At 46.5% G+C, this 140,769-nt stretch overlaps 7 protein-coding genes across 16 annotated transcripts in view; 3 read left to right on the plus strand and 4 right to left on the minus strand.

The window, feature by feature from the left end:
* Positions 1-16,738: 16,738 nt before the first annotated feature.
* On the minus strand, positions 16,739-48,078 carry GJC1 (gap junction protein gamma 1). Of its 5 annotated transcripts, none has more exons than XM_043904851.1 (3): positions 47,629-48,078; positions 23,364-23,439; positions 16,739-22,410 (listed from the first exon to the last, which is right to left on the minus strand). In XM_043904851.1, the coding sequence occupies exon 3, from the start codon at positions 22,388-22,390 to the stop codon at positions 21,200-21,202; it is 1,191 nt and encodes a 396-aa protein (XP_043760786.1). In that variant the 5' UTR covers positions 22,391-22,410; positions 23,364-23,439; positions 47,629-48,078; the 3' UTR covers positions 16,739-21,199. The 5 variants fall into 5 exon arrangements, with proteins under 5 accessions (XP_043760786.1, XP_043760784.1, XP_043760785.1 ...); XM_043904849.1 differs by lacking the exon at positions 47,629-48,078 and adding an exon at positions 47,067-47,499; XM_043904850.1 differs by lacking the exon at positions 47,629-48,078 and adding an exon at positions 46,510-46,935.
* Positions 48,079-56,582: 8,504 nt separating this feature from the next.
* Positions 56,583-59,186, plus strand: HIGD1B (HIG1 hypoxia inducible domain family member 1B). The gene is made up of 4 exons (XM_043904856.1): positions 56,583-56,690; positions 57,499-57,649; positions 58,284-58,418; positions 59,047-59,186. The coding sequence occupies exons 2-4, from the start codon at positions 57,550-57,552 to the stop codon at positions 59,109-59,111; spliced, it is 300 nt and encodes a 99-aa protein (XP_043760791.1). The 5' UTR covers positions 56,583-56,690; positions 57,499-57,549; the 3' UTR covers positions 59,112-59,186.
* A 372-nt stretch (positions 59,187-59,558) lies between these two features.
* EFTUD2 (elongation factor Tu GTP binding domain containing 2) lies at positions 59,559-95,930 on the minus strand. The gene is made up of 28 exons (XM_043904855.1): positions 95,716-95,930; positions 92,635-92,743; positions 84,641-84,806; positions 83,910-83,988; positions 82,503-82,578; positions 81,956-82,021; positions 81,135-81,170; positions 79,527-79,617; positions 78,400-78,482; positions 76,809-76,975; positions 74,904-75,028; positions 71,381-71,444; positions 70,910-71,000; positions 69,416-69,551; positions 68,129-68,256; positions 67,173-67,366; positions 65,944-66,055; positions 65,165-65,305; positions 64,562-64,663; positions 63,526-63,608; positions 62,774-62,860; positions 62,430-62,556; positions 62,139-62,226; positions 61,406-61,524; positions 61,216-61,310; positions 60,618-60,771; positions 60,353-60,460; positions 59,559-60,024 (listed from the first exon to the last, which is right to left on the minus strand). The coding sequence occupies exons 2-28, from the start codon at positions 92,737-92,739 to the stop codon at positions 59,929-59,931; spliced, it is 2,919 nt and encodes a 972-aa protein (XP_043760790.1). The 5' UTR covers positions 92,740-92,743; positions 95,716-95,930; the 3' UTR covers positions 59,559-59,928.
* A 157-nt stretch (positions 95,931-96,087) lies between these two features.
* On the plus strand, positions 96,088-100,491 carry CCDC103 (coiled-coil domain containing 103). 2 transcript variants are annotated; one of them, XM_043900963.1, is made up of 4 exons: positions 96,088-96,155; positions 97,963-98,114; positions 98,508-98,640; positions 99,315-100,491. In XM_043900963.1, exons 2-4 carry the CDS (start codon positions 97,972-97,974, stop codon positions 99,744-99,746), a joined length of 708 nt encoding a protein of 235 aa, XP_043756898.1. In that variant the 5' UTR covers positions 96,088-96,155; positions 97,963-97,971; the 3' UTR covers positions 99,747-100,491. The 2 variants fall into 2 exon arrangements, with proteins under 2 accessions (XP_043756898.1, XP_043756899.1); XM_043900964.1 differs by having other exon boundaries at positions 96,089-96,149.
* Positions 100,491-102,519, plus strand: FAM187A (family with sequence similarity 187 member A). The gene has a single exon (XM_043900962.1). It carries the CDS (start codon positions 101,051-101,053, stop codon positions 102,314-102,316), a length of 1,266 nt encoding a protein of 421 aa, XP_043756897.1. The 5' UTR covers positions 100,491-101,050; the 3' UTR covers positions 102,317-102,519.
* Positions 102,520-103,055: 536 nt separating this feature from the next.
* LOC122695226 (glial fibrillary acidic protein) lies at positions 103,056-112,445 on the minus strand. 2 transcript variants are annotated; one of them, XM_043904858.1, is made up of 10 exons: positions 111,968-112,445; positions 110,986-111,046; positions 110,707-110,802; positions 109,748-109,909; positions 108,281-108,406; positions 107,898-108,118; positions 107,063-107,106; positions 106,595-106,714; positions 105,263-105,348; positions 103,056-104,652 (listed from the first exon to the last, which is right to left on the minus strand). In XM_043904858.1, the coding sequence occupies exons 1-10, from the start codon at positions 112,414-112,416 to the stop codon at positions 104,611-104,613; spliced, it is 1,407 nt and encodes a 468-aa protein (XP_043760793.1). In that variant the 5' UTR covers positions 112,417-112,445; the 3' UTR covers positions 103,056-104,610. The 2 variants fall into 2 exon arrangements, with proteins under 2 accessions (XP_043760793.1, XP_043760792.1); XM_043904857.1 differs by lacking the exon at positions 106,595-106,714 and having other exon boundaries at positions 111,968-112,443.
* Positions 112,446-118,807: 6,362 nt separating this feature from the next.
* Positions 118,808-140,769, minus strand: part of KIF18B (kinesin family member 18B) — a 22,812-nt gene continuing 850 nt past the window's right edge. The window contains exons 2-17 of one of the 4 annotated variants that reach the window (XM_043904862.1): positions 132,295-132,401; positions 132,075-132,157; positions 131,366-131,523; positions 130,946-131,050; positions 130,653-130,763; positions 130,375-130,572; positions 129,210-129,386; positions 128,524-128,598; positions 128,284-128,384; positions 127,487-127,646; positions 127,002-127,129; positions 123,608-123,813; positions 122,853-123,378; positions 121,859-121,948; positions 121,236-121,339; positions 120,183-121,000 (exon numbers count right to left, since the gene is read on the minus strand). In XM_043904862.1, coding sequence (XP_043760797.1) covers positions 120,894-121,000; positions 121,236-121,339; positions 121,859-121,948; positions 122,853-123,378; positions 123,608-123,813; positions 127,002-127,129; positions 127,487-127,646; positions 128,284-128,384; positions 128,524-128,598; positions 129,210-129,386; positions 130,375-130,572; positions 130,653-130,763; positions 130,946-131,050; positions 131,366-131,482 — 2,205 coding nt within the window. In that variant the 5' untranslated portion in view covers positions 131,483-131,523; positions 132,075-132,157; positions 132,295-132,401 and the 3' untranslated portion in view covers positions 120,183-120,893. Of the gene's footprint in view, positions 119,086-120,182; positions 121,001-121,235; positions 121,340-121,858; positions 121,949-122,852; positions 123,379-123,607; positions 123,814-127,001; positions 127,130-127,486; positions 127,647-128,283; positions 128,385-128,523; positions 128,599-129,209; positions 129,387-130,374; positions 130,573-130,652; positions 130,764-130,945; positions 131,051-131,365; positions 131,524-132,074; positions 132,402-133,425; positions 133,569-140,769 lie in introns of those variants that run through there. The other 3 variants (XM_043904860.1, XM_043904861.1, XM_043904859.1) reach the window with 3 other exon arrangements.

The following is a 140,769-nucleotide window of genomic DNA, read 5'->3' on the forward strand; positions in this document are numbered from 1 at the left end:
GGGCTCTAGAGCCCAGGAACCTCGACTACTGCAGCCTTTGTGTCCCAGAGCTGGGGCTCTGCAAGAGAAGCCAGCGCAGTGAGAAGCCCACACACCACAGTGAAGAGTAGCCCCCGTTTGCCGCAACTAGAGAAAACCTGAGTACAGCAATGAAAACACAGCACAGAGAAAAAATTCAATAAAATTAAAAAATAAAAATTTCTGGTAGGTAAAGTTAATACATTTTACTGAATCCAATATGGGCTTTCCAGGTGGCGCTAGTGGTAAAGAAGCCTTCTGTCAAATGTAGGAGATGTACCCTGGGTCTGGGAGATTACCTGGAGTAGGAAGTGGCAACCCACTACAGGACTCTTGCCTGGGAAACATTATGGACAGAGGAGCCTGGCAGGCTACAGTCCACGGGGTCAAAAACAGTCGGACATGACTGAAGTGGCTTAGCACACAAAGCCACTTTATCCATAATAATTTCATTTCAACATGCAATCAACATAATCATTGAGATGTTACATTGGTCTCTTTGGTTTTGGGGGGGAGGGGTTATTTGTTTTCTGCACTCTGTCTTTGAAATCAGGAATGTATTTTCACTTAAAGCACATCTCAGTGTGGGCGAGCCATGTTTCAAGCGCTCAATTGCCACCTGTGGCCAGTAGCCACCAGAATGAACGGCTTAGGTTCGGACAATAACTAATGCTACTAAGTTGCAGTATCAAACCCAGGCAACTTGGAAATCAGGCAAGGATCCCAGAGATGAAACAAACTACAGCAGGAGAGATGAAAGAAACTACAGCCAGAAAGACTTGAACCAGCTGCCAGAGGCAAGAGCTCACAGAAGCTCAAAGGGATCCTGGGTGTACCTTTCTAGAAGGCAAAAGAAGGGCTAAGAGGACTTTGACAGGACTGGGAAATTTTAACTTGACCTAGACTGAGCGTTCTGGATGTGTCTTGCCCTCTGAGCGGCTCTGGCCTCCGGGAACTTGCTGTAAGCAGAGAGTCCAAATTCTATCAACATTTTCAGAAGGTCAGCAGGAGAGAGGTACCCCTGGGCCTGAGGCTTGGTGTCGAGGACACCTCTTCTTGCCGAACGGAGTTCACAGGCTGTCAGTAACAGCTTCAGCTTCAGCATTTGGCCTTTGAAGAAGAAGATTTATTCTCATTTCTTTAAAAAAAGTTTTATTTCTTTGACTGCCCTTGGTCTTAGTTGTGGTATGTGGGATCCAGTTCCCTGACTAGGGATTGAACCTGGGCCCCCTGCATTGGGAGTGTGGAGTCTTAGCCACTGGACCACCAGGGAAGTCTCATTTCTTGAGGTGCCACAGATACATTTAAGGGACTGAGGTCTGCTCAGGCCCCCAGGAGTTCCCACTCAGTCCAAAGACCGTCTGAAATCTGACCTTAGCTCTACATTCATGGGGGCTCTTCGGGCCTCCTGATGTTGAAAGCAAGGTGGGAAATAAATGTCGGTCAGCGCTGTGACTCAAGCTGTCACTGTCCTTTTATGATATTATGACCTGGATGCCATTCCCCTGGTGACAGCCCCAGAAACGTGCACTGCCAGCCCTCGGGGCAGGAGTCGTCAGGAGGGCTCACTGTCACCTGAACTTGGCAGAAGCCTCTCCCTGCTTCCTGAGGTTGATGAGGCGGCCGGCCACCTCTGCGTTCCAGATGAGCTGTAAGGGCATAAGTCACACTTGGTCCCCCCGAGTGCCGGCAGAACAGCCCTGATGCTTGACTGCCCTTTGTTCTCGCAAAAAGATATTCACATGATCCATCTGACTGAGACTTCCCCCGTGACCCCTCGACCCCACCCTGGAGGGACGCCGGGAGTGTTCAGTACATTGATGGCCCCAGGGCAGCCCCAGGGGCCCTGGGCTCGGGCCTCGAGTCCCCACTGCCTTCCTGGGCTCCAAAGTGTTAACTGCTGCTCCCCTCCCCCTCCCACTGTGTGACCCTTCAGGCAGAGTCCTGGCCTTCAGCCAGCTGAACCCCTGCCCACTTGGCAGCCTGCAGCACTCCTGACAAGTGTCTGACCAGTTGCCAGTCTCTGTTCTCCTCAAGAGCCGTCTGCTCCTCCCTGGCAGCTGGAGTGCCCACTTGGGTTTAAAAATAAACTCCCGCTCTGCCTTTCTTCAGCCTGACCCCTGCAACTTCCTCCAGGTTGAGCCGCCGATCCTGGCTGCCACTGAAAGGGCTACCATCATCCCAGAGGCCACGTCAGGAAAGTGTTCTGGCGTCTTCACTGAGGACAGCCTGTATGAAGTTGACACCAGAAAACTCTTGTTTCTTCATGAGATGATTGTCACTTCTCTGGGGGTCATTCCCAGGTTGAGGTGTGGTTGAGGGTACATGTGTAGGGTGGTGGGAGGCAGGGCTGATCTTAGGGGGAGAGAGAATCCCAGGCTTGTCTAAGTTGACCTCATTATAAAACCATAGTCTCGAAACAACCTAAATGTCCATCAACAGATGAGTGGATAAAGAAGATGTGGTACATATATACAATGAAATACCACCCAGCCGTAAACAATGCCATTTGCAGCAACATGGATGCAACTAGAGATCATCATACTAAGTGAAGAAAGTCAGAAAGGGAAAAACAAATACCATATGACATCACTTACACGTGGAATCTAAAATATGACACAACGAACCCATCTACAAAATAGACATGGACGTAGACAGCAGACTGGTGGTTGCCAAAGGGGAGGGGGTTGGGGAAGAGATAGGGTAGGAGGCTGGGGTTGGCAGATGTCAGTTTGGTTCAGTCACTCAGTTTGCGACCCCATGGACTGCAACATGCCAGGTTTCCCTGTCCATCACCCACTCCCGGAGCTTGCTCAAACTCCTGTCCATCAAGTCGGTGATGTCATCCAACCATCTCATCCTTTGTTGTCCCCTTCTCCTCCTGCCTTCAATCTTTGGTCTTTTCAAATGAGTCCATTCTTCACATCAGGTGGCCAAAATATTGGAGTTTCAGCTTCAGCATCAGTCTTTCCAATGAATATTCGGGACTGATTCCCTTTAGGATTGACTGGTTTGATCTCCTTGCAGTCCAAGGGATGCGCAAGAGTCTTGTCCAACACCACAGTTCACAAGCATCAATTCTTCAGCGCTCAGCTTTCTTTATGGTCCAACTCTCACATCCATACCTGACTACTGAAGAAACCATCGCTTCAACTAGACGGACTCTCTGCTTTTTAATATGCTGTCTAGGTTGGTCATGGCTTTTCTTCCAAGGAGCAAGCGTCTTTCCATCTGCAGTGATTTTGGAGCCCAAAAAAATAGTCTGTCACTGTTTCACCATCTATTTGCCATGAAGTGATGAGACGGGATACAGTTAGCAGATGTAAGCTATTATAAATGGAATAGATAAGCAACAAAGTCCTACCATATAGCGCAGAGAACCATATTCAGTGTCCCATGATAAAGAATGTACATGTATGTATGATTAAATCACTTTTCTGCACAGCACAAATTAACACAACATTAGAAGTCAACTACACTTCAATTTAAAAATAAATAAATCAATAAACAAAAACCAAAATAAAACCAAAAAACGACCTGTGGCCTCTAACCTCAGCTGGGCACTCAAGAAAACAGCACAAACACACCTGCATTTAGCTGGTCAGTGCTTGTCTCACTCCCCATTATTTATTCCCATCTCCTTTGCTCCCTACAAAACTCACCCCATCCTGTCTCTGCTCCCCTCCTACTTTTCACTCAGTCTGAAATCCTCTCTTAAGACCCTGCCAGAGTCTCACCTGCATTCTTACCAGTGCTCTTGGGTCCTCTCCGCAAGGGTCAATCCCTCTTTGCTTTGAACACCAACCCCTCCTGCCTTCTCAGGACATTATTCTGCCACTTCCTAACCCGCTCCCCTGATATCTTCTAGTTCTTCCCAAACCCAAGACCTTTCTACCTTTGAAAACAAAACCACCACCACCAGAAGACCCCTGGCCACCAGTCCTGCATCTTCATAGCCGCACTTCTTTTCTACCCTCCACCACCCTCCCCAGCCCTCCCCGCGTCTCGCAGGATGCAAAATCTTAGTTTCCTGACCAGTGATTGAACCCATGTCCCCTGCAGTGAGAGTGCATACTCTTAACCACTAGACCACCAGGGAAAATTGGCTGATCCCACCATCACGCTTCCTCATCAATCATTCAGTCCTTGGAGGAAACACTGGAGGTTGTCAATTATAAATTCATCTCCTTCTCCATCCCATCATCTGGATCCTGGTGATGGCCAGCTCCACTCCTCCAGCCGTGCTCTCAGTCCCTCTCCAGTCCCTCCTCAACCCAGAGTTCTGGCTCACCTGTCCATCCCTTACCTGCCTCTCCAGCTCATTTTGGGTCCACCTTCCCCCAGACTCCAACCTTGGGAATCTCTTTCAGTTCCTTGAAGTTTTTTTTATCCTGGGAACTTCTCCCTACTGTCTTGACCCTCATTTTATCCAGCTAATGCCTATTTATCCTTGAGGTCTCAAAGTATGAGGCTTGCTCCAGAAAGCTAGCCTGGGTTTGGTGTCTTCCCAAAATGTTTTTGAAGTATTTTAAAGTTCTCCTTTCCTAGGTCAGAGCATGCAGCACATGCCATCATGAAGCTTGTCCTGCTCCCCCAGACAGCATCAGCTCCCTGATGGGTGGGTGGAACCTGCCTTTTACAATGTCATATTCCCAGCATGTAATCTAGTAGCTGCAACATTCATGGTACTTACTGTTTGTCAAGTGAAAAAAAAAAAAGCAGTGCCATCCAAAGGCTGGGTTGGATGGTTGAGTAGGGGGCAAAAAACAGAAAATAGGGAAACATAAAATTGGACCTGAAAATCCAGACTGGCTCACAACTGTCCTGTTTGTTAGTCGATCAGTTGTGTCTGACTCTTTTCGAGTCCATGGACTGAAGCCCACCTGGCTCCTCTGTTCATGGAATTCTCCAATCAAGAATCCTGGAGTGGGAAGTCGTTCCCTTCTCCAGGGGATCTTCCCTACCCAGGGATCAAACCCAGGTCTCCTGCTTTGCAGATTCTTTACCATCTGAGCCACCAGGGAAGCCTAGATTGGCTCACAAGTGTCCTGTTTAACCGAAGTTTAATCTGGAATTTGAGTGATCTTTGGGGTGTGGAAGCAAAACAGTTTCATTTGAGACATAACCCATGGGATGTGCTCATTCTGGAAATTTCTTTTCCAACATACAACACAAAGAATAACTGACTTGTTACTGTAAAGAAAGAATTGGGACTATATTCCCAATTTCACAGCCTCTTCCTCAACCAGCTTTCCTCTGAGCCTTTCCAGGTTTATTGGTGGAAACACAAATCTTGCCGTCAAGCACGCTAACGTGTGAAGCCTGAGAGCTCACAGCCCCTAGTTGGTGAGTGTTTATTGTGGACCAGGCATCTCAGCAGGTATGCACACTCACCAAATGCAGCAGAGCTATTTTAGCCCCACCTGATAGACATGGAAACCCAGGCTTAGGGGACATGCCCACTTGAACCCACTATGTTGCCTTCCCTGATATCCCTTCACTATGTTGGGCTTTCTTGATAGCTCAGTTGGTAAAGAATCCACCTGCAATGCAGGAGACCCTAGTTCGATTCCTGGGTGGGGAAAAGCTGCTGGAGAAGGAATAGGCTACCTACTCCAGTATTCTTGAGCTTCCCTTGTGGCTCAGCTAGTAAAGAATCTGCCCACATTGGGGGAGACTTGGGTTCGATCCCTGGGTTGGGAAGATCCCCCTGGAAAAGGGAAAGGCTACCCACTCCAGTATTCTGGCCTGGAGAATTCCATGCACTGTATAGTCCATTGGGTCGCAAAGAGTCGGACACAACTGAACGATTTTCACTCACTATGTTGCCTGTAACACTCGTCTGTCACTGTTTTTTGGTTTGTTTTAAAATTTTTATTTATTTATTTGGTTGCATTGAGTATTAGTTGCGGTATGTGGGATCTAGCTCCCAGGCAAGGATCGAAACCCGGTCTCCTGCATTAGGAGCACAGAGTCTTAGCCGCTGGATCATCAGGGAAGTCCCTGTTGTTAACTTTGATGTAAAGTTCCTGTTTTCTGCAGTTCTGTGATGGCACCCAGGGAGTCTCATTTTCCCTCTTTTTGCATCTTCCAGTTTTTATGTGGGGCCACCTCACATCCTCAGAGGTGAGGACTCTTAACGCATGACACCCTGCGTCATTCCTGAGGCCCAGGACAGAGCTGTGGAGCCGAGAGGCAGGACAGGCCTGCTGCTCCAACACAAGAGCCAGCCACTTGCTTCAAAGGACTTCTGTGGGTTCGTCCCTTTTCTGAACAATTCGTAAGCTTCAAAGATTTATAGTGTTTACTTACTAAAATACTTTCCAGCCTTTCCAGGAGCTTCAGAGGGAAAAAGAAACAAACCCTAACAATCAGTGTTGTTGAAAAGGGGGTGGAGACTAAAATCCTGTTTACTCAGACAGAATTGTAGAATGTGGAGATGAGAGGGACCTGAGAAAATATCTGTCCAAATTCCTGCTCGATGCCTCCTGTACAACCCCCAATTTAGCCTTTGTGTGAATTCCTACAATGGGAAACACACCGCCTCAAAACCCTAGAGAAAATTTATCAGAAAAATTGAAACCACATTCTGCCTCTCTCTGGTTTCTCCCCACTAGTGTCCTTTTCCTAGGATAGTCTTTTTTTTTTTTTTTGCCACGAGATCTATGGGATCTCAGTTCCCTGACTAGGGATCGAACCTGTGCCCCCTGCAGTAGAAGCTCAGAGTCCTAACCACTGGATCGCCAGGGAATTCCCAGGACAGTCTTTTAACTGTGAAGACCACTGCTATTTCCTCAGTGCAAGCCTTATCTCCCTCAGGCTAAAGACCCTTTTGGACTCATGAAACATCCTTCGGAGGCCAGGGACCCAGGTCCTGCCCTGTCCTATTCCTCTCCTCTGGACATCCTTCAGCCTACCCATGTTTCTCCTAAAGCATGTGGCCTGGAAACAGAATACTCTAGCATGTCATGACCAGAGAGCCAGAGCAGCAGGCCCATTCCCATCCTTGATGAGGAAACCGCACATCTACAGAAGCAGTAACTGTGCTCTGAGCAGACCACACTAGGAATGTGTTTACTGGCCTTCATCCTGCCATGATTTGGCTTAAATCTGTAGATGTAAAATCTGATAAAGTGATGTGGGCTAAATTTAACACAGCTTTTAGTTTTTAGGAAGGAGCCAAACCTACATGTCAGTCCTTGTTCATAGAATGTATTACACAAAGATGTTAAGGCAGTACACTTGGAGAGACAGCTGAAGACACTCCCTCCTCCCCCATCAAGCACCTGCATGGTCCTTCGTTTTGGTAAATGCTACAAATTCACTTCTGGGAAGTGATCTCTCCTGTGGAGAGAACACGGTGTTGAGGGCTGCTGGGAGCAGAAAGTAGGAAGCTAAAGGCATCCATCCACGGTTGTGCCAAGTAGAGTGGTCATTAGAACACCGAAGCAGGTCTACAAATGATGTGCAAAGTGCTCCAAGATGTAGGAAGTGAAAAAACAAGACATGGAGGTTGTCTGTAGGATGACATCTCACATGTAAGCTGACATATGCACAGGAGAAACCAGGGGTAATTTCACAAAAAAGGACCAGCTGTTACACCTGGGAAGGAAAACTTGAGAAGGGGATATTTACTCTTCATCCACTTAAGATATTTTAGTACTTGAATTTTTAAGACACACGCATGTATGCTGTGCTTAGTCACTCAGTCATGTCTGACTCTTTATGACCCCATGGACTGCAGCCCACCAGGCTCCTCTGTCCATGGGGATTCTTCAGGCAAGGATACTGGAGTGGGTATCCAGGGGATCTTCCCAACCCAGGGATCAAACCCAGGTCTCCCACATTGCAGGCGGATTCTTTACCGACAAAGCCACCAGGGAAGCCCAAGAATACTGGAGTGGGCAGCCTATCCCTTCTCCAGGGGATCTTCCCAACTCGGGAATCGAACCAGGGTCTCCTGCATTGCAGGTGGGTTCTTTACCAACTGAGCTATCAGGGAAGCCCACAAGCATGTATATTCCTTTTTAAATACCAGCAAGGAAAATCTGAGTGTGGAAGCTATGGACTATTCTTATTTCCTTCATACTTTTCTGTGTTTCAAGATGAACAAGTGCCTGCGTGCTTTTGAAGAGAGACAATGATAATGGTTTTTTAGGGACGGGCAACAGTCAATGTTTTTCATTTTCTCTATTTCTAATTTTACAAGTGTTTTATAAGGAGTGTGTAAATACACTTTTATAACTGGGAAAAATGTCATTAAAACAGAGTAACCAGGGACTTCCCTAGTGGTCCAGTGGCTAAGACTCCACACTCCCAATGCTGGGGGCCCAGGTTTGATCCCTGGTTGGGGAACTAGCTCTCACATGCCACAACTAAGACCCAGTGCAGACAAATAAATAAATGCATTTTTTTAAAAATTTTTTATTAGTTGGAGGCTAATTACTTCACAACATTTCAGTGGGTTTTGTCATACATTGATATGAATCAGCCATAGATTTACACGTATTCCCCATCCCGATTCCCCCTCCCACCTCCCTCTCCACCCAATTCCTCTGTGTCTTCCCAGTGCACCAGGCCCGAGCACTTGTCTCATGCATCCCACCTGGGCTGGGGATCTGTTTCACCATAGATAGTATACATGCTGTTCTTTTGAAATATCCCACCCTCACATTCTCCCACAGAGTTCAAAAGTCTGTTCTGTATTTCTGTGTCTCTTTTTCCGTTTTGCATATAGGGTTATTGTTACCATCTTTCTAAATTCCATATATATGCGTTAGTATGCTGTAATGTTCTTTATCTTTCTGGCTTACTTCACTCTGTATAAGGGGCTCCAGTTTCATCCATCTCATTAGGACTGGTTCAAATGAATTCTTTTTAATGGCTGAGTAATATTCCATGGTGTATATGTACCACAGCTTCCTTATCCATTCATCTGCTGATGGGCATCTAGGTTGCTTCCATGTCCTGGCTATTATAAACAGTGCTGCAATGAACATTGGGGTGCACATGTCTCTTTCAGATCTGGTTTCCTCAGTGTGTATGCCCAGAAGTGCAATTGCTGGGTCATATGGCAGTTCTATTTCCGGTTTTTTAAGAAATCTCCACACTGTTTTCCATAGCGGCTGTACTAGCTTGCATTCCCACCAACAGTGTAAGAGGGTTCCCTTTTCTCCACACCCTTTCCAGCATTTATTGCTTGTAGACTTTTGGATAGCAGCCATCCTGACTGGCGTGTAATGGTACCTCATTGTGGTTTTGATTTGCATTTCTCTAATAATGAGTGATGTTGAGCATCTTTTCATGTGTTTGTTAGCCATCTGTATGTCTTCTTTGGAGAAATGTCTGTTTAGTTCTTTGGCCCATTTTTGAATTGGGTCATTTATTTTTCTGGAATTGAGCTTCAGGAGTTGCTTGTATATTTTTGAGATTAATCCTTTGTCTGTTTCTTCATTTGCTATTATTTTCTCCCAATCTGAGGGCTGTCTTTTCACCTTACTTATAGTTTCCTTTGTAGTGCAAAAGCTTTTAAGTTTCATTAGGTCCCATTTGTTTAGTTTTGCTTTTATTTCCAATATTCTGGGAGGTGGGTCATAGAGGATCCTGCTGTGATTCATGTCGGAGAGTGTTTTGCCTATGTTCTCCTCTAGGAGTTTTATAGTTTCTGGTCTTACATTTAGATCTTTAATCCATTTTGAGTTTATTTTTGTGTATGGTGTTAGAAAGTGTTCTAGTTTCATTCTTTTACAAGTGGTTGACCAATTTTCCCAGCACCACTTGTTAAAGAGGTTGTCTTTTTTCCATTGTATATCCTTGCCTCCTTTGTCAAAGATAAGGTGTCCATAGGTTCGTGGATTTATCTCTGGGCTTTCTATTCTGTTCCATTGATCTATATTTCTGTCTTTGTGCCAGTACCATACTGTCTTGATGACTGTGGCTTTGTAGTAGAGCCTGAAGTCAGGCAGGTTGATTCCTCCAGTTCCATTCTTCTTTCTCAAGATTACTTTGGCTATTCGAGGTTTTTTGTATTTCCATACAAATTGTGAAATTATTTGTTCTAGTTCTGTGAAAAATACCATTGGTAGCTTGATAGGGATTGCATTGAATCTATAGATTGCTTTGGGTAGAATAGCCATTTTGACAATATTGATTCTTCCAATCCATGAACACGGTATGTTTCTCCATCTGTTTGTGTCCTCTTTGATTTCTTTCATCAGTGTTTTATAGTTTTCTATGTATAGGTCTTTTGTTTCTTTAGGTAGATATACTCCTAAGTATTTTATTCTTTTTGTTGCAATGGTGAATGGTATTGTTTCCTTAATTTCTCTTTCTGCCTTCTCACTGTTAGTGTATAGGAATGCAAGGGATTTCTGTGTGTTAATTTTATATCCTGCAACTTTACTATATTCGTTGATTAGCTCTAGTAATTTTCTGGTAGAGTCTTTAGGGTTTTCTATGTAGAGGATCATGTCATCTGCAAACAGTGAGAGTTTCACTTCTTCTTTTCCTATCTGGATTCCTTTTACTTCTTTTTCTGCTCTGATTGCTGTGGCCAAAACTTCCAACACTATGTTGAATAGTAGTGGTGAGAGTGGGCACCCTTGTCTTGTTCCTGATTTCAGGGGAAATGCTTTCAATTTTTCACCATTGAGGGTGATGCTTGCTGTGGGTTTGTCATATATAGCTTTTATTATGTTGAGGTATGTTCCTTCTATTCCTGCTTTTTGGAGAGTTTTAATCATAAATGAGTGTTGAATTTTGTCAAAGGCTTTCTCTGCATCTATTGAGATAAGCATATGGTTTTTATCTTTCAATTTGTTAATGTGGTGTATTACATTGATTGATTTGCAGATATTAAAGAATCCTTGCATTCCTGGGATAAAGCCCACTTGGTCGCGGTGTATGATTTTTTTAATATGTTGTTGGATTCTGTTTGCTAGAATTTTGTTAAGGATTTTTGCATCTATGTTCATCAGTGATATTGGCCTGTAGTTTTCTTTTTTTGTGGCATCTTTGTCTGGTTTTGGAATAAGGGTGATGGTGGCCTCATAGAATGAGTTTGGAAGCTTACCTTCATCTGCAATTTTCTGGAAGAGTTTGAGTAAGATAGGTGTTAGCTCTTCTCTAAATTTTTGGTAGAATTCAGCTGTGAAGCCATCTGGTCCTGGGCTTTTGTTTGCTGGAAGATTTTTGATTACAGTTTCGATTTCCTTGCTTGTGATGGGTCTGTTAAGATCTTCTATTTCTTCCTGGTTCAGTTTTGGAAAGTTATACTTTTCTAAGAATTTGTCCATTTCATCCAAGTTTTCCATTTTATTGGCATAGAGCTGCTGGTAGTAGTCTCTTATGATCCTTTGTATTTCAGTGTTGTCTGTTGTGATCTCTCCATTTTCATTTCTAAATGCATATTTTTTAAGAACCCAGAATAACCAAAAAACACCAGGCAACGGTATTTGCAATTTAAAAAAAAAAGACACAAGTCACCGAAAATGGGCACATTTATTGTCTGTTAATTATGCTCCATAAAGTTAATTTTAAGAGCTTAAAAAATTTTAGAGCTCTTTCATTTCAAAGTCTGTATGATAGTACATGTTATCACCTTCATAGATTAATTCATGTACACTAGCAGATGTTTCTGTTAAATTTCAAAGTGTTCCCTTTCCAGACAATTAATTAAATTTAACTAAGTTCTCTAATTTTGGTGCCACCAGTTTTAGATTTGAGGTCCAGTCGTCTATTAATAAAGACAATTGTAATTCTGTTGAAGAAATGGTTGGCTAAGGCACATGTATATGCCTGTATGTGCAAAAACATTTCTGGAAGGAAATGCTAAACAGTGATATTCTCTGAGGAATGTGAATAGGATATGAGGGAGCATTTTACTTAAAAAAAAAAAAAATTATTTACTTGGCTGCACCAGGTCTTTGTTGCAGCACACAGATTTAGTTCCTTGACTGGGAATTGAACCCAGGCTCCCTGCATTGGGAGCGTGCAGTCTTAGCCACTGGACCACCAGGGAAGTCTTGACATTTCTCCTTTTTAGATCCTTTAGTGTTGGTCAAAATTCTTTTATTATTTTATTCAGTAGGTTTATCCTTTTTCAATTGTGGTAGTTACAAAACGTATCATGTAAAATTTACCTTCAGTGATTTTGACGTGTACAGTTCAGTGGTGATGGCTATATTCACACTGTTGTGTGACACATCTCTGCAACTTTTTTATCTCACAAAACCGGAACTCTCAACATTTCCTAGCCCCTGGCAATCACTATTCTACTTTGTTTCCCTGATGCTGGTACTTTAAATAGCTCATGGAAGTGGGCTCATACAGTATCTGTCCTTTTGTGACAAGCTTATTTCATTTAGCATATTGTCCCCAAGGCTCAACCATGTGACAGGATCCTTTCCTTTTTCAAGGCTGAACTAGTCCATTATATATATGTATTTTCTTTACCCACTTACTTGTTGATGGACATTTGAGTTGCTTTCATTTCCTGACTATTGTGAAAAATGCTTCAAATTACATCAGTGTGTAAACATCTCTTCTATTCTGCTTTCAATTCTTGGGTATATACCCAGAAGTGGGATTGATAGATGGCTTGTGTGTGCATGTGTGTTTAAAGGCAGATGGTTGCTGGCCTGAGCTTGGGTTGACATGGTTATTAAATTGTTACTAATAAAATTATAAACCCCCCAAATGGTGTGCATCAAGAGAATTGCTATAAAGAGGGAAGACCAAAAGCACACCTCATTGGTCTTTTCTTACTTTCCATATGAAGTGGCTCAGACTTAGCATATGGCTTTTGCTCAGTTTTTCTGAGTTGACTAAAGTCTTTTTTCCATCCTCTATTTTTTTTTTTAATGTTTATTATTTGGCTGCACCAAGTCTTAGTTTTGGCACACAGTGTCTTTAGCTGCAGCATGTGGGATCTAGTTCCCTGACCAGGGGTTGAACCTGGGCTCCCTGCCTCGGGAGCTTGGACTCTGAGCCACTGGACCACCAGGGAAACCTCTCCATCCTCTCCATCAGGCCTCAGAACACATGTCTGAGTTGCATCAAGGTAGGTTTGCCAGTTTTAGCAAATGAAAATACAGGACACTCAGTGACATTTGAATTTCAGATAAACAACAAATAATTTTTTAAATATCAGCATGTCCCATGTAATATATACTATTGACCTGAAATTCAAATGTAATCAGGCATCTGTGTTTTACCTGGCAATCCTAAATCAAGGGGATGGGCTCCAGGACATCTATTCCAGGTCAATCTACACCGACCTTCTCTGGGAGTACCCAGCTGTGCTACGGCGGGCGTTTCACAGTTCTCCTCACCACACAGCAGCCCCTCCCCCTGCCTCGCTCCCCCTCCCCTCCATGCCCTTAGCTTGGGTCTATGCTGAATGCTCTACCCTTCTTTCCTGCAGCTATTTCCTGGGATCACAGCTGACAACTCAAGGAGCTGGCTTGAGCAGCTGCTCACTGCCCAGGGTCAATTAACATAAAGGAAAAGCAGTCCCACCTCCACACTTTGTCTCTTCTAGGTCGAGACCCCAAAGCAGATCACTGGAACTCAACACCACAGTCACAAGTTGGTCTGTAATTACAGCTGGTTCAAAGGCTATAGCTCCTTTGTCTGTGATTATCTTCCCATTTGAATGTGGAGTAAATAATTCTTTGACAATTCACACTCACCCTGTTTCCATGGCTTTTGGCATTAAAAGTGTCTTAAGGAGTCCCAATCCTTGTGCAGAGGGTTCTGCAGTCAGAGGCTGAGGCCTGTCCTTGCTCTTGGCAGCACCTGGGTCCAGGATCAAACATCAGTCTCTGCCCGCTGGGCAGAAGCCACAGCTGCAACACGCTTTCAGGAAAATGGGCCAGGCCGAAGGAGCTCCCTGTCAGTGTTTTTCAGTGTTTCCAGAGCAAAGATAAAATTTCACTTTCACTGGACTACACAAACTAAAAATAAAATTGAAAAAAGTGATCTAGTTCTGTATCATTTTTCCCCATGGTCAGGTCCCATTCAGGTCACTGGCTATGCACTGAAATCGGTTATGAACAGTTGCTTGGCTCTGCCTTGCCTGGAGTTTAAGGCTGTCAGCCAGCCCATGCCCTGCGTGATGGCCCCGCAGAGCAGACAAGGCTACTTGTGGAAGGTTCCGCCGAGGGTAAAGAGGGAATCCGGTCAGCTTTTCCTTGAGGCTCTAGCAGTGGGCTTCCGTGGGCTTTTTTTCACAATCCCCGAATCTCAGTGAAAGTAAGCACAGCATGTCAAGGGCACAGCAAGGAAATGCTGTTCACTTCCTTGGAATTGAGAAGGCAGGAGAGAAAACCGACAGCGGATGCCTGCCACCATCATCTCTTTTCCCTTTTGTCTTCCAACCCTGAGTCACTTCCTGTTTCTACTTTGCTCAAAGAAGTCATAAAATGTAGGGTGGAGAAACTCTGAAGCAGAGGTACCAACTCGTTCACATACAAGGTGGGATGGTTCTGGGTCTAGTCATAGTGATAAAGTGGAAGTCCGGGATGCCTATCGGAAGATGTTTTGAAAACTTATGCTTTGTGGAGGTGGGGAGGGGGATAAATTGGGAGATTAGGATTGACACATACACACTACACTATATAAATAGATAACAAGGACCTCCTGCACAGCACAGGAAACTCTTCTCAATACTCTTGTTTTAGTTGCTAAGTCATGTCTGACTCTTGGGCAACCCCATAAGCTGTAGCCCACCAGGCTCCTGTCTATGGGATCTCCCGGCCAAGAATACTGGAGTGGGTTGCCGTTTTCCTCTGCAGGGGATCTTCCTGACCAAGGAATCAAACTCATGTCACCTGCATTGGCAAGTGGATTCTTTACCACTCAGCCACCTGAGAAGCCCTCTCAGTTCTCTATAATGACCTATATGGGAAAAGAAGCTTAAAAAAAAAAAATGAGTATGTGTGTACACACACACACACACACACATATACATATAACTGATTCACTTTGCTCTACAGCAGAAACAAAACATTGTAAGTCAACTACACTCCAATAAAAATTTAGAAAACATGCTTAAACATCTAGTTGGAGACAGCATTCTTCCTGGTAGCCCCTGCCCCGCTCCCAAATCACTTATGGATTATTCAGCTGATTCCAGTCTCTGTGTCATCTCCAGTCCTTCGCTCCAGACAACCACAGTTCTGAGATGACACAAGATGACATTCACGTGCTCTGTCTGGTTTAAACCTCCTTGAACATAATAAAAATATTAAAAACATAAAAATAAACCTCCTTGAACAGTGATCACTCAAAACAAACCCCTTCTCCCTTTTATTCTGGCCCACACTTCATGTTTATATTGTTTTCCTAAGATAAGTGGTTCTCACACCTTAATATTCTTAATATAAGAATAACCTATAGAGAATTTTGGAAAATATAACTTCTGTATCTTCCAGTGGTAGCTACTCAATGCATGAATCTGTAACTTCACGCTCAAAGGATGAATTTTACATCGTGTAAATTATACCTTAATAAAAGATTCTTAAAAAAAAAATCACCTGGAAAACTTTTTAATTCTGACTATTTGAGCCTGAGATGGGTCCAAGGAACCAACATCTGAATGGGCATTCCCTGTTACTTCTTCATAGGTGGTCCAATGGTCACATTTAGGAAAAAATGCTGTGAACACAGCGAGGTCCACCAAGCAGGGTCCACCCCCAGCCACCATGACAGCCCCACAAACAGTGGCTTTTGCACTTCTCCAGGAAAAGACCAAAGGATGCTGGATCGAGCCACTAGGCAATCAGTGTGCAGACCCAGGTCTGTTCTCAGTTCTGCCTCGACCTCTATATGCTCTGCACTCCTGGGTAATACACTTCCAACCCTAAAAGCATTACATGTTAAAATTGGTATAAGCCCTCAAAATCTTAGAAAAACTGTTTTAAACTCTACATGGCAAAAAACCCACAAATTTTAACTTGGATGCAACACTGTTTCCAGGTACTAGTAGTCTCTATTCTGATGGCAAAACTGCCGAAGAAACCTCTCTCCAAACTAGCAGCTCTAAGAGTTTTCAAATGGCTCACACGTTTATTACCAAATATGGCTGGCTGACCAGTTTACAATCTGTGCTGCTGAGGGTGCGCTCAATGCATGACCTGTTCTGTCAGTCTGTCAGCGATTCTGTGTCTGGGGGAACAGAGGGCATTGTTTCAGTAAAGGCTACCCTCTCCTCAGCCCTCCCCCACACCATTCTCTTCTCAAAGAGTGGATGAGTCACACCAAGACTGGTCTACATCTGTAAGCAGCGCTCTCGGAAGGCACTCCTCTTCTCCAGGAGTCCAGAACCAAGGGCAGCCAGAGATGTGGTGTGTTCCCAGGGGCTGTGCTTAGACCTCACCCCCACCCTCTCAAGGTCACCTACCCTCCCCAGATGGAGATGCCACAAACATGCCAAACCCTTTCAGCCACAGCAATCCCAGAGAAATTCTAACACAGCTATGAAAAATCAGGGGGTACCTTTTGAGCCCAAGCCTCTACTTTGAAAATTTCCTGCTTCTGTATTCCCACTGAGATCAACTTGCAGGTGAATGTACTGGAAGAGATTTTCATATCAGGTTTCCTGTGTGAACCATTAAGCTCTTGGGCACTATGTTATACAAAGGATGAAGTAAAAATCCTCAATATGACACTTCCTGGCAGTTGAGTTTTTAAGTTTGGAAAAAGATGCACAGACCACAAATGAATCTTCTAAACTGTATTTGGAAATGACAGAAACATTCGGAACCGACAAAAATCGTCCTAGAGACAAGGCCCTGAGAGGAGTCTGTCCCCACTGTGTAAAGTTTTACATTAACTGTACAGAATGAAATTAGCAGCCAGTAATCTTTGGCACTAGAATGGGTAACTCCTTCGTTGTTCATACAATATCCAAACTGCACATTACATGACGTTAAATTGCTAGTTAACAGTTGAATTTTACATTTAAATTACCTTTAAAAGTCTGAAGTCCTAGCTAAGTTTTTCAGTATCAATATGCTTATCATATCTAACAGTGCCTGAGGTAGAGACTTCTGTAAGAGATTTCTTGAAGAGAACACAATTGAGAGAGTATAATGAAGAAAAACACTTCCGGTCTTGGAAGCATATTATAGCCAAAGTCTCTGCTGGTTCAACAAGCCAAGCCTGAAATGCAGATCTCTTACTTCTTTCATTTCTGTAGAGACTTCGTACAGGGGTAGGGCTTTCTTTTGTTTGGACTCCTGCATTTTGGAATACACAGATTGCTTCTTTTAAAAGTATGATTCTTTAACATGAAATGTGCATGAACCAAACTCAACACCATTATTAAAAACAACGAAAACAACACAACTGCATTAGAGACAACAAATAAAATCTTTTAAACTCTCCATGATAGATGGCCAGAATGAGTGACAAGTATGCAAGTCAACCTAATGATTCTAACATTTGATGTTGACTGTGAATTATTACAGATTTATGATACATAGGTGAGTTGAAATTTTATTTCCAAACTCAGCACTGTATAAGTGCAGGGGCTTTATTATCTTCAGGTGGTAAGACTCTTCATGAAATTACATGATTTTATGAAGATAAAATCAATATCTGGAAACTTCCAAGCAAAATGACCAGCAACTGTGTATCTCTGACTTCAGGTACTTTACTTCACAGTCAGGAAAGACTTTTCCTTTATAAAAAGGCATTTCTTGAAGTAGGTTCAAGTAGAACATATTTGCCTTTTATGAAACACTGGCTGGCCAAAAATTTATCCTTAACTATAGGTATTATTTTTAGACGTGTACAGTCCCATAAATGAGATGGAAAGCACAAAGCCTGGACATTTATAAGCTTAACGGGTAAACCGTAGGTATGACTAATAGGAATAACGTTTAAGTCCATTCTCGGAGTAAGCTGCTAGAGCAAGTTCAGTGTCTTCAACAACTGATTCCTGTGATAAAGAGCACCGAAGGACATCTTATTATATCACATAGTTCTTTCAATGATTTTTTTTGAAGCTCCAAGCTCAGATAATGACCAACAGTTGGTCTTTTAATACCTTTCACCAGAGGCTTTCTCTAACTACTCCATAACACTTCTGAGAGGTAGGTGGCTACTGGAACTTGGAAAAATAAAGGGAATTGCTTCGATTCATACCACAAAGAAATGACAGTTAAGGTACCTAATGATGACAATTTTCTTTTTAAAGACATAGGTGTCCTTCTTAAAGACAGGTGTGTGGGAGTTCTAACCTGTGAGAACCACTTTAGATGACAAAGTTGATCTTTATCAAAAGTAATTCTATATATGTTAGTCAAGGAAAATCCCCAGAAAAATCGACTTCTAATGAAATAACACGCCTGTGGTTTTAAATGAACAAATATAGAAGCTAGCAAAACTAAGGCAGAAAGCAAAAGGAAGCCACAAAATGAACATTAACATTTCTTTAGAGGAAAATGCTATCTAATTCTTCCCTCAAATTTGAACTAAGAAAAAAAAGCCTGTTTGCTTTATAAAGGACACACATCTGAATAAATCCGATGGTATATTAAGGACTATAAACATGTTGTTGACCATATCCTGATTATAGTATGTGAAGGACTAAGTACTCAGCTACTATTTAGAGAAGCACATGTCATAAGACATAGCATGTCTTATGCAGCAATTCAAAGGAATGTGATTTTGATAGAAAAAAAAATGTTGTTTATACAAACACTTGCAAGTTCCAGAACAGTAACTGGAACAATATTTTTATTCACTCAGTGGGTTAAGCCGGATACTGAAAGGGCTGTTTTCTTAATGTAGGTCCATGACATGTTATTAGGTGAGAATGGTTTCGGCAAACTTGTATGTTCAAACGCTAAAAGAAATGGACTAAGGAAGCAGTCAGACTTGGGAAATCTATGTCATAATTAGAACTTTAGTGAGAGAATAAAAATAGATTTGAACACATGTGAAGGTGACCCAGAATATCTTTCTATGTACTTGAGGAAGTTGAAGAATTATCCAGCCACAAAAGATAACATTCTCATCAGAACAAGCCAAGATGAAACACCGGAGGCCCTGCCTGAAACCAAGTGGATGCTTCTGGCGCCAAATGTCTGCCCGGCATTTCTGCTCGACTCCGTCCCTGCCCTATTGTTCGAATTCTCAACCCTCCCAATGGCAAAGCCACTCTGTTCTCCCTCAGGCTCTGAATAGATGGACATGAACCTATGTGTATTTTTTTCTGTCCTTCAATTCAGAAGTATGCATGAAGTTCTACTGACATAAGAATTATTGGTAGTTCTTTATCTTAGCCAGCCTGATATTGAAAATCTTGCCTGTTTTAGAATAATTACTTGAAATTCTTTATTAAACACTTTGTTTGAAGATAACTGTGCAGATCTGGTAATTATCCAGGATACATACACATGTAAGTCATTTTCTGAAATTTTCCCTTCAGTCTCACTGGAGTTGACCTTTTGCTCAAGTGTTTAGAGATCCTGAGGAGCTTCTCTTGGGTAAAATTTACAGATTAAAAAAAGCAAAATAAATGTAAATGCATGGCTAGAAGATAAGCTTAAATTTTCAACTGCGTTTCTTTTTGAGGGAAGGGGGAGAAATGGAGAACAAAGAAAAAAGAACTGTATACAGGATGCTGTTCTAAGACCCTCCTAAATAATAAAGAACTGACATTTAAAAATTAAGAGCAAAAACAAAACAAAACCCACACTCTTGGAATTTCAAAGTTACAGGTGGCTTGCAATTAACTTTCTGTTAGAGAAGAGTGAGATGTCCCAAATGAAATGCTCCCTGGTGAAGCAAACACTCCTTTCTTTAAATCTTTACCAAGCTCTTACTCAGAAGCTCTTAAACTGTAAGACAAATGATGTGAACATGACAGAGAGAAGAAAGTTATCCAACAGAAGGTTGAAAATGGCAGTTAAATATTACGGCAAAAATTATGGGATCATGAATGCTTGTCACTGACAAACAGATATGCCTATAGTGAATAAATACTGAAATTCTCCTTCAGACTATTTACAGATAGAATCCCAGGTCTGAACTGGTCTTCCAGGCAGAAACCTACTTTGGCAGAAGTAGGTCAATTATAAAAATTCCATGGTAAACGATAAGAAGTAAGGAAGTTGAATTTAGGCCTTCTACCACATGCAGTATAAGTGGCTTTGATTAATTTTTAGCCTAGAAGGGAATTTTCGTATTTTTACTGTTAACATATAAAGAAAAACATCACCAGCATCTTAAGAAACCAGAGAGAGGCATATTTTTTGATTCAGATTTAAGGCAAATCAAACAGGCCCACAACTAAACATCAGGGCTTATTTTCTAGGCATGGCTTTGCTTGGTGATAGAGGAATCTCAGGAGAGTTCTAGCCATGGTCTCCACACTGCCACTGGCTGAGGACACCTTTGTGCATCAGACTTTTGAAACAACTGACGTTATATACACACCATCAAAGCAAGGCTTGGTATTTAAAGGACTCCTGCAGTGAATCACTTGAAAACAAAAATAGCTTTTCAAAGACTAGATACAACTCTGGGCATATGAATAAGATTCAAAGATTTCTCAAGTCAGAGTGAGATCTCCATCTCCTTCTACCATGGACTTCCTTGCCAAGGCTGAGAACTGACTCATCCCCGTTCGGCTCCTCACATATCTGAAATCGTCCCTGTAACACGAGAGGCACTTTTTATTAGGTGTGTAGCATCTATTAAAACTTTAAACCCCAGGTAGAGTTTGCTGAACAAAGTAATAACACTAGCCTAATAGGCATTACCTTAAGGATTTTTTTCCCCTTTAATATAAAAGTATAACTACAGTGGTCCAATGTACAAATACAAAAAAAAGTTCTCATACTAAAAAAAAAAAAGTACCATAATACTGTACATACAAAAACTGTTCAACAAGAATGATTTAAATATATCTGTTCTTTTCCAGATCTGGAAGACACAAATGTAAAGTTCTGCAACTGTATTATTGCTGGAGCTCGTGTCCAGGAACGCTGTGTTTCCCGTTCTCTTCCCCTTGTCCCAGCCCCACCGTCAGAGTCCCCTGAGCTTGGATCATGAGCCAACAGCATCCCTGAAGATAAGCAGAGCCACCTGTTTACTCAGCGGAAGTCATTACTCAGTCAGCCGCTGCTCACCGTGAACCATGAAAGCACAACTTTAAGCCCAGCCAGGATTAAATCCAGACGGAGGTCTTCCCATCCCCCGATTTGCTACTAGCACTGCTTTTATTGGACCCAGCTTTGGACCCCACTTTGGCTTTTTTTTCCCGGGAACCATGGGGGTTGTTCTGGTGACTGTAGGCCTGGATGGCCAGATCCAGGCGTTCCTGAGCCATTCTGATTTCCCTCTGCAGAGTCTCCAGGTCGGGTGGGAGGTTGTCCTCATGGCTGCCGTACTGCTGCTCCTGGGCGATGTTGGCCTTGTTTTGCTTGTAGGCAATCTTAGCGTTGGACAGTTCGGTGTACTGGATTTGATCTGGTTTGACGGCAATGTTATAGCCAGGGGGAGCAGATGGCGTATTCCAAGTGAAAGGATAATTATAAGCACCCGGATCTTCCAATTCCCTCCTTTTACTGTTTAGTGAGTCTCGAATTGTCCCAAATCCTAAATGAAGCATCTCCCAAATGTTAAGCAATAGGCAAAGGCCTGTAACACCATACATTATCAGAAGAAAGATGGTCTTTTCAGTGGGTCTAGAAATAAAGCAGTCTATCTTATGAGGGCAAGGGAGTCTGCTGCACACATAAAATGGGTGGACTTGGAAGCCATACAGGAAATACTGCCCAACCAGGAAACCCACCTCGAACACTGTCCGTGCCAGCAGCTGCAGCACATAGATCTTCATGAGCCCGTCCTCCCGAATCCGCCGCCGGCCATCATGCTTAGGTTTCGATTGGTTCTGATCTTTATTTTCTTTCTCACTTTCTAATTCCATTTCTGGATACATCATGGGATCCTCTTCATGGTCCTCTTCTGTTTCTTCCAGAGCCCGGTGCTGTTTCCAGCGCATTGCGTAGGGCTTGCTGCGAGCGGCCTTCTTGTCTGGGTCACCGTGCTCCATCTTGGCAATCTTATGAATGGCATAGCCCAGGTACATGACGGAGGGGGTGGCCACCAGGATGATCTGGAACACCCAGAAGCGCACGTGAGAGAGGGGTGCAAAGGCGTCATAGCAGACGTTCTCGCAGCCGGGCTGCTCCGTGTTGCACACAAACTTGCTCTGCTCGTCGTAATAGATGGACTCCCCTCCCACGGCTGTAAGGACGATCCGGAAGACGATCAGGACCGTGAGCCAGATCTTCCCTACAAACGTGGAGTGGTTGTGGATCTCCTCTAGCAGGCGGGTGAGGAAGCTCCAACTCATGGTGACTAAATTGGTCCGCCCTGACAAAAATGAAAAATACCAAAGGAAGATCAGCAAATATTAAAATCTTACTTTTTTTAAAATTGATGATATCTTTAGAAACTACTTCTCTAGATACTTGAAATCTAACTTCAAGGCTCGTACCAGAATGTCTTCATGGCTCGTACCAGAATGACAGAATAAACAGCACCTCACCCTCCACACCACCATCAGGAAAGGCCATTCACCTCAGTCTATGAGCACCGGTTTATGCTGACAGGGTCTTAAGGAAGTCTGATTTCTTTTCATGTCTTCTCTAGTTTAAAAGGTAAAATTGTAGCTGTCATTTGAGATACAATTTTTAAAGTATACTGGATGTTTTACATATAGTGTTATTTCTTAGACTTTCTGAATTTTGTGAGATAGAGGGAAGAGTAGAAAGGTACACCTATTCAGCCACAGTAAGACTGCCACTGAGAACATGATGGGGACGCCTGGGCTGGACTCCATTGTGAAGAGGTACCTGATTAGCAAACTTAAACGCTGGATCTGGTAACAAAGTATTAAAAAGAATTAAGGAGATGGTATAGCTGCAAATATTAATAACTGGCAAAGATCAAGAACTAAAATAAAAGACAGAAACTGAGAAGCCTTAGCTAGGGTGCATCACAGAGCAGATTCTAGCATTCTGTATTATCCTTCTGTATTTTATTTATGGTTGATGTTAAAAAATGCCTGCAGACAGAAAATCCAATCAATAGGTAAATCTACTTAAAACACCATTTTAAATGATAGTTTTATTCTGAGATTCTTAGATCTATGTTCAGAATCTTGGTAAAAACCATCTAAACAAGATAATATATGTAAAGTCCCTAATTCAACCTCTGACACAAGGTACACCTAGCTTTTCTCCTCTATCGTTCCTCTCTTGGTTTACTTCTGCAGATTACAGTTGATTATCAGTATCATCAAAGAATTTAAATATTCTTTTTACCTGTTATCCAGAATTTCTGCTATCCAAAATTTTCTTAGAGAAATGATGCTTTGTTTACAACTTTTCCAGATTTTCTCTGGAAGAGAAACAGAAGAGAAGGCTATAAGTTTTCTCCCACAGAAAAGAGTAAATCACCAGAATGCCATTTTCAGGGAGAAACAGTTTTCCATGTACCACAGGAATCAATCAGCATGAGATGGAAACAGGACTGAGCTTGAATATCACTGTTCTCTTCTCCAATACATCGTGGTAGGAGAAAATACCTAAAAGTGACTCGAAGATGCTTTAGTCACCGTAGTCTAAGAAAATATAACAGGAAGATGAATCATTTGTGAAAATCTGAAACAGATAAACTCTGGCATCTACAGGAAAAAGCCACAGCAGAAAATCTCAACAAATTTAAGCCAGGTCATTATAGGCATTGAGAAAATCTTCACCCCGAGTGCTCTATTTCTGCCCTCTTCTCTAGTGCAGCCAACTAGGAGCAAGCTGTTTATTTACAACACCCAACAGCTGGCTCCCTGTCACTGGGACACCCATATCCACAGGAGGTGATTCACAGACTCAACTGCTCACAGAAAGAAAACATCTGCACCTGTACTGTGATTACAAGTGTATATACACAGGACTAATTACTTCTCACTATCAAGTTCTGCCAACTATGGGATAGCCATGGTCACGAATCATCCTTATTTGCTATCATTTAATAAATAAAATGTAAAACAAACCCTGAGTGTTCAAAGTTATTTATTATATGTTCAAAATAACTTAAGAAGAAAAAAAGTTCAGAGGCATCTACATAACGTGCAAGTATCAAGATTTACATACAGAAGAATCCAATCACACAAGTATTACACCACAGGACTTCAAGTACAACTCTCATTTCCAGCACTGATGTCCAACTGAGCTCAACAGTTCTCCTCTCACTCTACACACAAGTTATAAAACCAAAAGTAAATAATAAGCAATCTATAAATGGTGATGTAAGCCAGGTTTCCATAATGAATCACATCCACAAGTCTAGACTCACATTTTTCCAAAATGCCATGTCTAGTGAGAGTTGGACCGTGAAGAAAGCTGAGCACCGAAAAATTGATGCTTTTGAACTGTGGTGTTGGAGAAGACTCTTGAGAGTCCCTTGGACTGCAAGGAGATTCAACCAGTCCATCCTAAAGGAGATCAGTCCTAGGTGTTCATTGGAAGGACTGATGCTGAAGCTGAAACTCCAGTACTTTGGCCACCTGATGCGAAGAGTTGACTCACTGGAAAAGACCCTGATGCTGGGAGGGATTGGGGGCAGGAGGAGAAGGGGCAACAGAGGATGAGATGGCTGGATGGCATCACCGACTCGATGGGCGTGAGTTTGAGTAAACTCTGGGAGTTGGTGATGGACAGGGAGGCCTGGAGTGCTGCGGTTCAAGGGGTCGCAAAGAGTCAGACGCGACTGAACTGAAAGCATTTCCCTTAAAGCCTGAAATTGTATTTGTTCCAGTAAGCCAAAATCATGAAGGTGCAATCATTTGTTAGTTAGAAAACTCATTCTCAAAAAAAAGAAAACTCATTCTCTACACTTCCATCTGTACCAAAAACAAATGGATATCTTTTTAACAATTATTGCTATGAAATAATTTCTCAACAGTTCAGTATTTCATACAATAATCTTAATTCTTTGGGGGGAGGGGATCAATGGCAAATCCTTCAAAACCTGTAAGTTATAAAGCAGTCATTTAAACACAACTAGAAACACACATTTCATACTGGTTAAGCTGCAGGCCTACACTTAAGAGCCTGGTTTTCCAAAGGTTTTATAAGCGCTACAGCACCCTATGCCCAAACCTTGAGTATAAATGAAGTGTACAGTACTGTAACTTCAGCATCTCATAAAATGGATGATGGATGGTTTTCTTTCTAAAGTAACCACAGGCTTCCTAAGCGAATGGCAGCATCACCACTCTTTGGATTTACTGAGCTGTCAGTGGGTTTTTCCTTCGATACTCTTTCCTTTCCAAATCCCTTTCCTCTCCTTGTAAGCATTAAGAGAAAGGCTTAAATATCAGAGTACACCACTCCAATTTGTGGGGAAGGGTAGAAAGGGAAAGTGGGAGGAAGTGAGAGGGGAGAAACAAGTCAATTGGTAGAACTGTGGGTTCTGGAATTGACATTTCTAAGCAAAACTGTGTCCCTGCCAAGTGTGGTCTCACTGCGCTGTTGCACCGCTAAAACTCCCTTTTCTCATTACCACTTTTTTGCTCTAACAGACAAAAAAACAACAGGGCTTCCCTGGTGGCTCAGGAGTAAAGCCAATGCATGAGATGCATGTTCAATCCTTGACCCGGGAAGATCCCCTGGAGAAGGAAACAGTAACCCACTCCAGTATTCTTGCCTGGGAAATCCCATGGACAGAGGAGCCCGGTGGGGCTACAGTCCATGGGGTCACAAAGAGTAGGACACAACTTAGCAACTGAACAACAACAGGCAGAACATAGTCTTCTTTGACATCCCTGCTTCAGCAAACAAACTCGGTTAAAGAGTGAGGAGTGAGAGTGTACAATTAACTGTGAATGGCTCTCATGAAAGAATAAAAATCATTTCTGTATTCTGTCTATGAATGGAAAGTGACAAGGGAACGTGTGATGAGTGGTGGTGGGGATGGGGGGAGGGATGCTGAACAACTAAATGCTTTTTGCCAACTAGGAGAGCCAACAGGTTTATATGTATTTTGACACTTAATATCTTCTTGAATATATCCCTTATGCTTTGGCTGAATTTATCTATAGACAAATCTAGGTAGTAGTAGAATTAGGACACAACAAATGTAAATCTGCATGGTTCTTGCCCTGTACTGTCATTTGAGTTTCTAAAAAGTTTCTAGCAATTTACAATGCCTGGCAATGAAGTACAATTTTACCTCAACCCCGTCAGCACTGTCTGTTATGCTACCCTGCTAGATGCAAAATGGAATTTCAAAAGCATCTCAATTTGTATGCTTTTAATATAGCAGGATACATTCCCCCTATAGTCCTCCTCTTCATGAACTATTCCTATCCTTTTGCCCATTTATCTGCAGAATGTATTCTGCATTTGACATTTACTATAAATTCCTGTTTGTTTTCCTCCAAAATTTACTACTTTATATAGTCACACCAATCTGTTAAATAAATATTCTTTCTAGGATAGCTTTTTAAATAATCTGCAAATTCTTGGTAGCCCATAACTCAAAAGGATTGTTGACTCTATCCCCACCCTACAACACAACACATACTGAAGAAAATCATGTTTGCTTACATAAAATGTACTGGACAGAAATCAAATGTGCTATTTTTAGTCTGTTTTCCAAATAAACTTTCAAATCTACCTTGTCTTACACTAGAAAAGAGAATTTTAAAAATTACTTGGTATCAACATGGTAATAAATTATGTAATCCTCTCCCAAATTATTTATATTTGAAGTTTCCTATCAGCTATATCCTAAACAGGATCAAGTCAAAGTTTACTGCCTTTTTCTGTAAACTAAAAGCATCTCTGGAGATCAAATGTAAAAGCCTCATTATTTGGATTATCTCTGGAGGTAGATTATATGATCAGATCTACTTAACAATGAAGAAATGAGGCCCAGAAAGGTTTTAAAATTTCCCCAAGATCACCCAGTTGTGATCTAGTGAAGCTAGAATCTGAAATCAGTCTTACTCCAGATTCTGGGCTTTCAACCACTAGTTAAGAATTACATTACAGATGAGTTGGAACAAGGTACAGGTCCCATGTGAACACAGACGAGGGCACCTTATCCCAATCATCAGGATCAGAATTAGACTAAATAATAAAGTAAACTCACAAAGATCAAGGGGGAAATTTCAGAGTTTAAGATCTTATACACAGAATGAACTGCAAGTTAACAAAACAAACCCCCCAAAAACAACAAAATAAAAAGCCCCCAAAGAAGTTCAAGGTTTCTTGGCAGTTGGAAGAGAAAAATACTGAGTTCACTAAGGTAACTTCTTTGGGCATTGAGAATAGGGACTAGAGAAGGTGAACTCAGTCCAGGAGTGGTTAGAGTTATTAAAGGGGAGATATACATCTGCTCAGATGTGCTCAGAAATACTGCAAATAAGTCAAACCGGAATTCTAAAGAATGTTCACGTAACTGTAGGAAATGGAGAAAAGAAAACACATAAGCAGAGTGGACAAACAGAAAACAAAAAATAATTAAAAAAAAAAAAAAGGTTTATAATGGCTAAAATTAAAAAGAATGACCGTGGGAGGAGATCCCCGAGATTCCGAAAAGCCAAAAAAAAAAAAAAAGACATTGACTGGGTAGGAATGACGGCACCGCGTGTTGGTGAGGACGTGGAGAAGCTGGCGCTCCAGAACACTGATCACTCTGCAAAGCAGTCCGGCAGTGGAGCCTGGTGTAAAGCACTGCCTGCCAATAACAGAGACGTAACAGACACAGGTTCAGTCCCAGGGTGGGGAAAATCCCCTGGAGGAAGGCATGGCAACCCACTCCAGTATTCTTGCCTGGAGAAATCCATGAACACAGGAGCCTGTGGGCTGTAGTCCATAGGGTTGCAAAGAGTCGGACATGACTCAATCGACAGCACACACATGCAAACATACATCAACTATATGATCCAGCCAGTCTGATCCTAGGCAAGAAGTAAAACCCTATGCCTATAAAAGGATTTGAACATAAAGGTTTACAACAATTTTATCTGTAATAGTCAAAAACTGGAAACAACACAAATGTCTATCATCAGGTTGATGAATAAACAAACTGTGGTATATTCACACAATAGAATACTAAGCAATAAACTACTGATATGTGTAACATGGATGAATCTCAAAGTCAGGCAAAAAAAAAAAAGGACACACTCTATGATTCCATTTATAAAATTTCTAGAAAATGCAAACTAACCTATAATGACATAAAGCATATCAGCAGTTGCCTATAGTGGGATGCAGGGAGGCAGTGGCCAGCCTGATCTCAAACTCTCCTGGCTATTATTTTTCAGTTTCTATTTCTGTCTCACTTCTCCTTTCCAAACTTCTAAATACAGATCCTGATTTTTGTTCTATCTTATTAGCCTATCCTTTTTAGCACTCTTTGTTGATTCCTTCACCAGAACTCAAGCTGTAAACGATATCTCATTTGCCCCAACATCTCCCTGGAATTTCATACTTGAAATTCAACTGCTGCTCCACATCTTCTCTTGGAAGTCTAAATGGTACCTGAAATTTAACATACCCCAAACCAATCCTCCCCTCCTCCAAAGAGTTACTCTTATTCTGTCTGCAGTTTTCCCAAACTCAGTAGGTAGTTTTGTCATTCATGACGTTTTTAAGGCCAAATTTTCAAGACAACCTCACTCCTTTGTCTCACTCCATAGTCGTTATCAGCAAATCTTGTCAGTTCTATCTTCAAAATATATATCCATAGTCCAGCCACTTCTTTCAATCTCCACTGCTATCACACTGATCCAAGTCACCTTCATCTCTAGCCAAGATTACTATAAAAGCAAGAGTCTTCTAATTGGTTCCCTAGCTTATCCTCTTAACCCTCCAAGTCTCTTCTCCAAAAAGCAACCAGAGTAAAGCTTTTACAAAAACAAGTCAGATCATGTCTCTCTTCTGCTCAAAATTCTCTCAGAACAAAACCCCAAATCTTTACCACAGTCTATGGATGGCATCCTTTATCACACAGCTGCTGGGACACTTCTGGTCTCTTCACCTTCCATCTCCCTCTTGCTGACTCTGAATAAGGAAAACCTACATCTTCACAATCCCCTGTTCATACCAGTCATGCCATACTTTTGCCTCAAGATTACTGTACTTGTTATTTTCACTGCTTTGAAATATTTAATTTCATAGATATTAGCAGAACACACGCTCACTTCATTCAAGTCAGCTCAAAAGTCATCTCCCTAATGACTTTGCTCAGGCTACTTTCCTCTAAAATAACATCTCTCATTCTCCAGCCCTTTAATTTTTCTTTATAGCACTTACCCCTCACATAATTTTTATTTTACAATTTGTTTATAGAAGGTAAACTCCCTGAAGGCAGGCTTTTGTTCTTTTATCCCCAATACCTAAAACCCCACAGCCTGACAAAAGGTAGTAGGTTTTCAATAAATTGTGCTCAGTCACTAAGGCGTGTTCGCTAAGTTGTGTCCAACTCTGTGACCCCATGGACTGTAGCCCGCCAGGCTCCTCTATCCATGGAATTTTCCAGATAAGAATACTGAAGTGGGTTGCCATTTCCTACTCCAGGGGATCTTCCTGACCCAGGGTTACCCAGGGATTGAATTCATGTCTCTTAAGTCTCCTGCACTGGCAGGCAGATTCTTTACCACTGTGCCACTGGGGAAGTCCCTCTCAATAAATATCTGTTCAATAAAAATGTCCCTGATGTATTAACTGGAAATATAGGACTCAGGACAATATTATCACAATACTGTGAAAACAAATAAAATTTATGCAATAAACAATAAAATAAAATTACAAAACCCTAGAAGAAAAAAAGTTAAAAGAAAGAAAAAAAAATCTTGAAAGGATATAAATGAATACCCACTCTCCCTTCTCCCTTCTTTAGCCTTTTTCCTGCATCTCCACTAGAATTCTCTAAAATGGATGTGTTACTCCTTTGCTGAAAAGCCACTAATGAAAGTGGCCCCTCAAATCAGTGGGGCCAAGATGGATTTTTTAAAGTATTGGAATAAAACATAGTTGATATCTGTTATAACTCTGGACACGGGAAGAAAAGATGAATCTGAGTGCAAAAAAATAAAAAGTGTCTCCATGGATAAAAGGAAAAACAATTTAAACAATACTGGAAAACAATGAACTGGAGAAAGAGGTTTCAGTAATTCTTTTATACGCAAAGAGCTAATCTCTAGTATATGAAGAGTTCAAAACAGACATTACACAGAAAGAAAAACACAAATTCCCCTTAAAAAAGGCACAACATGGATGAACCTTGAAAACATAATGCTAAGTGAAAGAAGTCTGACACAAAAGCCACCAACTGTATGACTCTATTTATATGAACTGTCTAGAATAAGCAAAACACAGAGACAGGTTAGTTAGTGGTTAGGGCCTATGGGCTTCCCTTCTGGCTCAGCTGGTAAAGAATCTGCCTGCAACGCAGGAGACCTGGGTTCGATCCCTAGGTTGGGAAGATCCCCTGGAGAAGGGAAAGGCTACCCACTCCAGTATCCTGGCCTAGAGAATTCCACGGACTATATAGTTCATGGGGTTGCAAAGAGTCGGACACAACTGAGCTTCACTTCAGGGCCTATAGGAAATGGATTGTGACTGTTAATGGTATAGGCTATCTTTTGGGGATAATGAAAATGGAATTAAGACAATGGTGGTGGTCACACAACCCTGTGAATATACTAAAACCCCCGACTTGTATACTGTAAAAGAAAAAATCTTAGGGTATATAAATTACATCTCAATAATAAACTACTCTGAGATACAATGGAGAAGGCAATGGCAACCCACTCCAGTACTCTTGCTTGGAAAATCCCATGAATGGAGGAGCCTGGTGGGCTGCAGCCCATGGGGTCACTGAGAGTTGGATACGACTGAGCGACTTCACTTGCACCTTTCACTTTCATGCATTGGAGAAGGAAATGGCAACCCACTCCAGTGTTCTTGCCTGGAGAATCCCATGGACGGAGGAGCCTGGTGGGCTGCCATCTATGAGGTCGCACAGAGTCAGACACGACTGAAGTGACTTAGCAGCAGAAGCTGAGATACAATTCTCCTATCACACTGGCAAAAATCCTGAAGTGGGAGAGGTTATGGAAAACAGACCTTTTCAAATACTGCTGATGGGAGGGCAATTTGCTAATACCTACAAAATTATACATGAATCTGTATCCTTTGACCCAGTAACTTCACTTTTGGGAATGATCAAAGTAGAACACTGTTTCTATGTAACTCAGTGTCCACTGTCAAGGGAATGGTTAAATGCACCATGGCCTATTTACACAACAGAATACCACGTGGCTGTAAAACATGAGAAAAGATATTCAAGACATTCAAACAGTGAAAACAGCAATGTATATGTGTATATATGTATACATCTTTTCTATAAAGAGAAAAAATATCAATCTGTGTTTTTTGCTTATATTTCTATAAGGAAACACAAGGATACCTTTCTTTATAATGAATACAAGTGGAGGAGGAGACAAAGAGGGATGGGATAGAATTAATACTTTTATTATATATCTTTTTATAGTCTTATTTTGTGAACCAAAGGAATATATTGTCTTTTTGAAGAAAACACCCCAAAAAACATTCCATGTCCTGGAGAATAAAGTTTGCTTGAGATTCTTAAATAAATCTTTTGTAAACTTTTTAAAGTTAAAAAAACTTAAATAAAATCTTTCATCCTCTCTGCCTTTTTTTCTTTAGAGCACTCAATACTACCTCAAACACTTATTTGTTAACTTGTTCATTATCTGTCACCTCAAATTAAATAAAGACTTTGTTCTTATAACCCTGGCACTTAGAAAAACTATTAACTGAGAGATTTAATAAATTTGAATCTCTGCTCATTGATTTTCCTACACTTAATATGGTCTTTCCACAATTTCCTACTTGGGAAAATTTTTTATCCTTTAGGATCTAGCCTAAAGGTCACTTCAAGTCTTCTAGACCTCCTCATTTAATCTCCTCCTCAGAAAGTCCATAATAAATTTTTATTCCACCAATATCAGGACTTAATCTAGTAAACTGAGGTTAGTGGTGTCAGTCTCTTCTGTTGGAATATTAGTTTCTTGAGAGGAAAGTCCGTGCTTCTAAAAATCCTCTGAGCCCTCATATATAACTCAATATATGTTTATATTTATATTTATGTTTATATTATCTCATTTAACAGAAGATCTAAATCAATTTATAGGAGGCAGAAAATATAAAATATGTCCACTGTCCACTAACACAATCATTTCAGGGCAGAATACAATGAATGGAATAGAAGTACAAAATGTGAAAATACTCAGAGAAGGAAAAGAGACTAATTCCTATAGATTAAAAAGTATAAGCTGTCAATTATACTGCAATAAAGCTGGAAAAAAAAGTTTAAGCCTGCTGCAGAAGACAAGTGGGTCTCTGAAGAATGGGTATGGTTTCACCAGGCAGAGCTGGGGTGGGGCAGGCAGCTGGAGAACATGATGTGAGTGAAAAGTGACACAAGGCTCTTAGACTGGAACATGACAGAAGATGTTTGAGAAATAGCTGCAAAGAAGGCTGAACAGGGAGGTCAGAGACCAGTCTGCAGAGGGGCTGAGCACACCGTTAAACCTGAAAGCAAAGCATGTGATGAGTAAACGTTCCTCAAATGTGGTCCACAGACCACCTGCGTCAGAATTATCCAGCGTGCGTGCTGAAAATGCCAATTCCCAGGTCCTACTTACCCAAGTCCCACTCCCAGGCGTACTGAATCAGAATTTAACACATCTACGGTTAAACGTTTAAGTTGTTTACAATGATTTGTGATAATACTTAAAACCGTGTGTGTGTGTGTGTGTGTGTGTGTGTGTCAGTCGTTTCGTCATGTCCGACTCTTTGTGAACCCATGGGCTATAGCCCGTCAGGCTCCTCTGTCCATGGAATTCTCCGGGGAAGAATTCTGGAGTTGGTTGCCATTTCCATCTCCAGGGAATCTTCCTGACCCAGGGACTGAACCAGGTCTCCTGCATGCCAGGCAGATTCTTTACCATATGAGCTAAAGGGAAGCACATCTCCAATTACAGATTGAGGATAAATTTATAAAAGAACTTCTTTGTACAAAAGAAATTTGTACAAAGTTGTATAAATTGTGAAAAACTTTGTGTGTGTGTTATTAAGAAAAAGTCAGTTTTTTTAAATGCATTATCTCTCCAAAAATTTTTAGTATGTATTACCAAATGACCCCTCCAAAAAGCCAGTACCTGTTTGTTTATATTTCCACTATCAAGGATATGAGAATGCTGTTTTCCTCACCCCCTTACCAATGATTCTAATGCATTTTTAAACAAACAAGGCTTGGGTTAATCTTTGTTTAAATTATATGAAGTTTTAAACTGTCATTAATCATTAGGGAAATGCAAAGGAGACAAAAAATGCATAGTGAGGTACCATTTCATACCCAAAAGGATGGGTACTATTAAAAGAAATGAAACAAGAGCTGAAAAGGTTATGAAGAAACTGGAATCACTGTTGTGCACTGCTGGGAATGTAAAATGGTGCAGCTGCTGCAGAAAATGTTATGGTTATGATTTTCTTAATATATTATATACAGAAGTATCATATGATCCAGAAATCCTACTTCTGGATGTCTACCTAAAAAGAAATGAAAGCAGGGATGCAAACAGGTATTTGTACACCCATGTTCACAGTATATTATCCACAACAGCCAAAAAGCAGAAGCAACACAGTATCCACTAACAAATAAACAAAATATGGTATACACCCACAATGTTATTCAGCCTTAAAAGTAAGGAAATTCTGACACATGCTGCAATGCTGATGAACCTTGTAGACAGCTGGCTAAGTGAAAGATGTCAGTCACAAGAGGACAAATATTACACGTTTCTACTCACAAAAGGGCCGTAGAATAGTCAAATTCATAGAGAAAGTAGACTGGTGATTGCCAGGGGCTGGAAGGAATGGGGAGTTAGCATTTAATGGGAAGTGAGTTTCAGTTGGGAAGATAAAGTTCTGGAGACAGATGTAGATGATTGCTGCACAACAACGTAAATGTACTTAATGCTACAGACCTATGGTAAACTTCATGTTATGGATATTTTACCACAATGAAAAAGTAAAAAAAAAAAAAAAAAAAACTAAAATTCACTCATGCAATTAGTATTTACTACCATCAAGAAGCTTGCAATAAAGTATTAATAGTTTATAAGAAATTACAAACACTTAATAAAACTACAGTTATATTCACGAGGTATTTACGAACATCCCTGGTGGTCCAGTGGCTAACACTCCAAGCTCCCAATGCAGGGGGCCCAGGTTCAATCCCTGTCCAGGGGACTAGATTCTATATGCCACAATTAAGACTTGGTGCAGCCAAATAAATAAAATTATATATATATATATATATAAAGAGTTATTCAGTGTTATATGTGCTATACAACAAAAGACTAGAAGAAATAACTGGAATCATCTGTTAAAGTTTAAACATTTTTATAGCTCAGTGACTCTACAGGGAAATGCTTCACTTTGACTCATTTTTTCCATTACAATCTCTTTACTATAATGTTGGTCACAAAAACACCATTAATCCAAAAATATCAATTTTATATATTTCTTTGGGAAAGTTTCTCATTGACTCATGTAGAGGGGGAAAAAAACTCCCAAGGGATTGAGATGAACTAAAAAAGTATATAACTTTTCCCTTGTCAGTTTTTAAATGCTCAGTAAACTGAAATAACCAGGAAATTTAAAAAGTTAAAATAAGTAGTGCCATTTTAAATGTCTTGCAAATGCACAATCAAGTTGGGTCAGAGCCCAGTTTTAACCTCCTTTTTTTTTTTTTAATATTTATTTAACTAATCTGGGTCTTAACTGCGGCATGTGGGATCTAGTTCCCTGACCAGGGATCAAACCTGGGGCCCCTCGTGTTGGGAGTGCAGAGTCTTAGCCACTGGATCACCAGGGGAGTCCTAATCTCCTTCTAATTTAAAAAAACTTGGGCTTCTCTGGTGGCTCCGAAGAATCTGCCTGCAATGCAGGAGACCCAGGTTCAATCCCTGGGTTGGGAAGATAGCCTGGAGAAGGGAACGGCTACTCACCCCAGTATTCTTGCCTGGAGAATCCCATAGACAGAGGAGCCTGGTGGGCTACCGACCATTGGATCATAGAGTTGGACATGACTGAACAACTAACACTTTCACTTAAAAACCTTAATTCCTTTTCTAAACAAAAATCTAGGACGAACTAATAGCAAGAGTACTGGAGTGGGTTGCCATTTCCTTCTCCGGGGGATCTTCCCAACCCAGGGATGGAACCCACAGGTCTCCTACATTGTAGGTAGATGCTTTACCGTCTGAGCCACCAGGGAAGTAAAGTGATTCTAACCTTGACTTTTATGAAACTGAGAGTAAGCACTGACCTGAGAGCCAAGAGATTCTAACAGGCACTTCAGGAATAAATATTTCTTTCCACTTTTTCATTTGTGAATTAAGTGAAAAATATCACATCAGATCATTACTAAGGTCCTTTCCATTAACAGTTGATGAAAATCAACTCAGGTAGAGCACTTTTCACAAAACAACCAATAAATTCTGTGGAATTCAGAACTCCAGGGACAGGAAAGAAGCAAAGTAACAAGCAGTGAAATTGAATAATATTAAGACATCAAATTTTCAAAAAGGCATTTTCCAAACAGTCATCCCAGAAAATCCATGGTTGGACTAAACTGAAAAATTTCCATATTGACTCACCATGATTCTCAAGTATTAACTATCTGGGCCTCCCAGATTATGAGCTGAGTGATCCACTAACAACTGTGCTAGTGATTCACACTCCTGAATGAGACTGCTTTATGTGCAGACACAAGGAATCAATTAAAGGGTTTACAATGAAGTTTTGTTTAACTGGAACATTTTAAATGGAAGTTAATTCTGCATGAGTGATAATAGATATTTAATAACTAGCTAGTGACAATTTCTCAGCAAAAGCATTATGGGAGCTTTAATCTATGTATTACAAACAGTAATCTATGTATCACAAACAGGAAAACAACGTGTTTTTCAAAAGAGCTCTTGGCTATGAACCATATTTGAAAAAGAAATATTTAAAATTTGTTGTAAGTCAAATTATAAAATAAAGGAGAGAAAGTATCTTGGCCTGTTAACTAACAAGGAAACAAAATACACCACTGTGGGTTGAAGTGTCAATTTGTGCTGGCAAAAAGCCATTATATTTGAATGTAAGAGCCTTCAGGAACCAGCTGGAGTAGTACGGGGAACCTGGGATAATATGTTCATTCACAGTGCATCGTAAGTGGTACTGTCTTCATGTAAAAAAGAGCAGTATTGGTGCACTAGTCCAAAACAGCTTAAAGCTTAGGTCAAATCAAATGAACAACAAACAGTCTAGGAAAATGACATGTCTAGGGAAAAATAAAGAAACATATAACATTTCTGATATGACTAGGGTCACAATACAAAATTTGCAAAAAGCATTATCATGCAGTGATGGTGAAGCTGGACTGGTACAACCTTTTTGGAAGGTATTATGATAATATTCACCAGAAATTTTAAAATGTTTTATGTCCTTTAATCAGTAACACATAGTAATTTAACTTAAACAAATGCCCTATAAAAGAAGAATTTTATGTAATTTATGATATAATCTCTATGAGGAAATATTGCACAACCATTATAAATCTTGTTTTTAGCTCAATTCAGTCGCTCAATCGTGTCCGACTCTTTGCGACCCCATGGACTGCAGTACACCAGGCCTCCCTGTTCATCACCAACTCCTGGAGCTTACTCAAACTCATGTCCATTGAGTCAGTGATGCCACCCAACCATCTCATCCTCTGTCGCCCCCTTCTCCTCCTGCCTTCAATCTTCCCCAGCATCAGGGTCTTTTCCAACGAGTCAGCTCTTCCCATCAGGTGGCCAAAATATTGGAGTTTCAGCTTCAACATCAGTCCTTCCAAAAATCTTGCTTTAGGACAGAGATTACAAAATTCATACAACTATACAGGGACAAAAAGTACATCAGTGGTTGCCTAGGACTGAGAAGGATGGGGAGGAGTAGAGAGTAACTGGTAACAGGTACAGGGTTTCTTTTGAAGGGAATGAAAATATTCTAAAATTAAACTGTGGTGAAAGCTACACAACCCAGTGAGTCTACTAAAAATACTGAAGTACATTTTAAACAGGTGAACTGTATAGTGTGTGAATTATACCTCAGAAAAGCCGTTTAAGACACTTTCTGTATGGCTAAATACCAGTAAGTGATACAAGTAACAAACAGAACAGCGGGGCCTGGACAACATAAGGACCAACTAAAGGGGCTACTGCTTATCAGCTCCAGCCTTTGGAGTCATCAGATTGTCACAGCTTTCAAAAGAAGTCTTTAACCTGGATTTTTATGTGAAGTCTGACTTGGGGATAATTTTTTGACTGAAGTATAAAATACCTACAGAAAGGTGAAAGTGGAAGTCGTTCAGTTGTGTCCGACTCTTCGCAACTCCACGGACTATATAGTCCACGGAATTCTCCAGGCCAGGATACTGGAGGATACTGGGTAGCCTTTCCCGTCTCCAGGGGATCTTCCCAACCCAGGAATCGAACCCAGGTGTCCCACATTGCAGGTGGATTCCTTATCAGCTGAGCCACAAGGGAAGCCCAAGAATACTGGAGTGGAACCGGGGTCTCCTGCATTGCAGGCGGATTCTTTACCAATTGAGCTATCAGGGAAGCACAGAAAGATACACAAACAGAACTATGCAGCTCAATGAATTTTCACATAACCATGTAACCAGCACTGAAATCAAGAACAAAGCATTACCAGCCATAATTATGCCCCCTTCCTACCTAAGAGAAATCATTATTGACAGACTGGGTAATACTTTGTTATGGGAGATGGTTCTATGCATTGCAGAATGGATTGCAGTGTTCCTGGCCTCTTCCAGCTGTGACAACCAAAGATGTCTCCAGACATTATCAAATGCCCCTTGGGAAAAAATATTATACCACACCGAGACTCACTGGTTTAACCTGTCCTTGACCTTTACATAAATGGACTCACAGAATGAATTCACCAATCTTGTTGCATTTAGCTCTAGTCTACTCACTTTCTTTGCTTTATTATTTCACCATTGTGTGTATATATCACAATCTATCCATTCTACTGCTGATGGGTATTTGAGTAGCCTCCAGTTTGAAGCTACTATGCATAATGCTACTGTGAACATACCAAATGTGTCTTCCAGTGAATATATGTATGTTTCTGTTGAATGCCTAGACCCAGAATTGCTAGTTGTTTGGTCCACATATGTCAGCCTTAGTAGATTAGTTCTTTTCCTAAGGGGGTTTATCAATTTGCACTTCTACCTGTCTCTTTTTTCCCCTTTTTTCATGTTGGCAACTAATAAGAAAAATAAATAAAGTAATACCGAGCCAGATACTTATTAGCTGAATAAAGCCTGCGAATTTGCGATCTGCTTTTTAAAAATGTTTCATTGTGTGGGAAAATGCTCATATGTAGTAGAGAAACAAAAAAAAATAAAACAAAAAAAATTCACAATAATATATGAATAGAAACATGGATGGATATCTGATGATTTCTGTATTATTTGCTTTTCAGTATTTTCTACAATAAACATGTAATAATGATGCTGGCAAAGCTTTCGTATGCAAGAAAAGCCCCAAGAGAAATTTTAAAAAATAGGTCAGGGTACAAATTTCATAATACTTGCATACATACATATTTTACATTCATAAGGACCTAATTAAATAATGAATATATCACAGAAAAGTTAACTATCTCATAGAATCTTTGATACAATTACTACACTGCTCCTGCATAAAGGGAACCAGGAAAGAACTTATATAAAATTTCACCCTAGAGCAAAATATAGGATGATGAGACAACAGGGTAATTCTTAATTTGCAAGGATATATCAAAAGTTATTAGTTCTCTGACGTATCTTATATAGCAGTTAGTATCATAATGCTGCTCTTCTCATTTCTTTAGAGAGGCACTCTAAAGTGGTCCAGAAGCAACACAGAAAATTAACATCCTCAATACTTCCTTGAAACGCAGTTGTTGGCACTGTGCCATTGCTACCTGCTGGTTGTGAGTGTCTGATACCGAATAATTGGAGCTACCTTTATTTGAGAAAATGATTATTAAAACAGCCACCAAAAACGTTCCAGTGTCCATTATGAATTCTATTAAATGTTTGCTTGGCATGTGAAAATGTTACAAAACTCACAGTAATAGTAAGAATGGTTGGGAAATTTCAGAAAGAGAAACAAGGGCACACAAGTTTCTCTAGATATATATTATGAAGTTATTATAACTTAAGATGGAATTGGCAAAATGATTAGAAGACTGGAACAGAATAAAGCTCAGAAGACCTAAATACATCTGAGAAAATGTATGATACAGGTGGCATTTCAAACTAACAGGAAAAAGATGGAACATTCAATAAATGATATTGAACTACTACTGGTAGCTATCCTGAAAAAATTAAACATAAAAGTTTGATCTTTAGGTTCCAAATAGATAAAAGATTTCAAATTGAAAGCAAAGCAATAAGCTAGATGAATAAGCTCATTTTTTCTTAATAAGCTTAGTGAAGACTTTTCTAAAATGAAACAACTGAGACATCAAATGAAAGAATTGACAAATTTAATATTAAATATAAATTCTAGAAAGCTAGAAAACACTATACAGAACTCAAAAGACATACTAAATGCTTAAAATTATTTGCAATTCTTAAAAGGCTAAATTCTCTAACACATAAAGAGCTCCAACAGATTAAAAAAAAAAAAAAACAACCAACCTCAATAGAAATATGCAATGCAGATACAGAAAACAAACTTATGCTTACGAAGGGGAAAAGGGAGGGGAGATAAATTAGGAGTTTCAGATTAGCAGATACTAACTACTATATATAAAACAGATAAACAGCAAGGTCCTACTGTACAGTACAAGGAACTATATTCAACACCCTATGATAAACCATAACGGAAAAGTATCTGAAAAAGAACACACATACACATATATCTGAATCACTTTGCTGTACACTAGAGACTAACACAACATTGTAAATCAACAACACTTGAATTAAAAAAAAAATCTGCAATGAAGAGACAATCCTCAGAAAAAGAAACGTAAATGGCTTTTAATAATATGGCATGAAAAGATATTCAATATCACTTGTAATTAGGATTTACAATTAAAACTGTACCAATATACTACTTTTCACTTGTCCAATTGGAAAAAAATTTTAAATTGATAACAGATCACTGATAAGGTGTGTGCACGCTTAGTGGCTCAGTCGTGTTTGACTCTTTGTCACCCCATGGACTGCAGCCTGCCAGGTTCCTCTGTCCATGGGGATTCTGCAGGCAAGAATACTGCAGTGGGTTGCCATGCCCTCCTCCAGGGGATCTTCCCAACCCAGGGATCGAACCCAGGTGTCCTGAATTGTACATAGATTCTTTACCGACTGAGTCACCAGAGAAGCCCATAAAAAGGCATTCTTTGTGCTTTACTAGAAGTGAGGTAAAATGGTAAGCTTCTATAAAAAACAAAGTGGATAATAAAAAAAAAAAAAAAAAAACAAAGTGGAATATCCATTAAAATTGAAAATGCACATACTTTCTGATCCAGCAAGCAATTCCAGTGCTCAACATTTATCTAATGAAATGTTCGGATATACAAAATATTGCAAAATATTGCACTGCACTACTGTTGGTAACGGGCTGGAAACAATGTAAAGGCTATCAGTAAGAGACTCCATAAACAAATTACAGCACATCTAGTAGCGAAAAAAAGAGTCAGCTGTATCGGTAATAATAAGAAACAAACTAAGATATATGAGTGAAAAATGCAGGATACAGAACAGTGTGTAGAGTATGCTATTTGGGGAGGGGATACTGAGTGTATGGATATCTCTGAAAGAATTCACACACAAAAAAAGCAAGCAGTAATCGCTTCAGCAGAAAGAAGAAATCTGAGTAACTGAGAAGAGAACAGAGGAAGGCTTGTTTTTCACTGTAAATCCTCTCACACCTTTGATTTTGTACTATGTAATTACCTATTTAAAAAAATTTTTTTTAAATTCAGTGAAGTGAAATATTCAAGTATAAAACTATCAGTGCCAGCCTTAATGTATAATCACATAACATGTCCAAGTTTCTTAGGACATTATTTATACTGAGTCTTGGTCCAGCAAACGGGAAGAAATCAAAATCAGAACTTTTTACATAGATAAACTATGTTTAAAAAAAAAAAAAAACTAATCTCAGGACTTCCCTGGTGGTCCCAGTGGCTGCGACTCCGAGTTCCCAACACAAAGCCCCGGGTTACATCCCTGGTGAGGGAACTAGATTTCGCGTGCTGCAACTAAAGATCTTGCATGCTGCAACTAAGACCTGGTACAGTCAAATAAATAAATAAACTATGTTTTAAAAAAAAGAAAAAACTAATCTTCAATTTCTTTATTCCATCTGACAACCTGCCTAAGCCTAGCTGTGATTATCTTCCTGTGAGGCAAGAGTCTCCACTATGTATATTACACCATAGGTGATCATAGTATTTTGGTTTATTAAAACCACTTAAGACTGATCAGGCCATGGATACAAGTAAATTTACATCAGTAGGTATTTACTAAAAATCTAGCACTGTATTGGCATATGAGACCAAAAATGCAAAAAAAAAAAAAAAATACAATAATAAGACTTCTATAATAATAGAACAAAAACTGACAGAACTTACTTCATTGCCACCAGTAACTACAAATAAAAAAGAAATTAGTAAACATCCAAATAATTGTTGAATACATAAATGAACTATGAGCTAGGTGCTAGGGATACCAGCCATCCAAGACAGACATTTCTCTTGACTTTATGGCACCAAAGTATAGTCTAGGAACCCCCTGGCAGTCCAGTGGTTAGGACTCTGAACTTTTACTGCTGGGGCCTGAGTTCAATTCCTGGTCAAGGAACTAAAATCCCTCAAGCCAGGAGGCATGACAAAAAAAAAAAGTATAGTCTAATGATGAAATAGGTACTATACAAATAATTAAACTAATTAAAATGGTGATCTATCCTACAGAAGGGAAGTGCAAGATGCTATAAGACAGTCTAATCTAATATGGGCTTCCCTGGTGACTCAGACAGTAAAGAATCCACCTGCAATGTGGGAGACCTGGATTCGATCCCTGGGTTGGGAAGATCGCCTGGAGGAGGGCATGGCAATCCACTCCAGTATTCTTGTCTGGAGAATCCCCATGGACAGAGGAGCCTGGAGGGCTACAGTCCAAGGGGTCGCAGAGTCGGACATGACTGAGCGACTAAGCACAGCACAGCACACAGTGAAAGTTTTTCTGCAGAAGTGATATTTAAGCAAGTTCTGAAGAATGAAGAGCTGCCTTCCAGGCAGACAGATTAGCTAAAGCATGTAGCTGTTGGGTGAGCTCTGAAGCTTCAGTGAAGGGGGGGGAAAGATCTGTATAGCTAGACCATATACTACAAGAAAGCAAGTAAAAATAAATGATGCTGGAGAAGTAGCAAGGCCAGATCACACCCTGTTAAAAATGAAGACTGTAGGCTTTAAAGGGAGAACAACAGAAGTTTTCAGATAAGTGACTCGATTATATTTGCTTTTCAAAGACAATTTTAGCTGATGTGAGAGGAGTAGATGAGAGTATACTGCTTAGAAGTATATACATACATAGTAAAAGTATGAAGAAACACAAGCGAATAATAAATTCAGGTTGGTGATTACCTCTGGTTAGGAGGCCTACAACAGTGGTTGTCAGGGGAGAGGAGGTGCAATCAGGTAAGAAAACAGAAGACTTCAACTATACTGGTAATACTGCATTTTTTACTTTTTTAAACAGGAGTGAAAAAAACAAGGAAAGACCATTTAAAATTGACTATAATAATTGTCTTAGGAAAAGATGGCCAAGGCTAGGATGGGGAAATTAGAGGTGGAAAGAAAACTGCAAGAACCTAGCTTCAGTAAGTTGTTGACAGAGCCACTTAATGAAATAGGGTACAGTGAAGAAGGTGTAGGTTTGGAACCAAGACCAGAAGTTCACTCTGGGCAACTCAATTCAAACTACCTGAGTATCTAAGTGGAGATGCTGACTGAGCAGACAGCTGGGATCAGAAAAGGGGTCTGAAATATAGATAAAAAATTGGTTGTATTAAAAATATATGGTGGGACTTCCCTGGTGGTCCAGTGGCTAAGACTCCATACTCCCCATGCAGGGGGCCCAGGTTTGATCCCTGGTCAGGGAACTAGATCCCACATGCTATAATTAAGAGTTTCCCATGCTGCAGCTAAGATTCTGTGTGCCACAACTAAGACTTGGCACAGCCAAATAAATAAAAATAAACTATTAAAAAAAAAACCCAAAATATATGTGGTAACTGAAGGCACAGAATGGCTAAGATTAGAGAACGGAGGCAGACTAAGGACCAAGACTTGCTTGAAAGAGACCATCAATTAAAGATCTGGGTGGGGGGAAACCTGAAGGAATAGCCAGACAGCAGGGAAGGAAAATTAGAAAACTAAGAGAAGAAACTATTTCAGGAAGGAAATTTTCTAATCCAAATAAACACCTACTCTAGGTGGGCAATTAGGAATCTAAGGTCCAAGAATGAGTAAAGGGGAATTCCCTAAAAATAGACAAGAGTCCAGACCCACTTCACTCGGAAGGTTCCCAAAAAGAATGTTGTAACTTGGTTAAGTAACAATAAATTCCATCAAACCTGATAAATCCCTCAAAGATGTAGCTGAAAATATTTATGACCATTTGAGACTTAACTACAATTTAGATGAAAATAGCATGTGAAGTTGATTCCATCTCTATAGAGAAAAAACAAAACCTCTGAAATCCTATACATTTTTTTGTTTCAAAGATTTTACATAATTTCCAGATTGCTAAACTTTTTTAGCATGTTAAACGCTAAGCATTTTGAGAGCAAAATCCACACAACATCATCTTTGAATCTTCAGCATCTAGTTCAGGGTTTACCATAGGTACACAACTGAAGAGAACTTCACTAAATAAACGGGCACCAGAACACTTTTGTCCAAATTCTGCTAGTGTCACAGCAATACAGCCTTACAGAACAGGCTTTAACTAAGAGTTCTACTCATTCTACAGAAATAAAGATCTCATCCTTGTCTTTAGGGGAAAAAAAAAAAAACCTCATTGGGCAACACTTTATTGACCTGAATGATAAACCCAAGTGTTCTCTACCATACGCCAGCCAGGATGACTGATCATTCATTCCTGACAGCTGTAGAAAATGGCAGTGCTCAAACTTAACCAAATAGGTCCTTACTTCCACATAAACTAAATTCATCAGCTGCAGTATTATGCTTGAAAAACAACTGCTGAAAAAAAAAAAAAAAAAGAAAAACTGCTCACACTTTGCTGATAACAGCTCAAAACTGTTTTCTACATGTAAGTTTCAGGTTAATGGTATGGGCTAAAACCTATCTTATATGTATTCTCAAAGAAATGGTCCCCAAAAGAAAAAAAAAAGTAACTCCATCCTATCTTTACCTAAATTTTTGCTGGGTATTTTGGATAGGAGCCACACATACTTCTATGCCACAAAAAAAAGCACAAGTTCAGAAATAAGTAACGATACTTCCACCTGCATTCAACTATCCAAATTAATATTTAAAAAAACAAAATACAAAAGAAAACACTTCATTTACTTCGAAATGTGAACTTAAAAAAAAAGTTTCAACTTTTTTGGAACTCACCACTTTGCACTGAATAAAATCATGGAACTAGGTATTTATTGAGAAAAAGATGCTCTGAATTTTAATTATCTATTTTGTAGTCTAAGATCCCAATTAATGAATTGATAGGTAAATCCTGAAGGTGGCGGTGAGGAAAGGAGTAGTTAATCAGAGACCTACCCAGAATCCTTTCACTTGGCTAATTTATACAGATATGAAATAATAAAAATTAGTAAGGGACAGCAGCATTTATAAATAAGATTATTATGCTAAAATATGTTAACTTCTTAAACCTTTTCAATTAAAGGCTGAAACTCAATTCTACCTTCAAGGACTGAATAGAAAGTTACTCAGTCCTTCGCTCCTTTTTAAGAGCATTGTGGCTGCTAGCACAAGTAGAAAACCAATTTAAGGGACTTCCCTGGTGGTCCAGTGGCTAAGACTCTGAGCTCCCAATGAGGGGGGCCTGGGTTAGATACCTGGTCAGGGAACTAGATCCCACACACCGCAAGGAAGATCTAGTGCAGCTAAATAAATAAAAAAAGAAAACCAATTCAAAAGTCACACAACCTAAAGTTAAGAACACTGACATTTGGAAAGGATGTTTGAAATGCTTGGGAAAAAGACACAACAGTTTATTAGTAAATAGTATCAAACCATTCTTTACAAATTAGGACAAATAATAAAAGAAGAATTTCATATAACTACCATATATTCTCTTCAAAATGTTCTTTTCCTACAACACTCGGCTCACAATGATCTGGTGAAAACTAAGACACAGACTTGTTTACCAGTGCTTTTTACCTTTTACCCAGAATACTTAGTTCATGTTTCTTTAATTCTGCTATTACATAGCACTTAGGAAATCCAAAGCAACTGCAACACACAAAACTATGGTAAAATCCAAAAAATAAACACACACAAACGAAGCAAACATAATCACAATTCACATACTTTTAGTCAGGAGCTCAAGAGTTAAGTTTTCTTTTTCTGCGTTCTTATTCTGAATGATACCTAAAGCCCTCTTTGGGGGTACAGGATTTGATTCCTAAATTACATCGTCTTTTTTTCCTACAGATGTTAATGTACTCCGTTGATAAGGGAATTAAAATTCTTCTCACATATATAGTTTGATTTCTACAACACTTTCACATATATTCACTGGAACGTGTATACAACACGAACGTATGATAATTTTTAGACTAATCAGGCATACAAGATAACGCTCATCCAGAACTTATTGTAACTTGATTTATTCGATCCCACAAAGTAGTCTTGATGCTAACAAAGTAAAGAGCGAGCACAATGAAATCTGTACTACTGCAGGTTCTCAATGAACAAAAATTCCTTCAAATGGTAAATCAAATCCGCCCATTTCCCAAAGAAAAAGTAATCCCAATCTTAGAAACAGTCGCAAAAAAAAAAAAGAAAAAAAGAACAAACAATTCTAAACCACACAATCACGTAAATCTTTTCAACTCAAAGCTCCAACAGCAGCCGCCAACCACACAACTGGCCACAATCACAGCGTTAGCGCCTTCCCGTAATTTTGAATCTGGAGACAGAAAGGGGGGAAAAAAAAACCACAACATACCGGTCGTTCAAAGTTTCACCAAGCGGGGGAAAAAAATCATTTTAAGTTTAAACAAAACAAAACAAAACAAAAACGTGTTAACCGAGAGGCGATTACCATATTCCCCGGTCCCCTCACTTCCAAGCCCGCGAACTACATCTCTCAAACATTTGCGGAGACAGAAGTCCCGGCAGGGATGTTCGAGGAAAGAGCCAGACGAACGGCACGCCGCCCGGAGAGATGTCAGGGGCCGAGCATCCGGAGACAAAGACCAGCCCGCGAAGCGCCCCGGCTCGGCCCTGCGCCCCTAACCGCCCGAGGAGTTGCGAGCACCGCCGAAGTGCGCGCCCAGGTCCTCTGGGCTCCCCGCCCACCCGGCGCGACCGCCGCGGCCCGGGCCCACCCCCGAGCCGTTTTCCCTCCCAATTTGGGAACCGCGCGCCCGGGGACAAAGGGGGAGGGCGCGCCGGGGTCAGCGGCGGACAGCCGGTCGCGACGCCCCCTCGGGGCTCGGCGGGAAGCCCTGGGTGGCGTCCTCTCCCTCCCCTCGCCCCCCGCGGCACTCTCCGCTGGGCCCCAGACCCCTCTCCAGCCTCCTCACAAGTTCTCCCGCCTCCCCTCGGGCCCCGCCCCTGGCCCGCTGCCTCTCAGCCGGCCCTACGGCCGCCCCTCACCGGCCGGCGGGGTCCCCCGGAGCCGCCTCCTCCACCGGGCCTCGGCCCGTCCCGCCGGCCGCCGCCTCATGTGCCCCGCGTCGCCATCGCCTTCGCCGCCACCGTCGTCTCTCCTCCACCTCTTTCGCCGCCGCCTTCGCCTCAGTCTCCGGCCGAGGCCGAAGCCGCTCACGCCGCCGCCTCCTCCCGCTCCCGCAGCCCGGAGCCACGGGGAGGCGCCTGCGCACTGCGCGCCGCGATGGGGGCGGGGGCGTCCCGCCGCGGCCTGGGAGCGGGGGGCGAGAGGCGAGCGGCGCTGGGATGGGAGGGGGCGCCTGGAGCGCGCGGGCGGCCGCGCGAGTGTTCAACTTTCCGCGGTCGTGTCTGCCCGCTCCCCAGCGGTCCCGGACGCGGCACGTGTAGGAGCGACCCACCATCTAGGAATCTAGACCCCGGGTGGGCGCAGACTTCGCCTCCGGGGCAGGTCATTCCTCCAGCTTGCTTCTCGGGACAGGAACCGCCCCCGGCCGGCCGCGCCTCACTTCGAGCGGGCATCTAACGGCGCCCTGAAGACACGCCTTACCTGGGTATCCTGGGTTGGTCCAAATGAGCCCCGGAGTTGTCTTCTGTGCTGCCCTCGGCCAAGGCCAGGGGATGTAACACCGGACTCTAATTCCCGGTTCTAGGTTCTTCTCTGCAGTTACTCGAAGATCCTACTGGCCTTCGTCGGGTTAATGGTCGTTCATCCTTTCGAGGCTTGGCTCTTACTGTTCTAGATACTTTTGAGGTCCTGGACTTCTCGAATTAGCAAGACCCTAATAGGCCATTTCCTCTTAACCCTCTGCATCCCGGCAGGATCCCATTTTCAAAGGACTTTCTAAAAACTTGTATGAATAGGAAACTCGAACCTTGAACTGCACCGTAGGGTTATGAAAACTCCTCAACTGCTTTAAGTGGAGAGGTACCTGCATAACAATGGAAGTCGAACTCAGGAGATGGGGGAGTACTTTACTTTGTAAAGTGCTCCTAAATTATCTTATTGACCATCACCATACAAAAGGATGGGTTTTTATTTTACCCTTTTGATCACAGAGGAAATTAAACTCTTAACCAGTGAGATGACTTGGTATAAATAAAACACTTCCCCCCACCCCACCCCCCCGCCGACGGAAAGCCAAGCCCTTATGGCCAGTGGAGAGGTTGAAAACAAACTTGAGGGCTGAACATCTGGCCCACTGACAGATGTTTTGTTTGGCCTGTAGGACGTTTTCCAAAATTGTCAATTAGTTGCCAAATTTTAAAAATCTGTCTTTCTGGCTTCTCTCTAAAAAGTCAAAAGTTTTACTCACTTTGAGCCTCTGTTTTCTCCTGGCAGTTACTTCTGAGTAGCGTCTGTCCACCAGGCTCAAGCTCCTCTCCACTCAGCAGCTTGAATCATTTTCATTAGCTGCTTGGCCTCGGTATTTAAATTATCTTCCCCCTATACTTGCCGTGTCCTGAGAGCTACATGCCCTCCCCACTGTCACTGTTACTTCTCTACAAATGTATTTAAAATTACAAGCATGGGGACTTCCCTGGTGGTCCAGTGGCTAAGACTCTGTGCTCCCAATTCAGGGAACCCAGGTTCCATCGCTACTCAGGGAACTAGATCCCACATGCCGCCACTAAGAATTTGCATGCCACAACTAAAATTATCCTGCATGTTGCAAGTAAAGATCCCGCATGCTGCAACTAAGACCCGGTGCAGCTAAATAAATAAATAAAAATATTTAAAAATTAAAATGACAAGTGTGAAGACCCTGCAAATATGTGAAAATAGGAATAAAGTACAGATAACACAGGAGACAACATCGTTGTAAAACTGACTACAATATTAAAACTCCCAACAATTGCTAGTACAAGTATAAATTGGTGCAAATCACTTTGGAAAACTATTTGGCAATGAATGTCTGCTAAAGCTGAACCTAGGAATGCACTATGAATCTGTAGTTCTACTGAAAGTCCACAGAAATATGTACAAAATACTTGTTCTAGAATATTCATGGCAGCACTATTTGTAACAGCCAAGAAACTGGAAACTACCCAAAATGTCCATCAACCACAGCAAGGATAGACAAAATGTTACGTTCATACAATACACAGCATTGAGAATGAACAATCTCTACAGGCAGCTTTAGGATAGATGAATTTCCCAAAACTTTCCATTTATATGAAGTTCAAAAACAGGCAAAACTAATTTGTACTGATAGAAGTAAGGGGGATAGTGGTTATCCTAGGGAAAGGATAGTTACCAGAGGGAGAGGGGCTGATCTTGTTCTCTTCTTGATCTGAATGCTGAATACAAGATACTCAGGTGTGTGTAGTTGCCACATTTGAGCTGTTCTCTTTCAATAAGGGTAGTTTACTTTTCTATGGTATGCTAAGACCAATTAATAACCTTTTAAGACATTTGGTTATGTAAGTATATATATATATATAAACAAATATGTATTATGTATTATACATGTAAATTATATATATATATACACATATATACACTCAAATGTTTATTAGGTATTCTTTTTCTATAAATTCATGGATGGACATGCCCGGGAAGCCTCTCCATCTTTTAGCATTACCCGTTCTTCATGGAGATTGAGAACCAAACACTTCCTATATTTGTTATCTTACTCTCAAGCATGCAGCTTGTCTCTATCCAGGTAGAGCAACCAGTTTTTTGTTTGGTTTTTGTTTTTTTGCCATGCTGCTTTTAAGATCTCAGTTCCCCCACTAGGGATTGAACCTGCATCCTCAGCAGTGAAAGCTCTGAATTCTAACCACTGGACCTCCAGGGAATTCCCTAGAGCAACCTTTTAAAGATGGAAATGAAACCCAAGGAAGCTAAGCTGTTTTACCTGCAGATAGTTTAAAAAATAGAAACGAAGTCAGTATTCTGTCTCTTGGTCAGGACTCCTTCCTCTCCTCTATCACCTTGCCAGCTAGAGACATCCTTTAATCCAGTTAGAGCTGAGCTGAGGCCAGAAACCTAAGCCAGCGGTCCAGGCATTGACCAGGGTCTGAGCAAATCAGGGCAACTGCTAGAATATGAGCTCTCTAGAGGCAAGGAAGCTATATCACAGCTCCTAGAGCCCAGCCCAATACATAGTAGGTGCTTGGCAATTGTATACAGAGTGAATGCGTGAAGGAAGGCTCGCCACTGTGGCTAATATAAAAATGCTACCAGAGGGAAGGAAACATAAAAAGGATACCAGCGGGAAGGGGGAAAAAAAATCCTCAAGTTTCAAACCGGGAAATGATGGGGAAATGGGTCTGGTTTCCAGCCTCAGGCAGGGAGCAGGGGAGCCGGGTGCTGTGAGAACCACATCACTTTTTATTCACATGGGGCTCAGGCAGGAAAGGATCAAAACCCAGTTTGAGAACTTGAGAGTCACCCTGGGGCTCTGTGGTTTGGGAACTGTAGGGTCAACTTGAAGGCTGCAGTGTGTCATTATTTCCATTACACATTTTCCAGGGTCTCCACTTGGCTGGTAGGTTCAGAGCCCATTCTTCCGTCCTGGGGGACGGGACCAGAGGCCTAGAGAGGTAGGATCTGGGAAAGCTCCCTGTTGGCAATATGAAGCCCTGCCTGCCACAGACTGGCTGAATGAGAAGCTGTTGATTACTTCTGCTATTGGGAGGGGGCATGTTCCTGTCACAACCCCCTCCCCGCTATAATCCCCAGAAGTCTCAGTTAACCTGTAGTTGTTGTTCTGTGGCTAAATCCTGTCCGAGACATACATTATACCACTCCTTCCTGCCAGAGGGGTTTTGTTTAAAGCAGATTTTTTTTTGTCAAAGAATTTTTTGAATGGGTAATACAAGTAGTATAAAAGAAACAGTAAGATGACTCCTTACCAGTGTTTCCCAGAGCCCAGCTAGCAGTTTTTTGAGTATTAATGCTGGATTTCAAGTTAAGGTCAGTTTACTTGCAAATGAAGGATGTGTGAAATATGCTCAGGAGTTGGGGGTGGGGAGAAGGATATGGGAGATGAAGAGAACTCCTCTGGTACCACGCAGACAGGGACTTTTGAACACGCCTAGAACCCAGTGGGCTGAGCTACCCTGCCTTGGTGAGAGTCCTTGGAAGTCTGGAGGCTCTGGATTCAGAGGTCTGTCCTGCCCAGCTGTTTACATTCATTTATGTGTATCCCCTTTCTCTCTCTTCTTTTTTTTTTGGCCACTTGGCATGGAGAATCTTAGTTTCCAGACCTGGTATCCAACCTGTGTGCCTTGCATTGGAAGCACAGAATCTTAACCACTGGACTACCAGGAAAGCCCCCCATTTACACATGTTTCTAATCTAATTTCTAATCTGCTAAGCACTCACGCACTCAGTTGTGTCCGACTCTTTGAGACCCCGTGGGCTGTGCCCCTCAGGCTCCTCTGTTCATGGGAATTTCCAGGCAAGAGTACTGGAGTGGTTAGCCGTTTCCTACACCAGAGTATCTTCCAAACCCAGGTATTGAACCTGCGTTTCCTGTGTTTCCTGTATTGGCTCACAAACCCTTTACCACTGTGCTGCCTGATTTTTGCCTAAGATGGTGTGAGAATGTGATGAAATGTACGGGTAACCACATTGTCATATGTTAAATTTTCATTGTGAGGTGGTCTATAGTGATTATCATTACTGGTTGGATAGCGGAGCCATTTACCTGTGGTATGACATGGTTGTTACTTAACCTCTCTCAGCCTTGATTTCCTCATCTGTAAAGTGGGGATAACGATATCTACTAGTTGGGGCTGTTGTGAAGCTTAAATATGTGAAGTACCTAAATCTTGTAGGCTCTCAAGACATTAGTCCCCTCTCACAGTGTGCTTTGGGGAATTTGGGTATTCAGAAGCACCCAACACAGAACTTTAGCAAAACATTTCAAGTCCTCTGGCGCATCCGTTTGTTAGTACTGGGGTCTGTGCTGGTGTCTTCCACAGCTCAAAATTCTTCCTTCATTAGACATGATTCTATTCTATCACTACACTCTCATTCAGCCTTCCCATCACCATTATCTACAACACACCCTCTTAGAATCTTTAAAAATATGTGAGCAGTCTCTCCAGAATGATTATTGTTGTTGTTCAGTCACTGGGTCATGTCCAACTCTTTGTGACCCCATGAACTGCAGCACGCCAGGTTTCCCTGTCCTTCACTATCTCCCAGAGTTTGCTCAAACTCATGTCCATTGAGTCAGTGATACCATCCAACCATCTCATCCTCTGTTGCCCCCTTCTCCTCCTGCCCTCAATCTTCTCCAGCATCAGGGTCTTTTCCAGCAAATCAGCTCTTCACATCAGGAGGCCAAAGTATTGGAGCTACAGCTTCAGCATGAGTCCTTCCAATGAATATTCAGGGTTGGTTTCCTTTAGGATAGACTGGTTTTATCTCCTTGAAGTCCAAGCGATGCTTAAGAGTCTTCTCCAGCACAATTTAAAAGCATCAATTCTTCAGCGCTCAGCTGTCCTTATGGGCCAACTCTCACATCCACATCCATACATGACTACTGGAAAAACCATAACTTTGAATATACGGACCTTTGTCAGCAAAGTGATGTCTCTGCTTTTTAAAATGCTGTTGAGCTTTGTCATAGCTTTTCTTCCAAGGAGATTATTCTTCCAGAATGATTAGTGAGCACCAAAGGCACTTTCTTGGCCCAAGCCTGTAGCTCTTGAGGCTGTCCTTGAACAAATGCTGCAAGGTCCTTGGAACCAGTGCCTGTTTTTAGAAAGAGAGGGGATGTCCCACCCTCCCACCCCAGGTACCTTCTAGAGGCTGCTTCAGTCTAGCCATCTCATCCGGAAACTTCCACTGCCCTGGCCTGTTCCTGCTGCCTTCTTTTTCCTCCTCAAGCCCTCCAGACACTACTGTGTGGCCCCAAGTTTTCTCCCCTGTAATTACCCTAGCCCTTCAGCCTGGGTCTTTCTCATTCCTACCCCAACTCAGGGCATTCTCTGTTCCCTGTCCAGTTCATTCATCATCACCCCCTCACTCACAGCACTCCTTAGCTCAAGGCAAAAGCTGCACGTCCCTCGCTGCCCCGCTCTTGTCACTCAGCTCCCGCAGGCTATATATAGCACAGCTGTGTCTTTAGATTGTGTACAGCCTCAAGTCCAAGTCCCCCACCCCCAACCATTCCCTTCCCCCAACACAATCAGGAGAACAAACCTGAAGCTTTCAGTTAGGGCAGGGAAGCACCTCCAACAGGGAGGACGGGGTTGCCAAGGGATGCGAGTGTGCTGAATTCAGGACCACCCAGAAGATGGCAAGCTTCCCATCTGTTGTCAGGGACTTTCCATTTCTCCCCTAGCCTGCTACCCATCCCCCGCCCCCCACCTTGCTCATTCTGGAAGAAAGGGAGTAGGCAGCAGGGACGGGAATTCTAACAATCATATTATTTAACCCTTGCGTGTATGCTCAGTCACTCAGTGGGGTCCAACCTCTGTCCGTGTGATTTTCCTTCTACAGGGGATCTTCTGGACCCAGGGGTTGAACCCACTGGCAGGCAGATTCTTTACCACTGCGAACCTGGAAAGCCCTATTTAACCCTTACATCGATCCTATGGGTAGATGCTACCTCCATTTTACAGATGATGACATAGACTCAAAAGAGGTTGAGTGGTATAAGACCAGGTATGTAGAGAGCAGTCAGTTAAGCAGCTGACCCCATGTCTGACTCTGGCCTGCGCTCTGTGTCCATTAAGTCTGTCTGCATCATTCAATTAGACCCCTCTAAATTAGAATTTATATTAGTGTGACCTGATCTGGAAGAAAGAGGTTTATTAAGCGAATTACTAACGTAGAAAGGTTAAGTAAAAGTAATTATTAAAGACTTGGCATATTAACAAAAACGGTATCATAATTTTATCTTATCTGTTTACTAAAACAGGACTCTACAGAAATCTGTTCTTTGAAGTTTTGGTTACTGTGTGTCCTCAGAGGTTTTTGAAATAAAAAGCAATTTTATTTCTTCTATTTCAAAACTTTCCCTCCACCTTTTAGGTGTTCTCCAGCTTTGATTTTAGAAATGGTTAGAAGTCTAGTGCTTTTTGCTGTCACCTACTATGACCTTGAGCAAGATGTTTAACTAAAGCCTTGGTTTTTCATCTTTTTTGTTAATTAATTATTAATTTATATATTGACCTCGAGGCTTGTGGGATCTTAGTTGAGAGTCCTTTGGACAGCAAGGAGGTCATCTCAACAGCCGCTGCTGCTGCTAAGTTGCTTCAGTCGTGTCCGACTCTGTGTGACCCCATAGATGGCAGCCCACCAGCCTCCCCCGTCCCTGGGATTCTCCAGGCAAGAACACTGGAGTGGGTTGCCATTTCCTTCTCCAATGCATGAAAGTGAAAAGTGAAAGTGAAGTCGTTCAGTCGTGTCCGACTAGTAGCGACCCCATGGACTGCAGCCTACCAGGCTCCTCCGTCCATGGGATTTTCTAGGCAAGAGTACTGGAGTGTCTTGCCATTGCCTTCTCTCATCTCAACAGGGAGAAGTTGAAATTCGCTCTCCTTAACTTGGCCCCTGTTCTCTAAAGTACTCGGAGTTGATCCTGATTCTTGCCTTGTCTCAGCCAGACATTTCCACTCTCCCACTTCTGGCCTAGACCATTGATCTCTGGAGAATTCAAGCCACCGTTGGGACCAGGAGAGGCAGCACAGGAGTGTGTGTGAATGCCTGGGAGGAGAGTTCCCAGGGACGCTGGGGATACGCAGAGGCCCCGGGGGAGCGACTGTGACCCTGGGCCTCTCCCTGGAGCAGTGAGGGCTGGGGAGAGAAGAGAGACCTCAGCTGCTGGACACATTTCCAGTGCTGAAAAGTCGCTTTAGGACAGAGAGTAATCTGGGGGAGAAACAAAGGCCTGGGATGGAATGGGAATCTGCAGTGCACCTGGTCTTTCTCCATTTCTTAGCAAGAAGGTTCTTTGGAGCCAGCCAGACCCAGGTTCAAATCATGACATTCATTAGCTGTGTGTGTGCATGCTTAGTTGCTCAGTCATACCCGACTCTTTGCGACCCCATGAACTGTAGCCCAGGCTCCTCTGTCCATGAGATTATCCTGGCAAGAATACTGGAGTGGGTAGTCATTTCCTCCTCTGAGAGATCTTCCTGACCCGGGATAGAACCCTCGTCTCCTGTGGCTTCTGCATTGGTGGGCGGATTTTTTTACACCTGAGGCACTTGGGAAGCCCTCACTAACTGTGTACCCTTGGATAACTCATTTAGCCTCTCAGAAGCTCAGTTCCTGGTCCAGGGACAAGCTGCTACTTACTGTGTAGAATGGTGGAAAGTTCTGAAATATGAATACATGAAACAGAATAGGTGCTAATGCTGGCTATGGTCCTCTGCGTAACCTAAGTATCAGCCTGCGGGCAGTAGAAAGTGTTCTGGTGATGTGAGGGAAGTCACAACTGTTTCAAACTCTTGGACAAATCTCCTGGGTCCAGAAAACATTCTTGGAGGGGTCAAGACCAACACCAGACAGCCTGTCTCCCACAATTAAGGCATTTTATTTACATCCCACATTGTTCTTAAGAGTATTTTTAAAAAAACATTTATTAATTTTTGGCTGTGCTGGGTCTTCACTGCTGCACAGGCTTTTCTCTGGTTGTGGCTCATGAGTTTCTCATCGTGGTGTCTTCTCTTGTTGCAAAGCACAGGCCCTAGGGGACTCGGACTTCAGTAGTTGCAGCACATGGGTTCAGTAGTTATGATTCCCAGGTTCTGGAGCACAGGCTCAGTAGTTGTGGCCTGTGGGATCTTACTTGACCAGGGATTGAACCCTTGTCTCCTGCATTAGCAGGCGGATTCTATACCACTGAGCCACCAGCAAAGCTCTAGAATAATTATTCAGCTCTGCCAGGTCTAAGTTGAGCCATGCAGGATCTTCCATCTTTGTTGCAGCATTTGGGATTTAGTTGCCTGACCAGGGATTGAACCCTGGCCCCCTGCATTGAGAGTGTGGAGTTTTAGCCACCAGACCACTAGGGAAGTCCCCCTCTTATTTGAGGCCATATAATTTGGGGGAAAACTCAGGATCTCTGCCCATTTTTGCCGGTATATTCCTATCTCAGTTCTCCAAATCAAGTCCACCTCTGATCCAGCCACGAACCTCCACAGGATTAAAAGACTGAATTGAGATAGGGGATCCCCTCCATCTGATCTTTTATTACTTTACAGTGCTTGGAGTTTCACAAGGTGGCGCTAGTGGTAAAGAATCAGTCTGCCAATGCAGGAAATCTGAGTTGAGGGTTCGATCCCTGGGGTCGTGAAGATCTCCTGGAGGAGGAAATGGCACCCCACTCCAGTATTCATGCCTGGAAAATTCATGGACAGAGGAGCCTGGCAGGCTACAGTCGAAAAGAGTCAGACACGAGTGAGCATCTGAGCACAGTGCTTGGAGCTCCAGCCTGGAACTCAGCAGATGGGGGGTTAAGACTGATGTCCTGACCTATCTCCTCCCCTCTCCATTCCTGACTTCAAAGTCTCCTTAAAACCGGACACTGTGTCCCTGACCCCATAGTGGCAGCTCCATCATCAGCTCTTGGCCAATTCAAAACAGCAGACGCTGAGCCTTAGCTGGACTGCTTGCACTCCACTTTCTAGCCATCTCCTAGGGTAAGCACCGGCATGCTGTGGACCTGTGGGGCCAGTAGTCCTTGCTTCTCCTGGAGGAGAGAGGCAACTAGGGATAAGAAGTTGCCTCAAGCAGGAACTTTTGTCTTGGGGTTAGACTTAGAAGGCACCCAGCAGGCAGAATCCCCGGTCTGGGACTCCGTCTAGTTTGTGATGAGAGCAGACATTTATAGGGGTTTACAAGTAGAGCAGTAAGGGTCCCCAGGACAGGGAGGCAGGGGGTTGGCAACTGAAAAGAACCTGGCAAGAGATGGACCTGGAGACAGAGAATAGCTCAGGGACCAGAATTTGCTCCATTAACATTAATGTTCAAAATCTGCATGAAACTATACGCAAGTCCACGTTTAATCATTTCAGTCTCCGGCTCTGGTGGTCTGGTCACCATGGCTGTAACACTGGGATGGCTCTGGCTGCCCAGGGCCAGGTTTTCCTCTGCACCTCCCTTGGGAACAACCATCACAGACTTAAGGCCCGTGGGGGGCCCAAGGTTAAAGGACTGTTCCTCCCACCTTCATCTGAGGATTTTCTCAGCTGCTTTTCTTGGCCCAAGGATCATACCCGTAGGGATGCAGATGGTGGAGGGGGAGGCAGAGAAAACAGTGAAGTTGGAACGAGCTGGGGAGAGGCGGATGTTGAGAGGAAGAGATGGGAGAAACGGCACTAGCGGTCCAGTCATCTGAGACAGGACAGCCATGTCGGGCATGGTGAGAGAGGTCTCAGCAGGCAACTTCCTCCTTCCCAGCCCAGACTGAGGAGAACTGGAGTTATTGTTGCGGGTGCCTCCTTCTAGGACTGGGCTGAAGCCTAGGAGCCCCAGCTGCTAACATCTGGGTGCAGAATCATGTCTGCTAACAGAGGCTGGTGGGCGCCACCCGAGGGCGAGGACAGTGTGTCTGAGAAGCTCCTGAGGAAGACGAGGGAGTCTCCGCTGGTGCCTATAGGTGAGTGGGAAGGGAAGGAGTGGGGGGGCGAGGAGGGGGCCTTCTCTTGGAGAGCACGTGTCTCCTGGTCCTTTCAAAGAATGAAGCCCTGAACTCGAGTGGTCCTGCCCACTGACTAATCAACAGCTAGAAGAGGAGTGAATCAAGAGCAGAGGTGACACATCTGACAATAAACAAGGCCGGCTGGGGGGGTGGAGGTGGCGGCCAACCAAGCGCGTGGGAGGCTGACACCAGTGCCAGGATGGGCAGGAGCAGCCTGGGGTCCCCTCGGGCTCCCTTGCCCCAAGGCCCTGGGAGGGGAAGAGAACAGCTCTGGGGGCTGGCAGTGGCTGGAGAAGAGCTCAGGGAGGTGGGACAGTCATGATGATGGGCTACTTGTACAGGGAGGTGGAGGGGGGCGAGGTATTGGAAGGAGGCAGTCACTTTGAAAAAATCATTGAGAACAGTTAAATTTTCTAATGACAGCCCCTACTCCACCAACCACTCCCCAGTCCCCTCAGGTGCCCCCCGCCCCAAAGCAGCAGCAGGAAGGCAGCTGGTTATCCAGACGCCCGGTCGGCCCAGTGAGTGTCTCTTCAGGAGAGCAATGTGCTTGGCGATTAAGGCCCAAGCATCACATTCTCTGCCTCTGTAGGTTTAGGAGGCTGCCTGCTGGTGGCAGCATACCGGATCTACCGGCTGAAGGCTCGTGGTTCCACCAAGATGTCCATTCACCTGATTCATACCCGAGTGGCGGCACAGGCCTGTGCTGTGGGCGCGATCATGTTGGGTGAGTAGCTGGTGGGGTCGGGCATCGGTTTGGTGTGGGCAAAACCGATGAGGCAAAATCTGACCGTGAGCCCTGACAGTTACAGGACAAGAATTCAGTCCCTGTTCCCTACACCAGGCTCCACAGCAAGGCCTCGGTGAAACCCTCATAAGGAAACATTTTCTGGGTTTCCTGTTTATTCTCCCCTGTTCAGGGGAAGGTACATAGTCTGTTTCATGAGTCTGTCCTGAGGTGAGAGAACATGCAGTGGTTTCTCTTCCTCTCCGGATCAGAAGGCAGAGTGCTACTTCCCTGCCGTGTGACAGTGGCCAAGTCCCTTTCTCTCAGACTGTTTCCCCGTGTGCAATATGACAATACCCACCGGGGTCTGCCTCCCTCCCTCCCTGCAGTGAGGTTTCTCAGACAATATACGTGCAAGGGCTCTGTCAACTGTCACATGGCTTGTCTCCCCAGGCTGTGCAGCCAAGTGTTTGCAGCAGCTGTCGAGACCTGGGGCGGACAGATGAGCAGGGAGGTGGACTCTCAAGGGAAAGGCTAGTGTCAGCACCACCCCCCCGACACCCGGGAGAGCCAGGCAATGGGTGGAAGGGGCGATGTCATGGGGCGGTTTCCCTTCTCCCTCACACAGGCGCTGTGTACACGATGTACCGAGACTACATCAAGAGAACCGCGCAGGATACCAGGGAGAAGTAGGAGTCCTACAGGCCCGAGGCAGTTGGACCTCGTCAGTCAATCTGGGTATGCACCTAATAAAGGAGTTTGAGGCAATTCACTGGTCTCTTCTTCACACAGTGGACAGCAGAGCGAGGGAAGGCTCTGGTCCCCAACTCCAAGGCAAGGAGAGCCTTCTGGGGCAGAGGAGACCTCTGACCCCAGAGACCCAACCACTCCCCAGCCCCCTCAAGGGCCACCCACAGGAGTGGGAGTGGGGGCAGTAAAGAGGCCTCAGTACTCATGGGAACACCAAGTGGAGAGGCAGGCGCTCCTCCCTGGGGACCAGGCAGGAAGAAGGCTGCAGCTGGGAGCAGAGACAGGGAGGCCTCGTGGGAGATGACAGAGACCCAGAACCCAAGTGCCAGGACGAGCCTGAGCTGAAGGGAAGAGGGTAGAGCAGCGGGGATGAAAGGAACAGACCAAGGCAGCAGTCAGAATGTTCTGTTCACTTATAAAACACGTCTAAGGTCAAACTTCTACTAAAAAAAAAAGATTTCACGTAAATCCTGAAGACAGGGCCCCTCGGGCTTCAACACTTCCAGCCCCTTCTCCTTCCAGGACCCTGAGTTCCTCTCTGTTCTCTGGCAGTGGAGCCAGGCTGAGGCCATAGGAGGAACCAGGAGGCCCAATGTTCTTCCCTCTGGGCTGGAGGCTTGGGGGCTCCGGGCTTGTTGAGGATGGCCAAGCAGCCCCAGACACGCTCTGACCACGTGGAGTCTGAGTCCCACCAGGGCCCAGGTTTAAGTCCAGGGTGTGGCCCAGCGCGGGGAGCGGGAGCTGCCAGGCGGCCTGGCGCTCACATGGGGTAGTTGAGCACCACATCCTGCTTGGCGAGCTCCAGCAACATAGGGTCATCGAAGAACTTGCTGATGCTCACGTCCTCGCTGAGACCCTGCAGAGAGTGGGGGCAGAAGCAAAGACGAGTCGTGTGTGACTGCGCTGTGCTTGGTGGGGGGGCGGGGGGAATGTGTTGGCTGAGCTATTTTGAGAGTCCTGCCGTTAGGGTATCATCACAGGGCAGGAGAAGGCTCTCCCTTCCCAGGCGTGTGGCCCCAGGCCTGGGAGCCTGGAGCCTGGGAAGACCACATTTCCCCACACTGTGCAGTAAAATGCTCTCAGTCTTTGGGAGGAGGGTCCAGAAGCAAGAAACAAAGAGCGATCCAGCTCCTGGTAAGACCACCTGGGCGTGGAGGGACGGCCATGGGCCTGAGGACACGTACCTTCCTACGACGGGTTTTGATCATGAATTCTCGGGCCAGGTGGGGAGCTGGCTGTGGCTCCAAGGGGCGGATGACAATGCTCTTGTCCAGAGGGTCACCAGGTACAATCTGAAAGGCAAAGCGGTTTCAGAGCTGCCAGGCCGAGAAGCAAGATGCTTCTCTAGGATGCTGGTGATCCCCCTGGAGGCCTGGAGGTGGGCAGGTCAGAGGGGACGGCCGTGCAGAGGTGGGAGACCACAGTGGCCAGGCTGCACCATCTTCTTACCTGCCAGTGGTGGAAGACAGACAAGGAAAAGGCCTGGCCCTGCGTGTGAGTTCGCAGATCAGTCTCAAAGCCAAAAGAGTCAATGGCTGGGATGAAAGCTTTGATGGTGTAGAGAGGAGAGCCTGGGATGGGTGCATCCTGAGTCACGTGTCCCCTGAGAAAGAAAAATAAAGGCTGAATTCCTACCCCCGTGGAGGCCAAAAGCAGAGAAGCAATGTACCCCCAAATGTTGACCATCAGAGAAAAGAATAACGGCAAGTGCCCCACAGAGGGCGGAAACACTCGGGCTCTCCCCACAGCTCCCCGTTGAAGCCAAAGGGGCAGTGCCCTGTGGGCAAGAGTGGAAGATTGACAGGACAAGGCCCTGCAGACCCTCCCACCACTGACTGACATCCCCCAGGAGCTCTCTGAGGAGGGGTCCGAGGAGAAACCTCAAACTATGACGTGTAGTAAGGCTGGGGATGCCTCATTCCTTTCCTGCTTCCTTCTGTAAACCTAGGCCTCAGGAGTGGAGGGTGTAGGGAAGCCAGTCCCTCTGAGTTCCTTCTCACTGGAACTCAGGCTCGCCGCCCCCTTCCTCAGGTGCCTGGCGGCTCACCTGCGCCTGGCCAGGACCGTGTAGACAGCAGAGACACAATCTGCGGGGGCCTGGACCTCGACGAAGTAGTAGGGCTCCATCAGACGAGGGGTGGCCTGCAGCAGAGCGGGAAGACAGGGCTCCTCAGCTTGGGCAGGGCCGGGGGACAGCAGTCTCGAGGCCCCCAGTCAGAACAGCCCCCCTCACTCACCATGAGAAAGGCCGAGTAGACGACTCTCCGGGCGGTGGGGATGATCTGGCCCCCGCCCCGGTGCAGGGGCTCCTGGGCAACCACTGCATCCAGGATCTTAAACTTGACATTTCGAATCACTGAAAAGGAAAAGGGAGAGCTGCCTAGGGAGTGGGTCTGGCGCTAGTCAAGGGCGCAGGGGGCGAGCAGCAAGGAGCCTCTTGCGGCACCGAAGCTGTTTTGTAGCCACAAGGGATGTGGTACAGAATCAGCCTGCAGGTGTGTATCCTAACAGTGTATATGGAGGTCAGAGAGTAGGCGGACGTTTGCAGTGTTGGTCTCAGGACACACTCAGACCACATAAAGTGTCTCGAGAAGTCTGTGTTTCTTCTCCAGATATTTGATTATTTTGGGGTGTAGAGTAAGTTTTAGGAATTGCACATTTGTCCCCACTGAGTCCAGTCCTGCTCTATAAACCACTCCAATCCCATCCAGCTGATATCTGTCCTCAAACACATTCCAGGAATGAAGAGCAAATGCCCACCTAGACATGACTTCCATTTCTAGGATGTACCAAGCCATGCCACCAGGGCAGGGAAGGAGACGAGAGGAAGCTGGCCCAGGACACAGGACGGTCTGGCCCCAAGTCGCGTCTCCTGCCAGGTCCCAAAGATTAGCCCACCCGGACTGATACACCCGGAAACAAGGAGCCCAGAGGACAGGGTGGAGAAGGCAGAGGTGCTGGTCAACTTACATTCATCACAGAGGGGCCCCTCCCTGGTTCCCCACTGGAAACCTTGAACGATGCTGTCCTTCACCGAGCCGAGAAGAGCCTTGTCCACCTGCAGAGAACGGGAGGGCCCCTCAGCACTGACCCCGGCCACAGGCAGTTTACAGGGAGGAGGAGGTCAGCACACTAGTAAAAGGATCCTTTTCTTCACCAGAAGACACATAGTACTTCCGGGAAAAGAAGAACGCTTTGGAGTTTCTTCCACTCAAGAGCTAATAGGCAAGGGCTGCAGGGTCCCCACCAGTCCTGCTGTACCTCCGAGGGCAGGGTATCGTCCACCAGGATGTTGGGGCCGGTGGCATCGGGGCCGAAAGCCCAGATGGAACGGGCAGCCAGCAGATCCCAGTCGTACTTGGTCTGAAAGAACTCTCCCAGCTTCTTCCTGGAGAGGGAGGGAGGGGAATGATGGTGTCAGACAGCCTGGGACAGCCAGTTCCCGGGCCACGGATCCTGCCTTTCTGGGCAACAGTGCCCTCAGCTACCCACACTGCCCGGGACAAAAAGGGGGAGGCAAAATCACTCCCCAGAGAGGGGGATGTGTCACGTTAGAGGCTCATCAGGTAAGCTGTTTGGCCCTGGAATCGGAACCAAGCGCTCACCTGTTCCATGTGATCTGGACCACCTCGTTCTCTATGTCTTCTGCAAGGCCCTTCTCAAGGGGCTCGGCGATCATGGTGATCTTGTTCCTGGTCAGAAAGGAAACAGGTAATGAGGAGGGTCAGCAGGACTGGCAGGAGGGTCGTCCCCAAGAAGAGGGTGACAGAGGCAGGAGCGAAGGCAGTGACATCAGGGAAAGCCGTGGGGGCAGAGCAGAGCAGAAAGGGCTTGTCTTCTTTCACTTGAATCCATCACTTTTGAAAAAAAGTAAGGCTTGGGGAGAAATGTTCTATTTTAAAGCTTTAAGCAGTATTAGTATATTAACCAGCCAAACAGCAGAGTTGCTGCTAGGGGAGATTTTAAGATAGTCACATTACACAGAGAGGAGAAGTGGCCACTTAGACACTCACCCTGGGAGAAACTAAGGCAAGTAATTCCACAGCATTGTGAACAAAAGCAAAAGGGATGTGAGAGCTGGGATAAAACTCAGGTACTTGACACCCTCATCTCCAGACTCAGGGTCTCTATTTTCACAGTGCTTGTGGCTAGGGTGGGCTTAGGGGGAGGGGAAAGCGACCCTGGGAGTCCCAGGATCACTAGGACCCCCAGCGTTCTTCTTCTACTTTTATTTTTGGCCGTGCTGCGTGGCATCTAGGATCTTAGTTCCCCGACCAGGGATCGAACCTGCACACCCTGCCATGGAAGTGTGGAGTCCTAACCACGAGACCGCCAGGGAAGTCCCCCTGCAACTTACTTCTTATTGGGAGTTTCAGCGAAACACTTGAGGGAGGACGTTTCCACCACCGTCTCACAAAACGTGACAACAGGGTCAGCCACCTGAGACACAACATACACTGTCAGGCAAGGTGTCACTTTCTTGGAAGGACAACCTCCTGCCAAAGGGGACTGCAAGGCTCCCCTCATACTATCTCTGCGAGAACCCGTCCTGATCAGAACTAGTGACAAGCACCGTAGCAGGCTCAGGCTAAAAGTCTGTACCTTTGAGGAGAAGCCTGGAAAATTGAGCGTAGTGCATAATTCATGTTCCTGAGCCAAAACCAAGTGGAGGATCAAATAAGGGCCTTAGTTAAGAGTCCCTCAAAGTATCTTTCAACACCCGTATAGCTGTCCCACCAGCATTCACTGACACCTGTGGGTCTGTCAGCACTGGCTCGAGAGACTGACTGGTGAGCGCCCATTCCATCTTCAACGACCCTGGGCAGCATGGCTCCTCCTGGAAGCGCCCACATGTCCCCCTATCGGGACCCAGTGTCTTTCAGAGCACCAGTCTTGGCTAAGAGGGGGCACTTGAGGGCACTCACTCACACCCCCCCCCCACAGCCTTGGAGACAGTGTGTCCACTGGGAGACCAAGGCTGTGTGACAGGCAGTTTAATTCAGAGGCTATATTAAGATTTCACGGGAATCCAGAAGAGCCAGTCCCCGCTCCCTCCTTGAAACCATACATGCTGAGCCCTGATCAGCACAGATGGGTTAGTCATGCAACTATTTTCTTAACGAAAGACCAAGAATAACTCGGCTTGGGAGCCTAGGCTCTGAACGCAGACATTGAGAATAACACCCCCCGAAGAAGGCAAACCAGATCTCAAATCCTTCCCATGCCGGGAGCAAGTTCTTGCTTTTCCCACGCAGACCACCTCCCGTACTGCACCCCTCTCCCCTTGGACCTTCCCAGGGAATCACGGGTTTGGTTGCTTGAACAATTAGCCTGGAGCTGTGAGCCAAGCTCCCTGGCCAAGCAGGCACTCAAGACAGCAGCAGCTGCTTCACCTTGATGTCGATCTCCGAGTACATCTTCCGCAAATCGTGCATCACGCAGTCCAGGTAGAGCTCCCCAGTGCCCAGGATCACATGCTCGCCAGACTCTTCCACCTGAAAACAGGACAACCCTGGGGGTCACAGGCTGGACTCTCCTGTGCCAGCCACAGCAGACAGAGACAGAATCGAGGCTAGAAGCTGGGAGGAGGTGCTGAGCCCACTATTGGAAAAGCCACTACTGTGTTGGTTCCATTCCCCTTGGGAAGGATTAGTGGGGAGCAGCGACCTAAGAGTCAGTCCTCAAGACACCTGGACCACCGAGCACAGCGCTACTGGGTGTGAGGTCATGGACTGAATTCTCATCACAGCCATTTAGGAAAAAACATTTAGTGTCTGTGGATATAAGCTAACCCTTTAGCCCTGGCCAACTCTTCTAAAAGGTATGTTGGCAGGCTCAGAATGACTCACTCTTCCCTGTATATTTTCTGGAAAATCAATTCAAAGTGTGATTTCTAGGCATCAGAGTCACCTGATGAATGCAAAGCAGCAGTGGCACCAGCAGACCCTTCTGCCAGGGCTCTTGGGGCGCGGCAGCAGCTGTGGCCTCGGGCCTACCTTGGTGGTGAGGGATGGGTAGCTCTTGTTGACCTTGCGCAGGCCATCCAGCATCTTGGGCAGCTCAGAGGGATTGACTGGCTCCACGGCAATCTTGATAACTGATGTGGTGTTGAACTTCAAGGGCCGGAAGATCTGAGCCTGAGACCCAAAATACAGCAGAGCCATGAGGACACCAGGCCTGAGCAGGTGCAGATGGTGCAGAGGTCAGGGAGAAGCTGAGGGCCTGCTGGGGGTGAACTATACCCCCCACCAGGAGCCAGGGCAGTGCCTGGAGGCAACCTGCAGGGCCACATCTTCCCATGTATGCTGGCAGAAAAAGGAGACGTGGAATAAAAAGAGCTCCCCCAGGACTTCCCTGGTGGTCCAGCAGTTAAGAATCCACCTTGCGATGTAGGGGACATGGGTTCGACCCCTGGTCAGGGAACTAAGATCCCACATGTCACAGGGCAACTAAGCCCATGCACCACAATAAAAGATCCTGCATGCTGCAACAAGAAACCTGCATGCCGCAACTACAACCTGATGCAGCCAAATAAATAAATATTAAAAAAAAAGCAAGAGAGAGCCCCCCTCCTACTTCCTAGGAGCTGAGTCCAAGGAGAATCCAGGGGGACAGGATCTAGAAGGTGGAGCCCATGCTGAGGCCTGGCAGCAGGAAGCAGCAGTGACTCCGGTTCACACCCCCCTCGAGTTCTGCGGCTTGTCGTTCACATGTGCTGGGGCTCCCTGTGATTCTCCAGCTTAAGCCAACCCAGTTGCCTTTTTAGAAACTCTACCTCCTCGTTGCCTCGGGGTTCAGTTATGGTCGCCGTCTTCACAATTGGTTGATCGACACCTTCAATTAGGACCCAGTTGCCAGCAGGAACACGGTTCACTTCGATGTGGTACCTGGAACAGCGTCCAGTAAGTGGCAATGAAACTTGGGAGCAGGGTGTTCATTCCAGAAAACTTAACTGAGCACCAGCTCCATGCCAGAAACTGAGCCAGGAGCAGAGTCAGCAAAAAAAAAACAAAAAAGCTAGATACATTCTACCAGGGGAGGAATGCGATTAAACAACCATATAGCCACACATATGTATAGTTACAAACTGAAGGTGCCATGAAAAAAAAAAAAAAGGGCAAGGTACTTCATGAGCGTAACACAGGCAAATCTAATTCAAGCTGGATGTGTGTAGTAAGCAAAGCACTGCCTCAGGGGTGGAATGTAAGAAGCCAAAAGCACCAAAGAGCATACTGCAACTCCCCTACTGTTCAGGCGCTGTGTCTGACTCTGAGACTCCATGAACTGCAGGACTGCTGTCCTTCACTGTCTCCTGGAGCTTGCTCAAACTCATGTCCATTGAGTCAGTGATGCCACCCAGCCATCTCATCCTCTGTCGCCCCCTAACTATTTAATTTTCTAGAGAATGGGGTACATCTGGAGGGGGTGGGGGAAGGGGCTGTTGGCAAGACGCAACAGCCACCCTAGGAATAGGCCAGGCTCGGTTCTGCTTTCTAGCTATAATGCTAAGCTGATGAACTGATGAGCAGACCCCAGGTCCAAGTGAAGTTTAATTCTGCAGATTGGGATGCTCCAAGGGATTCAGCAAAGTTGTCTCTCTTGGTCAAAGAATAGCCAGTGGAGGCTGGGAAATAATGTCTCTTGGGGAAGAGACATGCAGGTTACAATTTAAGGAACACAAAAGAGGAAGAGAGGCTTGAGATGAGTAAACACAGAAATCCTGCTACAGGAGTTCATTCAAAGCATCCCAAAGGCAAAGGCAGGTCTCCTGGCATCAGTCTTGGCATCAATCCGAACAGTAGCTGCCCTGTGACCCCAGCAACCTCGGACAGTAAGAGCTAGAAGTCAACACGTCTGCTGAGGGAGGGTCACCTTACCCCCATCACAGGCAGCCAGCAGCTTCTGTGTGTCCAAGGAGGACCACCCCTCCACCCCTTCCAGCTTGCCGGGGCAGTCCCAGTGCAGAGGCCCAGGCATGCGTCTAGGGGCTCTGGATGGCAGTACCTGGCCACGGAGATCCAAAGGCGGCCCACGGTGCATATCTGCGAGTCTTCCTCATCCTCCAGGGTGTAGTTCTCCCCCAGCACCTTCACAGGCTGCCCAGCATGGATGGTGCCACTTAGCACTCGGCCAAAGGCATGAAACTGAACTCCATCATCTGTGCTGTACATCTTGGTCGTGTGGCACATGAGGGGACCCTGGAGATGGGGACAGAGGGTCGCCTCAACTACACACACGCTGGATAAGTTCCACCGTCTCCCCCTCCCTTGTCAGCAATGACCTGAGCTCCATGGGGAAGCAGCCCAGACCGAGAAGATAATGTGGTGATCTCCTGAAAAAATTACAACCAAGGCCTAGCCCTAGCTGAATTAAGACATGTCATAGGCATAGCAAAGAAAAACCTCTTCCTTCTTCCTGCGGGGGATGAGGGCACTGGGGAAGAGAAGCAGGTTTAGGATGGCAAACTAACACTGTCAACTTGCAAGACTACAACACTAACTGGTCCCAGATTTCTTCAAAGAAGAAACTCATAATTCTCAACTGGCTGTAATGTTTATGCCAAGAAATTAGACAATGCCTGAGGAATGACTGGGAAAGATTGTTTTAAAAGCCAGGACCAGTGAGATTAGTTACCATTTGCTCAATCTTTCCTATCTGTCATGCACCATGCTAAACACAATCACAACCCTTTCTTAAATCTTACTTACTTCTCATAACTTCCACATACAAATTATTACCACTGTATATACACCAAAACCCTCAGACTCAGAAAACCTTAACAACGTTCCCAAGATCACATCACCAGGAGTGGTAACATTGGGCTCTGAATTCAGGTCAGTCTGACTATGCCTAGGGGGAGGGCCATGCAAGGATGGAGAAGGGATTACTCCTGAAACTGAAAAAAGAGTTCCCACAAAGGAGGGATGGAAATCAGAGAACAGGGGGGCCATGTTCCTTACGTCGGGGTCACAGTCACTCATGGCCTCGCCAAGGTCGGAGTCCACACCACCGGTGTAGGTGTGCTCGATCTTGGGCTTGGCGCCCACCTTTGGAGAGGGGATATGCTGCACACACATGTCCACAAAGCCTGCAGAGGGAGAAGAGATGGCCATTAGTATGAACTCTCACAGGGAAAGGGAGTGGGGAGTTCTGATCCACTCATGATGGTCAGAAAACTAACAGTGAGAGACTGACTTTCAGCTCTAAAAGCTACGGTTCTGAATCTGGGCAGACACAATACCCTGTTTCCTGGGCACACGCTGCTAAAGGATTTGGAGTCACATGGATGCCAGGGAAGAGCAAGAAGCAGGTCTAAGTGGCTCCTTGAAACTGAACTGACAAAAACTTGGAAATATCCCTATCAGTCCATGACCTTCAGTGAATAGGCACTTGCTGAACTCTTACACAAATAAGTACCTCATCTCTTCTTTACAGATGTACTTAGAACAATCTCCAAATTGACTCTTCCCTCCGGGAAACACTGCATGTGTTTCTGTTCAAATAGCTATTTTCTTTTCCTAACAGCCAATAAGCCATACAAGCGAGAACCTCCATTAGCACCTTGGGGTGATAGCACATCTGCTTTTAGTTGGGATCTCCTTTGTCAGATGGATGGCCAGCCCAGAATGAACCATCAAAATTATACACTTCGAGGGATTCAGATACCTAATTCCCAACAGACTTAGAACCAAGCGATTGCTAAGAGAGCCCTGCGCCATCACCTTTTTTGCCTCCGTGATTTTACAGATGAGAAATCAGTCCCAGAAGGATTGAGTGGCTGACCCGGGATGACCCCATGGGACAGAGCCAGAGGAAGATCAGGACTCAGGTCCTGAAGTCTATCTCCCAGCCAGTCTAGGCCTTGTTCTCCTACAGCACCTGCCTCCTGCATAACTGAAACACCATAAAGAGGAGCTCTGGGGAAAGAGAGATCTGCGTCTATAACTCATCTCCCAAGTCCTAGTTGGGGGGTTTCCCCACCATTTCATGACACCTACGAGTCTACCTTCTCGACTGCCCTCTGGCAAAAATACCACAACTTCAGAATCTGCTTCTCCATTCCCTTTTGCATGCTCCTCCTGGAAGGGAAATTTAATTGCTTTTGTTTTCCCAAGATAGAATTCCTGGTACCATCCACTAAGTAAAGCAGCTCAGGAAAAAAACCCAGGTGACGGGTATCTTGACTGTGGGTTAAAGAGTTCCCATGATACACGTGGAGGAGATGGTGATGACGACGAGCTCCTTACCTGTGAATTCGCCAAAGAATTTTTTGCAGACCAGCCTGAGCAGGGGGCGGATGTTCAGCTTCAGCTCCTCCTTGGTCAGGTGGATGCCAAGCTCATCCAGGGTCCTCGGGAGGCTGGTGTCCACGTCACCCACCACCTGTGATGGCATCAGACAACACGTCAGCTTGGGTGACCCAGAGGACAAGGGAGGGCAAAAGGGCAATAGGAAGGGTCACTGCACTGCGTTCTCTTCTACACGGAGAGCTCTGGGCAAGGATACCGATTGGGTTTCAGGGAAATCTTGGTACAAGCTTGGTTAAATGCCCACACCAGCCAATAAACCTGGCTCTCTCAGACAGACCGGTGTGTGTGCTGCCCTCTGGTGGTCTGAAAAGCATCATCTCATCTCACTCGGGGAATCCATACCCTTCCTTCCCTATTTAGAGACTTCTTAGATTTAGAGGATCACTGCAATGGAAGGAACCAAAAAAGGTCACCTAGCAGTCTATCGGCTGTCAGGATGGGGCCAAGCTAAATCACCTCCAGCAGACTCAAGGTCTCTGTGCAGACAGGCGCTATAAATTTCTTTTATTAATCCATTCTGGTCTGACACAAGATACGAAGTATTTTCCAGCACTAATAAATTTAATCGTGTTATTTTGTCTTGTTGCTATGTTTTCACTATTTTGTCAGTTGGAATGGCCCCACACATTTTGTGTATATGTGTGTGTTCATTGTGCACAGTGCTTATTAAACACCTGCATAAACACATAACACAGTTGTAAAGTGTAATTGTCTTGGGAGAAAAGGTCTGCATGAAAAATTCCTCTCCAACGTTATTGCCCTTTTAGTTCTGCCTTTCAGAGAGCACAAATTCATACAAATGCCAACATTATATTCTTTTCTTTGGAGCATCCCATGCGTTTAACTACATCCTTACCACCATCTGATGCATGCTTTTCAATCTGACAAACATCACATACATACATGCCCAAAATAGTCATTAAAATCAAGCTCATACAATGATTCATCTAATGGCTATAAAATACTTCATTTTATGGGATGTACCATAATTCTTTCATCAGATTCTCACCGATGAACCCTTATTGCCAGCTTTTTCCCCCCTTTTCCTGATGTTATAATGCTATAACGTATATATACATCTTAATACATATGTATTTCTTATGTATGTATAAAAATAAGAACTGGAGGACTTTGAGAAACAATTATATCTGTAAGGCAAAGCCCTGTAACTGAAACTATTATTTCTCAAGTATCACATTCTTTGGAATAGTCAAAATTTTTGTAAATTTCTCTAAGCTGTCTTTTCTATCTTCCTCCTTTACTCTGATCTCAACCGCACTTAAAAGGACTGGAGTGTTCCAGATCCAGAAGATTGACTGACCGTCCTCACGCTGAGTAATATAAACTAAGCAGGCTCAAGGCCAGGGAGAATCAGCTTTTCCACCTGTGCTTAGAAGGGCAGACCTGAGCCAGGGAACCCGACACACTCACCTGGGCGAGGATCTTGTAGAGGGGCTCCAGGATAAACTCCACAAAACTCCTCTGGGAGCTGCTGGTTGGGGCCTTTTTGGTGAACTTCCGCCTAAAGAGATCAAGAGTTACGGGAGATCTAGGAGGGAGAAGGCAGTGTCACCAACCCCAAGGGTGTACTTCCTAAGTTCTGAATCTGAGCAAAGTCAAGCTGAAAGGAAAGAATGAGTGTGGTCATCAAACCTCCAAACAGGGACACCTTGAGAGGGCATGGGTCACGACCCTCCCACACGCCTGGGCTGAGCTGTGGGGACCTCAAGGGAAATGCCTCAAACCCTGCTGCAGCACTCGGAGCCTTAGAGGAGGCAAGAAGGTAGCTCATGTTTAATTAAGAAGCAGGTTTTCCTGGCAGGAACTCGTTCTCTGTCTGTTTTCACTTACTGGGAGGATGGATCACGCCTCCAGAGAGTCCACTTCCCACACTCTACTTACGTCTTAGGGTTGAAGTAGATGTCACCCCAGAGTCTTTTAGCAAACTCCTGGTAGTTAATGTCACCTGTAAGAAAAACCATAGGAGGAATTCTAGCACCTTCCTCTCCAAGGTCCAGACATCCGCTTCTATCCAGGCAGGCAGGTAAAGATACTGAAGCACAAGGGACAGGACTGGCCCGAAGCTGACAAGGTGATGCTGGAGCCAAAATGAGCACCCAGGTAGCTCCATCTCCAGGCAGCTTATGACTGAGCTATGGACAAAGGTACAGTTTATATTCTTTCCTTTAATGGAACAGGCTCAACTGCCTAAATTCTGTCCTCTGTCTGCACCTAAACCTGTCCCTTCCGCAGTGATGCTGAGAGTTCCTTCATTCCTTCCTGATCCACGGAAGCTCTACGCCACTGCAGGTACGGGCAACCTTCCAGCAGCAGCAGCATGTCAAGGCTCCAACTAGCCCCCCACACTCTGGAGAGAAGACACCAAGGCCACCTTTGTGTCATCTTTTTATTTTCACTTAATTTTTAGCTTGACTGCAACTGCTAATCCTCACCAGACTGAACCAAGCCATTGTGGCTTTTATGTTTTTTTTTTTTTAAAGAAAAACTGTTTATCCCACAAGGCCTCAAAAAATTAACAGGAAATATATGGTTTATCCCTCTATATCCCTACCTAACCGAATCTTTATGTGTGTTTAGTCATTCAGTCGTAACCGATTCTGCAACCCCATGGACTATAGCCCTGCCAGGCTCCTCATGGGAATTCTCCAGGCAAGAATACCAGAGTGGGTTGCCATGCCCTCCTCCAGGGGATCTTCCCAACCCAGGGATGGAAGCCAGGTCTCCTGAATTGCAGGCAGATTCTTTACTGTTTGAGCCAGCATGAAGCCCAGGAAGAGAAGCAAGAGTAAGAATAAGAATGCAACTGTGGCTTTTAAAACTCAAGATCTTCTAAGTCCAGGGCTCGATGACCACACTTTCCTTTCTTTTCCATGTTATTAGTTACTGAAACTCTCCCTCTCCTGTGAACCACTGCGTCTTTTACACGCCTCTACTCCTACACTTAACACACGCTATACTATAATCACTGGACTGAGATGTGTAGGCAAAGAACCAGGCCCAGTGTGTGACAGAAGTTAAACAAACACTGACACAAAGAATGAGTGAACATCTCTCTAATCCACCCACACCCCCCCACCCTCAATCTCACAGTCAACATCAAGCCAATGTTCCCAACCCTCTATCTGATACTGGTGAAAATGTGTAAAGAAACGTCCCTTCCCACATCCTTTCCTCTCTGGCCAAAGATAGGCCAGCCCTGCACACACCACTCCACCCCAATCTTTATTAGCTCCTAATTCCCTACAGGATAAAGTCTAAACTCCTTAACTCCGCATTCCAAACTCCCTCCATGTGCTCCCAACCCAAGCTGCCAGGCCTGCTTGAATGCCTCTCCTTGATGAAGAATCCATTGTTCCCAAACAGCTGCTCCTGCATCCTCCCCTCCTCTTCCAACCCAGGGAGTCTGGAACCCCTGGTTCCCTACTCTCTACCATCCAAGCCCCCTCTCCTTTAGCCTTCTCAGACCCCTGGGCCTTTGGAGTTGAATTCCTTCAGCCCCAGCTGCCTACGGCAGCCACCAGCATTCTGCCCGCACCACCTTACTGTCGTTCATCACTGTGGAGTTCTGTTTACCCACTGGAGGAAGTTCCCTGAGGTCAGAGATCATTCACCATGCCTTGTAATCCTGGTAGGAGGACATGGTTTCAATTCTGGCAGGATGGTGTGACAGAAAAAGCATAAGGTGCATTCTAGTTCCAAGCCCACCAATAAGTTCTGTGTCCCTGGGCATAGCTTTCCCACATGGAAAATGATGGGGAAGGACTCAATGATCTGACTCCTTCCAGGGCTGACATTCTACAAGCCCATACATGGTGTCTCAGAATGATCTTGGGGCCCAGAGCTGGTGTCTGCATAAACACTGGGTTCAAAGGATGAGTAATAAATCTCGCCTGAGACTCAGGGCCATTTTCAGTCAGAAACTGAATCATCAATGTAATATAATTACATAAACAGTCTTGGATTTTGCTTCATATGCTGATTCAAAGATCATTCAGAAACATAAACTGGAACCCTGCTCAGATGATCTTCATTTACTGTCCATCTAACAATTTTTTTAGGAAGAGCCATCTGGAAACAACCAAAATATATGTCTAATGATGAGAAAGTAGACATCCATACAGCAGACCAATGGGCAGTCATATAAAAATTTTTTTTTTCTGGACGTGCCGTGCAGCATGTGGGATCTTGGTTCTCCAACTAGAGATCAAACCCACATCCCCTGCACTGGGAGCATGGAGTATTAACCACTGGACTGCCAAGGAAGTCCCAAAATAGTATTTATGGGTAAGATTTAACAGACAAATTCTTATGATCTAATACTAAGTAAATATTTATCTTATGCAATTATATTATATGAAATAAGATCTCACGGATGTAAAACACTGAACGAAACTGGATCTAAATGCTTGCAGTAGTTATGGTAATGAGGTTATGGGTGAATTTTGTTTCTTTGACTAGACTTTACTGTATTTTTCACTTTCCAAATAAGGATGCAGTAAATATATACACGTTAAAAAAAAAAAGACCAAGTTTCAGCTGGCCTCTTACTTTCACCAGAGCAAACATTTCTACATTGTGTGAGGCAGGACCACTGGCCTGTGCGCACAGAAACACTGGCGCCCCAGGAGGCCCAGAGGTGGGGCACGTGGGACCGTCTTGGGGGTTGGGAAGTTGGCCCCAGGGCTCGGGAGCTCCAGTTCCAGGGACCTACATATAAAGTCATTCTGCTGGGTGTCCCAGGGGCTGTGAATCCAACCCGAGTTCTCAAGTAGGCCTGCGAAACATCCATGTGCCTGGTGGTGCTGGTGGCTCAGAGCTAAGTCATGTCTGACTCCTGCGACCCCGAGGACTGTAGCCCGCCTAGCTTCTTTGTCCTTGGGATTTCCCAGGCAAGAATGCTGGAGTGGGTTGCCATTTCCTTCTCCAGGGGAATCTTCCCGACCTAGGGACTGAACTCGGGTCTCCTGCATCGCCGGCATATTCTTTACTGACTCAGTCACCAAAGAAGCCCCTTATGTGCCTGGATACGGTTGGAAAGACAGCCTGAAGCACCACTGGTGAGAGAGATTCCATCTTTGAAGAAGAGGCCTGCATGGCTTTGGGAGCATGGATAATTTCTTTTTGACAAAACCTGTCTCACTTGAGGAGATTCTTGTTCCTGGTATGAGCCCCCTCTTCACCCATTTCTTCCCAGGCACCTTTATCCTTCTACTGTTTGGAGACCACTGAGCCTGAGAAGAGAGTCTCGGGGCCAAAAAGAGCCCCAAATGTGACTTGGTAACAGTTGATACAGTGCTCTCCCTGGCAGGGACTCTGGCGTGCGGCCCATTTCTGAACTGCTCAGCAGGAAACGCACACGGGACTCTGGGGAGGCTGGGGAGACAGACTGCCAGCCAGCGCTTACCGAAGGTGTCAGCGTAGATCTTGGCAAAGGAGCCCAGCGTGAAGCAGATGCTGTACTGGGAGCTGGAGAAGCAGACATTGCCCAGGAGCGGGGAAAGGATCAGGTTCTCGTCCGTGGAGTACATGCTGAAAGAGAGATGACCCTGAGTGTGGGGCTGGGCTGGGCTGCAGCGCGGGCACGAGGCAAAGGGTGAAGGGCAGGACTCGGTATCACAGCCTCTCTCCAGCGGCCGCCTCAGAAGGGGTTTGCATAACACACACAGCTTCGCCAACAGCCGGCTCCAAGAAAGTGACATGATGGAGCTGTTCCCTAACTCCGGGTAACAAGATGATTTTCCAGAACTGGAAACACACTGCACGATCCTGGAGAAGTTAACTGCGCCAGACAAAGGGAAACTTGGAGGACAAACACCTCAGAACACAGGAAATGAAGCTACTTTGATAAGATAGGAGTACATTTGAGAAATCTCAATTTCACAAATACAAACAGAAATACCAGTATAAGTAAATGAATGAATAAATGAATGAAAAAAAAAAAAGCAACTCTACTCCCCACTCTCATATGGTCTTGTCTGGCTTTGCTTTACAAACTCCCGTTAAAACATTTAGTCTTAAAAGTCATGCAGAAGCCACAGTACCCCAAGTTCACTAGCATTTATAAGAAAACCAACAGCACATAGGAATCAATCCTAGCCTTCCTGACACACTGCTTTATGGAATTTCTTAATCTAGAAATACAAGTACTGGCTTCTACACAGCACTCCCCTACCACACTCCCAAGTTATGCTCCCCAGAGGCAAGTGTTTTCAACTTCTTTAAAAGCTGCTTCTGGAGCATTTACCTCCATATTTCTAAACAATGTATTTATGGTGATATTTCATAATTTATGAATATTTCATAATTTATGGTGATATTTCATATTGTTTGGCACTTGAGATGTGACTTCTTGACTTCCTATTCTAGTAGATCACGATTTAGTCCTACACAACCCCTGCCCTGTCTTCAGACAAGTGGATCATTTCATCTTTCGGACGCTGGCTATAACACTGGGCTCCAGTCATTCTCAGCCTCTCCAGTGTCAGGGAGAAGATATCCCTGTTGAGAACCAGCACTGCAAACTGGGGGTGTTCCTAAAGGTGAACTTGTCCCAGGGCACGAGGGGTCTGTCCTGGATCCTCAGGTGGAGAGGAGTTTTCTCAGCTGGACAGGCTCCTCCCAAGCAAGGGGCCTCAAGAAGTTATCCTGTACATCTTTCCGCTACAGGTTAAACTGTCCTGAAATATTTAACCTATTCTTCAAAGCCACCATGATACTGTATTCCAAGGTCTCCCAACCACCATTCATACTTATTAACCTAAACCCCAAATCCATCTTGTTGAAAAGCAGCTTCAGTAAGAAACAAAAGCCAACAGTTCCTTCTCTTACTGAGTCTGTGCTAATGAGATAATAGCAGCTGACATTATTCGCCCATAAGCTATTATCACTGAGCACTGTGCTAAGTATGTTAGGTCGGCTATCTACTTAATTTCTTGTAACATCTCATTAGGCAAATACTACTATTCTCTTTTTATAGAAGCAGAAACTGAGGCTCTGAGAGGTTAAGGAATCTGCCCAACTTTACATGGTTGGCTGGTGAAGATGAGACTGACTCCAGAGCTCAGGGAACTGACCGCAGTAATAAACCGAGGATGTGCGGCGAGCTGCCGATCTGGTTAAGGAGCAGCGTTAATGAGGTAAAGGCTGGGGCGTCAGTCCCTGCAGAGTCACAGAGTGTTCCTCCAGCTGTGTCCAACAAGCTCATCAATGCATGCCAAGAGCTCAGAGTTGCCCCCAGAGGTGTTCAAGGTTAAGATTTATAAAAACCAGAGTGCCGGGGACAGGAGGTTTACTCCGGGGACTCCTCTACCTTATTAATCCGTTGACCTCATCAACAATGTGACGCAGCTTATAGTACGCATCCGTGGGTGGCAGCTTCAGCTCCAGGATCAGCCGGTCAATCTTATTGATGCACACGGTGACCGCCAGCCTCTCCTGCACCGCGTGCTTGATCAGCCGCTCTGTGTTCAGCATCACCTGAGACACAGAAGGTGGGGATGAGTGCAAAGAGGACAGAACAGGCCAGCGCAGAGTCAAAGAAAGTTCTATTCTAAAATATGAAGACTGTGGAAGAGAGGAAACAGATGATGAGGGGGAAGCAGAGGGTATCTTGTTCAACAACTGAGTCAGAAATTTTAAGGGTGACCTTGTAGGGTTGAGAAGTGAATAAATACACTGATGACTTTGGGAAGCAAGTTTCTCAGTGCCAGAGAAGGAACCGAGAAAGGCTGAGGAAGCTGTGGGGCTGAAACAGAATTGTGGGTGTTAGGGAAATTCCCTGATGGTTCAGAGGTTGGGACTTGGTGCTTCACTTAGTCGGCCCAGGTTCAATCCCTGGTCAGGGAATTAAGAACTAAGATCCTACAAGCCTCAAGGCTCAAATGAAACAAACAAACAAAAAAGAATTGTGGGTATGAAGATAAACTGATTTCTTCATTTTTTACTACATTAATGTTTTTTAATATGTATGTATAGAAACAGTTATGTATGGGTGTATATTATCTGTGTTCAGTGAGAAGTTTTAGAAGTAATGTACCCCAATAGCCATGAACATACTCTGAAAGGCAACTGAAAAAATCAATAGCCTATATTCTCCAAAAATGCCAATGTCATAGAAGACCAAGAAAGATAAAAGAACCATTCCAATTAAAGACACATGAAAATGAAATCTTATGCATCATCCCGGATTAGGAAAAAAAATTCTATAAAGGACATTTATTGGGACTAAGGTCTAAAGGAAAATTTCTGTACAACAATTATGTCAATGTTAAGTTCCCCGATTTTGGTAAGCCTATTATGGTTACTTAAGTGATGTCCTTGTTCTTAGGAAATATATTCTGAAATATTTCCTTTTCATATGGTACAAGGGAAAAACACATACACATGTGAGTGCATATGTACATGTACAGAGAGAGAATTACAAATAAGGGTGAGTTCTCTGTGTTACTGCAACTTTTCAGCAAGTTTGAAATTATTCCTAAATGAAGTCAATTTTAAAAAAGGGCAACTCTGGCTCCCTCTGCTGGCTATCTCACTGATGACAACATGAATGAGGTTAAGTCAAATGACCGAATCTTTCTATTTAGAAATATAAAAGACACCCTGGATTTCCTAACTTCAAACTCTCTTTACCTTAGACAAGCTCATTAACATTTCAAACTCTCCTCCCTCTCTTTTTATTTACCTTTGCCATTTTGGGGATCATTTTGAGTCTCACTGGGTAGGGAATGAGGGACTCCTGAGAACCAATTTTGACTTTCATCTGCTGCCCTCATTTTTACAGCAAACGTTAACTTTAATCCCACAGCCTCTCACGTTCTCTAGCTCCCAGCTCACTCAGAGCTCTGGGCACCATGCGGGGCAAATATAACAGGGAGGAGGGGTCTAAGAGGCAGACTCACGCCCTCAGCAGCATCGATGAAAAGGACCACTCCATCTGAGATGCGCAAGCCAGCCGTGACCTCATCAGAAAAATTCACGTGTCCTGGAAAGCAAATACCAAGTAAGTCACAATTTGTGTGGTGGCAGGATGAGGCACAATTAACTTGTACATGGTTGGGGGCGGGGTGTGGCTACAAAGCACACGAACCCATGAATATTCTCTTTCTCTTCTCTCCACAGAGTATAAAATTCCACATCAGAGTCACTAAAAGCTTGGATTAAGCTTTAATCCAGGAGACCCTCAAACACGAAGGAAGCGTTTCACCAAGGAGGGCATAAGGCATTCACATTCATAGACTAAACCAGTCTCAGCAGTGAGTTGAGTTCTTTGAGACAGAAGACAACTTGGAGGTAGGAAAAAGGGCAGAGGAGGGCCTGAAGCACGGGAGCTGGCTGCTGGTAAGGTGGCTGGTGGGTGCGGGCTGGGAGTCAGGGGCTGAGAGGTATGAGGGCAGTGGGCATCTGATGGGGCAAAGAAGGCCGATCTGTCAAGACCCAAATTTTCCTATTTAAAAAAGGGAAAGCCTTGGACTTCCCTGGTGGTCCAGTGGTTAAGACTCTACCTTCCAATGCAGAGAGTGTGGGTTCAATCCCTGGTAGGGGAATTAAGGTCCCATATGCTGTGGACAAAAATTAAAAAAAAAAAAAAGGGAAACCCTGAGCTGGGCCTTTCCAAAGAGAAAGTCAGCCACAGGGCAATGTATGATAACCTGTTCCCATGGTAACCTGCAAGTCCCCCAGCCACTGGTGTGTGCTCCCCCAGTCTCTTTCAAAAGACTGAGACTGCCTGAGCCCAGGACCATGTGTGACTCAGCTTTGCTGCCCCAATGAATACATGACTATAAGATTCCCCCAAATTTAAATCTTGTAGAGCAGAGTCAAGAGAGGAACAAAACAGAAGGTCTGGAGTACAGTGCTTGCTAATTAACTCATTAGATGCAAAAGAGACAGTTAAAAAAAGAAAATTATCTCAATGAAGGCGAGGAAATATAAAAACAAAGATGTAACACTCTGTTCTGGAAAGTGTGGGACCACGAGAAACAAACTGGACAAGGTTCTGAAGGTAAAAGGACAAGGGATGTCCTACCTGGAGTGTCCATGATGTTGAAGAGGTAGGATTTTCCCTTGGTATCTGGCAAGACCACTGTCACGGGAGTACTTTTGATGCCAACACCCCTCTGAAAGGCAGAGAAAGAGGGCAAGAGTGATCAAGGCTTCTTCCTATGCAAGAGGGGTTCATGGTGCTCCTGGGTCTTTCCAGGTGCTAGTAAATTATACTGATGTCTCTCCTTGTAATGGGTGTGATTTTTAACTAGGCCTCTAACCAGAAGGACCTTGAAGATGAACTACCTGGGTGTTAAACAGCATTAGGGGCGGGGGATGGGGAGGAGTTGGTTCAAGTACAAAAAGCTAAAAATAAATGAACAAGCTAGCAAAGCAGTAAATAAGTGTTAGTCGCTCCGTTGTGTCTGACTCTGCAACCCCATAGACTGTAGCCCGCCAGGCTCCTCTGTCCATGGGCTTCTCCAAGTAAGAATACTGGAGTGAGCAGCCATTCCCTTCTCCAGGGGATCTTCCTGACCCAGGGTCTCCTGCATTGTAGGCAGATTCTTTATTGTCCAAGCCACCAGGGAAGTCCAGCAAAGCAGTATTAAACTTTCGTAGAGAATCCAGAGTCCTAAAATCTTACCCTCCTCATACAGTGTGAGCAGAAATAATTAAGCACCATCCATATAAGTGAAAAGAAATCATCTGGGGTATTTTAGGTTTTTATTTTTATTTTATTTTTTTTTTTATTTTAGGTTTTTAAATATATATATATATATGAGAAAAGGAAATGGCAACCCACTCCAGTATTCTTGCCTGGAAAATCCCATGGACAGAAGAGCCTGGTGGGCTACAGTCTGTAGGGTCGCAAAGAGTTGGACACAACTGAGTGACTAAACCAAACCATATATATATAAGATATATATAATAAAAGCTGTAACAGAAAGTATTAAAACAACTTCAGTCACAAAAATATATAAATATATTCATATATATAAAAACAACAGCTAATATCTGTTGAGTGCTTAACATATGCCAGGACTGTTTAAAGTTCCTTTGGCTAATCATACTTATACTCTTGTGCTTTCCATGTGGTCATTTAACAGAGATAGAAATAAAGGAGACAGGGAAACAGAAGGGGTTGGAGGGGAGGGACAAAGATCCAGATGGAAAGAAAGCCCAACCAGGTGGGATGGCAAAGACAAAGATGTAGACTCACTCCTTTAATCAGACAGAAAAGCACAAAGACAGACGAACTCATTCACTAAGAGAAGCTACTCCCAGAGAGATCAACATACGGACGGAGTCATCTTACAGCAGACTTTAAGGATGATGTCATTCGAAACATCCTGTTTAGCTTCTGCAAAACTTACAGCATAAATGTTCTCAACATCTCCTGGCACTTGCTAAATATATCCAGCCAAGGATACGAAGGTCCCCCTTGTACCCGACAGTTTGCCTACCCAACTCTCTTTCAAGTTACAGATCTTGGGATGACTAGGAGAAGCAGGGAGATTAAGAGGTGAGGGGTGGGAGTGAGAGAGGGGGCAGTGGTATGGACCAAACCATTATCATAAAGGCTCCTCTACATTCCCTACAAAACTACTACTGCTGTGAACAACAATCAGATTTCCAAAGGCACACTTACCTCTTGTTCTGTAAAGAGGATGTCAGTGTAGCACAGCTAAAAATAAAAATAATAAAGAACTGTAGTAATCACCTGAATTCAGACTCCTGTCCCACACAAACCATCAATCACTTTCCCTCACCACCTCCCCGCTCGAGGGTCTCTCCCTCAGGAGAAGAGATGGAAGATAACATGGTGTCCCTACAGACATTTCAGACAATGAGACTGGCGCCCTGCCAGATAGAAAATGCTCCTGGATGTGTTTTCTTGGGGAGTGGGGGAAGTCATTAAAGACCAGGTACGGCTGGAGAGCTAAATTATATCAAATGCACTGAATTCTTCGCAGTGGTACAAAGAGATATAGCTGCCCTTCATGGAGCCCCAGCACATCAAAACAGTCAGTCTGGCAGAGACTGAACATTTATTGCACTGAGACTTGCAGCCACACTTGGCCTCATTCACAGGCATTTAAATTTATCATGAAAGCAACAAGGTCCAATTGTATTATATTTATAGAGTAGGCTATTAATACTATGACAGGAAAGAATAGGCTATAAAAGTCAGGATATATCAGAACAGAGGAGCGATCCCAAGTGAAGAACAGATCACCCCAAAATACTGCAGGTTAACATTCTCTATGTTCCTGAGAAAGCTGAAATCATTTTCTTAAGGGCTAGTCATAGAAATTACAATTATAAGGCAGCACATTATAGGGCACACAATCCTAGGGCATCATATTTATAATGAGAGTGGCAAGGTGGAAGGAAGGGGAAGGAGAGAAACACCCATCCCTGTATATTCTGAATGGTTCATCCTAAACCCTGAACAGGATTTCTACTTACATCTTGGTCATAGCGCTTTCTGATTTCCGGGTGAGTCTGCTCTATTAAACAATCTACAAAGCATGTCTGAAAGGGAAGAGAAAGTTATGTTCTGCCACCCACCAAGGAAAATCTATTCTACCCTCCCCCTAGTACACTGTATAACTTAGGAATAAAGAGAGGAAGAGGAGAGCAGGGAGGATTATGGCACAGAAAAGAATCAACAATGAAGCCACAGGATTATTTTCAAATGAAAGATGAAATCTTTCTTAGACAAGTATCCCCCAGGAAATAAAAACTTATAAAATCAAAATCAAAGTAAAGCTCAATTTCTCCTCTTCTATCAAGATGTAGACATAAGGCTCAGGCATGCCAGTGGCTTAGTTTTCCATCTGCTGCTCAGAAAAAGCTGGAATTTCACAGCTCAGTTTCACAACAGGCACAGAGGACCCCAGAGTCAGGAGGTCCAGCCTTCAGGCCTCAGATCCCAACATGTGACTCCAAGGGCTGAAAAAAATGAGCAGAAACGAAGAGCAACCCTGTTCCAAGTAGCCAAAAGCCCGCTTACCTTGCCATGGTGCAGATGGCCACAGAGAGTCACATTTCTGATGAGCTCCGAGTTATCCATCAGATCTGCCAAGAAGCTGAAAGGACAAAGGAAAAGAGAAAAGGGGGCTTTGGCAAGTTTTCAAACGGGCGAGTGGCACAAAGGTGTGTTAGGTATTTTTGGCCAGGGGCGACTTTCAGACCAACTGCAAAATAAAAATGAAAGCTGTCAGTCTAGACCGGCAGCAGGTAGCCCACACACAGCAACAAAGACCCAGCACAGCCAGAAATAAAATAAATGAAAAAAAAAAAAAGAAAAGTATGAACAATGGCAGGTGAGCTGACTGTTTCAGAAGGGACCTCACTCCTTCAGACAAGATGTCAACATGCTTGTTTATTTGTTTATAAAGTTTCATAATCTAATAATGGGTCACAGGCGTCTCAATATGACGGCCTTATAAGTGCATTTCATCAATGAAAATATTAAAAAAAAAAAAATTTTCAAACAGTTTGCAGTATGAATAGTCTAAATTATTCTACACACATATACCTACTTGTGCCTCCTTTTCAAAATAAAGAGTTGTTATGGTCCCAAAACACTTAGCAACCTTACCAAGTCAAAATAGGCTCTGGTGGCCCTAACAATGATAATTACAATACCCAGTCTGTCTCAGAGGCAGGCTTCCAATACCAAACTAAAGGTTTGGAAGAACAGAAAACAGCTGAGATCTGTAGGAGAGCCACGAAGAAAGTTAAGATTGAGCCTAAATATCTCAGCAACCATATAAGATGATGGAAAATTTTGGCAAATTATAGGAAGTGATTTTTGCTTTCACAATAATTCACTGGTGCATCATCACAGATGGACCTAGAGATTACCATACTAAGTGAAGTAAGCCAGACAGAATCTACAAAACAGAAATAGGCTCACAGATATAGAAAACAAACTTACAGTTACCAAACAGGAAGAGGGTGATAAATTAGAGGAGTCTGGGATGAACATATAAACACTAGTCTATATAAGGACCTACTGTATGGCACAGGGAACTATATACTCAGTATTTTGTGATAACAAACAAGGGAAAAGAATCTGAATCACTTGAGCTATACACTGGAAGCTAACACAACACTGTACCTCAATTTCTAAACAATAAACTAATGAATAAATAAGGAACAGTGCAAGGATGTGCCCTTTTACCTACCAAATAAAGCTGGAAGCTGTCAGACTAGATCTGGCAGCAGGCAGCCACAGAGCTGACCTGGCCACCGAGAGAAGTCAGTAAAGTGACTCGGGCACAAATGGATGCCACTGCTCTCAACGCCTCTGGCCCCCAACTCACTGGCTACTTCAACCACAAGCTACCTCCAACCTCCGTGAGAAAATGAACCCACGATGTTCGTGCAGAGGCTGCAAGACCTTGTAACTTACTCCATTTCATACACCGTAACAGGTAATGTCTGCTCCATCAGAGTGAATTTCTTGGTTTTCACTGGCTTAATAATGGGTTCTAGGAGGAAAGAAAAAAAAAAAAAAGGGAGTGATGTACAGGTAGGCATAAAGCATAAAAATAAATGGCCCTATTCCATGAGACTCAGCTTTTGGAATGGATGATACAGGACACCAAATTTATATTATTCTCGAGGACCACTCAGGTTGCAAAAGTTCTGGGAATGCTGTTTGGCACCAGACAGTGAAGGATCCTGAGCTGTGGACTGAGGTGTCTGGACTTCATTTTGTGGGAGGAGGGGAGAGGGACTGGATACAGGACAGGATGAGGTGGATGCAGCTCAGAACTCCCCCTGAATTTATAAAATGCAACTACTTTCCAGAAGATCAATGGAAATTATTAAGGAAGTGGAATATAACCATTAAGAGGACTGGTTAAAGGAACTGGCATTATTTGGATGGGAAAAGAAAAACACAACAGACTGGAGGGGGAACCTAAACAGATATTAGATAAATAAGTAACTCATATTTGTTTAGTAACGAGCTGTTTTATTGAATATCAAAGCAGGGTTAACTGAATCTCAATCCAGAAATAGGACCTGAAAGAAAAATTAGTCAGTTTATTCACTGAACTTTTTCAGACTGCTTCTGGCTATCAAATGAAGTTTTCCAATTTTGATTTCACCTCTCACAGCCCAGCGCCTCCGCCTCACCTGTGAGAGGCTGGGTGTCCTCCTCCTGAACGATGGTCTCCACTTCAGGACCGTACACCTCCTCGGCTGTAGGGTAGTACTTCTTGTCCTCATGCAGCACCACCTCCATCCCAGGGTGGTCTTCGTCGTGATCGCCAACATCATCATCGTCCTCGTCCTCATCGACCTGAAAGCACAAGCGGGAAGGAGTTTGGAAGAGGCATGCCCTCTTGGTAGTGACTGACTACCATACCTGAGTTAAAAGCAATAACATCACATGCCTGACAGCTTCTTGAGTTCCGCACTAAGGAGTCAGTAAGGCAGGTTCTGCTCTTGCGTGATCCTCCACAATGAGAAGACTGTAAGTCATGGGCATAGACTCTCCTGATTCAAATGAACCCTTTCTTGGGACATGTGCGGAGGGGCCAGCTGTGGACTCTGGGCAAATGCAGCCACAGGACTTGAAAGCAGAGCGTTCTTAACCCTTAACCCTGAAGACAGGAAATTAGTGGCAGATAGTCTGTGCAGAGTTATCAGACCCCTTGATCTGAGTGAGAAACTTTCCTTCATTGGGACCTCAGAGGTCTGACAGCCATTGTGCTACCAAGTAATGAAAACAAAACCCCAGGGGAATAAATTCTACAAGCACCAAAGGGACACAAAAAGGTGGCTCAGTGCCTAGGAAGTCACACAAAGAAAAACAATCTGGATCCCACTGAGGACACTACATTGACTGATCATGTCTTCTCAGGCTTCTCTGACTTTGCTTGCTTTTGATGGCCTCCAGTTTTGAGTAAGGCATTATATAGAAAGTTTCTCAATATATCTGATTGAGTTTTTCTCATAAGTAGGATCGGGGGATCTTAAAACCTTAAGGGATTTTGAAAGGATGACCACAGAGGACAGCACCATTTTCACCCCATATCAAGGATATATATTCTCAACATGACTTATTACTGTTGATGTTAGCCTTGATCATTGAGCCGTCTTGTTTGCAGGCTTTTGCACTGTAAAGTTACCCTCTTTCCCCAATATTGTGCTCTTTGGAATGAAGTCACTGTGTGCAGCCTACACTTCAGAAAAGTGGAATTGCGTTTTTAAGTTTTTGTTGGCGTACAGCTGAATGCAGGGTTGTGCTGGCTTCTGCCGTGCGGCAAGGTGGGTCAGCTACACCCACGCACAAATCCACTCTTTCTCAGATTCCATCCCCATCCGGGTCATTGCAGAGTACTGGGTGAAGTTCCTTGGGCTACACAGTGGGTTCTTATTGGGTATCTATTTTATATAGAGTAGTGCACAGTTGTGGTATTCTTAGGGGTTGAATGTTTACATCAGTTAACTGAAATCCTATGGAAAGAAACTGGTCTCTTCATTTATTAATTCCTACCATTATGAGCTCATGAATATTCATTTTATACTTTGGGAAAGAATCCAGTAATACTTAAATTCTGTTCAAACTGTTGCATCTTTGGTCACTGGGAGCTCTTAACAATTGGCTCCTGTGTCCCTTCAATATGCCTCCATTGTTGTGTGGTTGTTGTTTTTAAACACGTCTCACTTTACAGCACCAGAAGATGCTCCAGGTTCATCTTATATTTTTCCTGTCCAGAGTTAGCCATTTATCTAAGGGGTCACAGTTCCTTCACTGGAAAGTGGTATTACGGAACCAAGACCTGGGCACTAGACATGTGCTAGATTGTTCTTGTTTAGTTCCTAAGTCTGACTCTTTGTGACCCCATGGACTGAAGCCCTCCAGACCCCTCCTTCCATGGGATTCTCCGGGCAAGAAGACTGGAGAGGGCTGCCATTTCCTTCTCCAGGGTATCTTCCCGACCCAGGGATTGAACTCGAGTCTCCTGCATTGGCAGGCAGATTCTTTACTACTGAGCCACCAGGGAATTGCTTAGAGGCCCTGTCAGCTGATATAACAAAGAAATAAATCTATGTATCCTAACAAAGAAAAAAAAAACAAAACTAACCCTTTCTTAAGGGCCACTGGTCACAAGTGGATGCAGCTGGAAGGCACTTTTCTGGACCCTGCCCCACGCCTCACATCAGGAATCCTACAGGACGGAAGCCCTGTAAGAACTAGTCAACTCTGTGCTCAATTCACAGCCTGGCACGCAGCCAACTCCATCAAATGAAGGGAGTCTTTCTACATATTCCTGCCCCCGCTGAATACTTCCAATAATAATAGCACTTACTCACAAGACAGCACAGTTTCCTGTTGGAAGACAGGATGGTGAGAGTTCAGTAAATAACGGGAGAACAGTATGAGCTGAGATCACACAGCAGGTGATCATGTCGGATCCTCTGGATCATTCTAAGTGATCTGACTTTATGTTAGTGCTTCTCAACAAACGCAATCTTGGCAACATCTGAAGGCATTTCTGGTTGTCAGGACTGGGTGTGTGTGTGGGGGGACCTAGTAGGCATGAGCCAGGAATGGTGATCAATATCCTATAAAACAAAGGACAGCTCTTGCAATGAAGAGTTACCTGGCCACAGATGTCAATGGTAGCAAGGCTGAGAGGTCCGGTTCTAGCAGAAGTTCTGAGCAGAAGAGTGATACAGTCAGGCTTTTGTTTTAGAAGAATCACTCTGGTTCTCATGCTGAGAATATACTGGAAGGAGGGAGATTAGACAGAAGGCTACTGCAGTGAAGTAGGAGAGAGACGGCACTTAACAGTGACTTACATCAGAGGAGCAGCTGGGAAGGTGGTCAGGAGAAGCTGGATTCTGCATATATTTTTAAAGATAGAGTCAAAAATATTTTCTAGTGAATTCAAAGTGGAGTGAAAAAAAAGAGGCAAGGTTTTTGATCTGGGGAATGTACTGTCTTTACTGAGATGAGGAAGACAGTAAGAGTAATTGGAGGCAGGAGACAGGGTGGGGAAGTTCTGTGTTTAGGTCTTAGATATGCTAAGTTTGAGATGCTATATTAGATATCAAATAGAGATGCCAAATAGGAAGCTGGACATACCACCTGAGGTTCAAGAGCAAAGTCCAGGTTGGAGATAACAGTTGAGAGTCCTCAGTTAATAGAAGGTATTTGATATACTGGATAAGATGAGCAGGGGAGTGAGTGCAGACAGAGAACAGGTATCAGTAATGGAGCTTTGGGACCTGTTGACAGTTAAGAGGTCAGGGAGATGAGGAGAAACCAGCAGCAAAGACTGAGAAGGACCAGACAGAAGAGAGAAGGGAAGTCCAGAGGTTCCCTGGAAGTCCAGGGAAGAGTGTTTTAAAGAGGGCGTAATCAGCTGGGTCAGATGCTGCAGGCAGGTCAGGTAGGGTAAGGATGGCGTCTGACGCAGAGGTCACTGATAACCTTGACGACAGCCTTCTCTGTGGAATGGGAAAGGCAAAGAACAGAAGTAGGTTTGAGGGAAAAAAAAGGGAGAAAAGGATTTGGAGACAGCAAGTAACAACTCTTCGGAGATGAGCCGAATTGGGAAATAGGAGGTAATGGAAGGGAGCTCTGGGGTCAAGAAAGGACTACGATGAAATAATGAAACCCTTTGCTTCCTGCAAACTCCACTCCTTTCTAGAACAGCCTTCCTTCTTCCCTGTCTCCATTATTAAAATCCTATGTATCTCTTCACTGTTGTGCTGTGCTTAGTCGCTTAGTCATGTACAACTCTTTGCAACCCCGTGGACTGTAGCCCACCAGGCTCCTCTGTTCATGGGGATTTTCCAGGCAAGAATATTGGATTGGGTTGTCATGCCCTCCTCCAGGGGATCTTCCCAACCCAGGGATCGAACCCAGGTCTTCCACACCACAGGCAATTCTTTACCATCTGAACCACCAGAGAAGCCCAATACTGGAGTGGGTAGCCTATCCCTTCTTCAGGGGATCTTCCCAGCCCAGGAATTGAACTGGGGTCTCGTGCATTGCAGGTGGATTCTTTACCAGCTGAGCTACCAGGGAAGCTCTTCACTGTTACACACCTCCATTAAAAGTGTTTTTAAAAAAATCTACGCACCTATGTGGACTAGGAGGCTAAAGGACTCTCACCCTGCTAGAAAGAATACGGAAGAGTACAGCCACGCTGAAGAGTAGCCTGACAGTATAAACGCATTAAGTATATATACAATCCTATCATCGGCAACTCTGCTTCGGGGAACATAATACAACCCAGAGAAATGGTCACATGGAGCACAATGGGATGTACCTGAGAATATTCACTGCAGTGTTATCTGTGACGAGGGAAGGCTGCTGGCAGGTATCCTGGGTGATATACACCAGGGAGAACGGAGCAGCAATCAGATGCCACAAGCTAGACAGACACACACCAACAGAGACGGATCCTAAAAATACATCACTCACCATGAGACTGAGCGGTAAAAGCAAGAAACAGAATGATGTAGACAACATGATACCATTTAAATATATTAAAAACACATGTGCACAGGGCGTTCCCTGGTGGTCCAGTGGCAAAGACTCTGTGCTCATAGTGCAAGAGGCCTGGGTTCGAGCCCTGTTCAGGGAACTAGATTCCAGATGTCACAGCTCAAAGATCTCTTGTGCTACAACTAAGAGCGCAGCCAGAGAGACAAAGATTGAAAGAAAAATTCATGCGCACCATGCAACTATACACACTTTGTAACTTCTACAGATAAAAAAAGCATTTGTACACTAGAATTCGTGTGGTAATGGGTGTAAGAATGAAACAGAAAGGAATTCGTGAGTTCATTCAACAAGGGGAGAGCCTTGCCCAAGCCATAATACTGAGGAACTTCAACTAGAGTATGACTCCCTCAACCCTCTGGACTGAGGTGAAAACATTCAAACATCGCTCCCCCGCTTTTATTTTTAGTTTATGTTGTTGTTAACAGCTTTAGTGAGATATAAGTCACATGCCACACAATTTGCCTACAGTTCAATGGTTTTCAGTATACTCACAGTTGGGTAACCATCACCACAATCAAATTTAGATTATTTGTATCACCCCCCACCTAAACCCCTTGTACCCTTTAGTCATTAGCGCCCTAGTTCCTGCCCCCAGCCTGGGAGATCACTAATCATTCTAATCATTCTACTCTCTCTCTCCCCACAGATGCCTACCCATTCTTTAGGTCCACTTTGAACGTGACTTCTTCAGGTATTTTTCGTGGTCAATCTAGCCAGGAATGACCCTTCCTTATTTATTATTACTAAAAATATGAGCTTTTTAAAAATTATTTTTATTTGGTTGTGCCAGGTCTTAGTTGCAGCACACAGGAGGGATCTTGGATTTTCTTTGCAGCATGAGGGATCTTGGACAGCAAGGAGATTGAACCAGTCAATCCTAAAGGAAATCAACCCTGAATATTCACAGGAAGGACTGATGCTGAAGCTCCAATACTTTGGCCACCTGATGGGAAGAGCCACCTCACTGGGAAAGACTTTGATGCTGGGAGAGATTGAAGGCAGGAGGAGAAGAGGAGGACGACAAAGGACAAGACGGTTGGATGGCATCACCGACTCAATGGACATGAGTTTGAGCAAGCTCTGGGAGATGGTGAAGGACAGGGAATTCTGGCGTACTGCAGTCCACGGGGTCTCAAAGAGTCGGACACCACTCAGCAACTGAACAATCTTTAGTTGGGGCATGTGAAATCTTAGTTGTGACATGTGGGATGTAGTTTCCTGACCAGGGATTGAACCAGGGTCCCCTGAACTAGAAGCACAGAGTCTTGGCCACTGGACCATCGGAGACGTCCCTACAGATACAAGTTACTAGGACTTAAACGGTGCTTGTCCTTCCCTGTTTCCTATCATAAACCTTGCTTGTACTTCATCTCTCCTGGCAAGAAGCCTGTGCCTGGAGGGCATGGATAGTGTCTTGGCTCCCTTGTGCATCAGGATTTTCTGCAAATAGTAAGTGCTCGACAAATACTGAAAGACTTCGTGGAATTCATTTAGCTCAGTAATCAAAGATTCAAGTTCAAGAATCTTTGACCTTAGATTCTCTTATCCAGTATATTATATACCAGAATACATATATACATATATACACACACACACACCAGGATATATATTATACCAGGTGGCTCAGAGGCAAAGAATCCGCCTGCCAATGCAGGAGACGTAAGAGATGCAGGTTTGGTCCCTGTGTTGGGAAGGTCCCCTGGAGGGTAACCCACTCCAGTATTCTTACCTGGAGAATCCCATGGACAGAGGAGCCTGGCGGGCTGTAGTCCATAGGGTCATATAGAGTTAGACGTGACTTAGCAACTGAGCATGCACTGAGCATGCACTGAGCCAGTACACTGGCTATGTCATGTGCCAATCTCATACGCCTCTCTTCTCTATCTTCACCTAAGTCATTGATAAAAAGATTGAAAAGGACAGGACCGAGCATGCGTGCCCAGGGCGTGTCGCGAGAGCTCTGGTGGCGATCCAGTAACTAGTATTCTCTGGATCCAGTAACTAGTATTCTCTGGATCCAGTAACTAGTATTCCACTGTTAACTGGCTGGACCTCTCCAAACTGTACTGTAACTCAGTCCATTGTCTTTTTCCATAAGGATGTCATGAATTACCATGGGGAAAGGGAGTGAAATGAAATGAGGACCAAGGAAGTCTTCCTATTTGATTTGAACTGGATTCGTGAGTTACTTGTATAATGAAAAATAATCTCTTTAAAATATTTTTAAAAAGAAAAAACTGGTTTATTAAAAAAAAAAAATGCCTCGCCCAAATCAGGATACACATAATATCCACAACATACCTATGACTTATATCTAGTAATGGGATCAAGAGAAATTTATTAGTATAAAACTCATCCTGGCTTCCTAAGTGCTCAATAGTCATCTGTTCTAAAATTCTTCCCATAATTTTTACCATGGCTGCATAGCACTCACTGGTCCGCAGTTTCTGAAGGCAGTACCTCATCTTGCTCTTTGAAAAATAGGAGTTGCCTGATTCACTTTTTAGCACCACAGCCATGCCTCATTTTCTTAAGTTTACTAGCCTACCTCTGCAATGTCTCCCCCACCATCCCACCCAGGATACAATTCATCTGGGGCCTGGAGACTTGAACTCATCTAAAGGTGCGAGCTACTCCCTTTTCACCTACATGGTTTCAATTTTCTTTTTCCAGTGTTTATTCTATTTTCTCAGGTTTTAAGGACACTTTCTCTGATTAAGACGACAAATGGCAGTCAGGACTTGTCTCCTGCTCTTCTGCTGTCCCATTAATATCAAGCCTCCACTAAGGGGCAGTGGCCTCATCAGTGTACTTCTTACTCATTTTGTTCTAAACACTGTTACAACATAAAAGCCGCCTTTGGTGTCTTCTGCAAGCCTCAAACCATTCTGAGCCTCCTCCTCTGTAACTCTCCTAAAGAGGCGGCACGGGAATCTGTGTCTTCCCTTTCTACTGCTTTTATGTATTTTTTATTTTATTTATTCTTCGTTGCTGCTCTCGGGCTTTCTCTAGTTGCGGCGAGTGGGGGCTACTCTTCCTTGTGGTGCAAAGACTTCTTGTTCCAGGCCGGCTTCACTAGCTGCGGCTCAAGGGCCCTTGGGCTTTGGCTCAGTAGTTGTGGCGCATGGATTTAGTTGCTCCACAGCATGTGGAATCTTCCTGGATCACGCATCAAACACATGTCCCCTGCATTAGCAGGTGATTCTTAACTACTGGACCACCAGGGAAATCCCTATGCATCTTTAAAACCTGAGCTTATGAGAGAGCTCCCAGGTCAGCAGCCCTCAAAAGAGCTGACTACCTTTTCTAAGTTAGAACTATTCATAATAGCCAAAAGGCACTTCAAGCAAATGGAAGAAGAGCTACTACCTGAAGAACTAGAACTCAGAATATAAAACCACCCTACCAATGAAATTACCTTATGTTCTCCTTTGGAACTTCAAGCTTTCTTAGGGGCAGTGTAAGAACCAAATTAAATCATAATAATTATAAAAAGGACAATGTTAGAGAGAAATACAGGTTACTACGGGAGCACAGAAGATTCACTACTTCATTGCTTTTTTAAAAACAGAGGTGAGAAAAAGTAATATATTTGTTTTACCTCATCAAGATCTTTGGTCTCTCTGCCCAATTCATCATCATCTTCATCAGAATCAAGCTCCGGTCCGATGTAATTCCCAAACTCATCATACAAGTCAGTATCCATGGTGCTAAAATTCAACAAGAGAAAAGTTAGATGCTGTGAGGGAACCAAGGCCTCCACCCTAGCCTACGGTTGACCATATCCCTTCACACGCTCTCCTCTCCAGTTACATTAACCCACCAACTGCTCCTCTAAAGCCCTGTACTTTTCCCTCCTCTCTGTCCTACTCCTGTGTCTGTTTACATACACTTTGCCCACTTCTTCCCCTCCCCTCCACCAGGGCTCCAACCCATGCCCCCTGCAGTAGAAGCATGGAGTCCTAACCACTGGACTGCCAGGGAAGTCCCAGCCCACTTTTTTTTTTTTAAATACTAAAAGAATTTTAATTTTAAAATAATACAGGAAATTGCAAAAACAGTGCACATCACTTTTTCCTAAGTTACTTGAGAATAAGTTGCTGACACAATGTCTCATCACCTCCTCAGACTTTAGTGGAGGAGTTGGTAAACTATAGCCTGTGGCCAAATCTGGCTGTTCTCATAACAGCCTGGAGGGTATGACTTTTTTAATATTTTTAAACAGTTGGAAAAAAAATCAAAAGAACAGTATTTCATGATACATGACAATTAGTTCTATGAAATTCAAATTTCAGTGTCTATGAAAACAGCTTTACTGTAACACAGCCATGCCCGTTTTTTTTATACCGTCTGTGGCTGCTTTCACCCTGTAACAGCTGAGTAGCTGCCTCTGAGACTATATGGCCCTCAGAGCCTAAAATATTTACTATCTGGCCCTTAATAGACGAAGTTTGCTAACCCCAGCTCTTAGTGCATGTGATTCCTACAAACAAGGACATTCTTCTACATAACCACAATACAACCATCAAAATCAGAAAATACTGACACATTACTACACCTAATCCACAGGTTCCCCATACAAGTTTCAGAAATTGTTCCACTAATGTCCTTCACAGCAAAGGATTCCATGTTTGCACCTGGCTATCATGTCTTTAGTCTCTTTCAATCTGGAACAATCCTTGGCCTTTCCTTGATTTCTATGACTTGACACTTTTGAAGATTATAGGCTAGTGAGTTTGTACAATGCTCCTGAATTTAAGTTTGTCTGATGTTTCCTCATGATTAGAGTCAAGTTATGCTCTTTTTCTTTTTTTGGTAAGAATATCACAGTAGTGAGGCTGTGCTCTTTTCAGTGCAACTCCTAACAAGTGGCATGATTTTAATTTCTTCCATCAGTGATGTTAACTTAACCACTTGATTATGGTGGTGTCTACCAGGCCTTTCCACTGTATAAAGTTACTTGTTTTCTCTCTGCAGTTAATAAATATATTGTGGGCTGTCTCCACTTGAAGTATTGAAATTCTATTCAAAATAACTGTTCAAAGACCATTTCCTTCAAGTCTTCCTAGAGCCTCAATTTCTCACTCACCTATGATGCTACAGCCTTTCGTGTCTCTATCAGCATTTACTTCTGTCATTAACGGTAGTTAACTGCACTAATTACCCTCAACAACAACTCTACAGCTTACAAGTAATAGACAACAGACTAGAGCATAGGTTTACTGCTCAGGGCTCTGGAACTGGTAGACCTAGATTTGAATCCAAACTTTGTCACTTAATAACTATGATAACTATGTCATTTAAAGTAAGTTATTCACCTCTCCAAGGCTGTTTCTTCAATTGGAAAGTAAAGTGATTCATTTTCATCACATAAAGTGTTATGAGAATTAAACAAAAATAGGCTGTGTAAAGAATTCATCACGATTCCAGGATCAATCAATGTTAGCTGGCATTATGTTTTAGCCATTCTTTTGTCTGTTCTATTTGTATTTTTTAGTTTAAAAAAAAAAAACTTTTTTGGCCATTGTTGACTACAGGAAACCTGTGCTCCTTGTGCCCATGTGCCAATGCCCAAGACAGCAGTTCACATAAGTAGGCACTGGATAAATGTTAACTGACCAGAACGTTCAGTTTTGAGATATTGGTATTTCTTCCACAAGGGTAATCCCTCCACCTCCTTCAGTGCCCCTTGTTGAGTGCTGATTGTGGACAAAACAGAGAATTAAGAGCTCCACTACTAATAAGTAAATGTAAATTATCACGGAAACTTTCATATGCATATTCTTTTTATTTCCAAAGAGCTATCATCTCTGTGCACATTTCATTCTCCCAAGAAACCCATGAAATGACTGCAGAAATTTCTATACAAGGCTGTTCATGAAATAATCCAAGTCATTTCTGCTTCAGGGCCATTGCACTTACTTTTCTCTTCCAAAATGCTCTTCCCTTGGGCATGTATACCTTGTTCCTTCATCTCACTCAGGTCTCTACTAAAACAGCACCTTCTCTGAGAAACCTTCCCTTGTCACTCTAAAAAACTACCCCCCAACACACACTCTCCAAAGCCTATTTTCAATGTTTTATTATTTTTATTAACATTTATCATTAGCTGACAAGTATCCATTCGTGTATTTACCCTCACCTCTCCAACTACAGTTTAAGCAAGGGCTGTTTTTGTTTTCATTTAAAAGGGTGCCTGGAACAAAACAGAAGCACTTGCTGAATGACGAAATGCATGGCTCCAACAAGGCACAGAGAAGACAGCCGACCTGCCCACAGTTGCACAAAACTAGTGAATTTCGGTACCAAACTTCACTGCAGCTTCCCGCTACAATGCTGGCTCTCAAAGGAACACAGAGTAACGACGGAGGGAGCTTGATAGAGAAGTGAAGGCGGCACAGTTGGAAGAGAGAGTAAGATAGGGGAATAGACACTGCAAGAAAGACCCCTGACCAGGGAAAGGGTTTTATAGACGGACGACACGCAGGGAACCCAGGAATCGGTTGGCTGGGGGTGGAGGGGGGCAGGGGCGGGCTTTCATTCTCTATCCTACTCCACGCTTCAATTTACCCATCTGTAAAGTGAAAGTGGCATGTAACATACAGCATCTCTGCCAGATCTGACATTTAATTTCTCATTTCACCAGAGCAAGCCTCCCCTGACTCTAACCAACACCACTCACCTCCCGCTGCTCAGCCAAAAATTCCCAGTCGGCCGCTGGAGACCGTGCTTCCGCCCCACGCCGCCTCACCGCCTGCGCCCGCCGTCCGGGAGGACCCCACAGGCGCCGCGGTCGCGTTTCTTCCTGGGAGGGCAGCCCTCTGCCTGTGGACCAGCTCGGAGGAATCCCAGCTGCGGACACAGGAACCTGAGAAGCGAACTGTGGGTCCCCAAACCACGGCGTGGTCTGCTCCAAAGAGAGCGAGGCCTGAGAAGGCGTGAATTTGATCAGGCGCCTCGGGGCCACCCTGACCGGGGACCTTCGGGACAGTCACGTGGGAGGCTGTTGTAGCAGTTGCTGGGCAACCACAGCTGCTGGGCGTGGTCTACGCTGAGCTAACTTCGTCCGGCAGTATCTGGGCATCCCCAAAGAAAGAAAGGAAACCGGCTGCTCGGGTGAAGGTCAGGGGGCAGGAGGATTAGATGTTCTAGATTTTCAGTGACTGGGAAAGGCTCAGAACTAGGCAAAAGTCAGGACACCTGAGTTCACTTCCTGGCCAGCCCACCCTACTTCTTGGTCTTTCGCTTACCCATGTTAGGGTGGAGAGTTGGTTTTAGACCTCCTGCTTCCATGTTGGGGCTTCCCTGGGGGCTCAGACGGTGAAGAATCTGCCTGCAGTGCTAGAGACCTGGGTCAGGAAGATGCCCTGGGGGAGGAAATGGCAACCCACTCCAGTATTCTTGCCTGGGAAATCCCAGGGACTGAGGAGCTTGGTGGGGATGACTTCGCCACGTGATCTTTAGCTAACAGCTCGGAGCACTAGTAGTAAGGTTCAGAAGGGTCTCACAGCGGTAAATGTGGATCCAAGATTAAAATTCGTATAGGTGATCTCCCTATAGAACGAATCAATCAGCCTCAGATACGCAGAAGTTGCAGAAGTACATAGACAGAACTAAAGAGGTTGCCCAAGTACCTAGAGATTTATGCTCCAGCCTTGGGCTGGACAGAGAGATTTGAGTACAGGAATCATTAAGCCCCTTCCCTCTCTTGCGTCTACTTGATTTCCTGCTCAGTCATTGCATCTGGTTTCAGGTGGAAAGTATCTTTCCTCATTAAAGGACATTTAAGGGTGGGTGCTTCCCTGGTGGCTCAGATCGTAAAGAATCTGCCTGCAGTGTGGGAGACCCAGGTTGGATCCCTGGATCAGGAACATACACTGGAGAAGGGAATGGCAACCCACTCCAGTATTCTTGCTTGGAGAATTCAATGGACAGAGCCGCCTGGTGGGCTACAATCCATGGGGTCTCAGCTGCGACAGGACAGAACGACTAATACTTAACTTAGCAATGGGTGAATTTTTATCCCTGGGCTCAAGAATAGCTTACAATAGTTCTGATTTTGTGTGAGGGCCTCTATCGCAACTTGTATATAGTGAGTCCTTGTGGAAATGTGAAGGAACTAAATTCTGAAATCGAAATGCTTCCTCTGCCAAAGCACCAATACTAAAATATTTTTAGAGGCAGAATAAAAAAGAATGAAAAATTGCTATTTAAAACAACATGGATGGACCTAGAGGGTGTTATGCTAAGGTGTTATAGAGTATTACTGGGTATTTTAAGACAGAGAAAGTTAAATACTGCATGATTTCACTTATATGCGAAATCTAAAAACAAAACAAGGAAAACAGAAAGATTCACAGATACTGAGAACACACTGGTGGTTGCTACAGGGGAAGGTGGGCGGGGGGGATGGATGAAATAGATTAAGAGGCACAAACTTCCAGCCGTAAAATATATTGTTATGAGAATGCAACATACAGAATAGGGAATAAGTCAATAATATTGTAATAACTCTTAAATTATGACAGATGGTAACTAAACTTATTGTGGTGATCATCTGGTAATGTATATAAATGTTGAATTACTGTGTTGTACACCTGAAACTAATATAACATTTAATGTCAATTAAATTCCAATTAAAAAATATTTTCAGAGGCAGAGAGCAAAATTAAGATAAGGCACTAAATTGAAAGTCAGGACTGTTTTCGGCGACAACAAATCTTAAGCAAGACCTCACTGTGCGACTCAGCTCCCCTCTGTAAAACAGAGAACTAGATTTTTGTAACACCCCCCAAGATGAGTGATTTGATGTCCAGAGTGCTTTGGGGTCATTTTGTTGGCTGGCAAAGAATCCAGATGCAAACACCCACCGCCCCCCCATCCCTGATGTTCGTCTTCTGTTTGACGTTCATTTCCTTTGCCTTGCTAGGCAGGGGCCATGAAAAGGAATGATATCATCAACTTCAAGGCTTTGGAGAAAGAGCTGCAGGCTGCACTCGCTGCTGATGAGAAGTACAAACGGGAGAATGCTGCCAAGTTACGGGCAGTGGAACAGAAGGTAGCTTCCTATGAGGAATTCAGGTCAGCCTAATGCCATTTTTCTCAGGCTCTCCTGTTCTGGTTTACTATAGTGGATAAGAGCATACACCTGGCGTCAGACCATTCTGGGCTGTCTTAGCCCTACCTTCTGCTACCTGTGTGATCTTATGCAAATTATTTTCCCTATCTGAGCCACTCTTCCTCATCTGTAAGAAAAAGTAACCATTGTCATGATTAAACGTTATTGCACATAAAATTCTGAGCACAATACCTAACACATGGGAAGTGCTCAAAAGTTATCAGTTACTTTTGCTGTTGTTATTTTTCTTATATGGGCTTGCCAACAGGTCCAGCCTGTTTTCATGCAGAGTCCAGCCACTTCATACTTACAGGCAGCATAAGGTCCATCCCCTAATCTCTGGCCTTTGCCCATAGGGGTATCGTCCTTGCATCACATCTGAAGCCACTGGAACGGAAGGACAAGATGGGAGGAAAGAGGCCTGTGCCCTGGAACTGTCACACTAGTCAGGGAAGGCCCTCCCAGGATGAAACCACTGAAATCTCCCTGGTAGGTGAGGCCCAGCAGGAGTCTCTGCCCTCACGCTCCCATCCTGTCTTCTTACAACACATATGTTTTCCTTGTGTCTCATGTAAACCCAACAGAAGCAAACCTTCTCCCTCCAATTCCAGAAAGAAAAGCAACCAGTGGGTGATGAGGCCAAAACCTACCAGATCAAGTCAGAAATGTGGACTTGACAGGCCCCTGTCCATCAGCCCTTGGCTTGCATTCCCAGATCAGATTTGGGGTGTCCTGCCTTGGGTCAGATGGTAGAGAGTCTGATCCTCTGGCAGGGTTAGGAAGGAGATACAGCCTGTCAGATCCTGAACACTTGAGTTCTTTTTTCTCCTCCTGAAGTTTCCAAATACCTCCCACCCCCACCCTGCTCAGAGTGAAGTCTGACTTACTCTTGTAGAACAGGGCTATGTCCACACTCATCAGTAGGAAAGTCCTGGTACAGCTGAGAATCTCACATCATGGCCTGCATTTTCTCCTCTTGGGACCCTCCCTTCCCATCCCATCCCCTGTTCCTTCATCTGAAAATGAGGCCCACAAGGACTGTGGCCTTGCCAGTGCTCAGAGACCAATACCAGAGCTGAAAACCCATGGGTTGCCCTCACTCTCGCTGTCATAGAGCAGCTGGAAGAGCTCTGGACTCTCTTTCCCCTTCCTTTGCGATCCAGGAGAAAACGCTCTTCCAGCCTGAGACCTCAGCCGAGTTCTACCGCGACTGGCGGCGACACTTGCGCAGTGGGCCAGAGCGCTACGAGGCCCTGCTGCAGCTCGGGGGTCTGAAGCTGGGCCGCCTCTTCCAGATGGACGTGGGGTTTGGACTTCTAGGGGAGATGCTGGTGGTGCTGGCCGATCACGTGAGGCCTGCTGATCGCTGGGCGGTGCTGGGGATCCTGCACAGCCTGGCCAACACCGGGCGCTTCACCCTGAACCTGAGCCTGATGAGCTGTGCGGAGAGAGAGAGCTGCAGAGCCTTATTTCAGAAGTTGCAGGCCATGGGCACCCCCAGCCTGGAGGAGCAAGGTCTAGGGGAGCAGCCGGGTGGGCTTCAGGAGGAGGAAAGTCTGCTGCAAGAGCTGCTGATGCTATACCAGATGGATTGATGGGACCATTTACCTTCAGAGGCCCCCAGTGGTCATCAGAGGCATTTTTTGATGGTCTTGGGGGCTCTGCAGGACTCTAATCAGAAGCCCACACCTGATTCCCTTTTGGATTTAGAATTTTCACAACCAAAGCAGGAACTGAATTTTCCCTTTTCCCCAGCCCCTTGGGGGCTTCATATTCTGAACTTTGTAGATCCACAGGATGGTCAAGGGCCAAGCTGAAAGATTTTTTGCTTCCCACCCTTAGAGTCTGCCAGTGTGCTAGCCCATGGCCCTGAGATATGGGTGAGCACCCAACCAAACACTGGTACCACCCATTGCAGCCTCCACTCAAAACAAGGAAAAAACAAAATTGTTAATCCTCCATGGTTAACAAATCCTCCATGGTCTCCATAGTTCTTTTTTTAAAAGTGATTTTATTGGAGTATAGTTGCCCTACAATGTTGTTAGTTTCTTCTGTATAGAAAAATGAATAATTTATATGTGTGTGTGTGTATATATATATATACACACACATACATATATATATATTCTCTTTTTTAGATTTCCTTCCCATTTAGGGGTGACCACAGAGCATTGAGTAGAGTTCCCTGTGGTATACAGTAGGTTCTCATTAGTTATCTGTTTTATACATAGTAGTGTACATATGGTCAATCCCAATCTCCCAGTTCATCTTCCATAGCCCTTAAACAAGAGTATTCATCATCAGAAACCAATGAATGGACATTTAGTCAATAAATGATCAAATGCATTTGAGGTGGAATATTTTTCTCCAGGGGCTGAGTTCCCATGCAGGTTGGGCCTGAGAAAGCCCCAAGCCTTCAGTTCAGGCCTGGCCAGCCTCCCAGTTATCTTCAGATGGCCAGACGTGCAGGTGGGAGGGTTTCCTTCAACTCTCAGATTAACCAAAGGGAAGACCTTTCCACCAGGCAGGCAGGCAGGGCAGAGCCTGAAGCAGAAGGGCAGAGATTTTCCCGAACTTGTACCTGGGCCCTTGTTTCTCTGGCTTCCCCTGACCCAGTGTTCTAGAATGCTAGAGTTCTAGAAAGGGGAGAGGGAGCCAGATTCTAGAATGGTTTTCTCCTCAAGATCACATCTGGAACATGAAAGGGCATCTTGTATGTTAACTGGGAATCAACTGCCTTGCCTATGGCAGCTTCCTCTGCAGACTGTTGCTTCTTTTCCTGGCTGCTTAATTCTTTCCTCATATAGATGCCTCCTCCCAGCAGTGATTTCTAGAAGCCCCATAGGCCTTTAGTGCCTCGGGTTTGCCCTGCCCCCTCTGACCCTTCCCTTGCGCAGGCATGAGCCTGGCCCACACCACTGTGCTCCTGTGGGCGTGGGGGAGCCTCCAGGCCTTTGAAATAGTGGAGAAAGAGCACATCTTTCAGAGGACCCCCTGCCCGGCTTTCCTGATGTTTGACAACGCGGCCTACTTGGCCGACATGAGCTTCGAGCTCCCCTGCCCCTGCAAGCCGGAGGAGGTGTCCGCTGTCGTCTGGTACTATCAGAAGCACCTGGGCAGCAGCCACACCAAAGTGCTGACGGACTTCGATGGGCGGGTACTGACGGAGGCAGCCCAGGTGCGCGTGGGCAGCGACATGCTGCTCCGCTTCAGCATCCGCATGTTCAGCCTCTTGGTCTTCCGGGCGCAACCGCAGGACTCCGGCTTGTATTTCTGCGGCACCCGCAAGGGGGACTACTTTTACGCCTACGACGTGGACATCCAGAGCAGTGAGGGGATGGTGGCTACCTTCAAGGACCAGGGCCAGGAGCCCTTGGAAGACGAGTACCACGGGAGCCTCCGCGTCTTCACCACCTTCTGGGAGTGGACCCCCTGCGACCGCTGCGGGGTGCGCGGGGAGCAGTGGCGTATCGGTCTGTGCTACCTGAAGAGCCCGGACCTCTCTCCCCGCTACCGCAAGATACTGCCCAACGTGGTGTCTTGTGGTTCGAGGGCTGTGCCAAGGCAGCTCTGGGCCAAGGCCAGCGACCACAACCCCGAGCTGCTGGTTCGGAGCTGCCTGATGCCCTGCAAGAAGAAGAAGAAGGTCCAGGAGGGCGTGATGGCCATCTTCAACTATGTGTCCAAAGTGGGCAGCCGGCCCTGGTTGCCCCAGGTGCCCATTCAGTTCCACCAGCAGAGGCTGGGCCACGGACTCATCATCTCCTGCCCCGGGGCCCGACCAGAGCACGCCGTGGCCTGGGACAAGGACCACCAGTACCTCTACCGCACGCAGTACCTGAAGGGCGTCAACGGGTCCATGAGGGTGTTCATCGACCACGGCAACCATCTCCACATCCGCTTCACCCAGCTGGAAGACCGGGGCATCTACTATTGCTGGCGGCAGGGCGAGCGCATTGCGGGGTTCCGACTGGGCGTGACATCTCCAGGTCGCTACCCGGTCTCCTTCTCCGACCCCGAGATTCGGGCCGCCCTGGGGCTCTTTCTGATAGGCTACATGCTCATCACAGTCATCTTTATCAGCATTCACCTTTGTCGTTGCTGCTGTTACTTATTCCGCTTTTGTCCCAACTTCTCCCCCAGGCTCTCTCTCCCCCAGCTCTGAAGACCAGCTGTGCTCAAATGTGTTTGTTAAATGGTACCAGATGCCTCTGGTTGGGGGCGGGGCATGTGAACCTGCCCCCCATTTTCGTGAGCAAGTCTGGAACCTCATCTGGGAATCAGGGAAGCCTTAGCAGGTGGGAGATGGGGAACTGAGTCCAGGATGGAAGTAGTCTGAGTGCACGTGTCTTCTGACTTCACACTCAGAGGAGGAAGAAGTGAACCTAATATTTATCACCTATCTGGTGTTGACTGTGTTTGATGTGCTTTATTTTCTTGCCTTCGTGGATTGCCAAGTGGGTGCTGTTTGAACTGAAGGTAGCAGAGAGAGGAAGAAAAGAGTTGGGGTAGCTAGTATATATCCTCTTTGCCTTCTTTCCCAGCCTCATCCCGGGACCGGTAGGTAGAAATGGTGAGTTTGGGGAGTAAAGGTAGAGACCAGGACAGGGGAAATGGGCGAGGAAAGTGGAGACTGAATTCAGGGCTTTCCTGAGAGATGGCACCCAGCCTGGGAGCTGGGGGTGAAAAGAGGAGCCGGAAGCAAAGGCAGTGGGTGCGTGGGGCACCAGGGCTGGAGAGCAGAGCAGGGTTGGAGGTGGGATTTGTCATGTGGCCACTTCTGGGGATGCTGGGGGCCCCAAAATGATCAGTGATAAGAAGCAAGTTGTGTCTTGCCTGAGGCTACTTCCTGTCCTCTGCTCCAGCCTCAGCCTCCGCTGAACAAATCAGAGTCCACTCTGGGGAAGGCCACAGCAGTTGTCTTTATTTGTTGCATTTATGTCAGTGACTAAAGCCCGCCACAGTGCCCCAAAGGTTAGCAGCAGTGGGTGGCAGGAGGGAGTGGGGGAAGGGTATGCAGTCAAGTCCCTCTGACTTGGAGGGAGATGGGGACCCTGGAGTGGGCTTCGGAGCCCCACTTGTGGGCACTGATCATCTCATGCCCACCAGTCTCCCTGCGAACAGCAGAACAGGTGCTCAGGGTGAAAGTGTCTGCCCCAAGCTTTCCTGCCTCCAGGCTGCGGGAACACAAACCAGTGTCTTCACTCTGCATGGGCCTCAGGTTCCAAATCATAAAATAAAGTGCTACCTAAAACATGGGGAGGGGGGTATGTTTTGTATTTGACTAAGAGGGGACTACAGGGGCCTTGGTTTAGGGAAGAGCAGTGATCACTGTGGGGAGAGGAGGTTGGGTGGCAACAGAGACTTCGCTTAGCAGTGTTTCCTGGGGTCAGGTGGCACTTGCAGGGGCTCACAGGCCTGGGTGGACAGGGTTTACGCAGCAAGGGAAGGGCCTTGAGAGCTGGGACATAGCGGGCCCGCTCCCATGAACAGCAGCCTCTTCCTTTCCTGTGTCAGCATCTTCAAGAGGATGAATCACTTTCTTGATTCCCATGACCCAAAGGCCAAGTGTAACTACTCACCCACGACCCCCACTCTGATGTCTAGCATCATCCCAAGCTCTGCCCCCACCATCTCTACCTGCCCCCTCCAGCCTGTACCGGAGTCCTCCTGGGCTTGACCTCTCTGTACCCACAGCAATGGGCAAGGCCCCCTTCTGCTCCCTCCCAGCACCCCTTTCCTCTGCACTTACACTATACTTCCCCCAAGTGCAGAGAATCAAGCTCCCACGGGCCCACGGCATGCCCATGTGGCAGCTCAGTGGGGCTGAGACACTCGATGCATCGCTCAGGAGGCCCCTCTGTGATCTGAGCAGGCCAGGAATTCTGTCTGCTGACTCTCCCAGTTGGCAGGATAGCCCCACCCACCCTCAGACTGGTCAGAGTCAGTCTAGAAGAATAAGCCTCTGGCCGAGGCCACCTTGCCCTGGGGACTTCCTCTGCTTGTCTCAGACTCTCAGTTTTCCTCCAGCAGCCCAAGGAAACTCAAAGGCCCCATTCCCAGATACCCCCAGACACCTCCGGCTCTGGCAACAGTTGCCATGACAACAAAGGTTCAGGATACGGAGGGTAGGGTGATTTATGAGGTCTCCCTGCCCTCCCCGCCTTTTCTCCTCCCTCCCAATTCTAACTCAAGCTGCTGGCTGTGTCCCTCCAGGCCGCCCTTTGGGGTGAGTGCCCTGTTAGTGTTGCTGGGTGTGGGGTGGGTGCTGTCTGACAGGCTTAATGCTGATGGAGCCTAGGGTGGCAAGCTGGCATAGAGATGGAGCAGGAAGAGGAGCAACTGGTTTGGGTGGGAACTCAATTCTGGGGAAATTAACTAGCAGAGAAGGGACAGCTACCCCGACTCCTGCTGCAGACCCCTCAAACGGTGGGGCAGTAACCACCAGATGGGTCCTGCTCACATCACGTCCTTGTGCTCCTGCTTGGACTCCTTAATGACCTGCAGGGGACAGAGAACGAGCTACAGTTAGGAGCTCACACAGACTCCAGGTCCACCACGGCTAGGCAATGTGACCCGGGACAAGTTCCCAGCCTTCCAACTTTTCTATGATGGTAACCGCCATGCAGCAGTCAGAGGGGGAAACGAGCTAATTCTGTCAAACATCTAGCAAACATCTGCCTGGCATGTGGTGAGCTGCTGTTGTAAGATTAGCTAGTTCTGTTGCTGGTACAGTGGGGAGGGGATATGCCCAATCTCCTCTTCCCATTCTTCTGCCAGGTCCCTTTCACCAAGCTGAAAGTTGAAAGTTGGGAGTGAAAGTTACTAAATTTAATTTTCTTTCTCTCTGCCCCAGGCCTGCTGTGGGGGCACCTGAGTCTGAGGGTGAGAAAGGGAGAAAGAAAGCCAGAGTCAGGACCCCATCCAGTGGCCTAAGCATCTAGGCTCCCCTTAGCGTAGGGACTGGGGAATGGAATTATATCCAGGCTCCTTCCCCTCTTCCAGAGCCTCCCAGAGGAACTCTTGGGAGTTATCAAGAACCTTCTATACGCCAGTCCAGGCTTTCTCCCAGAGCCTGCTGGGGCCAGAATCTTGGACCTGCCATCCTCACCTCTCCATCCCGCATCTCCACGGTCTTCACCACAATGTTCCTCTTGAGGTGGCCTTCTGACACAGACTTGGTGTCCAGGCTGGTTTCTGCAGATATGAGGAGAGGAGGCATCCGTAGGCTCTCAGGGCCCTAGACATCCTCTCCCACCCTCAGTTTCCCCCTGAGACTCCTAATCGCAAGTACAAAAGCCTATCCAACCAGAGAAGTCCTAGGCTCTCCCAGAGGGGCTGGCAACCTCCTAAGTCCCCACAGTGCCAAGCAAGCCCTCACTGCCCTGCTTGCTGTCCTGGCCTGGCTGCATTTCAACCCCTCTGCAGTCCCTCACCTGGCCCCTGGCTCCCTGACAACCCAGCATCATGCCAAGGGAAGAGCACATGGTTATTGAAGCCAGGCAGGCCAAAGCTCCGAGTCCCAGCTCAGCCACATGACTGTGGGCAAGTTAATTTACCTCGTCCAACCTCACTGTTCTCATCTGCAAAATGGGGATGCTGCTGCCTACTTCTCTAGGTAGAAGTAATGAGTCAGTTAACTGAAATAATGTGTGTAAAACAATGGGCACATATTCGTGTTCCACACACATGGGTCCCTCTCCCGTCCCTCTTCCCTTTTCCTGCTTCTCTCTGCCACTTCTCTAGGACTCTCTTCTGTCTGACATGTGGCAGTATTGCCTCTACCTGGTCTGCTGGTTAACTCTTCTGATGCTGAACTAAGCCCTAGGACATGCATAGCTAGTGTTCCTAAATTTCTAGTCCAGAAGAAATATTTTTTCCCTCAGCGGAGAATTATTTGAGGGCCACATACAAGTAAGAAGTAATTTATTCCCCCCTGCAGAGAGAAAAATATAACATGTCAAACTCACTAATGTTTAATATTAAGAGCAGGGGACATAAAACTTTATTCACTCCAAGAGCAGCAGTCTAGAGGGAAATAATCCTCTGGGCTGAATCAGCCCTGAGCTGAACAACTGAGCCTCAGGGACAGAGGAATCAGGCCAAGAGCCTGGCCGCCAGGCACCACGAGACCCTAGGGGCCCTCCTGGTGATGGAGAAGAGGTGAGGCAGAAGCTGGTGTTTGCTTAGAGGCCCAGAGCATCTCAGCTGAGTACCTGAGGACTTAGCACCTTGAACATGAGCCAACTCTACTACTTTAATGTAACATTTACCCTGTGCCAGGCCCTGGACCGGGCACTGAGATTGCTGGGGAAATGACACAGACTTGGCCCTTTAGGGAAACCTGGGAGGAGGGAGACCAAGAAGATGGGGAAAGTGGGCTTGGTGAGTTTGCTCCCTATCAAGCTGAGAAAAGCACCATGTCTAAAAGGCAGGAGCTAACCGAGAGCCGGCGGGGCTCCATCTACAACCTGGTGAGCCTGAATTGGTATAACTTGTATTGTGAGGCTTTTGAGATGTCTTGTGACCTTGTGACTTTCCCCTTCTTTGGTGCTTTTGCCCCCTGTAGTGACAAGCAGTTAAAAAAACACACAAACATCAAACACTCAGCTGGACAGGGACCTGCAGACAGGAGAGAGGTTAAGACCCTCAGTTCTGCAGTGGAATGGGGAGTGGGCATGGGAGGAGGCACAAAGGGCAGAGCAGGACAGGAGTGGCTGCAAGCCCCACCTGGAATGCTCTGGGATGGTATATTCTGGCTGGAAGTCCTGCCGTGAATAATGAAGGTCCCCACAGAGAGCAATGGTCTCCTCTGCCCCAGTCCTTGGCCTCAGACCAGAAGAGCAACCCACAGGCCTGGGGGAGGGGGCAGGAATCCAACACTCTGCCCACAAAACCCTCTTCTACTGACCTCGGATCTGCAGGTTGGAGAAGGTCTGCACAGGAATGGTGATGCTGAAAGACAGCAGAAGGAGAGGGGTGACCAGCTTGCTGGAGGACATCCCCAGGCCAGATCCTGGTCCAGGGTCATCATGATAGCTTCGAGGCCCTTTTCCTTGCCAGGAAAGGCAGACCCCCATATCTTAGCTTCTCCAGCAGCCAACACACTCCCTTGGGCTGTAAGAGCCCTGGATGTTATAAGCAAGGGGAACATCTCCATTCAAAACAGAGTGAGTGCTCCGAGGATGACAGAGGGGAGGGGAGAGTGGTGAAGAGAGTTGCCAGGAGGCAGAGGAGATTGGTCAGCAGAAAAGAAGTCCAGTCTTTGTTGGGAGGGTGGGGAGTGAGCCTCTTAGTTTGGAAGATAACCCAAGTCCTTACCCTAGGACCTGATCAACATGGGCTGAATTGAATCCATCCATTCATTCATCAGGCATTTATGAATACCAACTGTGTGTTAGGCGAGCACTGTGCTGGGCACTGGGATAAGAGGGGGCTGGTCACGAGGCTGAATAAGACAGTCCCTGATGGGGCTTCCCAGGTGGCGTGGTGGTAAAGAACACACCTGCTAAAGCAGGAAACAGAGACGCGGGTTCTATCCCTGGGGTGGGAAGACCCGCTGAAGAAGGAAATGGCAACTCACTCCAGTATTCTTGCCTGGGAAATCCCATGGACATAGGAGCCTGACGGACTACCGTCTATGGGAGTCGCAAAGAGTTGGACATGTCCAAGCACACATGCACGCGTGAAGGGAGCAAGACGACTCTGGGGCGGGGCAGTAGGGCAGGCGGCCGGTCTGGGCTCACCGGTTCTCCTCGCCCTCCAGCAGCTTCCTGTAGGTGGCGATCTCGATGTCCAGGGCCAGTTTGACATTGAGCAGGTCCTGGTATTCCTGCAGGTGGCGCGCCATCTCGTCCTTGAGGCTCTGCCCCTCTTCCTCCAGCCGGGCCAGCGCCTCCTGGTAACTCGCCGCCTCCCGCGCGTGGCGCTCCTCCTGCTCGCGCATCTGCCGCTCCAGGGACTCGTTCTGTGGGTGGAGCCGGACCGTTCCCCGAGGCCCCGCCCCAAGTAACTTTTCAGAGCTCCGCCCCCAGCCGGTCCTTCTCCAGCATCGGCTAGGGCTGTAGGTGCCAGGCCCCGGCCCGGGGTCCCGGTCCCCCTCCCCGCATACCGCCCCGCCGGTGCTCACCGTGCCGCGCAAGGACTCCAGGTCGCAGGTCAAGGCCTGCAGCTGCCGCCGGTAGTCGTTGGCCTCGTGCTTGGCCTGGCGGAGCAGCTCCGCGTTGCGGGCGGCGGCGTCGTTCAGGTCCGCAAACTAGATGAGGAGAGGGCTTTATGCTGAGGAGCGATCTGGGGCCTCATATCGCGGGAGCTTGGTGGGCCCGGGGAGTTGGGACGAGGCTGGAGGATCGGGGAGATGGGCCAGACGGTCGGGTTGTTTTCCAGCCCACTCCACGCCATTGCACTGGGAGGGGGGGGGGTATTATTCACAGTCACTGTGGCCCATGGACACAGACGACACTGCTGCTTCTCTAGCATCTAACCCAGTGCCTGATGAGGGAACGCATGAATGAGCAGAGGGTGCCACAGAGCCCAGACTCTCCAGCCGCTCCATCCTCGGGACTGAACCCTGTCCTCCTCCGTCACACACAGGGAGCTCTGGTGAGCAGAGACCAGGTTCTAATAACCCTCTCTCCCTCAGCCTGCACTGAATCCCTCATGGTTCCATCACGCCTTAACCTGCTCAGAACCATCACTGACTTCTGCCCCTCACACTCCTCAGCTCCATGCCCTGGGCCGGGATCACCAGGCCCCCACTTTTCTGTGCTTTATGGCCTCTACTCAGGCTGTGTCCTGCACCGTGAATGCCCTTTCTGTCTTCTCTTTATGTTCATAGACTGCCAGTCCTGCTTGGCCCCACTGCCCTCCCATGAAATCTTTCCTGCCCCTACATTGCGTATAAACCCTGCCCTGCTGTGTTCTCCATAGACATTAGACTGAGTGACATCACATCTCCCTGGTCAGACCTGTCTCTGTATGCTGGGCAGAGCCTGGCATGCAGTAGATGCTCAATAACCCAGGATGCAGATGGCAGAAGCATCAAGAATGCAGGTTTGGTACTTCCCTGGCAGTCCAGTGGTTAAAGCTCCACCCTTACAATGCAGGGGGCCATGGATTTGATCCCTGGTCAAGGAACTAACATCCCACATGCTTCGAGGCATGACCAAAAAAGCCCCCCAGATAAACAGTTTTTAAAAAAAAACACAGGTTCTTAAGTGAGACAGCTAGGGTTAGAAATCCAGCTTTATTGCTTAGGAGCTGTGTGACTTTGGTCAAACTGGTTATCTTCTCTGGACTTTAGTTCTCTCATCTATCAAAGAACAATACCTACTTCATGGTAAGATAATCCTTGCAAAGCACAGAGCCTAAAACACAAGACTGTTGGCTAGTAGTCAATAGCAACAGATACTAATAAGTACTTATTGGGAGTAATAGTGCCTGTATGACCCTGGGCAAGTTGCCTCACTTCGTTGGTGAGGGTCAGTCACTCAGAGAGGATTCTCTCCCAGCTTCCTCCACCCTCATTCCCTGATTCTTTTGTATGGAGCCAGGAGGGCTGCCTGGAGGAGGCAGGCTGCCCCAAAGTCAGGGTTACCTTGGACCGGTACCACTCTTCCGCCTCATGCATGTTGCTGGACGCCATTGCCTCATACTGTGTGCGGATCTCTCTCAGGGCTGCTGTGAGGTCAGGCTTGGCCACATCCATCTCCACGTGGACCTGCTGCTGGGCCAGCTGCTCCTGGAGCTCCCGCACCTCCTGGCCAGGGTGAGAGAAGGGTTGCCAGGCCTCAGGGACCAGCTGCAATTGGGGCTTCCCCATAGCATCATGCCCTCTTCTGTCTGCCCCTTGGACATGGACATTGACTAGGGGAGATGGGATGCTCCTAGTTGGAGGAAATGGCATTGTCCAGGATAAGGGAAGAAGCAGGTTAGTTTGGGGGCCCTGGGGTGTCCTCCTCCCAGGCCCGGAAGTCAGGAGCGCTGGAAGCATGTCTGTGTTCTCGTGAAAGAATGTCTGAGTCCCTGCGATGTGGGTGTGCCTATGGATTCCTGGGTTCCCTGAGCCCATGGATTCTGAATCTATTATCTGAAGTCAGAGCTCAGTGGGGTCTTTTTTTTTTTTTTTTTAATGTATGGCTGTCATTTCAATGGAAACAGATGGCAGAGGGAGTGGAGTCACAGAGACCAACTCTGTGACCTTAGCACATTCTTTAACCTTTCTGGGCTTCAGGGTTCTCCTCTGTGAAAAGGAGGTAACACTGGAACAGTCTCTATCTCACAGGGCCGGAGTGAAGAAGAATGAGGCAACAGGGCCCACTTTAAGTGCAGTGTGTGTCTAGGTGCATTTTACCAGGGGCTGGGTGTGCTCTCTTATCTGTCTCTAGCTCTGTCTCCCTCTGTCTCTCTCTGCCTCTCTTTCTCTGTGTCTCTCTCATTTTCTTTCTCTGTCAGTCTGTCCCTTTCTCTCTCTGAATATCTGTCTCTGTCTCCCCATCTCTCTCCCTCAGTTCCAGTCTCTGTGTTGGCCTTTTTGCCCCTCCTTCCTGATCTTACCTCCTCATGGATCTTCCTCAAGAACCGGATTTCCTCCTCCAGAGACTCAATCTTCCTCTCCAGATCCAGACGGGCCAGGGTGGCTTCATCTGCTTCCTGGAGCAGGGCGGGGCAAAGGGCCACTCTGACCCCAGACTTGTCCTCTCTGCCCCCTGGTCTAATCTGATCCCTCCTTTTGTGGAGCAGCACGTTGCTCTGGAGGGCTGGGCTTAGGGACTGTGTTTGGGTGGGCTGCCGTCAACATTTTCCCCCTCCCCGACCCCTCCCCACCACCCTGACCTGTCGATAGGCAGCCAGGTTGTTCTCAGCCTCCAGCCTCTGGTTGGTTTCATCCTGGAGCCTGGGGTAGGGAGACACACTTCTGGGTCTGGGCTCTTCTGACGACTATGGGGACCCCTCCCCTAATCTCCCTGCCGGAGAGATACTCCCTCACCCCCAGGACCAGTGGAGCAGAAGGAGGAGTGAGGGGCAGAAGGATTCTAGACAGAGCCTTGGCCAGAAGAGTGAGCAGACAAGAGCCTGTACTTTAAGTCATTACCAAGGTGCCTTATCAGGCTTGTTGCACCTGCTTCTGCTCACACAGGCGCTTCCATCAGCCTATACTCACTCCTGCCATACACACACACGCACACACACACACGTCTTCTTGCACTCGAAGTCACACACGCATACTCTGCCAGCTTGGCAGGGACCATGCCCCTGGCATTTCCTCTGACCTTCAGAAATGGGTTTATTACGATCTCCACTTTACAGCTGTGAAGTCGAAGCACCTTGACTAGGGTCGTAAGCTGGGGTCAGGCAGAGTCACCTGTGTTCTGAAGCCAGGCTTGCCTGCTGTCTCCCCTATTGCCTGTACCCCAGCCCAGTCCTCCAGGTGCACCCCCATCCTCTCTTCCAATTCCTCTTCTAGACAGAGCTAAGAATAAGTGTATTCCCTGTGCAGTCACAAGGCCCCGCAGTGAATAAAACTCAGAGAACCTGCCTGCTGGGGTCCCCGACTGTCCACAGCTTTCCCCATCGGGAAGGTGCTAACGGTACCCCGGCTCTCTGGCAGAAAGTTTTAGGGAATCAGATCCCCGGGAATCAGACCCTGGGCCTTGTCCCAGGCCCTCCATCATCTGGGAACAAGGATTGCCCTCCCTCCTAGAGGCGGGAAACCGGGGAACAGGAAGGCAGAGCCCCTGCCTGAGACCTGCAGGCGCACCCTCCCAGGACCCAGTCCTCCCGGTTCAGGAGGCCCCTCTGCGGCTCCCCTCCTCACTTCTGCCTCAGGGTGCCCAGGTCGTGTGCCAGGTTGTCCCTCTCCACCTCGAGCCGGGCGCTGTTGGCGGTGAGTTGATCGAGTCGCAGGCGCAGCTCACGCAGCTCTGCCTGGTAGACGTCGGCCAGCTTGGTGGGCTCCTTGGCCCGCAGCTGGTTGAGCTCGGCAGCCAGCGCCTTGTTCTGCTGCTCCAGGAAACGCACCTTCTCAATGTAGCTGGCGAAGCGGTCATTGAGCTCCATCATCTCTGCCCTCTCGCTGGCCCGGGTCTCCTTGAAGCCGGAGTTGAGCGCCCCGGCCAGGGAGAAGTCCACCCGGGCCGGGAGTGGAGGCGGCATTCGAGCCAGGGACAGGCGGGTGCCCGGACCCAGGCGGCGGCCCCCCACCACCATCTCTGAGGAGGAGACGTAGGAGCGGCGAGCGGCTGAGATGACCCGTCTCCTCTCCATCCTGGCCTGGCTCTGCCCGCTCCTGAGATGTGCGGGCTTTAAGGAGGAGGGACCGGCCTGGCACGGCCCAGGCTGCCCCTGGCAACGCTCCCTGGCATAGCCTGAGGGGGTGGTGCTGGGCCACAGCCCAGCCACGGGGATAGTGCCTCTCACCCCACCGAGGCCATTGTGCCCCAAGGCAGGGCCACCAGAGCATGCCAGCCCCGGTCTGGCTCCAGACAGAGCTGCTAGTGGGCAGTTCCTGGGGCTGATGCTGTGTCTGAACCCTGACCACTGAGCAAGCAGACCCTTTCTCTGGGACGGTGGGTCAGGGAAGGGCTGGACCAGATGACCCCTGACCTGTCTTCTAACTCTTAGATCCTATGACCCAGGCCCTCCCTCAGCATTCTCCTTCCAGTGCCTGGTAGGCACTGGGAACTTGATGAAGAATAAACCTGTTCCCTACTCTCAAGAAACAGCCTGTGTTAGATTTCCCGACAGCCTCAGTCCCAGCAGATTCCTGCCATCCTCCCCTCTTGAGGCAGGCGTCCACATTCCTGCTGTCTCCCCATCCCCTGGAGTTGCGGGGCTGTGGGCTGGAATTAGAACCAGCCCTTTGTCTGGAGGGTCAATCGAGGCCTCTATCTAGCAGTGAGGGGATGATGGAAGGAATGTGGGGCTCCTGACAGGGCCAGAGGGGGCAGGTGCTACACTCCCAGGCCCTCCCCACGCTCCTCGGGCCACCCTGAAGCTCTGGGCTCAGCCTCACTGGGCTCACCCCAGCCTCTCTGCACTCCCTCCTGGAGCCTAGGCCTTGACAGCTCCACAAAGCACTTATGAATGAGCTGGCTGTCCCAACTCCCATCTCTGTCCCTGTAACATCCCATTTCCCCTGGCCCCCCCTCACCTCACTCTCACAGTGGAGATTTATCTCCTTCAAGTTCCCACACATCAGGCTGAAAGGCTGGGAAAGGCTTCTGGGGATGAGTGGGTTTGGGAAGTGAGGAGCCAGTGGTTCTGAACAGGGAGCCTGGGCCCAGTGCCCTGTGGCCCCTTGAGATTTCAGATCCATCCACCCCTCTATCTGGTTGCCTGGGGGTCCACCCAGGCCCTTGGCCCATCTGTGCCCCTGGACTTCTGGGAAGCGGGCAGCCTTCCTCTCCTGCACCACCCCCTCTTGCTGCCCACTGTCCATGCCTGGGCCTCCGATCCCTTTTCCCGGGCACTTGCTGAATGGACCCTTGTTCTCCACCACTGGTGAGGGCGTCGCTCAGCGAGGGCAGCCCCTGCGGGGGGCTGTGCTGTTTTCATCCCAAGATGCCAGCCCATTGGCAGGGCGCAGCCCAAGCCCCTTGCTCAAAGAGCTTCTCGGAAAGCATCTGAGGGGAGCTGGGGTGCCGCAGGGAGCAGGCTCTGTGCCCACCCCAACCATTGTGTCTGTGCCAAGGTGAGTCATTCAGTGGGCACCAGGAGAGGCCCTGGGGGGTGGCCCAGTAGTGCCAGGGCTCCAGCACTGCAGACAAGGCCTGACTGCTAGTTCCCTCCCCTGCTCTCAGAGCCAGCTCAGCCCCTGAGCCCCTGTCCCAGCAATACCCCTTCCTCCACACCAGGGGAGATGCTCTTCATTTGGGCATGTTTTACAGGCTGCTTGACAAGATTTCCCTGTTAGTCCCAGGCAGAGAGAGGAGATGAGCACCACTCCTAATTTTTTTGGGGGGGGGATACTGTGCCTCGCAGCATGTGCCATCTTAGTTCCCCGACCAGGGATCGAACCAGCATCCCCTGCATTGGAAGTGCAGTCTTAATCACTGGACCACCAGGGACTGCCTAATTCTTTAGCAGAGTCTGATGCTGGGCCTGAGTAGTATCATGGGGAGGGGAATCATGAGAAGGGGGCACCCAGTGACTTGATCCTGTTGTGGTTTGGGGAGCTGAGGAAGGATGGGACTGGGGAGTGACCTTAAAGGAAGAACAAGACTGGGGACAAACCCTTGTCCCGACTCCTCTCTGTGGCTTGGAGTGGCTGTGCTTCCAGCTTGCCAGGCAAGTCACAGTGTGGCCTTCTCTCTTTGTTCAAATGAAATCTAGTTGAAATAAGTACGAAGCAGTCCTGGAGGAAAAAGCTGTAATAGAGCAGAAAGGGCTTGTCAGGAACGCTCAGTAAACTGTTTCTGTGAAACACAGGCTTGTTTCAGCAGCAGCAGGTGAGGCCCCCCTCTTCACCTGCCTCAGCCACCTCACTGGGCCCCCGTCACCTGCCTGCATCCTCTCCCTCTGTCTTCAACCCCTATCTCTCCTTCAAACCCATCCCTACACTCAGCCCTTATCTATCTGATGTTCACACACAGAAGCAAAGAGGTGGTGGACAGATTTGGCCATGATCGTTTGTCAAAACTTCATTAATTTTTATTTACATGCATTGTAGAAAAATCGGAAAATACAGATAAGCAGAACAAAAAAATTAATTAGCCATCATTTTGCCACCTGGAGATGTAAACAGATTTTTTTTTTCCTACACGTATAAATTCATTTTTAAAAAGTATGCGCATGCTATACAAATTATTTTGTAATTTGCTTTTTTTTTACTCGACAATATGTTGTGAACATCTTTTCATATCCCTAAATATTTATCTCCATCATCATTTTAACAGTTGCATGGTTTTCTACCATGTGCGTGAATATGCGTGACTGCTAAGTTGCTTTAGCCGTGTCCAACTCTTTGTGACCCTATAGACTATAGCCTGCCAGGCTCCTCAGTCCATGGGATTCTCCAGGCAAGAATACTGGAGTGGGTAGCCATTCCCATCTCCAGGGGATCTCCCCAAGCCAGGGATCAAACCCAGGTCTGTCTCCTGAATTGCAGGTAGATTCTCCACTGTCTGAGCCACCGGGGAAGCCCATGCATGGATGTAACCAGGCCCTATCATTGCACAGTTCTGTCCCCTCTCTCTCTTTGTTTTAGATTACACTGTGATGCACATTTGCTCCAGGTAGACATAGCTCCCAGCCTCTACCTCTACTTGCCTCCTCCCAGTCTGGCTGAAGCCCCATTCTCCATGGCACCTCCTCTCCTGCTTCCCTAATCTGAAGCCTCGTCATCCAAAGCCTCAGACCAGTCCCTGGATGGCCTTCTGGACTGGACAGCGGAATGCTGCTGGCTCTGGGAAGAGGACACCTGGACACCTCTCCCCACAGCTTTCAGCCTAATCAGGTCCTATTTCAAGCTGAGTTGGGGACAAGATGACCTCCCACTCACTATGCCCATCCTCTACATCAGAATCTTCCAGGATGACCTCCTGTCTACAGCCCAAGTACCTTCTGGGACAGATCAACCCTCCCCCTGGCTTCCACCCACACAGAAGGTGCCCAGTGGGTTCCAAATTTGCCAGCCTCCAATTCAAGGGGCTCTTTTGTCCCTCGACTGCTGCCCACTGACTCCCTGCTGCTCTCCCAGTGCCTGACACAGCATGGTGGTTGGCAAGCGTGGGTGGGATGGAGGGAACATGGGTCTCTGGCCAACCCCTTGCCAGAGTCCATCCACTCTGCGACCCATCCCTGAGGAAGGGAACTGAGTGACCACTAGATGGCAGTGCTGAGCTGCCCAGATCTGCGTGGCCTGGTGGCCATAGCTCTTTGGAGGCAGGAAGAAAGCTGGTCTCTGGCTTTCTAAAACCCAAAAGTGCGTCACCCAGAGGGGTCACTAGAATTGCCTCTGACTGCTATGGCAGCGCCCTCTGGGGGAGAGAGCAAGGCCACTCATTAGCTGTATGATTGTGGATGACTCAGGAACCTTCTCTGAGTCTCCATTATCCACATCGGTATAATGAGGTCTAGACAAACTTACTTCCAAGGTAGTTGTAAGAAAAACTATCAGTGAAAGCTGGACACAGCAGGTGCTTGACAAATCCTGGCTTCCGTTTAATAACACCTACCAGGGGCTTCCCGGGTGGCGCTAGTGGTAAAGAACTCACCTGCCAATGCAGGAGGTACCTGAGACACGAGTTCAATCCCTGGGTTGGGAAGATCCCCTGGAGGAGGAAAAGGCAACCCACTCCAGTATTCTTGCCTGGAGAATCCCAGGACAGAGGAGCCCGGCAGGCTACAGTCCATGGGGTCGCAAAGAGTCAGACATGACTGAGTGACTTAGCACACATGCACTAGGTGCTTTACCTGTTTCCGTGTTAGCACATCTCTGATGGGGTGGGCCTGGATGGGTGGGAGCTGGGTCTTCTAGGGGAGCTGCCACGTCCTGTCGACTCCACTGGGGTTGGGGCAGGGACAGCATGTGGGCAGGGGCACCCCACAAAGGGCCGTGTGGACAGGATATGGGAGGAGGAGGCGGCCAGTCAAGAGAAGGTGGGAGTCAGCACTCTTCACCCCCAGACCACTAGTTGTTTATAGCTTTGGGTCTCCCAGGGAACATGTGAGGGTTAGGTCCCACTGTCCTAGCGGAGACTGAAGAGAGGCTGTTTCCCACCCTGCTTCCTCATCTCCCTGACTCCCCCAGTGGGCTCTATCCTTCCATCTTTGCCCTTTCCCAGCCCTTGTGGACTTGAGCCCCACAGTTCCATTGGCTTGAGAACCTCTTGGTGTGCAAACATCTCCCACGGGGATGGGTCTCTTCTACACTGGAACCTGAGGCTTCCCAAGGACAAGGCCCCCAGTAGATGGGGTCTTCCCAGTGCTAGATCTATGTCTTCATCAGACTGGGATGCATCTAAGCGTAGGGTCTGTCTCCCACTTCAGACTCAGGCAACCACAGCCAGAAGCTGCCTCTCTCCTTGGGTGAGAGCTATCTTATCAGAGGACCCATGGTTCACTGTCAGCTGGGAGCTTCTGGGGGCAGGCGATGTCCTTCTGTTGGAGGACAGCTGCCTTGGGCCAGGGACGGTTCCTTCTCCCATCCTGAGCCTGTGCCCAGCCTGGCCCTGCAGGTTAGAAGCATCCAGCTCCTGTGGCTGCAGAAGGGTTCTCAGCTGAACACCTAGACTCCTTCCCCTTCTCTTCTCTGGTCCCTCAGCCTTCGGAGGCATTAGCTCATTCACCTTCACAGACCCAGGGGCCAGGCTGCTGCTTTGGGGTTAGTAAGTTTGGGCCCTTCTCTGCCCCTATCTCCCCACCCAGCCAGGACCTGCTCCAGCCTGCCCCCACCTCCCAGCCTCTAACTCTGAGACCAGCTCTTTAATTGCTTTCCCTGATCTTCTCTGCTCCATGCTCCCTTCCGTCTCCCTGGCTGACTGTGTCCCTTTGAGAGGGTGAGAGGCGGAGACCATATGTGTCCCTGGAGGGAGGAGAGGGCTGGCGGACAGCATGTTATTTCCAATCCAGTGGTCTTCCAAATGGACAGGATGAGCTAGGAGGGTAGTGCTGCGGGCAAGCTGGGGAGAGCCCCAGGATGAGCTGGAAGACACAGCCATGGTCTTCAGTTTCCTGAGCAAGATTGGTTCCTTCCTACCCCCTCCCTCCCACAAATTCCATCCCAAGGCCTCCTGGTCCCTAGTCACAAAAAAACATGGAGAAGAAGGCAGCCAGGACCTAGATTCTATCTGGGAACCAGGATCCCCCAAACTTAGCCAAGAGCCAAAGGAACATTCTGGAGGAGTCTGAAGACCGATGAGGAGGGGTCTGGGAGGCAGGATGCCTGAGTTCAGCAGCTGCCAAAGAGGATCCCCATGCAGTGATGAAGTTCCCTGTGGGTCCCAAGCCAATGGCTGGGGGTGGGGAGGACCCAGTGGAAAAAGCCCAGTCCCTCCCTCCTGACAGGTCCCAACACTGATGGAGGTTTGAGTTGACGCACGACTGATGGAGACTGAGTTGATAAGGACTCTATGCTGACATGTCTTGTTCTGTGTCTGCAGCTCCTGGCACTGAGCCTGGGTCTTTGAACTGGGGCAGGAATTCGTGCCCTGGGGTGGGACCCAGACCTGAGCTACAGGGCCTGGGGTGGGTGTGAAGATCAGGGAAAGAGAAAACTTCTGAACTCCCTGAAGTAGAGCGAGCCCCCACTCCCCGCCAAGGCTGAAGAGGTAGGCTGAAGCGGGAGGGGGCCTTAGGGCAGCGGATGGGGGAGCCATCGATTGCCGCCTCTCATGGATGGCTCTACGCAAGAACAATCCGATCTCAGAGTGTCATCACTGCCCACGGAGGTCAACTGGGAGCTGGCTGTCAGCTTGCTGCCCGCCCCCTTCCAGCCCCTGCCAGCTCCCTGAACCAGCCAGGCTGCCTCCTTCTGAGCTGGACACCTCAGCCCGACCGCCTGTGATTGAGGGCACGTGCTCAACTCCATTGTGGAGTCTTTGTACATTTAATGGGTCACCTGAGAGCACATTTTGCACCACAGAGCCACGAGTGTTTGCCTAGCGAATGGTTGGCTGCAGAACAACCTTGTCAAGAGTGACCCCTTCCCCTTGTCAACGGCCCCCAGCCCAAGTGACTTCCGCCTCCTGCAACAGAGCCTGTTGTGTGAAGCTTGCCCTCCTGGCCCTGGTTACCAGCTGCTTTGCTCTGTGCCCGTTGCGCCTCTGCACTTGCAGGGGTGATGGTGATGATCAAATGAGATAATGTGTGTGAGGGCCCCAGGAAATGGAGAAGTTATTCAATGTCGATCCAACCAGCAGGAAGCGAGGCCTCCTGAGGTCAAGGCGTCATGCCACGCTGCTGGGGGCTCCAGATGTGAGGCAGTGACTGCTTCTGTGGGAATCAAGGCACACGGGGGGAAAAAACTCATTAAGACTAATTGGAGAGGAGGAAATCCCCGGCTTGCAGAAAGAAATGATGTCTGCTCACTTCTAAAGGGAAGCAGCTCTGTGTCATGCATAGATCTAACCAGACCCCGGTCTGAGTCCTGAAGCTGCCACTTGCCATCTAACTCCGGGCACGTTTTGTTAACCTTTCTGTCCATTTCCTCATTATACCGTGTAAGGTCGTGAAGTTGTGAGCTGCCTGAGGCCAGTAGGAATGCAGGGTACCCCTTTGCATGCTCCGCTCCTCCAAAAAGGCATGGAAACTGAGCGGGGAGGGGTGCCCCAGGTAGAAGGGGAGGAGGCACCCCCAGAGCAGTTTGAAATTAGCGGCATTATTTACACACTACTCACAAAGTGCTAAATGCCTTTAACATGTTTGTTTTCAGAAGCAATTTAAACACAAGATTCCTGTAATTTTGTTTACGCTATTCATTCATGCAGTCAGCCACGTCTTCCTGGGGAGACTAGGTAAACTTGGGTTGAACTGTCGCAATCCGAGTGAGTGGAGAGGAGAGCCACAAATGACATGGGGAGTGGACTTTTGGAGCTGGAGGGAGGAGGACTGTGGTGGGTTCAAGCAGGTGGGGGCTCAGCCTGGAGTCTTACTAAGACCTGGGGTCCACTGAGACACTCTCCCTGATGGTGGAACTCCGGGCAACCCACACCCAGGTTGTAGGAGGATAGAACGAGCCTTCAAGTACGATCACATCTTCACTCACTAAGAGAGACCTTTAGTAGACGGTGGTGCTGCAGAATAAGGGGCAGGTCCCACCAGGAAGGATGCTAAAGGAGGCAGAGGGGGGATTTTGTTATACTCAGACGCTTCTTTAAAAAAATTAAAAAAAAGATTGTTTCGGAACTTCTCCGGCAGTTTAGCGGTTAAGACTGCGTTGCCACTGCAGTGGGGCAAGGGTTCGATCCCTGGTCGGGGAACTAACATCCCACATCTCCCTAGGCCACACAGCCAAAAAAGAGTTTCTTGAGACCTTAAAGAGTCAGAAGAGGTTGTTGTTCTATCTAGGTATACAGAGAGGAAAACACACCAAGGATGGAGATGGTTTATTGATCATTATAATAAAAAAATATATATCCACCAATATATATGTGTGTGTGTATATGCAGAAATAAAGGATCGGAGGATATAAACCCAAGTATTAATAACTCTTACATCGAGGTGGTAGCATTAAGGTTTACACTTCTTCTTACACTGAGTGTGTATCCTGTCTACAATAGGGTAAAAATGATTAACTCTTTTCATTTGGAAATCAAGGCACCATTATCGGCATCATCGTCGGGGCTGGGCTCTTGGCTGGGGGGATGGGGCTGAAGAGGCCTTTCTCTCAAAAGCCAGAAAGAGCCAAGCTGGGACTCTCCCCCATCTGCTCCGCTTCCCATGCTGACCCCTCCTCCACTGCACAGAGCCCTGTGTTAGATGGGGGGTTGGGGGGTGGGGGAAGGAGGGTAGGAAACAAAGCCCCCCATAGCTAGCTTCCTGCCTGGAGGGCATTATAAACTAGGGGGGGATGATGACAGCACCCTTTAAAATAGCAACACGTTAACACTCACAAATGAATATATACACGCTGAGAAGCTGAGTGTAACAAGAGATTAATAAAGAGGGCGAGTAGCAGAATGAACGGCTGGGGGAGGACTGTTAATAAAGGAAGAGGGTGTTGGCGTTAATTGCTCTGAGCCAGGAAGGCAGGTCAGGGCTCCTGATGCAGGCGGCTCCAGGGACCAAGAGGGGCCAGGCGGTCAGGACACCTTGACGGAGCAGCTCCCAGCTGACAGCGCTCCCTTAACCCCCATCAGTTCCTTCTGGCTCTTCTGGTTTCCAGGGTAGTGAGGACTGGAGGGGGGCTCTGCAGGCCAGTTGGATGAGGGGAGGTCGGGAGGAAGGAGAAAATGAGGCTACATCCCGCCATTCCCTTCCCCTACCCCAAAACCCACATCTCCCCTCCTACCAGGGTCCCTGAGATGCTTGGAAGGACCCTAGGCCCTCCTCTCGCCCGGGTCTCGGCCCACCCTGCCCCCTCCTACTTCTTGTCTCCATCTGCCACTGTGGCCCAGACCATCCTGCCCCCAAATGCCAGTCACCTGGGATTGCCAGGGGCCCAGCTGGCCTCTTCAGGGTGGTGCTGGGAAGGCGAGCGATGCGGCTGCGGCCCCGGGCGACTCCCAGTGAGCGGGAGACGGCAGAACTGCAGCGGGGAAGGAAGGAAGCAAGAAAGAAGGGTGGGAATGTCACAGCCAGGTCTGTGGACTGGGGGGGCAGGGATGGGGGGATGGGTGGTGGTGAGAGCTAGACATCGAGCCTTGGGAGCAGGGGGAGACTGAGCATCAGAAGGAAGGGGAGCTGAGTGGGGTTTGGGAGGGAAGTAGAGGTGGGGAGTGGGCAGTCCACTGCCTGGGTTATCCAGTGAACACTCCACGTCTCCCTCGTGGGGAGGGGGCCTGCAGCCTTTACCAAAGGAGGGAGATACCCACCTCTAGTATAATCCCGTAATAGCAGGAACCTGGGACCCTCAGTCAGACAGTCAGACGCTGGCCCTGCTCACAAGACCCCCCACACTACTGGCTCCCAGGGGTACACACACACACACACACACACACACACACACACACACACACACGTGCAGGGCCTGTAGTTTGCCTGGGCATCTGCTGCCCTGGTAAAAGCTCCTTCTCTGCCCCCACCCCACACATCCCCCCAACCTCACCTCACAGCACGCCTCTTCTTGCGGGCTGAGGTCCCGGGGAAAGAAGATGCTGGCTTGGGACCCTTCATGGTGAACAGGGGCATGGGGCCGCTGGGGAGGGAGGGAGACAAAGAGATCAGAAGGGAACCAGAAATGGGTGCCAGCCACTCCCCCCTCCGGCGCCCGGGCTGGCAGGGCCGGGAGGGTGGACAGGATGACCTCTGAGGTTTCTTCCTCCTAGGAGGCGGATTCCTCTCCCTGCCTCACTCGGCCTCGGCTGACAGCTGAGTGACAGCCCTGTTCTGGGAGAACATCCAGGTGTCAGTTTGTGGCGTGTCCGGGGAAGTGGAGTTCAGACAGTTTCACCCTTCCACCTGCCTGGCTCTGAGCTTGTTACCAAGAGGGGGGTTCGGGCTGTGGGAGGGATGGGGGAGTGGGCAGCCTGCCACCCTCGGCCTCCCGAGTCCAGGTTAGTCTGCAGCCTGTTTGCGGTCCTGAGCTGGCCGCTGCTCCTCTGCCCTGCCATGCGGGCAGAGGGTGAGGGGGAGAGCAGCTTTCCACAGGAAAATGCTGAATAAAGTTTTCTCAGGATCCCCCTCCCTTCCCAGTTCCAGATGCTGGGCTGGATCTGGGGTGAAGGGTTGGAAATGCGTATTTCTCAGAGGAACACAGAACTCAGGCCAGGCCTGAGTGACGCAGAAAAACAGAGTGGGGTGGGCACCAGGGTTAGTTCCTACTCCCTGCTGGCAGGGGGCTTCTGTGAGCTACTGTGGGTCCGTCACAAACCAGCACAGAGCTGGCGGCTCTGAAGTATAGACAAGGCAGGACCCCCAAGAGAAGCCATGCCTCGACAGAAACTCATCCTCTGCTCCCCTGGGCCTGGATGCTGGTCAGACCCAAGGGAGAGAGACGTAGAGTCAAGTCCAAGAGCAGACTGTCTCCTCTTCCCTTTGGCAGCACCTCTGGCCCTCGCTAACCCCTTAGCCCCTTTTGGGAGGCTGGAAGGGAGACTCACCTGGGGATGAAGGGCTGATCCAGCCTGTTCAGCTCCTGGGGCACACTGTCCCAGCCAACGCATTCGTGGAAGCCCAACTTTGCAAGGGGCTCCTCGGAGAGGTCAAAGGTGGCGTTGAGGTCCCGAGAGGGCAGGGGCAGAGGAGTGGAGCAGTTCTGCAGAGCGGAAGGGCCCAGGGGCACCCGGCTTTTGATGACGGTGGCTGGGCAGAAGCGAGGAGATGGACAGGGGGAGGGGGCCCTCTTCCCCGTGGGGGTGCTGGGACCACATGGAAGCCGAGCCTCAGGCAGGGTCCCCCTCCTCAGGCAGGGCAGGAGGGACTGGCGCTGGCGCTTGGTCCCCAGTTTTGGGGCTGGGGGGCTGTCTGGCTCCGAGGGGCTCGGTCTCCTCCTCTTCTTCTCTGTGGCCTCCCGAGATGCCCGGGGTGGAGTGCAGTCTGGCCCGGGTGGGACCCCCAGAGTGTGTGCGAGGCCACTCAGTTGCCTTGCCATGGTCCGAGTCACGGGGCCCGAGTATCCTGCAGATTCTGGGCAGAGAGGAGGAGGGTGTGGAGAGGGATCAGGGGTTGAAGGGAGGAGAGATTCTAGAATCTGGGGAGACACGAGACAGGCAGGAGTGCCTGACTCCTCAGGTCTGAGTGACTCCTGGGCCTCTCTCTGCAGATGCCCGTGATCCCAGAGGTCCAGCCTCCCACCAAACCATGCATCTGAGGCTCTGGCCTTGGCAGAAGGAGGCAGAGCAGGGCTGAGACTCACTTGACTCTGAACGCAGCTCTTGAGCCAGAGGTGCCTTCCTGGCTGGGCCAGGCTCCCCAGAAGCCTCCCCTCCAGGCTCAGCGTTTTCCTCTCGCACCAGCTGCTGCAGCGTCTCAAACTCTGCGATCATGTCGGGGGTCAGGAGGTTGGCTGCTTGGAGCAGGGAATACTGGCGCTGGGCCAGGCACAGCACCCTCAGGGCCAACCTGGAAGAGAGGCAAGGGGGTCCCCGCCCCGCCTCAGCACACGTGCACTGGACCCCTTCTGCCTTGACGGGACTGCCTGTCCAGCCTCATCACCCTCCCAGTTGTGCTGAAGACCAAGGCTGGCGGAGATGACCGTGGGTCATGGTGGGAGCGTCACTCACTAAATATGTGCCCTGACAAAGACAGTACTCAGGAAGGAGGGGAAGGGCACTAAGTGGCCTCGGAACGTCTGAGTTTCCTCTCAGCTCTGCCACCTGCGAGTGCTGTGGTCTTGAGTAAGTCCATTTCCCAGGGACCATGAGAGGTCGCAGGGAAGAGGCCGGCTCAAGCCAGACCAACAGCTCAAATTCTGGCTCCAACACTTCCCAGCTGTGTGACCTTGGATCACCTCGCACCCTCAGTGTCCACATTCCTAAAATGAGGATAACACACGCAGCTACCTCATAGGATTGCTGGGAAGATGAAATGGGTTATTTTTAAAATTTTTGGTCATGCCTGGAGGCTTGCGGGATCCTAGTTCCCTGACCAGGGATTGAACCTCGGGCCCTCAGCAGTGAAAATTTAGAGTCCCAACCACTGGACTCCAGCGAAGTCCCCAAGTGGGTTATTTTGGATATAAAACATTTAATGAGTACTTGGTACATACTCAGCACTGTAAGGTTAGCTAATTATTATATTCTGTAATAATAATAATCATGCCATCTACCTCATTAGGATAAGAGGAGAATTAAATAAGACAGGCCATGTTGATCTTGGTTCTGAGGAGACCCTCAAAAATGCATTCAGCCTGCACTTTCTATTTAACAACTGGGATCCTGAAAGAGTGTGTGTGTATTAATATGTACTTCGCATGCACTGAGGGGCTATTTAAAGGAAATTATGAGGGTAATGTGATTATTGATGTTGTAAATTTAGATTCTAATAAAGCAAATTTTCTTTCTGCGAGGCACACCTATGATAAAAGAATAAACACAATTATCTCGGTGGGGATTATTCATGGCCAATCATTCATCCTTGGGTAGCACTACCTGCCTGGGCATCTCTGAGCCCCCTCCTCTGCCCTCAGTGTGTGCACAGGGAGCCCAAACTCATTTTATAAAGCAGCCTCCAGGCCCCTTTGAAAGAAGGCAGGATATAAATTAAAAAGGACACCGCAGAAACTCATTCTATATCTGCCTGAGCCACAAATTATATGAAAATAAGACAACTGAGAAAAGTGGGCATCTGGGGACAAATGCTCTGACTTGGCTGTCAGATGACCCAGGTCTGACTCCGTCCCTCTCGTCCTGTAGCCCCGGCAAATGGGGAGTTGGTCTATATCACGAGTTTTCAATTTAGGTTTCAAGAAATCCATCAGAGGACATTTTTAATGGAACAGCTCTGCTTTATCTGTTCTACATATTAGACCTCAGGATAAGATTTCATTTGAAGACAGGGCTTTGCCGCTAAAGAAAATTCTGAAAAACCACTGAACTGGAAAATCTAAAATCTACTCAGTGTCCCGGTGGTCTAAGATTCTAAAGTCAAAGTGAAATTATTTTCAATTATCTGGTTGTTAGGGTGTTCCCAAGTATCAGGGGCTGCGGATCTAGAATGTTCCACAACCCCTGATACTTTGGGTCTTCCATCACTTTTATTAGTATCTGTTATGAGCTCTGCTTCCCTGGTGGCTCAGTGGTAAAGAACCCGCCTGCCAACGTAGGAGACACACGTTGGATCCTTGGGTCGGGAAGATCTCCTGGAGAAGGAAATGGTAATCCACTCCAGTATCCCTGCCTGGGAAATCCCATGTACAGAGGAGCCTGGTGGGCTACAGTCCATGGGGGAGCAAAAGAGTCAGACATGACTTAGCGACTAAACAACATTATTAGCTCTGGACTGTGATGCCCAAATCGTAGCCAAGGTTGAAGCCACTTGTCAGAAACCACAAAATCAGAGGCAAAGCAGAAACGAGAACCCTGGTGTCCCCCGTCTTCACAACAGGGGACTCCAGGCCAGGAGACCCTGAGTCATCAGTGGCAGCCCGTGGTTGTTCCCTGAGGGCCCAGGGGGCATCCCGCCAGTACATTCCTGCCACTCCTGGGCCCTGGGGAGTCGGCAGCAGGAGACAGATAATAAGCCACTGATTATTCAGGCTGCAGCATTTTTGCTGAGTCGGGAACAGACACTCCTCAACAAGAAATAAAATTAAACAGGCCCTTCTGTCCGGAAGCTTTAAATACACAGCCTAGCGTGAGGCGTGCTGTGGAGGGAGGTGTTGGGTTGGCAGCAGCAAAGCTAAGTAGCAGAGGATTTATGTTCTGGGGGCCAAGGAAGAAAATACTAGCAGCACCTCTCTATTAAGCACAGAAAGAATGGTCCAAAAGCCATTTCTCTCTGGGTTTGTATTTACTTCTGAGGAGAAATAGCCTCAGTCAATCTGTCGATGAGACAGACGACGAACACCTGACTCAGGAAGGCTCTCCCATCCTCAGCGGCCGCCCAACTTCTCTTGGCTGAGCACGGGCAGCTTGGCCCTTAGACTGGAAAGCATAGCTCCAAGCCCAGGCAGCCCTTGGCATCCGCCAGCTGTCTGCATGGAATTTGGTGTTTTGCTTCCCTCTTGTCAAACTGCCAGCTACACAGAGTAATAAATAGAGAGGCTGCTACATAAACAGAGTAGGCGATAATATCAAATTGTTGACAGCAGGTATGGGACAATTGGATGACAAAAGACTTGCTTCTTGGACTTCCCTGGTGTGGTGGTTAAGAATCCGTCTGCCAATGCAGGGGACACGGGGTTTGATCCCTGATCTAGGAAGATCTCACGTGCCTTGAAGCAACTAAGCATGTGCACCACAAGTGCTGAGCCTGCTCTTGAGAGCCCATGAGCCACAACAAGAGAAGCCTCTGCAATGAAGAATATTCACTGCTTGCCACAACTGGAGAAAACCCATGTGCAGCAATGGGCAGCCGAAAAAAAAAAGACTTGCCTCTTTAACTAAAACACAAACAGAGCTTCTATGATATGTTTGGCACCACTTCTCCTTACAGGGAGAATTCCAGGGTCAGAGAAGGCTGACAGGCTACAGTCTGTGGGGTGGCAAAGAGTTGGACATGACTGAGCAACTTTCACTTTTCTCCTTCCAGGGTGCCTGGACCCATCACCTCCTGCCTCAGAGCCTGGAGAGGAGCAAGAAAATACCTACTGCTTAGAATGGTCCCTGTCCAGGTTCGGTGGTGGGAGGTGGTCCACGACTGGCTTGGGCTGCATGGTCAGGTCAGGGGACCTGGGCGATGGGCATCTGAGGTTCTGTTCCGGCACTTGGGTTGGAATCTAGAGAGGAAGAGCGTCACAGGTAGAGAGCCCAGGGCAGCCTCCCTCGTTTTACCTGCATAGCTCCTGAAACCCACCCATCCTCTGAGAGCGGGAATGACAGCTCCCGGAACCACCTGGTCCTAGTAGGGTCCTTCTCTCTCCCAGTTCATGTCCTCCCTCCCTCCTCCCCTTCTGGAAACACACAGGCTCCCTGCTTTCAGACACAACGGATCTGACTAGTTCTTCCTGCACAGAATCTGAAAGTCTCTGGATGACTGAGATATAAGCCATCCAAGCAGAGAAGCCAGGGCTGAAGGGACCCAAGAGTTGGGGGAGAGGATTTTCTTCCAATATTCCACCAGCTCCAAGCCCTACCTCCTTGGCCAGGCCTTCGTCCTTGTCCTCCAGGGGCTGCTCCCTATGTGAGGAGTTCCCATCCATGACCTTCTCCCCTGGGGCCTCTGACCCCAGGCTCTCCTCTTGAAGGACTGCTGACCCTGGCTGGAGCTCTGGGGTGCAGGGCTGGCTGGGGAGGCTAAGGAGGAAAGGAGAGGTTTGCGAGATGTGAAGCAGGGGCAGGTGGGAACAGTAGGGAGGGGCAGGCTCTCTGTGGCTTCAGGTGGTAGAGTCTGTAAGGGGCTGGATGCTCAGGTAACAGGTGGGTAGTAGCTGAGGGTGAAGAAGGAGTCAAGGATTTTCTGGTTTAGAAAAAAAAGACGTGCGGGCACGTTAAGTCACTTCAGTCATGTCCAGCTCTTTGCGACCCCATGGACTGTAGCCCGCCAGGTTCCTCTGTCCATGGGATCCTCCAGGCAGGAATACTGGAGTGGGTTGCCATGCCCTCCTCCAGGAGATCGTCCCAACCCAGGGATCGAATCTGCTTCTCTTACATCTCCTGCATTGGCAGGCAGGTTCTTTACCACTAGTGCCACCTGGGAAGCCCAGAAAACAATGACGTCCACCCCTTGAACACACATTCTTGTGAATAGCAGATACTGCTTATATGGACTGGGGTGTGATTTACTCCTCCAGCACAGAACATTCTAGGTGACAATCAGAGTGCTGGGCACTGAACGAGAATTCCTAACCCCAGGTGCCAGAACAGAATCGAGGAATCCTAGCCCTCCACAGGCTGGGGTAAGGATGGGGCAGGATAGGGTGGCAGAACTCACGGCTGATGTGGAGGGCCTGGCCTGGGGGACCGTGGAGGGTCGTGCGGTGGGGCCTGGGCTCCTGCCTCATACACCCGGAGCTTCTCCCTCAGGGCGGCCACCTGGAACAAAGCGGCCCAACCCCTCAGAGCCCCGGCTGGGCGCAGGGTGGTGGCAGAGCACCCTGGTGACACCCCAGTGCTCCTGACCTGCCCCCCGAGTGCCCTGCCCCCCGGCCGAGCTCCCCAGGCGGCTCCTCACCTCAGCCTGGAGCTGCTGGCAGACGGTGGCGTACTGGCTGATGTGACAGTCCAGGCTGATCACGTTGCTCTTCAGCTGAGGTGGGGACACAGGGGAGACATCTGTTTGTTTATTCAAAGCAGCTTTTGGCAACTACTTCCAACGGCCAGACACTGCTAGGCACCTCACTCACACCCCGGCTGCTCACCCTCAGGACTGAGGAAACGGGGAGGCCAGGGGCTCACGTAACACAGCAGGAGGAGAGCTTGCATTTGACCCCAAGACCCCGGGCTCCCTGACCCGTACGCTCTCCCCAGCCCAGGGGCTTTGCAGCAGTGGATCTGGGAGGCCCAGGGCTCCCTGGGGGAGGCGGGGGAAACTGGGCAACTCTGCTTCTATCTGCATTATACGTTGTTTTACCAAAAATAAGGGCCTGCTGCTAAAAACAAATCTGACAAAGATCACTGGCTGACACTCGGCCACTCCCTTCTGTTGCCTTCCTCTTGAGATAATTCAGCTGCAACCATCCCAGTGCTGTGGTATTTGAAGGATGAAGACTGGGTCACCTCTCCTTTGGGCCTTGTGGGAATGCTCGCTCCACGTACTGGAGGAAGCCGGTGGGTCCTGTCCCCTCCTCCTCCCAGTCTGGGGGCTCCCCAACACCCCTACACCCCCACCCCAGGCTGGCCGTCCCGGCTGGCACGCACCGAGAGTTTGATCTCCTTGGCCCGGTCGGCATATTTGAGGGTGTTGTAGGTGTCCTCATAGGTCAGGCTGGAGGGGCTGATGGCAGCGATCATCACGGTTCGGCAGTTGCCCCCGATGGAGTCCTTGAGGAGGCGGGTCAGCTTGCTATCCCGGTATGGCACGTGAGACTTTCGGCCCTGGGGACAGTGGGTGGGCGTGGAGTGAGTGTCTAGACTAGACAGACCCAGGCTGGGACTCGGTAGCTTTGGGGTTTTTTGGGGGTATTTATATATATATATATATATATTTAAATTTTTTTATTTGGCTGCCCTGGGTCTTGGTTGTGGCATGTGGGATTTAGTTTCCTGACCAGGGATGGAACCCAGGTCCCCTGCATTGGGAGCATGGAGTCTTAGCCACTGAACTTCCAGGGAAGTCCCCATTTTTGCTTTTGTTTTTTTTTTTTTTTCTGACTAAGCTGCTGGGCTCGCAAGATCTTAGTTCTCCAACTAGGGATTGAACCCGGGCCACTACAGTTAAGGAAAGTTATGACCAACCGAGACAGCATATTAAAAAGCAGAGACATTACTTTGCCAACAAAGGTCCGTCTAGTCAAGGCTATGGTTTTTCCAGTGGGCATGTTTGGATGTGAGAGTTGGACTGTGAAGAAAGCTGAGCGCCAAAAAACTGATGCTTCTGAACTGTGGTGTTGGAGAAGACTCTTGAGAGTCCCTTGGACTGCAAGGAGATCCAATCAATCCATCCTAAAGGAGATCAGTCCTGGGTGTTCATTGGAAGGACTGATGCTGAAGTTGAAACTCCAATACTTTGGCCACCTCACGTGAAGAGTTGACTCATTGGAAAAGACCCTGATGCTGGCAGGGATTGGGGGCAGGAGGAGAAGGGGATGACAGAGGATGAGATGGCTGGATGGCATCACTGACTCGGTGGACATGAGTTTGAGTAAGCTCCGGGAGTTGGCGGTGGACAGGGAGGCCTGGCGTGCTGCAATTCATGGGGTCGCAAAGAGTCAGACACGACTGAATGACTGAACACTACAGTGAAAGCACGGAGTTCTAACCACTGGACCACCAGGGAATTTTGACCCAGGGCTAGAGGGAGGGACCCTCGTCCTTGGCACTGGGCTGTTGCCCTGGGGAGGAGCCTGGCTATGTGTGGCTTTACCTTTGCGTCCGCCAGGGCGTTGAGGACGTTGATGAGGGCCAGCAGCGAGCGGTTGATATTGGCTCCCTCCCGCAGCCGCTCCCCTTTGGCGTGGGTGCTAGATGCTCGCTCTGAGCCCGCCAGGTCGATGAGGCTCATCTTGGCCACGCGAAGGGCCTGGGTCAGACCTGGGATCCGGTCCTGCTGCTTCACGAAGATCTGGGGGCAGATGGCCGGGGTGAGGGGGTGCTGGCCACCAGGAGTCCAGACTCAGGTCCTGGCCTGTGGCCCCTGCTCACCTGGAAGATGGCATGGGAGCGGGAGGACGTAGCGTTGGCGTCAGTGGGGTGCTGCGTGCGGTTACGGTTCCCCCGGGTCAGCATGCCCAGCAGCTGCTCAGCTGAGGTCGGCTGCAGAGGAGACACGAGGGGAGGGGGCTGTAGTCTCTCCAACCAGGCCTTTTCCCCAACAGAAGGGCTGCTCTTCGGAACCAATGCCACCCTGACAGGATCCAGGACGTCCCCAAACTGCCTGGTGAGGAGATCCTGGACGACCAGTGGGGCTGCCCATCCCACCTAAGCCCAAGTCTTACCTGGTGGAAGGAAAGTCCTTGTACCACCACCCCTTTGTCGGGGTCCTCACGGATGGCAAGGGGTCCCTTGGGCTCCAGGAGGTCGTGGATCTGCTCATTGTACACCTGAGGAGAAAGGAAGCCAGGGAGGGGCCTGGTGGAGAGGCTGTCTCTCCCCTAGGGGGCTGGGGGAGGGCAGAGCTCCTGGGCCAGAGACAATGACAAGACAAGCTTGGTGAGTGGCCCTTGCGAGATGACACCACGTGACGAGTAGGGTCAGTTCATGCGCAGTCTCTTGGAGCTGTGTCCACCCTCTGGGCCCCCGTCTTCCCACTTCCTACTACCCTCTGCCCCTCCGGCCTACTCCACCCCACTCCCTCTTCAGGTGGTTGTGAGAATGAGGGATGAGGCTGCCCCGTCCTGGGGCGCCAAGAGCCGTACCTCCAGGTAGCTGATGAGCACCTCGAATCTCTTCTCCTCCCGGCAGGCCTCGAGTCTTCTGTACAGCTCCATGGTGGTCAGGTACATGATGCCAGGGTCCCCCTCTCTTCCCAGCATGGTGTGTGTCTTCCCGGCCCCGGTGGCCCCATAGGCAAACACTAGAGAGGACAGAGTCGGGAGCGGGGTGGTGAGCGGGCTCCCCCGGTACGTTTCTATCCGGTCCGCCCCTCCTTCCTCCTCCAAACCTTTTCCTTCCTTCCTTCCTTCTGTGTGCATGGTTGCACTGCTTCCACCCACCTGCAGCCCCCCGTTCCCAGCTGTCCAGTTCTCCGTGTCCACGCCTGGTCCCCCTGTAAGCCTCTGGACTTGAGGGCATGGGGGTCTCCACATGGGTGGAAGCTCGTCCCTTCCCCGGGGCACCTACGCCAGCCTGGGTAGCTTCCTCTATGGAAGGCCCACAATTCTTTCGCTCACTTAATGGAGTTCAGTTGACAAGCACCTACTTGCAAGTGTGATTTTGTGACGTGTCTTCTCCCTGCTCTAGACTGTAAGCATCCAGAGTGCAGGAACCTTGTCTGTCTGACCTATTGTATCCCAGGGCCCAGCACAGCGGCCCCCACACAGGAGAAGACTGAGTGAGGGGCCCACAGAGAAGGCAGGGCCAGAGCCTTTCTCATCTGGTACCCAGCGGGAGGGGAGGCCGGCTCACCTGAGCAGTTGTAGCCCTGGAGGAAGCTGTCCAGGATGCTGTGGGTGGTGTGCTGGAACACATCCTGTTGGGTGGCCGTCTCACTGAAGACCCGGTCAAAGACAAATGTCAGGTCTTTGCCCTTCTTCTTGGGGCCATCTTGGCCACTGCCCCATTTCAGGCCAAGGAAGCCCCCATCGGGCTCCTCAGGGTCGAACACCAGCACTCTCTCATCCACCACCTGAACCACAGGCCGCCGCTGACTCTCCAGCTCCTTCGGCGTGGGGGGCCGCAGCCGCACCACGACCCGCAACATGCTGTCCTCCACCGCCATCACCATGGCAACACCTGGGCAGAGAGGCAATGGAGATGAGAACCAATCTGACTGAGGCCTGACCGGGTATCCCTCAGTCCAGTATTCAGGGGCCTTCTCCCACCTTCTCTACAGCTCATCTCCATTTTATACCTCGAGAGAATAAAAATATTGATGCCAGCACCAATTACTAACAAATATCTTTCTTCTTCTCTGGTTGCTCAGCTGGTAAAGAATCCGCCTGCAATGCAGGAGACCCCAGTTTGATTTCTGGGTAGGGAAGATCCCCTGGAGAAGGGATAGGTTACCCACTCCAGTATTCCTGGGCTTCCCTGGTGACTCAGACGGTAAAGAATCTGTCTGCAAAGTGGGAGACCTGGGTTCGATCCCTGGGTTGGGAAGATCCCCTGGAGGAGGGTGTAGAAACTCCAGTATTCTTGCCTGGAGAATCTCCATGGACAGAGGAGCCTGGTGGGTTGCAGTCTATGGGGTCACAAAGAGTCAGACACGACTGAGTGACTAAGAACAGCACAGCACATCTCTTTTTCTCTTGAAATACCACGTTTGCCATATCCAAGTGACTGTATTGGTGGGCCCTCTAATATGTTCCACTAATCTGTCTATTCCTGTGCTAACACCATAGTTCCTTTTAAAAGGAACACCATTCCTTTAAAAAAGCTTTTTTTATTCGTTTATTTGACCACAGTGGGTCTTGGTTGTGACATGCGGGATATAGTTTCCCTGACCTGGAGTCGAACCCAGCCACCCACAATGGGAACATCCAGTACCCACCACTGACCACCAGGGAAGTCCCCACAGTTGCTTCTTATCCAGCAAGGCAAGACCTAACCCTACCCCCAGATTACTTTTTCATGATTTTCTTGGCTATTTTCAATCATTTTTTTTCTATTTGACTTTAAGAATATCTTTATCAATTCCATCTCCATCTCAGAACCAATTCCTCCTCAAAAAACCCAGTTGGGATTACAATTGGAATTAATATTAAATTTACATATTTATTTTATATTAGATGTTTTCATATAAGAACATAGCTATTACCTTTTGATTTGTTCAGGTATTTTTTGTAGATTCAGATATTTTCCGTCATATTTTTTTTAACGTCATTGTTCTTTTAATATAATTCCCAAGTACTTTATGGACTTAATTGCTATTATGAATGGAATATCTTCCCCAATCTCCATTTCCAGGTGGTAAACACTAGTAGGGAAAAACATGATTGATTTTTACATATTTGCCTTTTACCTACAATCCTCAAACTCTCTTATTAATTCCAACTGTTTTTTTATTAGAGCTTATTGAGTTTTCTAAGTACACAATAGTATATCAGAAAATAAGTTTTTTTACCCTTTCTTCTCCATGATTATAATAAATATTATTATAATAATAATAAATAAATTCATTTATTGTCTATTGCATTCCCTTGAGTTAAATGATAACGATGATAATAGGGACCCCTGTCGTGTTTTGATCTTAAAGGATCTTGATCTTTACTGCCTCACTATTTAGATATTAGTTTTTGACTTTTAGACAAATAGGTCATTATCATATTAGTAATTTCATCTGTTCTTATTTTTACTCAGAGTTGTTATCAGGAATATCTAGAACTTTATCTCATGTTCCTTCAGCGTCTCCTGATACGATTATATGTTTTTTTTCTCCTTTATTTTGTTAGTGTGGTAAATTACTTGATATTATTCTTGGCATCAAATCAATGAAGTATTCTTTTTTTTTAAAATATTTGTTTTTATTTATTTATTTGGCTGCGCCAGGTCTTAGTTGCAGCATGCAGGATCTTCCATCTTCATTTTGGCATGTGGGATTTTTAGTTGCGGCATGCAAACTATTTAGCCGCATGTGGGATCTAGTTACCTGACCAGAGATTGAACCTGAGCCACCTGCATTGGGAACATAGAGTCTTAGCCACTGGACCACCAGGGAAGTACCCCAACTATGCATTCTTGAAGAAATATCCTACTCTGGCCATACTTGAAATTTCCAATTTTCAAATGGTCAAATATGTCAACCTCTTCTTTTGTCATTTTTATGTCATATATAAGAAGACAGTCCTTCCCCAAAGTAATAAACACATTTTAAAAATATTTCTAATATTTTTCCTTTCTTACATTTCGGTCTTTATCCAGATGGAATTTATTTTTGTGTGTGCGAATGGTATGAGAATATTTCTAAATATCTTTTCTTTCCAAATGGCAAGGAATTATCTCAAGATCATTTATTAAACAGTGCATTCATTCTCCACTAATTTAAATGCCACATTTAACATAACTAAATTCTCATATAAACATGAACTTGTTTCTGGATTTCCCATTCTGTTCTCTTTTTCCAGTAACTCACTGTTGTAATTATTGTGGTTCTTACCACCTTACTGTTCTTTTTCTTGGCCATTCTTGGGCAGCTTATCTTTATATGATTTTAGAGTCAGCTTATGAAGTTCTATGAAAAATCCTGCTAAAATTTTAATTGGGATTATTTTGAATTTATAGATTAATATGAGAATTAGCACCTTTACAATATGAAGTCTCCCCTATAGGAATATTGTATCTCTTTTCATCATTCACAACTTTATAATCTTTAGTAAAATTTTATTATTTTCCTCACATAAGTTCTGTAAATTTCTTGATAGATTTACAAATAGTTACTGTACAGTCTTTGCTATATTGGAAATAGGCTCTTTTAAAAATTACATTTTCTAATTCGTTTTGCCAGAACGAAGGAAAGCTACCGATTTCTGTACGCGGATCTTGTATATGCGGATCTCGTATCTGGCCACCTTGTTGAACTCCCTTATGAGTTCTATTAGATTGTCATTGATTCTCTTAGGTTTTTCAATTAAATGATGATAAGTCTGCAAATAATGACAGTTACTTTCCAATTTTAGCTCTTCTATATTTAGTTCCCCACCCTCCACTACCCATTAGGAATGGGTGCTAAATTTTATGGAATGCTTTTTTGGCACTTGCTAAGATGATCACACGGTGTTTCTCCTTTAGTCTGTTAGTGTAGAGGGTGACATGGATAGATTTCCTAATGTTGCCCTGGTAGTCATGCCAAAAGCTTATTTATGTATTCCCTCTTGAATTCCCCTCAGACCTTTCTGTGTGCTTTTTTCATTTCTCCTTCAAGCCAGCCTACCAAGGGTAGAGATGGAATTTCTGGAATGCAGGAATCACAGATATTCCTGGAAAAGTTCAGCTCAAGTCTAGGAATATATTAATAGGGATGAGAAACACTGGGGGGGCTGTTTGAAGTCAGGGGGATAGGAATAGATGAATGCTTTCCCAGGAAAGACTAGGTTCTGCCAACGGGTCACCATTACCAAGGTCATTCAGCCAAGAAAGGTGGGATTTCTACCTAATACTCCAGCAAACAACTCATGTTTTCCTTGGGGGAAGAGGCAGAACTGAGTTGATTTCAAACCCTTGTCCTTCACCCCTAAACTTCCCAACTTCTTCCCCACACAGAACAGAGATGTCAACCAATGATTATCTTTTTGAGTCTAATTAATTCTAGTCCTATCTCAGCCATCAGGCCATCACAATAATAAACATAATAGGTAAGTGTCCATTCTGTCTGTTCTAGACGCCTTACACATTTCATCTCCTTTTGACTCTGTTGCAACCCCACAAGATAGGTACTATTATTATTATTATTTATCTATTTTTTACTTTTGGGCCACACCTGGCAGCGTGAGGCATCTTTGTTTCCAGACCAGGGGATCAAAACCTCGCCTCCTGCAGTGCAAGCAGGGAGTCTTAACTGCTGAACTGCCAGGTAAGTCCTAATAGATACTATTCTCATAGTCATTTTTCAAGGACAAAAGTGAGACAGAAAGGGTTAAGAAACTTGCCCAAGATCCCAGTGGTATTGAGTGATGAATCCCGGTTCCAACCCAGGCAGTCTGGCCATAGAGCCTGCTACACTGCCTCATAATGACATTATATCCTACGCTGTCATGCTCACATTGTTGTTAACAGTCCCTTATGTTTGTGTAATAATTATAATCCCTTTCGTGTGGCTAGCATTATGCCTTCTGCAAACACTTTCAGATAAATGGACTGGACCTAATTTTCCACACTCAGAATGCCTGTTTCCTATTCTCACATTCCCACCTCCAGGGAGCTTCACTTTTTTTTGGTTTCACCACACAGCTTGCAGGATCTTAGTACCCTGACCAGGGATCGAACCTTGGCCCTTGGCAGGTGAAAGAATGGAGTCCTAACCATTGCCAGGGAATTCCTAGGAACCCTACTCCTGTGACCAGGCAAGTGAAGGCAGAGGGTGCCTGGTCCCACTGTCCGAGTCTACACTGGCTGCCTTAAGGCCAGTCCCAGCTCCGTGGAGAGGGTATTAGCTGAGGAGGAAGCACAGAGCAGCGTCACATTCAAAGCAGGAAATTAAAAAGGGCATTGGCGGCAGCGTGCGCCTAACCTTTACAGTTCTCTCCTCTCCGCCTCCTGAGGGCCAGCGAGGCAGACTGTTTGCCTAATGAGATGTTTTCCTTCTTACAGAGAAAGTGCTGGGGGCGTGGGGTAGGAGGAGGGTGACGCTGACATGGCCGCAGTCAGGACACCTGGGTCCTGGTCTCTGCTTTGGTCTCTGACTGCTGGGGAGGTCTTTCCACCAGCCACACCTCGTGGATGTCACATCAGCTTCCCCCTTTGAGAGCTGGAGAGAACAGCTACTGATCTGCGCCTGCCCCAGGGGGATGGGAGATTAATGAGAGAACGTTTGTCAAGTTTGCTTTGATCCTCAGTTGGAAAGAGCATTTCAGCCCAAAGTACAAGGGAGATGATTCTTTAATAAGATCTTCAGGGTTCTGAGCGAGCCACAGTCACGTCCTGTTTCTAACCCGGGGCAGCTCATTAAAACCCGGAGGCTAGTTTGCTGCCAAGCTGGGGCTGGGAAGCCAAGATTCGGTTGTTTTCAGGGTAGCTTCCTCTGCCTACCACCATAGGGACGGAGAGAACAAACAAACCCATGTTCCTCAGAAGCCCCTGAAGAAGAATGCTTGAGGACTTGAGGGGGTCTGCCTGCAGACATTGGGAGCTCAGAAGGCAGGTGCCTATCCTTGGGTGTTGCACTTTTTATAGCAGTTGTTGTGGCTTCCTTCATTGCTCTTTCACAACTCTAACACAGTGTTTCTTGTCCTTAAACTCCAAGAGATTAGGACCCTCTGCTGATGTAGTCTGTGCACCCCCAGATAACTTGGAACCAAATCCAGAACAGAGTAGATACTGTGTAATATTTGTCCTATGAATGAATAAAGGCCAGAAAAAGCAGGCTGAAGCCAAAAGCCTAGAAATAATTACGATTATATAATAGCTAACATTTATTGAGCACTTACTGTGTGTCAGGCACTATGCTAAGTGCTTTATAAGCGTTCCATTTAACTTCCACAACAATCTCATTCTGTAGTTATTGATACAATTGTTACATCCCTGCTCTACAAAGCAAACTGAGGCTTAGGAAGAACATTGTCACATGGGTGGTAAGTGGCAAGGCCAGAACTTGACTTTGTCCTGTCATCAGAGGCACTACTTTTCATCCAAGGCTGTTCTGCCCTCTACCTGGGCTTTTGCAGGTCCTACTTCCCCTCACCTTAGTAACCATGGAAAAACGTCCAAAGATGACTGATTCTTTCTATGGGTGGTAGCGCAGAGATAGCACTGTGTTCTTTTGTTTTTTTAAATAGACAAAACTGTAACTAAGGAGTTTTGTTTATTGTTTTCTAATCATTTTTTATTCTTATTGTCTTGCAGGCTAGGACACTTATTTTTCTTGTCTAGCTAGGACCTTGGGTACAATTTTGAAAGCAGCAATAGGGGCTTCCCTGGTGGCTCAGTGGTAAAGAATCCACCTGGCAAAGCAGGAGACACGGGTTCGATCCCTGGTCCGGGAAGATCCCACGTGCTGCAGAGCAACTAAGCCCTCGTGCCTGTACTATTGAGCCTGTGCCCTAGAGCCTGGGAGCCACAACTATAGAATGCATGTGCTGCAACTACTGAAGCCCTTGAGCCCTAGAGACTGTGCTTTGCAACAAGACAAGCCACCGCACCGCAACCAGAGAGTAGCCCCTGCTTGCCACAACTAGAGAAAAGCCTGCACAGCAAAGAAGACCCAGCACAGCCAAAAGTAAATAAATAAATGCAATTATACAGACTGAAAAAAAAAAAAAGAAAGCAGCAATAGTGAGCAATCTGGTCTCTTTCCTGATTTTATAGGCAATGTTCCTATTATTTCACTTTTTTGTTGGTTTAAGGAGATTTGCCTCTATTTTTGAAGCGAAGTGAAATGAACATCTCTCAGTCATGTCCGACTCTTTGCGACCCCATGGACTATACAGTCCATGGAATTCTCTAGGCCAGAATACTGGAGTGGGTAGCCATTCCCTTCTCCAGGGGATCTTCCCAACACAGGGATCAACCCAGGTCTCCTGCATTGCAGGCAGATTCTTTACCAGCTGAGCCACAAGGGAAACCCAAGAAAACTGGAGTGGGTAGCCTGTCCCTTCTCTAGGGGATCTTCCCAACCCAGGAATCGAACCAGGGTCTCCTGCATTGCAGGCGTAATCTTTACCAACTGAGCTATCAGGGAAGTCTGCCTCTAGTTCCAGCTTACCATTAAAAAAAAACATAAATGGTTATTGACTTATACTTTTGTACCTAATGAATTTTTTTTCTTTTATCTGTAAATATGTAAATTGTACGAATAGATCTTCTAGCACTGAACTATCACAGAGTGATAAATCCAATATGATCATAATATATTTTTAATACATTGTTGGCTTCGGATTACTAATATTTTATTTCAGATTTTTACGATTACATTTATAAAAGAGAATGACTTGAAATTTTCTTTGCCTCATTTTTGGTATAACAAAATAGACTGGAAATGTTTTCTCTTTTTTTTAGAGAGAGCTTCTACATGTTTAGATGCCTGTATATTTCTGGTGGAATTTGGTGGGGTTTTTTGATGTGTTTGAAGGTAGGTGGCGCTAGTGGTAAAGAACCCACCTGCCAGCTTAGGTTAGAGGTAAACAGCCAGTTGGATCCCTGGGTGGGGAAGATCTCTTGGAGAAGGGAATGGCAATCCACTCCAGTATTCTTGCCTGGAGAATCCCATGGAGAGAGGAGCCTGGCGAGCTACAGTTCATAGGGTCGCACAGAGTCGGAAACGACTGAGGTGACTTAGCACCACACGGCATGGCACAGAAGGTAGTTTTTAAACTAATTAAATTTCTTCCGTAGTCCTAGGTTTGTTGAAAATTTTCATAGCTTCTTGAATCAGTTTTGGTGAGTTGTTTTTCTTAGAAATTTGCCCAAAAGCATCATCAAAAACGGTTCCCATTGAAGTCTTTCTCTTTTAATCTTTGAGTAACCAAAGTTATGTCCCTATTTTAATTCCTAAGGTCATTTTTTCATGTTTCTCTTCTTTAGTCTTAATATTACCAGAGGTCTGGCTTTTTTAATTAGTCTTTTCAAAGATACAGTTCTTGGCTAAGTTAATCATCTCTATTATATAGTAAAATTCTATTTCATTAATTTTTGCCCTTAACTCGTTTTATTTTCTACACTTTTATTCTGTTGTTCTGTTCTATCTTATTAAAACTGGATATTTGCCTCACTTTGAGCTTGAAAAAGAAAATGTTCTAATGTAAGCATTTAAGACTATAAATTTACCTCTAAGTGTTCTTTAACTGCATCACCCAAGTTTTATAAATAGCATTATCACTGTTTCATGCTAGTTATTTTTAATTACAATAATGATATCCTATTTGACCGAGTCATTAAAAAAAATTTTTTTAATCCAACTGTGGGTTTATTCTTTTTTCTTTTGTATCTTAAGGTTAACTGCTTGTGGAAATAGAATATGGTTTGTACAGTATTCTGAAAACTCTTTAGATTTACTTTGTGGCCAGATAGAGACAATTTTTATAAAGACCTCTAAATATATGCTACTTGCATACTCTTTTCTTAAAAAAAAAAAGTAAAAAAAAAAAATGGAGCTAGGCTGGATAACAAATATAAAGAGCAACAAATTGAGACACTTTAAAATCTCTCTGAGGGTGGAAGAATTCAATCATGAAATAGGCAGAGAAGGACTGGATATGTTGGTAGTTGTTTGAAGCATGGAATTTGGTGACCAGAAAGGATAGTGATGAGACTGGAGAAAGCAGGGTAACATCCAGGAGAAGCTTATACAGAAAAATGTTGTGGATGTTCTCCTCAGAGCTAAGCTTAATTTCTCTGCTTCCTAACCTGTAAAATATAAGTATCTTTGCCATTGGGTTGTTGTGAGGATTAAATGAGTTAACCCAAACCTGGTAAGTCAATAAATGTTAGCCAACATAACCAGAATTGATAT

The sequence above is a fragment of the Cervus elaphus genome, chromosome 5 (assembly GCF_910594005.1).
Source record: "Cervus elaphus chromosome 5, mCerEla1.1, whole genome shotgun sequence".
NCBI classification, from domain to species: domain Eukaryota; kingdom Metazoa; phylum Chordata; class Mammalia; order Artiodactyla; family Cervidae; genus Cervus; species Cervus elaphus.

Bases quoted from the DNA above. Each gene is read 5' to 3' on its own strand.
- GJC1 (XM_043904851.1), bottom strand. From the start codon at position 22,390: ATGAGTTGGAGCTTCCTCACCCGCCTGCTAGAGGAGATCCACAACCAC.
- HIGD1B (XM_043904856.1), top strand. From the start codon at position 57,550: ATGTCTGCTAACAGAGGCTGGTGGGCGCCACCCGAGGGCGAGGACAGT. The intron at 57,650-58,283 runs GTGAGTGGGAAG...CTGCCTCTGTAG, and splicing joins GTCTCCGCTGGTGCCTATAG to GTTTAGGAGGCTGCCTGCTG. The intron at 58,419-59,046 runs GTGAGTAGCTGG...TCCCTCACACAG, and splicing joins TGTGGGCGCGATCATGTTGG to GCGCTGTGTACACGATGTAC.
- EFTUD2 (XM_043904855.1), bottom strand. From the start codon at position 92,739: ATGGATACTGACTTGTATGATGAGTTTGGGAATTACATCGGACCGGAG. The intron at 79,618-81,134 runs GTAAGTGTGCCT...TCTGCCTTTCAG, and splicing joins TCCTCTTTACAGAACAAGAG to AGGGGTGTTGGCATCAAAAG. The intron at 71,001-71,380 runs GTAAGTAGAGTG...TGATCTCTTTAG, and splicing joins ATCTACTTCAACCCTAAGAC to GCGGAAGTTCACCAAAAAGG.
- CCDC103 (XM_043900963.1), top strand. From the start codon at position 97,972: ATGAAAAGGAATGATATCATCAACTTCAAGGCTTTGGAGAAAGAGCTG. The intron at 98,115-98,507 runs GTCAGCCTAATG...CTTTGCCCATAG, and splicing joins GCTTCCTATGAGGAATTCAG to GGGTATCGTCCTTGCATCAC. The intron at 98,641-99,314 runs GTAGGTGAGGCC...TTTGCGATCCAG, and splicing joins AAACCACTGAAATCTCCCTG to GAGAAAACGCTCTTCCAGCC.
- FAM187A (XM_043900962.1), top strand. From the start codon at position 101,051: ATGAGCCTGGCCCACACCACTGTGCTCCTGTGGGCGTGGGGGAGCCTC.
- LOC122695226 (XM_043904858.1), bottom strand. From the start codon at position 112,416: ATGGAGAGGAGACGGGTCATCTCAGCCGCTCGCCGCTCCTACGTCTCC. The intron at 111,047-111,967 runs GTGAGGAGGGGA...TCCCTACCCCAG, and splicing joins CTGGGCACCCTGAGGCAGAA to GCTCCAGGATGAAACCAACC. The intron at 108,407-109,747 runs GTAACCCTGACT...CTCCTCATCTAG, and splicing joins AAGAGTGGTACCGGTCCAAG to TTTGCGGACCTGAACGACGC.